The 144,179-nt window shown below is 38.0% G+C and overlaps 2 protein-coding genes and 1 non-coding gene across 5 annotated transcripts; 1 reads left to right on the top strand and 2 right to left on the bottom strand.

The window, feature by feature from the left end:
* Positions 1 to 49,365: 49,365 nt before the first annotated feature.
* On the bottom strand, positions 49,366 to 104,893 carry IPMK (inositol polyphosphate multikinase). 2 transcript variants are annotated; one of them, XM_040254656.1, is made up of 6 exons: positions 104,398 to 104,893; positions 84,292 to 84,377; positions 77,831 to 77,927; positions 70,446 to 70,618; positions 55,625 to 55,706; positions 49,366 to 54,525 (listed from the first exon to the last, which is right to left on the bottom strand). In XM_040254656.1, the coding sequence occupies exons 1-6, from the start codon at positions 104,585 to 104,587 to the stop codon at positions 53,903 to 53,905; spliced, it is 1,251 nt and encodes a 416-aa protein (XP_040110590.1). In that variant the 5' UTR covers positions 104,588 to 104,893; the 3' UTR covers positions 49,366 to 53,902. The 2 variants fall into 2 exon arrangements, with proteins under 2 accessions (XP_040110590.1, XP_040110591.1); XM_040254657.1 differs by having other exon boundaries at positions 70,500 to 70,618.
* Positions 104,894 to 106,005: 1,112 nt separating this feature from the next.
* Positions 106,006 to 124,579, top strand: CISD1 (CDGSH iron sulfur domain 1). Of its 2 annotated transcripts, XM_040254654.1 has the most exons (4): positions 106,106 to 106,252; positions 112,391 to 112,485; positions 113,439 to 113,644; positions 124,170 to 124,579. In XM_040254654.1, the coding sequence occupies exons 2-4, from the start codon at positions 112,446 to 112,448 to the stop codon at positions 124,257 to 124,259; spliced, it is 336 nt and encodes a 111-aa protein (XP_040110588.1). In that variant the 5' UTR covers positions 106,106 to 106,252; positions 112,391 to 112,445; the 3' UTR covers positions 124,260 to 124,579. The 2 variants fall into 2 exon arrangements, with proteins under 2 accessions (XP_040110589.1, XP_040110588.1); XM_040254655.1 differs by lacking the exon at positions 112,391 to 112,485 and having other exon boundaries at positions 106,006 to 106,252.
* Positions 124,580 to 134,211: 9,632 nt separating this feature from the next.
* Positions 134,212 to 134,283, bottom strand: TRNAS-GGA. The gene has a single exon. It is a non-coding gene; the product is annotated as a tRNA-Ser (tRNA).
* Positions 134,284 to 144,179: the final 9,896 nt, after the last annotated feature.

The following is a 144,179-nucleotide window of genomic DNA, read 5'->3' as shown; positions in this document are numbered from 1 at the left end:
TCCATCTATCTCTCTCTCCTTCCCTCTGTCTATCTCTCACTCTCCCTTCCTCGTTCTCCTTCTTTCTCTCTGTTTCTCTCTCCCTCCCTCCCTCTCTCTCTGTCTCTTTCTCCCTCCCTCCCTCTTTCTCTGTCTCTCTCTCTCTCTTATTTCTCCTACCCTCCATGTCTTTCTCTTTCTCTTTCAGTGTGCTCACAGAGGAAATTCCATGTAAGTTCATGGCAAAAAGGCAATTCTCTATCTGCAACCCAGAAAGAAAACTCTCACCAGAAACTGAATCTACCAGTCCCTTGGTCTGGGACTTCAAGCCTCCAGTACCATGAGAAAATTAATTTATATTGTTTAAGACACCCAGTCTGTGGTATCTTCTTATGGCAGCCTCGTCTGGCTAATACAGACACTAATTCAACAATGGAACCCAAGAAAGTAGGAAATCAAGACGAAGTTGGAAAGAAAATTTAGGAGTTTTAAACAAGAAAATGAACGCCAAAAGGAAGACAGAGACTTCAGAAGAGATTGAGGGTGGAAAATGCCACTGTAGCAGGTTGCTAAATTTCACAAAAATACAGGAGCTTTAGATATCCCTCATGGAGATAAGACAATTTGTAACAAGGGCAGATTTCCCCCTGGAGTACAAGAGCTGTTGTGCTACAATTAACTTCCTGATGAGAGTTTCCTTCCAGTAGAGTTGTAAGTTCACCTGTCCTCCACTTCAGAAAACGGATGGATTCATCACCAACAGTAATGCTGGAAACAAGGAATCTCTGTCTTTTGCTCTCCTGTTGACTCTATCCATCAACTTCTCCCACATAAATCTCTTAGTCCATGGCTCATATCAACCAGGTAGATCTAGAATATAATATATGTTAATTTCCAACTAATACTTTGTTGGAGGACATGCTACTCTATGAAGAAACTGCTACTGTGATTGAGAGTGGCTGAAGCAGGAATGTAAGTTGCTGCAATTTTATGTGTTATCTATATTTTTGGAACTCTAGAACTGCAGGACACATGTAGAAGCTGGAATTAACTCAAATTGTTAGAAATTTGGTGTTGTTTCACGAGTAAATTCAGCTCCAGAAGAAGTCAGTTGCAATAGGAGAAACCCAATCCCAGTAAGCCACCACTGACAGCAGAAAGAAAATAAGGGTTGTTATACGTATATGGGGACTTTAATCTTTCTATGGCAACAAGAAGAAAGGAGATCCAGTTTATTATACTAATTTCTCTGGTGAAACAAGGGATTGACTTACTAAGGAAATTCATATTGTTCAACTTTAGGTTAATATGCTATAGCATTATAAAGCAGATGAGCCTGGGTTAAAGTCCTATATCCATCATTGATTAGCATGTTTCAGTAAATTACTGAATGTTTCTGAGCCTCACATGTAAAATAAAATAATGATACTAACCATCTCAGAAATTTAATTTGAGAACTGAGTTAAATAATGCCTGAAAAGTACCTAGCACATCATAATTTCTCAGTAAATGTTAGATCCTCTTATTAATAATTATTATTTTCTCTGGACTTTACTCTGGGGAAATAGCAAAACATTATCTGCTCAATGGATTGGAGAAGGAGGCAAGTATAAGGAACACCTAGCACTGATTGAGCACTTACTGTGTGTTAGACACAGTGCTGAGTGTTAAGACATAGATTATTTCATTTTAAAATTTGATATATTTTTCAATTATTATGTATGTGCATGCTTAGTCACTTCAGTTGTGTCTGTTTGCAACCCTATGGACTGAAGCCTGCCAGGCTCCTCTATCCACAGGGATTCTCCAGTCAAGAATACTGGGATGAGTTACCATGCCCTCCTCCAGGGGATCTTCCTAATCTAGGGATGGAACCTAAGTCTCATGTCTCCTGCATTGGCAGGCAGTTTCTTTACCACTAGCACCACCTAGAACGCCCCAATTACTATGTATTTTAATTTTTATTTATTAGTTAGCACTACCTTAAGAAGTAGGTACTATTACTTTAAAAATGATGAATCTGAGATTCAGAAAGCATTTTACTAAGGTCAACACAGATAGTAATTAGTGACTCTAGGAATGTAAATCTCAGTGATAAGACTCTAGGGTCTATCATCTCGACAAGGATCAACTAAAACATATTTCAACAAAATTCAAGTCAAAAATAAGAAGAGTATGATTTTTCAGGTACTATAGAGAATGGTACTGGGTTTAACCTCAAAAAGATTTCTCGGACAATGTCACAAAAGCCTTGAAAAACCAAGCTGCTCATTTCACGGTCACAGATGCACACTCAGAGACTGAGCCAGTGATCTCAGTGAGGTCAGGACACTAGTATTTCCTGACTTTCACATCTCATTCTACTCCCAAGGAGGAAAAGTTTGTCTCTGGATTGACCTCTGTCCTTAAATGTGAATGTTCAAGGGAGTTAAAGATCATGAGCATACATGAATGTTCTTTCCTTATATTCTCTTGATTCCTTGAAGCTGGAGAAGGAAAACAGGACCCAGGACCTGCTCTGTCCTGGAGGGAAATACATCCATCTTCGTTTCCTTTTGGCCCCCTTCTCCATTTTGAGACCTACATTATCCCACCTAGTGAGGAAAAATGTGTCTGCTGATGACTCCTTCCTGAGGTCTTCTAGAGCTTCTTATTCTTTTATTCATTGCTGGGCACTCTGGCCCCTGCCATTGGAGCAGAAAGACCTGAGACTCAGGGGTGCACTTAATGGGAAGGAAGAATAGATTAGTGGTTATTATCCTTGACTACACATTAGAATCCACCTTGATAGATTTTTAAGTTCTGTTGGCCAAGCCACATATTATACCAAATCAGTCAGTATCTTTGGTGGCAGAAAAAGAACCAAAAACAAACAAACAAACAAACAAACAAAAAAAAAAAACAGTGTTTTTTAAATCTCAGTTCACTCCAATGGGCAACTAGCAAAAGAGGCTATATAATCTGTTTTGGTTCCAAAACTCAGAACCACCCTGAGAAGGAAAAAAAAGTTTTCTTTTTGACTCAGTACAGACTGTTATAGTTCTACAAGTTTAAGGTTCATAGCCAGAGCATAATAAAGAATGCTCCTTGGTCCCACCATTTTATCCTGTTCATAAGTATTCCCTTTGGGGACTTTGAATTATTAAACAGCAATGGTATTTATTGCTGTTTTGGGGTTTTGGGTTATATACAACCCTCTTATTGCATGATATTTCTCACAAATTGCAGAGACCACATTATCTCCAGTCACAATTGTGCTCTTTCCCTTTTCCCTCACATCTTCAGCAACACATGAGCTGGAAATTAGTTTCTATATAATTATGATATTGTTCCATGAAATATCAGGATTGATTTTTTTAATATTTTTTATTTTATATATGTATTTATTTCTGGATGTGCTGGGTCTCCATTGCTGCACAGGCTTTTCTTTAGTTGCAGTGAGCAAGGGCTACACTCCAATTGTGGTGCCTGGGCTTCTTATTGCAATGGCTTCTCTTGTTTTGGAACACAGGCTCTAGGGTGCTCAGACTTCAGTAGTTGCAGCATGTGAGCTCAGTAGTTGCAAAGCCTAGGCTTTAGAGTGCTGGCTCAATAGCTGTGGCACACAGGCTTAGCTGCTCCAAGCATGTGAGATCTTCCCGGATCAAGGATTGAACCCATGTCTCCTGCACTAGCAGGCAGATTCCTACCACTGAGCCACCAGGGAGGAGCAGGAATGATTTTTTAAAGTGTCATAAAAACATTTCCAAAAGGATGAAATTCTTGTATCTGACAGAAATGTAATAGGTCAGCCAAAACTTCTATTTATGTGTCATGAAACAAAAATAAAGTTCTGTTTTTTCCTAGAACTATGAAAAAAATCACGAATTATTGTCACCATAAAGGAAAATTCTTAAACAAAAATATCAAATTATGCACAGAGGGAGAAGCAGCAGTATCAGACTGAAACAACACGGTCATAGAAACACGCTCTCAACTTGGTTCACATGTTACAACCTTGTAGTGAGCTTTTTTTTCTTTTTAATTAATTTTTTATTGAAGGATAACTGCTTTACAGAATTTTGTTGTTTTCTGTCAAACCTCAGCATGCATCAGCCATAGGTATACATACATCCCTTCCCTTTTGAAACTCCGTCCTACCTCCCTCCCCATCCCACCCCTGTTTGAGTTTCCTGAGACATACAGCAAATTCCCATTGGCTATTTTACATATAATAATGTAAGTTTCTATGTTACTTTTTCCATACATCTCACCCTCTCCTCCTCTCTCCCCATATCCATGTCTATTCTCTATATCTGTTTCTCCATTGCTTCCCTGTAAATAAATTCTTCAGTACCATTTTTTCTAGATTCCATATATGTGTGTTAGAATATGATATTTACCTTTCTCTTTCTGACTCACTTCACTCTGTATAGTAGGTTCTAGGTTCATCCACCTCATTAGAACTGACTCAAATGTGTTCCTTTTTTGTGGCTGAGTAATATTCAATTGTGTATATGTACCATTACTTCTTTATCCATTCATCTATCGATGAACATCTAGGTTGCTTCCGTGTTCAAGCTATTGTAAATAGTGCTGTAATGAACAATGAACATGTGTGTTATTCAGTTTTGGTTTCCTCAGGGTATATGCCTAGGAGTGGGATTGCTGGGTCATATGGTGGTTTTATTCCTAGTTTTTTAAGGAATCTCCATACCGTCTTCCATAGTGGCTGTACCAATTTACATTCCCACCAACAGTGCAAGAGTGTTCCCTTTTCTCCACACCTTCTCCAGCATTTATTGTTTTTAGACTTTTTGATGATGGCCATTCTGACCAGTGTGAGGTGACATCTCATTGTGGTTTTGATTTGCATTTCTCTAATAAGGAGGAATGTTGAGCATCTCTTCATGTGTTTGTTAGCCATCTGAATGTCTTCTTTTGAGAACTGTCTCTTTAGGTTTTTTTCCCACGTTTTGATTGGGTTCTTTGTTTTTCTAGTATTGAGTTGTATGAGCTGCTTGTATATTTTGGAAATTAATCCTTTGTCAGTTGTTTCATTTGCTATTATTTTATCCAATTCTGAGGGTTGTCTTTTAACCTTGCGTATAGTTTCCTTTGCTGTGCAAAAGCTTGTAAGTTTAATCAGGTCCCACTTGTTTACTTTTTAAAAATTTCCATTACTCTAAGTGGGTCCCAGAGGATCTTGCTTTATGTTCTCGGGTGTCTGCCTATGTTTTCCTCTAATAATTTTATAGTTTCTGGTCTTACATTTAGGTATTTAATTCATTTTATCTTTGTGTATGATGTTAGGAAGTGTCCTAATTTCATTCTTTTACATGTAGCTGTCCAGTATTCCCAGCACCATTTATTGAAGAGGCTGTCTTTGCCCCCATTGTATTTTTTTTGCCTCTTTTGTCAAAAATAAAGTACCCATAGGTGCATGGGTTTATTTCTGGGCTTTCTATCTTGTTCCACTTGTCTATATTTTTGTTTTTGTGCCAATACCATATTGTCTTGATGACTGTAGCTTTGTAGTATAATCTGAAGTCAGGAAGGTTGATTCCTCCAGCTCCATTCTTCTTTCTCAATACTGCTTTGGCTATTCAGGGTCTTTTGTGTTTCCACATGAATTGTGAAGTTTTTTGTTCTAGTTCTGTGAAAAATGCCATTGGTAATTTGATAGGAATTGCACTGAATCTCTAGATTGTATTTGGTAGTATAGTCATTTTCACAATATTGATTCTTCCTACCCAGGAACATGGAATCTCTCTCCACCTGTTTATGTCGTCTTTGATTTCTTTCATTAGTGTCTTATAATTTTCTGGGTACAGTTCTTTTGTCTCCTTATTATATTAGATTATATATATATATAATAAATAATATATTATAATAAAATAAGTTTATTCCTAGATACTTAGTTATTTTTGTTGCAATGGTGAATGGGATTGATTCCTTAATTTCTCTTTCCGATTTTTCATTGTTATTATATAGAAATGCAAGTAATTTCTGTGTATTGATTTTGTATCTGCAACTTTGCTTAATTCACTGATTAGCTCTAGTAATTTTCTGATACTGTCTTTAGGGTTTTCTATGTACAGTGTCATGTCATCTGCAAACAGTGAGAGCTTTACTTCTTTTCTGATCTGGATTCGTTTTATTTCTTTTTCTTCTCTGATTGCTTTAGATAGGACTTCCAGAACTATGTTGAATAATAGTGGTGAAAGTGGACACTCATGTCTTGTTCCTGATCTTAGTGGCTGTGCTTTCAGTTTTTCACCATTGAGAATAATGTTTGCTTTAAGTTTGTCATATATGTCCTTTACTATGTTGAGGTAGGTTCCTTTTATGCCCATTTTTTGAAGAGTTTTAGTCATAAATGGGTGCTGAATTTTGTCAAAGCCTTTTTCTGTATCTATTGAGATGATCATATGGTTTTTATCTTTCAATTTATTAATATGGTGTACCACATTGATTGATTTGAATATATTGAAGAATGCTTGCATTCCTGGAATAAACCCAACTTGATCATGGTGTATGAGCTTTTTGATGTGTTGCTGAATTCTGTTTGCTAAAATTTTGTTGAGGGTTTTTGCATCTATGTTCACCAGTGATAGTGGCCTGTAGTTTGCTTTTTTTGTGTTGTCTTTGTCTGATTTTGGTATCAGAGTGATGGTGGCCTGTAGTTTGCTTTTTTTGTGTTGTCTTTGTCTAGTTTTGGTATCAGAGTGATGGTGGCCTGTAGTTTGCTTTTTTTGTGTCCTTTGTCTGGTTTTGGTATCAGAGTGATGGTGGCCTCGTAGAATGAGTTTGGAAGTCTTCCTTCCTCTGTAATTTTTTGAAAGAGTTTTAGAAGGATAGGAAGTAGCTCTTCTCTAAATGTTTGACAGAATTCTCCTGTGAAGCCATCTGGTCCTGGGCTTTTGTTTTTTGGAAGATTTTTTATCACAGCTTCAATTTCAGTGCTTGTAATGGAGTTGTTCATAATTTCTATTTCTTCCATGTTTCAGTTTTGGAAGATCAGGCTTTTCTAAGAATCTGTCCATTTCTTCCAGGTTATCCATTTTATTGCCATATAGTTGTTCCTAATAGTCTCACCTTTGTTTTTCTGCATTGTCTGTTGTAACCTCTCCTTTTTCATTTCTAATTTTGTTCATTTGATTCTTCTCTTTTTTTTTTCTTGATGAGTCTGGTTAAATGCTTGTTAATTTTGTTTATCTTCTTAAAGAACCAGCTTTTAGTTTTATTAATCTTTACTATTGTTTCTTTTATATCTTTTTCATTTATTTGTGCTCGGATCTTTATGATTTCTTTGCTTCTACTAATTTTGGGTTTTTTTCCCTCTTCTTTCCCCAGTTGCTTTAGGTGTAAAGTTAGGTTGTCTATTCGATCTTTTTCTTGTTTCTTGAGGTAGAATTTTATTGTTATAAACTTCCCTTTTAAAACTGCTTTTGCTGCATCCCTTAGGTTTGAGTTTTCCTGTAATCATTGTCATTTGTTTCTAGAAATTTTTTTATTTGCCTTTTGATTTTTTCAGTAACCTGTAGGTTATTCAGAAATGTGTTGTTTAATCTCCATGTGTTTGTGTTTCCTACAGATTTTTCTTGTAATTGATATCTAGTCTCATAGCATTGTAGTTGAAGATACTTGATACAATTTCAATTTTCTTATATTTACTGAGGTTGGATTTGTGACCCAAGCTGTGGTCTATCTGGAGAATATTCCATGTGCACTTGGGAAGAAGGTCCATTGTTCTGCATTTGGAAGGAATGTCCTGAAGATATCAGTGAGATCCATCTCATCTACTGTATCATTTAAGACTTGTGTTTCCTTATTGATTTTCTGTTTTGATGATCTGTCCATTGATGTGAGTGGGGTGTTAAAGTCTACTATTGTTCTGTTACTGTCAATTTCTCCTTTTATATCTGTTAGTGTTTGTCTTATGTATTGAGTTGCTCCTATGTTGGGTGCATAGATATTTACAATTGTTATATCTTCCTCTTGGATTGATCCCTTGATCATTATGTAGTGTCCTTCCTTATCTCTTGTAATCTTTATTTTATGCTCTATATTGTCTGACACAAGGATTGCTACCCCAGCTTTCTTTTACTTCCCATTTACATGAAATATATTTTTCCATCCTCTCACTTTCAGTCTATATGTGTCTTGAGGTCTGAACTGGATTTCTTGTAGACAGCATATATATGGGTCTTGTTTTTGTATCCATTCAGCCAGTCTGTGTCTTTTGGTCGGAGCATTTAATCCATTTACATTTAAATATATGTTCCTATTGTCATTTTCTTAATTGTTTGGGGGTTGATTTTGTAGATCCTTTTTCTTCTCTTGTATTTCTTGACTATGTATGTTCCTTTAACATTTGTTATAAAGCTGGTTTGGTGGTACCGAATTCTATTAACTTTTGCTGGTCTGAAAAGCTTTTTATTTCTCCACCAATTTTGAATGAGATCCTTGCTGAGTACAATAATATTGGTTGTAGATTCTTCCCTTTCAGTACTGAATATAGCCTGCCATTGTCTTCTGGCCTGAAGAGTTTCTGCTGAAAGATCAGCTGTTAAGCACATGGGGTTTGTTTTGTGTGTTACTTGTTGCTTCTCCCTTGCTGATTTTAATATTCTTTCTTTGTGTTTAGTCTTTGTTAGTTTGATTAGTATGTGTCCTGTTGTGTTTCTCCTTGAGTTTATCCTGTATGGGACTCTGTGCCTCTTGGACTCGGACTTGATGGACTATTTCCTTTTCCATGTTGGGGAAATTTTCAACTATAATCTCTTCGAATCCCTTTCTTTTTCTCTTCTTTTTCTGGGACCCCTATAATTCAAATGGTGTGTTTAATATGGTCCCAGAGGTCTCTGAGACACTATCCTCAGTCCTTTTCATTCTTTTTACTTTATTCTGCTCTTCAGAAGTTATTTCCACCATTTTATCTTCCAGCTCACTGATTCATTCTTCTGCTTCAGATATTCTGCTATTGATTCTTTCTAGAGTATTTTTAATTTCAGTAATTGTGTTGTTTGTATGTTTACTCTTTAATTCTTCTAGGTCTTTGTTAATTGAGTCTTGCATTTTCTCCATTTTGTTTTTGAGGGTTTTGATCATCTTTACTATCATTATTCTGAATTCTTTTTCAGGGAATTTGCCTATTACCTCTTCATTTCTTTGGACTTCTGTATTTCTAGTTTATTCCTTTATTTGTGTAGTATTTCTCTGCCTTTCCATTATTTTTTTTTAACTTATTGTGTTTGAGGTCTCCTTTTCCCAGGCTTCAAGGTTGAATTCTTTCTTCCTTTTGGTTTCTGCCCTCCTAAGTTTGGTCCAGTGGTTTGGGTAAGCTTTGTATAGGGTGAGATTTGTGCTGAGTTTTTGTTTGCTTGTTTTTCCTCTGATGGGCAGGGCTGAGTGAGGTGGTAATCCTGTCTGCTGATGATTGAGTTTGTATATTTGTTTGTTGTTTAGATGAGGCATCCTGCACAGGGTGCTACTGGTGGTTGGGTGATGCTGAGTCTTATATGCAAGTGGTTCCCTTTGTGTGAATTCTCACGATTTGATACTCCCTAGGGTTAGTTTTCTGGTAGTCTAGGGTCTGGAGTCAGTGTTCCCTCTCCAAAGGCTCGGGGCTTGATCTCTGGTCAGGAATGAAGATAACACTTGTTGTTATGGCATTAAGTGAGATTAAAACAAATATTTAAAAATGAGAAACCAAAGATGAACTCCAGAAAAATGGCATTTACAAAATCAGGCAAATAATAATTAAAATAATGGAATATATACATATACATATACATCCATGAGCAAAATCAAAACAGTCCAACAAAAATAAAGTACCTGGAGAACAAAGGAAATCAAAAATTATATTCACCAGTTAAGAACAAAACTAACTAAAGCACAAAATGGAAAGCAAAACTAAAGCAAGGTGCTAATAGGGGAATAAAGCAATGAAAACAAAGCTAACAAATGCTGAGAGGAAAGGAAAGAAAGAAAAGGAAGAAAAAATTGTTATGCAAAGTTAAATAGAGGTAGATGAAGAAGATTTGTACACATTAAAGATTAACTACAAGGGGAAAAGAACAGTAGGAAAGGCAAACAAAGGAACAAATGTAGAAAAAATATAATAGGTTTTAAAAATTAAAGTTAAAATTATAAAGAAGAGGGGGGGAAAAAGAATGGAAGAAGAAAGAAAAAAGGAAAACACCACAGAACTGCAAAAGCCCAACATCAAGGCAGAGGTTTATAACAACAATAAAAAATGTGACTGAGGTAAAAAAGTTCAAAAGCTTACTTAGATTTCATAGTGCCAGTAAAATTGACAACTACAACATAGGTGGGAGAAACGAAAAAAAAAAAAAAAAAGAATCTACAGAACAAGTCAAAACTTAAGAATAATAAATGTTTTTCCTGTGTCACTACAGTTCCCTCGCTGGGAGTCACAGTCCACCTCACCTCCCTATGATGCCCTCAAACACTGCTGATCTCTGGACCTGTTGTGGGGGCAGCTCAGGTTCTAATCTGGTCCTACTCTGTTCTTGCCTCCAGTGTCCACAGCTATCAGCACTAGTGCATTTTCTTTTGTGGGCACTCTCAATGACCTTTTATATATTCCATAGACAGAGTCTGCCTAGTTGATCATGTGGGTTTAATCTTCAGGTTGTACAGCTCGTGGGAAGGTTTGGGTCTTCTTCATTATTCACACTGCCCCTGGGTTTCAATTGTGGTTTTATTTCCACCTCTGGATGTGGATTGTCCACTGGGGTTTGCTCTTGAGGCTTCCCTGGAGGACTTGGGTTTGCCCCTGTGAGGGCCAGTTTGCGGGTGACACTGCTGCTTGGGTTGCAGGGGTTCTAGCAACACCAGGTACTCAGGGGAGTTGGCAGCTAGGGCAGCAGGAAATGTAATGCTATAGAAGGGTATGGCAATCAATATTGGCCAATACGCTTCAGTATTCTTTCCTGGAGAACCCCTCTCCCTGACAGAGAAGCCTGGAAGGCCACAATCTACAGGGTCTCAAAAAGTTGGACACTACCAAAGCAATGCTGTGCACATAGATGCAAGACACTTTTTGCCTATGGCAGCTCTACCCCAGTGAGACTGACTTGAGTGTGAAGGTGGCACAGCTGCTTGGCTTGTGGGGACTCTAGTGGCACCAAGTGTGCAGGGACATGGACTGCCTTCATTACAAGAGTTATGGCCCTATTAGAGTCTTTTTTCAAGCCTCTTGTAGCTGGCAATCAGAAGGCCTCTTTGGCCAGTCTTTCTCCACAGCTCCGCCCATTAAGGCACGTAGAGGGGCCACCTTGCCTGGGGTCCTTCTCTGTTGTTCAGTACATCAGGCATTTGATGGGCCAGCCTCTCTATCGTGCAGCTGCCAGTGCTGGCTTGTCAGGGGAGAGAGGCTATGGTGATGGCTCCACCCACTGAGTGTGACTCAGAAGTCTCACCTTGCTTCCATGGCTGCCTGGCTTTCCTCCTCCACACGCATTTCCCACCACACTCTCCTCCCTTCAGTTCAGTTCAGTCACTCAGTCATCTCCGATTCTTTGCAATCCCATGAATCGCAGCACGCCAGGCCTCCCTGTCCATCACCAACTCCCGGAGTTCACTGAGACTCACGTCCATCGAGTCAGTGATGCCATCCAGCCATCTCATCCTCTGTCGTCCCCTTCTCCTCCTGCCCCCAATCCCTCCCAGCATCAGAGTCTTTTCCAATGACTCAACTCTTCACATGAAGTGGCCAAAGTACTGGATTTTCAGCTTCAGCATCATTCCCTCCAAAGAAATCCGAGGGCTGATCTCCTTCAGAATGGACTGGTTGAATCTCCTCCCTTACGTCCCCTCAATCCATCTCTCTGCAGTCAACAGCAGCCCTTACCCTGGGATTGCTCCACAATCCCTAAACTCCAGCTCCCAGCTGCTGTACCTTCCAGGGGATCTATGACCCTGTCCAGGGTTTGTATGGCTGTGGCAAGGACTGTCTGATTCTCATTCCATTTAGGCTGCCACAGATCAGCTGTTTCAATCTCAGCCTTAAATGTTTCTCCTCTGACTCAGACATTTGCCCCGATGTGGTGATTGGACCCCTGCTTCAGTTCCCCCACCTGCTCAGGGCAGGTCCAGCCCTACTAACACTCCTGTTTTTCCTCCTAGTTCCTTCATCCTACTGAGTTTTGAATGGGTCTATATATTCTTTTCCACTGGTCAGGTACTCCTGTCTGCTCTCAGCTCGTGTTCTGCATGCACTTCTGGGTCTGAAGGTGTATTCCTGATGTATCCGTGGAGAGAGATGTACTCCACGTCCACCAACGCCTCCACCATCTTATTCTCCCTAGTGAAAGATGAATTAAATCAGAATCTGTAGAGATGAGACCTATATATGAGGTTGGTGGGGTGGTTTGTTTATTTGTTTGTTTGTTTTTTTCAAGCTCTCCAGAGGATTCCAATATTTAGCCAAAATTAAGACCAATGCTCAAGCAATATTTCAGGACCTTGAACAACTAGATACAGAATAGGCAGAAGTAAGAAAAAATAATAATAAATTGAGACATTGTTCGCTTTTTACTAAAGACATGATCACTTTTTTATAGAGATAGAAAAGTAGAAAAAAAAAGGATGAAAAAAAGTACAAAGCATCAAGAAAAATTCCATTCTTATTTAAAATAGTGTTCTCAAACAAAAATGATATATAGGGTTCAGATAGAAAATGCTAAGAAAAGAAACAGACAAGGTTTGTTATGTAATGGTGGTTTAAGTTTACTCTTTTGACGAAGACCCTCTTTGCATATAGAGTACCCTCCAGTTACACATACACATACACAGACACATGAACACACAAACACACATACACGTTCTTTGATTCTTCTAGAAAAGCCATGACCTTCTAGGTCTGGATTTACTTTTCTACTTTTTTTGTTACGTTTTGTTTCTTTATATGGAATCATAAATTGTCAGAGGAGGAGTTTTGGAATTTTATGTTTATCCTTCCTTTTTTAAATTTTTTTTAAAAATTAATGTATTTCTTTTAATTGGAGGTTAATTACTTTATAATATTGTGGTGGTTTTTGCCATACACTTACATGAATCAATCATGGGTGCACATGTGTCGCCCATTCCGAACCCCCCTCCCACCTCCCTCCCTATCCCCTCCCTCTGGGTTGTCCCAGTGCACTGGCTTTGAGTGCCCTGTTTCGTGCATTGAACTTGGACTGGTCATCTACTTCACATATGGTAATACATATGTTTCAGTACTGTTCTCTCAAATTATCCCACTCTCGCCTTCTCCCACAGAGTCCAAGTCTGTTCTTTATATCATCTCTTTTGCTGTCTCACATATAGGGTCATCATTACCATCTTTCTAAATTCCATATATATGTGTTAATATACTGTATTGGTGTTTTTCTTTTTGACTTACTTCACTCTGTACTTTTAATGGGAAAATATTCTTATGACTTAATTGCATTTTCCTTTTTATTCGACTATAAGAAAAACAAGATGATGATAAATGGAAACTTGGGGTGGAGGGGAATAGCATGAAGGTTAAACAACACGTCTGTAGGATGATTTTGGCATAGATTACATCAACTGGCAACTATATGAAATTAACAAAATAATTCAAAACATGTGAAAATTTCTGTCTCACTTCAAAACTAAGCTCAAATTAATTCTCAGGCTTAAATGTGCTCTATGATTTATGAGGTATTTAAGGGGGGAGAAATCTTTTCACTATTTATCATCAGCTTTCCTACTTTCCAGTCAAGTTACATTAGCAAATTTCTGTTTTGCAAAGCATCTGTTGGCCTGATCCCTATAGTTCACACAATGTAAAAAACTGTAGCAATTACATGGACAATTCATGATGAACAGGACATTGGCATAGCATTTGGGATATTCCATTATCATTTTCATTACAATGTAGGCAAATTATTTATTGGAAACCTAGATAAAGCAGTTCACATTTATCAGGCAAAACCACAGAGGCTCTATGCAAATAGCTCTATCTTTTCTGCCACTTGAGTTATTTCAGTCAGTTCATCATTGAAAGCACCTTTCATTAAGCAAAGGAGTCTGACTGTGAAGGACTAAACCAAGCAAAAGCTCTTTTTATCCAATCAATCATAGGAAAATAGATAGTAACCACATTATCTAATTTATTTATAACGGGTTTGTCATTGAAAATTAAAAAAAAAAGGAGAGAAATTTGCTTTCTCCATGAACAAAGTAAATCATTTTTATGTTATTTCTTTAAAAGGAGGATCCTACTCATTATCTCTAGTGTCTCAAATAATTTTAGCTCTGATTTTTTAAGTGGACCATAGAGATATGAAGTTCTCAAAGTTGTATATGGATGTATGTCATGTTGTTCTAAATTAAATACTAGATGATATTATTTTTAGAAATTTAAGATATTTCTGAGAAGAATAAAATGAGTCAATGTTGGAAAAAAATGAAAGGAGGATCCTTCAGGCATCGAATTGGATCCAATCACTCTGGATGCTCTGATTTTAAATAGCATTCATCCTTGTAGATTGAGAAGCCAGTTTTTTATTCTATCCCATTGCACTCCTGTGAGCTCTGTGTACTACTCTTTCCAACAAATGGAAAGCCCTGGACCATGCTTTCTGTGACTTTGGAGAGGAGAAGCATTAAGGCATAATGTCAGAAATATTTACAGTTGCCAACAATTCCACCTCTGAGCTAAAGTTATAAATACTTGACTAAATTCCAAAGGAATATTTATGAGATGTTTTTCTCTAGAGAAAGAATTGCAATCTCCAAAAACCCCTGTTGTAAAAAATATGTATAACCAGTTTGAAAAATGTATATTTCTTTCTGGGTTCACAGAAATTTAGAATCTATGATACAAGAGGACTAGGGCTCATCTCTCCAACCCTAAGTGCTGCCTGGGTGCCATAGGTAAAACTCGGAGGCTTGGGCTGCTCTGATTGCTAGTGTAGACTGCCCTGGCTGCAGGCCTCTCTGATTAATCCTGATTCTTACAAAGTGGCTACAATCTGCCCATAAATTAGGAATTGGGATAGCATCATTAATCATATTGGAAGGCTACGCAAATCTATTTCCAAAGATTCTGAGACTGATTAACCACATGGGCACCCAGAGACCACCAAATGTCACTGCACACACTTCATTCTATATCCTGAATATTCTATGCTTGCCTTCCCTGAGTATAATAAAAACCAATACAGAGGAAAATTCTAGTGATACAAAAGACATGTGGTAGATGGGTAATTTAGAATTGACAAACAGAAAGTTTCCCCCAAGTGGGAAATGTTGCCTTTTCCAGTTATCATGTGTGTGTCTGTTTTATTTAGGTGAAATTCATATAACATAAAACTAACCTTTAAAAAATTTTTTTTGTCTTTTAATTAGTGGAAAATTGCTTTACAATTTTGTGTTGGTTTCTGCAATACAACAACATGAATCAGTTACAATTTATATATATATATATATATATATGTACACACACACACATATATATATATATATTCCTTCCCTCCTGAGCCTCCTGAGCCTCCTACCCCTCTAGATCATCACAGAGCACCAGGCTGGACTCCTTGTATTTTTTAGCAACTTCCCACTGGGTATCTATTTTACACATGGTAATATATATGTCAAGACTACTTTCTCAATTTGTCCCAACATCACATTCTCCCTCTGTGTCCACAAGTTCTTTCTTTACTAGGTTCATTTGTACCATTTTTCTAGATTCCATACATATACATTAATATACGCTTGTTTTTCTCTTTCTGACTCACTTCACTCTGTATAAGAGCTCTAGATTCATCTACTTCACTACAACTGACTCAAATTTGTTCATTTTTAAATGGCTGAATAATACTCTGTTGTATAAATGTATCACAACTTCTTTACCCATTCATCTGTCAATGGATATCTAGGTTGCTTCCATGTCCTGGCTATTGTAAATATTGCTGCAGTGGTCATTGGGGTACATTTGTCTTTTAGAACTGTGGTTTTCTCAGAGTATATGCTCAGTAATGGTATTGCTGGGTCATATGGTAGATGTCAGGAGGTCTGGAGTGCTGCGGTTCATGGGAGCAACTGAACTGAACTGAACTGAACTGAACTGGTAGATGTATTCCTAGTTTTTAAAGGAAGTTCCATATTGTTTTCTATAATGGCTGTATCAGTTTACATTCCCACCAATGGTGCAGGAGGGTTCCCTTTTCTCCATATCCTCTCCAGCGTTTGTTGTTTGTAGATTTTTGGTGGTGGCCATTCTGACAGGTGTGAGGTGATACTTCATTATAGTTTCAATTTGCATTTCTCTAATAATGAGTGATGTTGAACATCTTTCCATGTGTTTATTGCCCATCTGTAGGTCTTCTTTGGAGAAATGTCTGTTTAGGTCTTCTGCCCGTTATTTTTTATTGGATTGTTTATTTTTCTGATATTGAGCTACTTATATATTTTGGAGATTAACCTTTAGTCAGTTTCTTCAATTGCAATTATTTTCTCCCATTCTGAGGGTTGTCTTTTCATTTTGTTTATAGTTTCCTTTGTTATGCAAAAGGTTTTAAGTTTTATTAGGTCCCATTTGTTTATTTTTTTATTTCCATTAATCTGGGGGGTAGATCAGAGACAGTACAATTTATGTTGAAGAGTTTACTGCCTATATCTTCCTCTAAGAGCTTTACAGTTTCTGGCCTTACATTTAAGTCTTTAATCCATTTTGAGTTTATTTTAGTGTATGGTGTTAGGAAGTGTTCTAATTTCATTCTTTTGCATGTGGCTGTCCAGTTTTTCAGCACCATTTATTGAAGAGGCTGTCTTTTCTCTATTATATATTCTTGCCTCCCTTATCAAAGATAAGTTATCCATAAGTGTATGGGTTTATCTGGGCTTTCATTGGTCTATATTTCTGTTATTGTACCAATACTATACTGCCTTGATGACTGTAGCTTTGTAGTATAATTTGAAGTCAGGGAGGTTGATTCTTCCACCTCTGTTTTTCTTTCTCATGATTGCTTTGGCCATTTGGGGTCTTTTCTATTTCCATATGGAAGGTGGGAGCGGGGTTCAGGATTGGAAACATGTGTACACCCGTGGAGGATTCATGCTGATGTATGGCAAAACCAATATAATATTGTAAAGTAATTAGCTTCTAATTAAAATAAATAAATTTAAACTTTAAAAAAAATTGTGACATTTTTGTTCTAGTTCTATGTGAAATACCCTTGGTAATTTGATAGGGATTGCATTGAATCTGTGGATTGCTTTGGGTAGTATAATCATTTTGACAATATCAACTCTTCCAGTCCAAGAACATGGTATATCTCTCCAGACAAAGATATTACACACAAAAAGAAAATTACAGGTCAATATCACTATGAACATGGGTGAAAAAATCCTCAACAAAATTCTAGCAAACAGAATCCAACAAACATTAAAAGAATCATATACCATGATCAAGTGGGGTTTATCCCAAGGATACAAGGATTCTTCAATATATGCAAATCATGCATGCATGTTAGAACATGTTTTTAATACCACTGGATTTAACTTCTTCATTCCTCCCCAAGGAAGAAGTATACCATAGAGTGTACTCCTCCATACTGAAAACTGTGCCTGGGATAGTACACTGCAAAATTAGAAAACGTACAAAGTTTGCTTTAGGGAACCTCCAGACCTTCTTACCAGAATTCTTCTCCTGCCTTATTTTGCTCTGGTGTCCAGTGAATTTCTCTATGTCCCCATAGCCAAGCCTGCCCTTACCAAGAGGACACCAAAATCCTAAAACTTTCTCATTTCTGAGCAACCTAGTGCTTAATGTCCAGTGCTTTACTGACTGCTTTTCTTCAAGATTTTTAAAATTTTTATTTATTGATTTTTTTTACTGTGCTAGGTTTTCATTGCCATGCAAACTTTTCTCTAGTTGCAGTGAGAGGGGGCTACTCTTTAGCAGCAGTGCATGGACTTCCCATTGCAGTGGCTTCTCCTGTTGAGGAGCACAGGATGTAGGGCACACCAGCTTCAGTAGTTATAGCATGTGGACTCAGTAGTTTTACCTCCCAGAGCACAGGCTTAGTTACTCCACAGCATGTGGGATCTCCCCAGATCAGGGATCAAACTCTGTCTTCTGCTTTGGCAGGTGGATTCTTTACCACTGAGCCACCAGGATTGCTTTTAATTACACAATAAACAACTCAAAACTATTAAGCTAAAGGTTAATGATGAGAGAAGACTCAAACCTCTTACAGGCTGAAGGGTAGAACGAACTTGGGACCTCAGGGTTCTTTCTGTGCTCCTGAAACCACCACTGTGGTCTGTTAGCTTGTGAAGTTGATCCTGAGAATGTGTTTACTTTATGCTTAAGAGATTACAAGTGTTACTCTAGGGTGGAAATTTCACTCCAGATTCATCCATTCTCAAACGGAAGATGCCTGTGGATGTCTCCGCCTCCAGGGATACTGTCTCTAGGATCCAGGCATCCGTACTTCTTGAAAGCAACCGGGTAAATTTCAGCCACAGTCAAGGTTGACTCCCTCTCTGTGGAAATTCTAATCAGGTGACCAATGAGGGTCAATCTGTCTCTCAAGTTCTATGATATTTAGTGAAACTTCTCTTTCTCCCCAACCATGAGAGAAAATTACATCCTACTGTCTGTTCTGTTAGCCTCTTCTAAGGCCCCCAAATTTTTAGGCATTGATTTTTAGTACCAAGCATGACATCCAGGCCTTAAATCAGATTTCATTTTTCTCCTAATGCTCACCATTGATGAATGAGAGGTTGAGGCCTGCGTGACTCCGTTCCATTACTGAAATGAATTGAAAGGCCTCAAAAAAGCATCCTCAGCCAAGCCATCAATAATGTAAAAACATGGTCCCCACGGATTGCAAAAGTGATGTCTATTTCGATGGGAACATCCTGTGTGGCCTTTTTTTGTGAGGAGGTGACTGCTTAATTAAGAAAGAGCACTGTCCCTGGCAGGACAAAGCTACTCTCCAAACTCAATCGTCGTCTTACCTAGAGCATGTCTGCCACCTAGTGTTCAGAGCTAGCATAACATCCTGTCAGTCTTCAGGGAGAAGTGGCTGCTTTATTTCAGCCGTACTTCAGTTTTACGCTCTTTAGTTAAGGTCGTTTCTAGAATGCTGGGGGTAACCGTGGGAGGTATTATTTCTGAGTAACACCTAAACACTAAACCTAAAAATACAAACACTTGCACTCATCACTCACTCACTCACTCACTGTAGTATTTTGGTGCTGAAATTTATATTTCATAAAATACAATTCAATAAAAATGTTCTGTCCCTAGGAAATGCCTGGGGCTCACAGCTCAGCAGACTAAACAGCCCTCTTTCCCTGGATGATAGTTATAAAGACACTAAATAGAATAAACATGAACTTACAGGGAGATATTGAGGAACAGCTGTTAGAAAAGACTCTGATGCTGGGAGGGACTGGGGGCATGAGGAGAAGGGGACGACCGAGGATGAGATGGCTGGATGGCATCACGGACTCGATGAACGTGAGTCTGAGTGAACTCCGGGAGATGGTGATGGACAGGGAGGCCTGGCGTGCTGCGATTCATGGGGTGGCAAAGAGTCAGACACGGCTGAGCGACTGAACTGAACTGAACTGATTAGATGTAGAGGTAAAGGATCTTGTCAAAGCAAAAAACATAGGTGTATCTTATGTGGTTTAATGCCCTTTCCTCAGACAGAGTAAGAGCTGCCCTATAGCTAATGTAAGTGGGGATGGATCACCAGGTAATGGATTCAGAGAGAGAAACCTATGGGGATAACTAACTTTCTTCCTCACGGTGCCACCTCTACAATGCACTCTATCTTCTTTGCACTTTTCCAAGTTCAAGATGAAAAAAGACTAACAGCTATCAGGAGAATTTATCCAGGCACCACTGAAATTAACTGGCACCACATACCAGGCCCTGTGCTTCACCTACACTACTACTCCAGGGAGACAGAATCAACTGTCAATACCCTGTGCCAGTCAGCCTGGAAGAACTACAGGTCTTCCCTACATGCAGGGAATTCCCACATCCCAATTTTCCTTGGTGCCAAAAGCCAAAGGGAAGTTTGGATAAAAGTTTTTAAGGATGCCAGGACTGAATCCAGGCAATGGGCAGCCAGTTCTAGAATTTGGGCTCTTGAACAGTGCACTACACTCCCTTCCTGCTGCACAATGTTATACATTCTCCCTGACAGCTTATTCTCAGCCCAGTAAAAACAAAAGAGAAATATCTCAATCTGATGCCATTTAAACTTAAATCAGACACTGAACAACTCCACTTTTCCCTAAAAAAAAAGAAAAGAAAAAACCGGTATCAGTTCAGTTCAGTGGCTCTAATTCTTACCCTAATTCTGACAGCTGTTGCTGAAAGCATGGTTCAGGGCCATGATGAAGAAGGAAACCACAAAACCATTCCTAGGCCACCAACTCTGACAGCAGCAAGCCCAGGATGGCTGTCCTGGCTTTGACAATGGTGTACATCCCACAGCCTCAGTGAGGTTGCACAAAATGACCATTGCATAATATTTAAAGTTCCTTTCTACTGGATTGGACAATATCAGTATAATGCACTCACATTATTTATAAACATTTGCAAATATTTACAGTTTGCCAAGCAATTTAAGACAAAAAATGTAAAGATTATCTAAATCTGTGAGCATTTTCCATGGTGTTAATTTCTTATATTGGAATGGTTTTACTCATATATGTTGGACTATTTCTTCAGCAGAAAAAAAGTGTATATCTGGCTTCTGAAATAGCTTTAGGAAGACAGAGCTCCCAGGGTTTAAGTCAATAGTTCAAGATATGGTGAATCATCAAAACTTCCTGTCCAGATTTTCAGAAATACAGGCTCCCAGGCTCCATCTTGAAGCATCTGAATCTAATTCTTCTGAGGGCCCAATATTTATCAATATAATTTTTTAAAACTCCCAGTGATTCTGATGGTCAGTCAGGTTTGAGACCCTCTGCTCCAGACCACAGGAGGAGCCCTTCTCTTTCTTTCTCTTTGTTCCTACATTGGGTCATTTAATGGGAACTTTCAGAATTAATTTTACCCTAAATATTAAGGGGAAAGTTTCTGCCAGCCCTTGGTTCCTCTTTCCCTCACTTGCTTCCACCAGAGAAGAGGAATGACCTGACTTAGTTGGCGAAGTTGAAGGAAGGTCACTGCATGTGCATGGCCTATCCTCTGGTTGCTGCTGGCTCCCAAGTAGACCAAAGCAGGAGCATCTTCTCCAATCTGCCTCTGCTTCCAGGCTCTAAGAAGCCCTACAATGGCTCCTTTTTCAAGGCTTCTCCCAGGCTTCTCCCTCAACCCTCTGATTCTTGGCTATTTAAACTTGAAGGGCTAGGACCCTCCAATTGCCTTAATATGTATCACATCAAAGTTATTGACATTCTTAAGTTATCAGTCAAGATGACATCCTAAGCAAGACATTATTTAATCAGATATTTGGAAATCATCCAAGTTCACATGAGATTGAGGGAAAGGAAACTCATTAACTGGCAAAGAAAATGCATTTTCACCTATAGGAATATTGATTTGGTCATATGAATGAAAGATAACGGATTTATCTTACCAGCAGAAATATATCATTTGGACCTTTGGGTCTAGATTGTACTGTAGTGTCAAACATTTGAAAGCTAAATTCTTCCAACAAGTTCCAAATTTATTCCTCTCACAATAAAAATTTATTCCTGTGTGATTTTCCCATGGTAGGACACAAAAAAATATATTGCTAGATGCCTTTATAAGACAGCAGGAAATATGATTACCTCTTTGATATTCTTTTAATCAAAAAACGGAATGGAAAGCATACTTCCTTATGAAAATTTCAAAGAAAAAAAAAGAGGAACTCTTTTAAATAACTTTTTCTTTTTGTTACATCGTTCTTCCTAGAGAAAAAGACAATAGTTGAGTGATGGTGACAAAAAACATATTGCAACTTTATGCTTTTTCTGCAAGACTCATGTGAAAAACAATAAAAGGAAAGAATAAAACTCTTATTTTAAATCACAAGAAATAAGATTACAACTATCATAGCAGTGTAATATGTGAAAGAAACTCCTTGGCATATTAAATAAAAGGATTACTGTCGGCCCACCATATTATAGGTTCTACATCCATGGATTCAACCAACCTGTGAATCAAAACTATTTGGAAAAAAATCTTCTTCTAGAAAGTGCTAAAAGGCAAGTGAATTTGCCAGACACCAACAACTATTTACTTGGCTTTTATTGTATTTATAACCATTTACATAGCATTTATTATATTAGTTATTACATATAATCTGGAGAGGATTTGACCTAAATCAAATCTCTTATGATTATATATAGTGGAAGTGACAAATAGATTCAAGGAATTAGATTTTTTTTTCTGTGTTTTTTAAAATTTTATTTTATATACATTTTTTTTATTTTAATTGGAGGCTAATTACATTACAATATTGTATTGGTTTTGCCATACATCGACATGAATCCACCACAGGTGAACTCATGCTCCCATCCTGAACCCCCCTCCCACTTCCCGCCCCATACTGTCCCTCAAGGTCATCCCAGTGCACCAGCCCCGAGCATCCTGTATCATACATCAAACCTGGACTGGCGATCCATTTCACAGATTCAATTTCATTTCAATACCATTCTCACAAATCATCCCACCCTCACCCTCTCCCAGATTCCAAAAGACTGTTCTATACATCTGTGTCTCTTTTGGTGTCTTGCATACAGGGTTATCATTACCATCATTCTAAATTCCATATATATGCATTACTATAATGCACTGGTGTTTTTCTTTGACTTACTTCACTTTGTATAATAGGCTCCAGTTTCATCTACTTCATTAGAACTGATTCGAAGGTATTCTTTTTAATGACTAACATGGAACAACAGACTGGTTCCAAATAGGAAAAGGAGTACATCAAGGCTGTATATTGTCGCCCTGCTTATTTAACTTCTATGCAGAGTACATCATGAGAAACGCTGGGCTGGAAGAAACACAAGCTGGAATCAAGATTGCCGGGAGAAATATCAATAACCTCAGATATACAGATGACACCACTCTTATGGCAGAAAGTGACGAGGAACTAAAAAGCTTCTTGATAAAAGTGAAAGAGGAGAGTGAAAAAGTTGGCTTAAAGCTCAACATTCAGAAAAAGAAGATCATGCCATCGGGTCCCATCACTTCATGGGAAATAGAAGTGGAAACAGTGTCAGACTTTATTTTGGGGGGCTCCAAAATCACTGCAGGTGGTGATTGTAGCCATGAAATTAAAAGACGCTTACTCCTTGCAAGAAAAGTTATGACCAACATAGACAGCATATTGAAAAGCAGAGACATTACTTTGCCGACTAAGGTCCATCTAGTCAAGGCTATAGTTTTTCCAGTAATCATGTATGGATGTGAGAGTTGGACTGTGAAGAGGACTGAGCACCGAAGAATTGATACTTTTGAACTGTGGTGTTCGAGAAGACTCTTGAGAGTCCCTTGGACTGCAAGGAGATCCAACCAGTCCATTCTGAAGGAGATCAGCCCTGGGATTGCTTCGGAAGGAATGACGCTAAAGCTGAAACTCCAATACTATGGCCTCCTCATGCGAAGAGTTGATGCATTGGAAAATACTTTGATGCTGGGAGAGATTGGGAGCAGGAGGAGAAGGGGATGACAGAGGATGAGATGGCTGGATGGCATCAATGACTCGATGGACGTGAGTCTGAGTGAACTCCGGGAGTTGGTGATGGACAGGGAGGCCTGGCGTGCTGCGATTCATGGGGTCGCAAAGAGTCGGACACGATTGAGCGACTGAACTGAACACTCCATTGTGTATATGTACCACAGCTTTCTTATCCATTCATCTGCTGATGGACATCTAGGCTGCTTCCATGTCCTGGCTATTGTAAACAGTGTTGCGACGAACATTGGGGTACACGTGGCTCTTTCAATTTTTATTTCCTCAGTGTATATGCCCAGGAGTGGGATTACTGGGTCGTACAGCAGTTCTACTTCCAGATTTTTAAGGAATCTCCACACTGTTCTCCATAGTGGCTGTACTAGTTTGCATTCCCACCAACAGTGTAAGAGGGTTCCCTTTTCTCCACACCCTCTCCAGCATTTATTGCTTGTAGACTTTTGGATCGCAGCCATTCTGACTGGCGTGAAATGGTACCTTATGGTGGTTTTGATTTGCATTTCTCTGATAGTGAGTGATGTTGAGCATCTTTTCATGTGTTTGTTATCCATCTGTATGTCTTCTTTGGAGAAATCTCTGTTTAGTTCTTTGGCCCATTTTTTGATTGGATCATTTATTTTTCTGGAATTGAGCTGCAGGAGTTGCTTGTATATTTTTGAGATTAATTCTTTGTCAGTTGCTTCATTTGCTACTATTTTCTCCCATTCTGAAGTTTGTCCTTTCACCTTGCTTATAGTTTCCTTTGTTGTGCAGAAGCTTTTAAGTTTAATTAGATCCCATTTGTTTATTTTTGCTTTTATTTCCAATATTCTGAGAAGTGGGTCATAGAGGATCCTGCTGTGATTTATGTCAGAGAGTGTTTTGTCTATGTTCTCCTCTAGGAGTTTTATAGTTTCTGGTCTTACATTTAGATCTTTAATCCATTTTGAGTTTATTTATGTGTATGGTGTTAGAAAGTGTTCTAGTTTCATTCTTTTACAAGTGCTTGACCAGTTTTCCCAGCACCACTTGTTAAAAAGATTGTCTTTTCTCCATTGTATATTCTTGCCTCCTCTGTCAAAGATAAGTTGTCCATAAGTGTGTGGATTTATCTCTGGGCTTTCTATTTTGTTCCATTGATCTATATTTCTGTCTTTGTGTCAGTACCATACTGTCTTGATGACTGTGGCTTTGTAGTAGAGCCTGAAGTCAGGTAGGTTGATTCCTCCAGTTTCATTCTTCTTTCTCAAGATTGCTTTGGCTATTTAAGGTTTTTTGTATTTCCATACAAATTGTGAAATTATTTGTTCTAGCTCTATGAAAAATAACATTGGTAGCTTGATAGGGATTCCACTGAATCTACAGATTGCTTTGTGTAGTATACTTATTTTCACTATATTGATTCTTCCACTCCATGAACACAGTATATTTCTCATCTATTAGTGTCCTCTTTGATTTCTTTCACCAGTGTCTTATAGTTTTCTATATACAGGTCTTTTGTTTCTTTGCTGCTACTGCTAAGTCATTTCAGTCATGTCCGACTCTGCAACCCCATAGAGGGCAGCCCACCAGGCTCCCCCGTCCCTGGGATTCTCCAGGCAAGAACACTGGAGTGGGTTGCCATTTCCTTCTCCAATGCATGAAAGTGAAAAGTGAAAGTGAAGTCACTCAGTCGTGTCCGACCCTCAGCGACCCCATGGACTGCAGCCTACCAGACTCCTCCATCCACTGGATTTTCCAGGCAAGAGCACTGGAGTGGGGTGCCATTGCCTTCTCTTTGTTTCTTTAGGTAGATATAGTCCTAAGTATTTTATTCTTTTCATTGCAATGGTGAATGGAATTGTTTCCTTAATACCTCTTTCTGTTTTCTCATTGTTCGTGTATGAATGCAAGGGATTTCTGTGTGTTGATTTTATATCCTGCCACTTTACTATATTCATTGATTAGCTCTAGTAATTTCTTAGTGGAGTCTTTAGGGTTTTCCATGTAGAGGATCATGTCATCTGCAAACAGTGAGAGTTTTACTTCTTCTTTTCCAATCTGGATTCCTTTTATTTCTTTTTCTGCTCTGATTGCTGTGGCCAAAACTTCCAAACTATGTTGAATAGTAGTGGTGAGAGTGGGCACCCTTGTCTTGTTCCTGACTTTAGGGAAATGCTTTCAATTTTTCACCATTGAGGATAATGTTTGCTGTGGGTTTGTCATATATAGCTTTTATTATGTTGAGGTATGTTCCTTCTATTCGTGCTTTCTGGAGGGTTTTTATCATAAATGGATGCTGAACTTTGTCAAAGGCTTTTTCTGCATCTATTGAGATAATCATATGGCTTTTATTTTTCAATTTGTTAATGTGGTGTATTACATTGATTGATTTGCGGATATTGAAGAATCGTTGCATCCCTGGGATAAAGCCCACTTGGTCATGATGTATGATCTTTTTAATATGTTGATGGATTCTGATTGCTAGAATTTTGTTAAGAATTTTTGCATCTATTTTCATCAGTGATATTGGCCCATAGTTTTCTTTTTCCTTTCTTTTCTTTTTCTTTCTTTTTTTTTTTTTTTTTTTTTTGTGTGTGTGTGTGTGTGGCATCTTTGTCAGGTTTTGGTATTAGGGTGATGGTGGCCTCATAGAATGAATTTGGAAGTTTACCTTCCTCTGCAATTTTCTGGAAGAGTTTGAGTAGGATAGATGTTAGCTCTTCTCTAAATTTTTGGTAGAATTCAGCTGTGAAGCCGTCTGGACCTGGGCTTTTGTTTGCTGGAAAATTTCTGATTACAGTTTCAATTTCTGTGCTTGTGATGGGTCTGTTAAGATTTTCTATTTCTTCCTGGTTCAGTTTTGGAAAGTTGTACTTTTCTAAGAATTTGTCGATTTCTTCCAAGTTTTCCATTTTATTGGCATATAATTGCTGATAGTGGCCTCTTATGATCCTTTGTATTTCTGTGTTATCTTTGTAATTTATCCATTTTTGTTTCTAATTTTATTGATTTGATTTTTCTCCCTTTGTTTCTTGATGAGTCTGGCTAACGGTTTGTCAATTTTATTTATCCTCTCAAAGTACAAGCTTTTAGCTTTGTTGATTTTTGATACGATCTCTTTTGTTTCTTCTGCATTTATTTTTGTCCCAATTTTTAAGATTTCTTTCCTTCTACTAATCCTGGGGTTCTTAAGGGATTAGATCTGATAGACAGAGTGCCTGAGGAACTATGGACAGAGGTTTGTGACACTGTGCAGGAGATCCTCCTCAAGAAAAAGGCAAAATGGTTGTCTGAGGAAACTTTAAAAATAGCTGAGAAAAGAAAAGAAACTAAAGGCAAAGGAGAAAAGGAAAGATATACCTATCTGAATGCAGAGTTTCAAAGAATAGCAAGGAGACATAAGAAAGCATTCCCCAGTGATCAATGCAAAGAAATAGAGGAAAACTATAGAATGGGAAAGACTAGAGATCTCTTCAAGAAAATTAGAGATACCAAGGGAATATTTCATGCAAAGATGGATACAATAAAGGACATAAATGGTATGGACCTAACAGAAGCAGAAGATATTAAGAAAGGATGGCAAGAATACACAGAGGAACTATACAAAAAAGACCTTAATGACCCAGATAACCACGATGATGTGATCACTCACCTAGAGCCAGATATCCTGGAGTCCGAAGTCAAGTGGGCCTTAGGAAACATCACTATGAATAAAGCTAGTGAAGAAGATGTAATTCCAGCTGAGCTATTTCAAATACTAAAAGATTATGCTGTGAAAATGCTGCTCTCAATATGTCAGCAAATTTGGAAAACTCAGCAGTGGCCACAGGACTGGAAAAGGTCAGTTTTCATTCCAATCTCAAAGAAAGGCAATGCCAAAAATGTTCAAACTTCTATACAATTGCACTCATCTCACATGCTAACAAAGTAATGCTCAAAATTCTCCAAACCAGGCTTCAACAGTACGTGAACTGTAAAATTCCAGATGTTCAAGCTTGATTTAGAAAAGGCAGAGGAACCACAGATCAAATTGCCAACATCCACTGGATCATCAAAAAAGCAAGGGAGTTCCAGTAAAACATCTACTTCTTTATTGACTATGCCAAAGCCTTTGACTATGTGGATCACAATAAACTGTGGAAAATTCTTAAAGAGATGGGAGTACCAGACCACCTTACCTGCCTCTTGAGAAATCTGTATGCAGGTCAAGAAGCAACAGTTAGAACTGGACATGGAACAACAGATAGGTTCCAAACTGGGAAAGGAATATGTCAAGGCTGTATATCGTCACCCAGCTTATTTAACCTATATGCAGAGTACATCATGCAAAATGCCAGGATGAATGAAGCACAGCTGGAATCAAGATTTCTGGGAGACATATCAATAACCTCAGATATGCAGATTGCACTACCCTTAGGGCAGAAATCAAAGAGGAACTAAAGAGTCTCTTGATGAAAGTGAAAGAGGAGAATGAAAATTTTGGGTTAAAACTCAACATTCAGAAAACTAATATCATGGCATCTGGTCGCATCACTTCATGGCAAATAGATGGGAAAACAATGGAAACAACGAGAGACTTTATTTTCTTGGGCTCCAAAATCACTTAAGATTGTGACTGCAGCCATGAAATTAAAGACATTTGCTCCTTGGAAGAAAAGTTATGACCAACCTACACAGCATATTAAAAAGCAGAGAAATTACTTTGCTGACAAAGGTCTAAAGCTATGGTTTTTTCAGTAGCCAAAGCTAAGCACCGAAAATTGGTGCTTTTGAGCTGTGGTGTTGGAGAAGACTCTTGAGAGTCCGTTGGACTGCAAGGAGATCCAACTAGTCTATCCTAAAAGAAATCAGTCCTGAATATTCATTGGAAGGACTGATGTTGAAGCTGAAACTACAATACTTTTGCCACCTGATGCAAAAAACTGATTCATTGGAAAAGGCCCAGATCCTGGGAAAGACTGAAGGCAGGAGGAGAAGGGGATGACAGAGGATGAGATGGTTGGATGGCATCACCAATTCAATGGACAGGAGATTGAACAAGCTCTAGGAGTTGGTGATGGACAGGGATTCCTGACATCCTGCAGTCCATGGAGTCACAAATAGTCGGACATGATTGAGCGACTGAACTGAACTGAACTGGAGAGGATTTTAAAGTATATGGGAAAAAATAAAATAAAAAAAAAAGTATATGGGAGGATATGTATAGGTTATATGCAAATACTACACCATTTTATATAAAGGACTTTACCATCCACAGATTTTTGGTATCCAAGGAAGTTACGGAACCAGTGTCCCACAGATACTGAAGGACACCTATATATCAACATCCTCATCTATTGAAAGATGATGTTCAATAAGATAATTGATATACCATCATATCACAGCAGTATTAAAGGGATTGTGCTATTCAAATTCTTGTCTGGGAAATTCCATGGACAGTGGAGTCTGGTGGGCCACAGTCCATGGGGTCCAAAAGAGTCAGACACAACTCAGCAACTAAACAGCAGTAGCAGCTGCTGCTATTCAAATTTTATTGTGTTTCAGGGGTTCCAATTTAAGCTGGTGACAGGAAGATCTTGAAGTCACCTCCCCCCAGTAGCACACTCATGTATAGCTATATACAGAATAATTTCCTCGGGGGGGGGGGGGAACAACAACTTTAAAAATAGCTGGTAAACCTGGATGAAAGGGGAGCTTGGGGGAGAATGGATACATGTATATGTATGGCTGAGTCCTTTTGTTGTTCACCTGAAACTACTAAACCATTGTTAATTTTCTGTACCCCAATATAAAACGATTTTGGTGTTAAAAAAATTAGAAATAAGAAATAATAATAAATTTAAAATATATATATATATATATAGCTGGCAAATAAGAAAAAAAATACATCAAAAGGATAGAAGAGTCTGGGACACAATCTCATCATAAACCATACCTCCTGTGGGCTGAACCATAATCAGAAGGAAAATAGAAACCTGGAACTTCTCCCTGAGGAAGGAAAGGTTTTATCCCACATTGGGCACCCCAACTTTTAAGGCCTGCACCTGCAAGACAATCCCCAAAAAAATCTGGCTGTGAAAACCAATGGAGCTTGCATCCACAAGACCCACAGGGCTATGGAGAACTGAGAAACAGCTCTTCCTAGGTCCCCACACAACTTATTCACCTCAGGGCTCAGCACAGAAGCAGCCCTTTGCAAAGCACTCAGACTTCTGTGAAAGAGGCTCATTTGCTAGTTTTCAAGCATTGGACTAAGGGGCAGAGGCCTGCTGGATACTCAGGGGACTAAGATTGGTACATGCCACCTTCCTGCTCTCCCTCTGCTGATCTCCAGAGTGACAGTATCTCCTGGAGAGGAGCTTCTACACACAACTGGTGCCCTGGCTTTTGTGGCTACAGACCAAGGGATACCCTTTGATTGCTTGATTCTGGAGGCCAAGGGGGTTTGCACTGTATTTTAATATTTTCATATCTTAAAGATGAACATTGGAGGCTATGCACCCAGTCCACCCCTTTTGTTTTATAAGTGAAGAAGCTAAGGTCTGGGGAAGATAAGTCACTTGTCCAGGATTACAAATGTAATGCTAGAGGGAGGGTTTTCAAGCCAGTGTTCTATGTCAAATATGACCAGCTCATCCAGTTGCTTTGTGGCAAAGATCAAAGCAACATTTATTGAACAGTTACTATGAACCACAAGAAAACCCTGTGTGCTAGTTATCAATGTATTGCCTCTTAGCTTTACCTTAAATGCACCCCTTCAACACATGCTCTGCAATAAGTGGATTTTCTTAATGCATTTCTCTTTTACAGTGAGTGCAGTTTCAAAACATTTTCAGTAGAGGGTGCTACAGGAACATTTCTAAAGTAAAGATAACTGCTCTTCACTGTGGCTGCAGGGTCAGTCCTTGGTGTTGGTGTGAGGGCAGAATGTAGTACTTGACCCCAGCCAGCTGCCAGAATGTACAGTCTTTTGACGATCTTGCAGCCTCAGCCTGACCTAGCAATCACCTTCTCAGAGCCCTCTGAATCGCGATGGCAACCCTGAATTGTGCCTTCACTCTTTCTGTACAGCCACATGCCAGCCAGCTGGCTACAGCTCTCCTGTACCCGACATGTTCCTGGAGAGTTGTTTCCTGCTTGCCCAGAATATGCAGACCATGCAAATCAAAATTTTTTTATCATCGAGTGGGCTGTAACTACAACTTTCCCAACAAAATCTGAACCCCAGCCTTAAGAGTGAGCCCTTCTTCCAGGTGTGTCTTTCCTGTGTGCTCTCCCTTAGTCTAGGAACACTATAAAGTCTTCTTTTACCTTACAGTTACCCTTTCTCAACATTTTATAGATCTTTATAGGATACACCCCTGTTTAAATTATTTGGTGGTTTCTCTCACCAGATTGGATACAGACTGATATATTTTGCCAGATGCTTTCAAAATGCCAGTCCTCTCCCATGACATCCTTGCATGCATGTGTGCTCAGTTGTGTCTGACTCTTTGTGACCCCATGGATTGTAGCCTGACAGGCTCTTCTATCCATAGAGTTTCCCAGGCAAGAACACTGGAGTGGGTTGCCATTTGGTACTCCAGGGGATCTTCCCAACCCAGGGATCAAACTCAAATCTCCTGCAGTGCAGATGGATCCTTTATCATTGAGCCACCATGATGCCCTTAATAATTATAATTAGTGTCATCGTCATCCTAACAAAAAATAGCACTTTTATTGCTTACCATCATACCTCTACACAGCAGACACTCTAGAAATTGAATCATTTAATCTCCTCGACAATTTTATGGGGTAGACGTGCTGGAGGACGTCACTGAAAGGATGTGCTGCAGGTTGGCCCTTGAGCTGGACCCAGACAGTGGGAGGCTCCCCATCCTCGTTCTTAGAATGAACTTGCGCTTACTGTCCCCATACTAGCAGCCAGTTCAAGGATGTAGCCTTAAAAGAGGAAAGAGTTGTTGATACCCTCTGGATGGTATATGTGACTGAACCCCTGAAGACCTCTGTATAAACTTTTAAGATTCTGTTGTGCAGGTACAGAGATCTACTCATCTTGTGGTCACACAAAACAAACCTCACGTGGAAATTTTCTTGCTTACTAAATAGGCCATATACCAGTGGTCAGCCTCTTTCTTCAGTTTCTCCCTACACTCCATGTATGGGGGCCAGTTTTAACATTCACCCAGGGAACTCTAAGGTTTCAAACCAAAAAGATATTATTATAATTCCCACTTTCAGACAGATGTGAGGCAGAGAGAGGTTCAGTAACTGGTGCAGGATCACACAGCCAGGAGATAATAGAATCCACAGTGGTTGTGTCTGTTAGCAGCTCACATCACATCTCCCTTTATCTCCCAACTATCTGCTTCCAGACCCCTCCCCTCACTATGCTCCTGGCATTGTTTCCTGCAATCTTCATCAAAACCAGAAGCAGCTTGGCCCATCCTTTCTTTTATAAAAGGCACCACAGCAGAGCTGTCTTTTACATTCTGCAATTGCAGAAAATTTCCAGCCACTTCTTGAACAGGCAACAGACAGAGATACAGAATGTGACAGTGTTCCAGTCCACAATCACCTCTGGAAAATGATGTCTTTAAGTGGCAGAGAAGAAGCAGGTAAAATAAAAGTCTCCTACCCAAAGGCTTAGACAATCTTTTTAAAAACAACAGTCCCTATCTGTAGACAACAACACATGCATCCATCAAGACAACTGACTCATTGCCTCTATTCCCAACTTTGGATTAGGTTCAAAAGAACAGATAGAGAAAATACGATACTATCAGAGAGTCTTGGACTTTTTGTTACCCTGGGATGTTCTGGTCACTAATTATCATCATAGACGCTCAAGATAACCATGACATATTCCTCTTCTCTGTTGAAGCTCCTGGGAGACTTTCTTTCCAATAGACAGAAAGCTAAAAGTCCTGGGTCATATATGCCTTAGATACACTCTCCAGCAGCTCATTTTCCAAAAAGAATTGAATCTGTTACCCTTTGGAGGCACAAAACAAACATAGCCACACTCTTGAATATACAAACAAACATACTGAGTCCTAGGTCACATAAGCCTAAAACACACTCTATAGCAGTTCATTTTCAAGAGTATTCAATCTGTAAGTTACCCTTTGGGGACACATTCTAGAACAAAAAAGCATATCCATTTAAAATAAATTAGTCGTGTCAGGAAAGTACACATTTGCTGGAAAAAGACAAACTGTAAACGTGATGGGTGGCCCCGGTGGCTCCACCTACACCTGCCACCTTACTGTCCCTCTCACCACTGCCCATCCTTTTGGTGATCTGGCAACGAGGTTGCTCAGGAGGAGTGAGCTGGCTCAGCTGAAGCTCTACAAGGTAAGTAGCTCCGACCAGCTTCTAGCATGTGAATCCCCTAAACTAATGACTCCTGGGCACTGAACACTCTCTTTTTTCAGCAAAGCCACTTCTTGCCACTAGAAAACTCTCATTGTACCTGATCAAACAAGTGTTTTCTGCTCCCCTTCAGTGTTTTCTTAATCCTTCCAGGCTGCTATAACAAAATAGATTATAAACAACAGAAACATGTATCTCACAGCTTTGGAGGCTGTTTGTCTGAAACCAACATGCCAATACAGTTGGGCTCTGGTGAGGGACCGCTTCCAGGTTGCAGATTCATAACTTCTCACTGTATCCTCACGTGGTGAAAGAGACATACTAGCCTTCTGGAGCCTCTTTTATAAGGGCTCTAATCCCATTCACTTGGGCTTGACCCTTAGGACCTAATTGCCTCCCAAAGCCCCCACCTACTAATAGCATTGCCTTGACACTGGGTTTTCAACTTGTAAACTTTGGAGAGACACACATATTCAGACCACAGCATTCTCTGTTTTCCAAGAAGTACAGTGGCAGGATTCTTCTCAGGAGCTGCTTTCCATGGTACATCCTGCTAAGCCTAAACTACACATTGTGGGCTGACCTTCTTTAAATCGTCAAGGCTGTATATTGTCACCCTACTTATTTAACTTATATGCAGAGTGCATCATGGGAAACGCTTGACTGGAAGAAACACAAGCTGGAATCAAGATTGCCGGGAGAAATATCAATAACCTCAGATATGCAGATGACACCACCCTTATGGCAAAAAGTGAAGAGGAGCTAAAAAGCCTCTTGATGAAAGTGAAAGAGGAGAGCGAAAAAGTTGGCTTAAAGCTCAACATTCAGAAAACGAAGATCATGGCATCTGGTCCCATCACTTCATGGGAAATAGACGGGGAAACAGTGTCAGACTTTATTTTTGGGGGGGCTCCAAAATCACTGCAGATGGTGATTGCCGCCATGAAATTAAAAGACGCTTACTCCTTGGAAGGAAAGTTATGACCAACCTAGATAGCATGTTGAAAAGCAGAGACATTACTTTGCCAACACAGGTCCGTCTAGTCAAGGCTATGGTTTTTCCAGTAGTCATGTATGGATGTGAAAGTTGGACTGTGAAGAAAGCTGAGTGCTGAAGAATTGATGCTTTTGAACTGTGGTGTTGGAGAAGACTCTTGAGAGTCCCTTGGACTGCAAGGAGATCCAACCAGTCCATCCTAAAGGAGATCAGTCCTGGTTGCCCTTTGGAAGGACTGATGCTAAAGCTGAAACTCCAGCACTTTGGCCACCTCATGCGAAGAGGTGACTCATTGGAAAAGACTCTGATGCTGGGAGGGATTAGGGGTAGGAGAAGAAGGAGACGACAGAGGATGAGATGGATGGATGGATGGCATCACTGACTCAATGGACATGAATTTGGGTGAACTTTGAGAGTTGGTGATGGACAGGGAGGCCTGGCATGCTGCAATTCATGGGACCGCAAAGAGTCGGACACGACTTAGTGACTGAACTGAACTGAACTGAATTAGAGGCCAGGGATATTTAGCTTCAGGGATGGCTAGAACAAAGTGCTCAAATGATGTTATAATCTTTTGGTGTCTGTGTGTGTGTGTGTGTGTGTGTGTGTGTGTGTGTGTGTTAACTCCATGCCAATATTATTCCTGTGTTGGCCTCTCTTTCAGACAAGCACGCAGATTCAAGTCCTCATAGTTAATCAACTGTGGTGGAAAAATAGATTCTCCTTCCTACTAGTTCCAATGAAAGTCCCAGATTGCACCTCATTAGTCTGGGATGGATCCTGTGACTATCTGTGAACCAATCACTGAGGCCCACTAGATGGGATGCTATGATGGGATGCAAGGCTCATATGCCCTTCCTTGAAACTGGGGGACTAGTCTCAGCCTCATCTAATCACATGTATAAAAATAGGAAAATTGAGATAGTATATCCTGAAGAATGGAAAGTGTATGTTTGACATGCAAAAACATTGTAGAGTCTGTTAGCTAAGATTATATTAGAATGTGAGTGCCAAAATAGCTAAAAATCATAGTGATTTAAACAAAAATGGAAGTTTATTTCTCTCTCATATTTAAGAAGCCAAATGGTAGTCATATCAGAACTGTTAAAGCACTTGTAGTATAAGATATCAAACTTAATTATCTTGTTATTGCTCTCTATAGGATTTCTAGTCTAAAGGTCACCTCATTGTCCAAGATAAATGCTGTAGCTCCAGCTATTACATCTTTATCTCCCCCCAAAATATAAGAAAGTATAAAAGAAGACAGATTTACCTCCCCCCTCAACTTTATACATTACCTCCAGATACATCCCATTGAATGGAACATAATCATTCGGCCATATCTAGCTACAAAAGTCAGAGAAGGCAATGGCAACCCACTCCAGTACTCTTGCCTGGGAAATCCCAAGAATGGAGGAGCCTGGTAGGCTGCAGTCCAAGGGATCACTAAGAGTCAGACATGACTGAGCGACTTCACTTTCACTTTGCACTTTCATGCATTGGAGAAGGAAATGGCAACCCACTCCAGTGTTCTTGCCTAGAGAATCCCAAGGACGGGGGAGTCTGGTGGGCTGCCATCTATAGGGTCACATAGAGTCGGACACGACTGAAGTGACTTAGCAGCAGCAGCAGCTACAAAAGAGGCTGGGAAATCTGTTATTTTTTTTCTGAGGAACCAAACACTGAACCAAAAATTGGAGTTTAAAAATTGGGGAGAGAACAATGAATACTGGGGGAAAACTATAAGTTTTTAATACAAAGAGCTAAATAATTATATTGCAATACAAGCTAGTAAGTGATAATAAAACAAAATAAAGGAATGATGTGTTTGGCTTTATATTTCTGGAACTCTAAGCAGCTATAATTCAAATTGGTCTCCTGATAACACTGTCAAATTAGGGAATCATTGTTCCAGAAGAATACTAAATCATGATAAAAGTCAAACTGTGTCAGCCAGAGACTTTAGGTACATCACTTATATAGCTGTAGACATTCACTGATGACATTTTTTTGAGAGTAATAATGAAATATTTTTTCAGACATTGGGAGTTTATCATTTCAGATCTTCAAATAATGTCACAGTCACAAGTCGTTTACATAACAACGTTGAGAATAATAGTAAGTAAATGTTTTCCCTGTTCTATTTTTAAGAAACCAGAAGCAAAGCCAAACCAACAGAGTATTTCAGAACTGTACAAAGTCTGCAGAATAAAATGAATAGCTTCATTTCAAAGATTTTTGCTAACATGGATTCAACATACACTTCCACACTCTCCTCCCAGAGATACACAACACTGCCAGTACTAAGCATAACCATTCATTCAGCACAGTCCCCACATTTTCAGCTAAATCTTTTCGTAATGTTGTCATTCTGGGTAAAACTCTCTGAAAATATCCATTCTTGTTGAAATTTCACACTTCTTTTTACAGTTTTGAAACCACTAAAGAAGAGTGGATGGGCAGAGCAGGAGAGAGAGAAATAATAAGTAAAATAAAATTTCCCTCTCAAGAATGCCCTCCAAATGCCAAAATCATTGAAAAGATCTAATCAAGCCAAGAAGTAAACATAATCAACTTCTATATTTGTTTGGCAAACACCAGAAGAAGCATAAGGTGATCATCAAAATAACTGCAAAAAGCATTATTCTAAAAAGAACAACCATAATTCTAAAACTATGTTATATATTTACAGCATAGTCCTCTCGGAAAGTAATACACAAACAGACAAGAATAAGTGATGATATCAAAGATATGAACAATTAATACTGTACTGGATTTATCAAATATATTAAATGTTGGAATACACACACACAGAGCCATTAAGAATATATATTTTTTGGATACATATACAACATTTATAAAAGTAAACAATTTTAGGCCTTTGAAATAATCTTCATAAATCCCAAAAGATCAATATACAACTCAGATTACTTCAACCATAGTGAAATAAAATTTGAAATTAATGCTAAAAATATATAGTTATTAAGACCTTTCAAATGCTTGAGAATTAAATAACATAAGACCAGGCAACTGATGGAGTTAAACAAACAAACAAACAAACAAAAGCAGAGAAAATAAAGATCTGCTTAGAACTGAACATGAACAAAACACCACTCATGTAAAAAATTGCTTGACATAGCTAAGCCAACACTTAGAAGGAAATTGATTGTTCTACAAGCACTCATTAGGAAATAAGGTTAAAAATAGAAATCTTTAATACTTCTTTTCTTCTTACCTCTTTGGATGTACTTTGTTACTCTTTCTCAGTTCACTGAGTTAGATGCTGTGCTTAAATGACTAATAAGTATATGAAAATATGCTCAGCCTCATTAATATTCAGAGATAACCAAATGAAAACAATGAGATACAACGCTGGTTTGTTACACACATCTGCATAGTCCACATTTGCATTCCATACATCAGAAAAAAGAAGGAAATACGGAGGAATGGGAAATCCCTTCCTTTAAAAAGTACATGGCCTGAAAAATACACACATGACCACAGCTCAAAACCAACAGACTAGAACTTGATCATATGACTATACATGACACCTCAGAGCTTTCTTAAGGTCTGGGATATGTATATTTTATAGTATGGCTTCCATATACCAAGATGATAACTGGTGTTTTACATTACTGTTGAAGGAGCAGAGAATGGATATTGAGCAGAGAGCTGGCATGCTCTGTCACAGTTGATTTAAATGAATTATTTTTTTTACCCTTGGACTTCATTAAGGTTCCAGCTCCCTTCTGATGTTCTCATTTAGTTGTAAAAATGTCTTTGCTGCTCAGATTTGGGTTTTAAGAACATGCCAAAATTAGCTTTGGAAAGAAAAAATATTTAATTTTTAAGCATGTACCTTTTGTGGAGTTTTCAAATTAACACTATCTGTGGTCTTATAAAGTGGAACTGATTAGGAAGTTCAGACCCTGAGGATTGATGGCAGTCAACTATATATACTTAAAATCAGACTATTTTGCATTTCTGTTCATGATATTCCATGATTTACTAATGTTTTTATCTTTTCAATTCTTTCACCCTAAGAAAAGTGTATAAACCTCCTTGCATGCTATGACAAGAACTTTTAACACCTCTTTTGTATCTCTAGTAAATGAATGAGTATTGACAAATACATTGTTTAACTGAATACAGAGCAGAATATTTTCTTTGGAATAACTGACTCCTCTCAATTAATATGAAAAGTCATAATTTCCTCTCTCAGACCCTTTCCACTTATTTCCCAGGAAACAAGATAGCCCAGGTTTATCAGTTTCTAAAAGTCTGATTTCTTTATACAGAAACATTCTAGTCTTCAACCTTCAAGGCAAAATCTTAAGATTCTGTCACACACAGAAAGAATCAAGAGACCTATTGTCACCTATGACTGACTCATGATAGAAGCAAGCAGAAAAATGAGAATAAATGGGTAGAAAAGCAAAAACCAAGAGGTGGAGGGTTGTGATACAAAGCAAGGTGCTAGCACTAGAGTTCAAGGTCATTGCACTTACATCAAGGGCCAGCAGATCCTTGATCAAGGGTCCAAGATCCTCACCCCATTGACTGAACAGGGATGAAATATCACTTTTTATTCTACCTTTTCTCTGCTGTCCCCCATAGCACTCAAAGAAATGTAGATACACAAGTAAAATCCATCTAACATTTGCATTTGTTCCCCAAAAGTGCATAAAAGAGAGAATAATGTAGGAAGTGACAACACTTTCTCTTTCCTGGGGTGCCACTGGCTGCCTATCAGAGTCAGTGCTGGTACCAGGTAAGAAATTCATGATACCCTAGGGGTGAATCTAACTGTAGCCAGTGAAAATAAGCTTCTTTCACATTACACATACATTTTCCTATGTCCCGAGTTCTGAAATGTGTCTGTGCAGAGGCATTACCCTTCACTGGTCCCCAAGCCTACTTCTGAAGTCTTGAGAGAGGTTTAGCAGGGAAGAGTAGGTACAAGATAGGCAAAAATGGAAAATGATTAAGAGGAGCTATAAACACCAAAGTTGGTAAAAGATGGTGTCATGAGCTGAACTGTGTCCATGACATATTTTTACCTCAGTTTCCCCATTTGTGAAATTACAATAATAATTTTTTTACCCCTTAAGAGTTTTTTTAATTACTAAAATGAGTCAACATATATAAGAGCTTAGAATAGCTGGCAAATAATAACAGCTCTGCAAGTCTTACCTGTGACTGTATGCTATGTTAAACTACCTTTAGAACGCAGTCCACATAGGCTCCAGCCAACAACTGTTCCACTGAAAGCAAGACCTTTACTGGTGCTCAGGCTCCATCTTGGTGTGTTTCACATCTCTGTCTCACTGCCTCTCTCAGCAAAGCCAGTCTGAACATCTTCCATGCTGAGCTGGTGCATGTAGCTAAGGAAACAAAGGCAATGATAAAGCTGTATATGCTGCTACCCGGTTCATCATATGTGACCTGTAACATGGAAAAGAACTATATAGTGAAACTGAAATGCTGAGACCCAGATTACTGTTTTCCCTTTGTATATAACTGCCATTTCTTGAGGGCCTTCAGTGTGACAGGCACTGTGTACTTCCCACTTTCCATGTTGTCATGAACTGAATGTTTTCATCCCCCCCCCCTCCAAAAAAAAAAATCCATGTTTAGGCCTTAAATCCCAGTATGATGGTGTTTGGATGTTGGGCCTTTGGGAAGTAATTAGGGTTAGATGAGGTAATAAGGTTAGAGTCCCAGCGATAGGATTTGTATCCTTATAAGAAGAGCCACCAGAGGACTCTCTCTCTCATTCTCTCTTTCTACCATATCAGGACACAGCAAGCGGGTCAACCATGCTGACACCATGATTTCACATTTCTAGCCTCCAGAGTTGTGAGGAAAGAAATTGTTTTTATTTAAGCCACTTGATTTATGGTATTTTGTTAAGGCAGCTTGAGCTGACTAAGAAACAGGCATTATTCTTTGTTCTCATCGGGGTGCACAAGACCCAGTCTCTGCCCTCAGGGGACTTACAGCTTAGTGATTAAATACTAATCTCAAAGCAATTACTTAGTGTGACAAGGAAATACAACAATGATAGTTCAAGGGAAGAAATATGTAAACTACCCACTATATACATGCCCATAGCTTTCTGCCAAAAGCAAGGTATTTATTTCTGTCTTCATGATAGCAAGAAATGAAATTTGAAAATATGAAGCACCATTTTTTTTCCCATTCATCATCCTGGCAAATTCTCCAGAGCTATGCTTCTCTCTCTCTCTTCCTCACACTCTCCCCCCTCCTCTATGTGTGTGTGTGTGTACACATTTCCCGTCACTTAGAAATCACCAATATCCTAAGGTTTCACAACAATCTTGCCCTCCTGAGTGATGGTGGTTTCAGAACCAAGGACAGCACCTGAGCCCTACCATTCCTATACTTTTAATTTTGTATTTACACCTATGAAAGTGGTGTGACAAGATTTATTCTACAGTCACAGGTTAAGCCATCCCTCATACACCACTCTAAGAAAATAATACTAATAGTAAAACAATAGCAATGATATCTAACATTCATTGTGTTCTTACTATATGGTATACATGCATTATTATCTCCAGCTTTTAAGTTGAGAGATATTCAGCAAATGGAGGTCAAGTAACTTGCCCAAGATCTCACAAATAGTAAGAATTAAGGCAGAATTGGAACCTATATTAGGTAATTATATTATTATTCAATTTGACATTTTTAACTACATAACTGAAATTATTGTTTCTCTGAAACATATTTCTAGAATAAGGTACTGTTGTTTAGGAATGTTACGTGCATTTCACCAGACAAATATTACACTGTTGATCACAATTTAATTAAATTTGGGTGAACTCAGGTAACATGTGGGGTCTCCAGCAAAAAAGTCAAGCTGAGAGGCGGAGTCAGGGGCTCCTTGTGTTAGCTACTGCCTTCAGTCCTAGACTGTGAATGATGTATTTACTGCCACCAATAGGGAAGAATCCAGAACGGGGAAGTAATGGAAAATTACTATCTTTCACAGACTTTCCTGGATATTTTTGCAATATATTAAAATTTTGATATTCACCTTTAAAAATAAAAGTGTTCAACTATGAATACACACTTGAGACAGAAATAAGACCAAGAGGAATAATTTATTCATTTCCTAGTACTCAATCACTATTTTATTTTTTGTGTATTTCTCCAGTCCTGTATTTATAAAATTAGTTTCATCAAGTAGGGGAACAACCAGTCCCCATCCCTGCTTCAGCTGTGAAGCACTTATCAGCTAAACATATTGAGATTTCAAGTAAACTTTCATTTGAAGAATGCCATTTTTTAATTAAGCATTTAAAATGTATCTAGTAATGGTTTTTAGATAATTTTGTAGATACTTTCAAATTGAATTTCATTCATAAACCGTAAATATTTATAGCTGATTTAGGGACCCCACGGAAGAAAACAAGGAAACATGAATCTCAGGATTTCAGGAATTCAGATATCAACTTGCTGTCTACTCAAAAACCACTAGGTGGTACTAGGTAATTTTTCTTTTCCCTTAAAGTGAGACGTGTGTGTGTGTGTGTGTGTGCAGGAACGGTGAAAAAAGTGCAATATGCTTAAAGGAAATCTGGGGGTTGATGAAAAAGTTCCCAAACTGGACTGTGGTGATGGCTCACAAATTTAAATCATAAATTTTTGCTAAACCAGCTTGAATTGTACTTCAATAAAATAGTTCAAAGAGGAAAAAAGCTAAAATAAACATTTCCATACATGGCACATCTTGAAATTTATGTATACTTTGTCTATATATTCATAAAAAACTCTCTGGTTAGCTACAAGTTAAAAATTTTAATTCAGGTATATAATCTGAATCAATGTAATTAAGGATATATTTAAACTCTTTTCCTGTTTTAGGTAGTACTCTCAAATAGAAATAATCCAGTATTTAGTTTTGGCCTTTTCAACATCTTTACCATGCAGAGTACCTCCATGTTTCTCATAGTGGACCTTGAAGGAATTATACTGGCTGGGGAAAAAAAAAAAAAAACCGAAAACAAACATCACCTGATCCTACTTATGTTACTGTGCTAAGTCACTTCAGTCATGATTCTTCAGTAGGATCTTTGGAACCTACTTCTATGTGGATTAAAAAAAAAAAAAGAACTCATAGACACAAAGCACAGATTGGTGATTACCAGAGGTGGAGGGTGAGGGGTACAAAATGGGTTGTTGTTCAGTCACTAAGTCATCTCTGACTCTTTCGACCCCATGAACTGCAGAATGCCAGGCTTCCCTGTCCTTCACTATCTCCTGGAGTTTGCCCAAACTCATGTCCATTGAGTCAGTGATGCCATCCAACCATCTCAGCCTCTGACACTCGCTTCTCCTTTTGCCTTCAATCATTCCCAGCATCAGGTGGCCAAAGGATTGGACCTTCAGCTTTTGCATCAGTCCTTCTAATCATTTTCAGGGTTGATTTCCTTTAGGATTGACTGATTTGACCTCCTTGCTGTCCAAGGGACTCTCAAGTCTTCTCCAGCACCACAATTTGAAAGAATCAATTTTTCAGCACTCAGCCTTCTTTATGGTCCAACTCTCACACCTGTACATGACTACCAGAAACACTATATGTTTGACTAGATGGACCTTCATTGGCAAAGTGATCTGCTTTTTTAATAACACTGTCTAGGTTTGTCAGCTCTCCTTCCAAAGAGCAAGCATCTTTTCATTTCATGGCTGCAGTCACCAGCCACAGTGATTTTGGAGCCTAAGAAAACTGTTACTGTTTCCACATTTTCCCCATCATTTGCCATGAAGTGATGGAACTGGATGCCATGATCTTCGTTTCTTGAATGTTGAGTTTTAAGTCAGCTTTTATATGGGGAGAAATACTTTTATATGGGGAGAAGTTACATACTACAGAAATGCTTTCTGTATTTCAGAAAGTACCAATTTCCAGCCATAAAGAAAGTCATTCATGGGGATATAATGTACACAGCATGGTGACTATAATAATAATATATCCATTGGATATTTGATGTATTGCATATTTAAAACTTGCTGAGCAGCACCACAGCAGGAGCAGTGGCTAGGAGGCACTGGAACAACTTTGAGGAGACAGCCTACATCCAGTGGCAAAGGAGAAGCCCCAGCAAGATGGTAGGAGGGGCAAAACCCGTCTAGGATCAAACCCCATACCACCAGAGACACTCAGAGGGCTCAAACAAACTTTGTGCACACCAGGACCCAGAGACCCCACAAAGACTGAGTCAGAACTGTGTTTGAGTATACCCTGAGGAGTGGCCTGCAGAGGCAGGGGCTCTGGGTGCAGTAGACCTGGGTATGGCATAAACCCTCTGGGAGGAGGTTGCCATTAATCTACCATAGAGCCATGAGAACTTACACAGGACTGGAAAACAGATTCTTAGAGGGCACAAATAAAACCTTGTGCACACCAGGACCCAGGAGAAAGGAGCAGTCACCCCACAGGAGACTGACCCAGACTTGTCCTTGAGTGTCCAGCAGTCTCTGGCAGAGGCATGGGTCAGCTGAGGCCTGCTGCAGGGTAGGGGACACTGAGTGCAACAGTGCCTGCATGGGACCTTAACCTCCACCATAGTTTGGCCTAAGGTCAAATAATAGGGAGGGAACAAAGCCCCGCCCATCAACAGAAAATTGGATTAAAGATTTGCTGAGCAAAGCCCCACCCATCAGAACATCACCCAGTTTCCCCCTCAATCAGTCTCTCCCATCAGGAAGTTTCCATAAGCCTCTTATCCTTCTCCATCAGAGGGCAGACACACTGAAAACCATGCGCAGAAAACTAACCAGTCTGATCACATGGACTACAGCCTTGTCTAACTCAATGAAACTATGAGCCATGCTGTGTAGGGCCACCCAATATGCACGGTCATGGTATAGAGTTCTGACAAAACGTGGTCCACTGAAGAAAGGAATGGCAAGCCACTTCAGTATTCTTGCCTTGAGAACCCCATGAACAGTGTGAAAAGGCAAAAAGATAAGTCACTGAAAGATGAATTCCCCAGGTCAGTAGGTGCCCGATATGCTACTGGAGATCAGTGGAGAAATAACTCCAGAAAGAATGAAGAGATGGAAACAAAGCAAAAATAGCACCCAGTTGTGGATGTGACTGGTGATGGATGTAAAGTCTGATGCTATAAAAGCAATATTACATAGGAACCTGAAATGCTAGGTCCATGAATCAAGGCAAATTGGAAGTGGTCAAACAAGAGATGGCAAGAGTGAACATCTACATTCCAGGAATTAAAATGGACTGGAATGGGTGAATTTAACTCAAATGACCATTATATCTATACTGTGGGCAAAAATCCCATAGAAGAAATGGGGTAGGTATCATAGTCAACAAGAGTCCAAAATGCAGTACTTGGATGCAATCTCAAAAACGACAGAATGATTTCTGTATGTTTCCAAGGCAAACCATTCAACATCACAGTAATCCAAGTCTATGCCCCTACCAGTAATGCTGAAGAAGCTGAAGTTGAACGGTTCTATGAAGACCTACAAGACCTTCTAGAACTAAAACCCAGAAAAGATGTCCTTTTCATTAAGGGGACTGAAATGCAAAAGTAGGAAGTCAAGAAACACCTGGACTAACAGGCAAATTTGGCCTTGGAGTACAGAATAAAGCAGGGCAAAGGCTAATAGAGTTTTGCCAGAGAATGCACTGGTCATAGCAAACACCCTCTTCCAACAACACAAGAGAAGACTCTACACATGGACATCACCAGATGGTCAAAACTGAAATCAGACTGATTCTATTCTTTGCAGCCAAAGATGGAGAAGCTTTATACAGCCAGCAAAAACAAGACTGGGAGCTGACCATGGCTCAGATCATGAACTCCTTATTGCCAAATTCAGACTTAAATTGAAGAAAGTAGGGAAAACCACTAGACCATTCAGGTATGACTTAAACCCATTACAATTATACAGTGGAAGTGAAAAATAGATTCAAGGGATTAGATCTGATAGACAAGAGTGCCTTAAGAATTATGGATGGAGGTTCGTGATATTGTACAGGAGGTGGTGATCAAGACCATCCCCAAGAAAAAGAAAGGCAAAAAGGTTGTCTGCAGAGGCCTTACAAATAGCTGTGAAAAAAAGACAAGCAAAAGGCAAAGGAGAAAAGGAAAGATATACCTATCTGAATGCAGAGTTACAAAGAATAGCAAGGAGAGATAAGAAAGCCTTCCTCAGTGATCAATGCAAATAAGAGGAAAACAATAGAATAGGAAAGACTAGAGATCTATTCAAGAAAATTAGAGATTCCATGGGAACATTTCATGCAAAGATGGGCACAATAAAGGACAGAAACAGTATGGACCTAACAGAAGCAGAAGATATTAAGAAAGGGTGGCAAGAATAACTGTACAAAAAAAGACATTAATGACACAGATAACCACGATGGTGTGATCACTCACCTAGAGCCAGAGATCTTGGAATGCAAAGTCAAGTGGGCCTTAGGAAGCATCACTATGAATAAAGCTGGTGGAGATGATGGAATCCAGTTGAGCTATTTGAAATCCTGAAAGATGATGCTGTGATAGTGCTGCACTCAATATGTCAGCAAATTTGGAAAACTCAGCAGTGGCCAAAAGACTGGAAAATGTCCATTTTTATTCCAATCTCAAAGAAAAGGCAATGCCAAAGAATGCTCAAACTACCATACAATTGCACTCATCTCACAAGCTAGTAAAGTAATGCTCAAAATTCTCCAAGCCAGGCTTCAACAGTACGTGAACTATGAACTTCCAGATGTTCAAGCTGAATTTAGAAAAGGCAAAGGAACAAGAGATCAAATTGCCAAGATCCACCGGATCGTCGAAAAGGCAAAAAAGTTCCAGAAAAACATCTACTTCTGCTTTGACTATGCCAAAGCCTTTGACTGTGTGAATTGCAACAAACTGTGGAAAATTCTCAAAAGAGATGGGAATACCAGACCACCTGACCTGCCTCTTGAGAAATCTGTATGCAGGCCATAAGTAACAGAACAAGACATGGAACAACACACTTGTTCCAAATAGGGAAAGGAGCATGTCAAGGCTGTATATTGTCACCCTGCTTATTTAACCAATATGCAGAGTACATCATGAAAAACATTAGACTCAATGAAGCACAAGGTGGAATCAAGATTGCCAGGAGAAATATCAATAACCTCAGATATGCAGATAATACCACCCTTATGGCAGAAAGCAAAGAAGAACTAAAGAGCTTCTTGATGAAAGTGAAAGAGAAGAGTGAAGAAGTTGGCTTGTAACTCAACATTCAGAAAACTAAGATCATGGCATCCGGTCCCATCACTTCATGGCAAATAGACGGGGTAACAGTGGAAACAATGACAGACTTTATTTTGGGGGCTTCAAAATCACTGCAGATTGTGACTGCAGCCATGAAATTAAAAAATGCTTGCTCTTTGGAAGAAAAGTTATGATCAACCTAGACAGCATATTAAAAAGCACAGATATTACTTTGCCAACAAAAGTCCATCTAGTCAAAGCTATGTTTTTTCCAGTAGTCATGAATGGATGTGAGAGCTGGACTATAAAGAAAGCTGAGTGCTGAAGAATTGCTGCTTTGAACTGTGGTGTTGGAGAAGACTCTTGAGAGTCCCTTGGACTGCAAGGAGATCAAACCTTCCATCCTAAAGGAAATCGGTCCTGAATATTCATTGGAAGGACTGATACTGAAACTCCAATACTTTGGCCACCTGATGTGAAGAACTGACTCGTAAAAGACCCTGATGCTGGGAAAGATTGAAGGCAGGAGAAGGGGACGACAGAGGATGAAATGGTTGGATGGCATCACTGACTCAACGGACATGAGTAAACTCTGGGAGTTAGTGACAGACAGGGAGGCCTGGCGTGCTGTAGTCCAAGGGGTCGCAGAGTCAGAGACAACTGCACAACTGAACTGAACTGAACCTGATCTAATACTTCTTCCTGATAAAAAACCATGGACCATTAATGGCATGACATGACTTGATTTTCTGGGGCCCCATGTGAGCTGGTCTGAGATTAGAGCATGCTGTTGATTGCACTATGGCCTCCTGGCATGTCTTTCTGTAGAGTCCTCCCTCACTGACTCAGGATTTAGCAATCATCTCTTGGACCCGAAACTACTATTAAGAGAAAATGCCTGGACTTGCCTGACTGGACTAGCTCACCACCCATCCTCACTAGGCCCCGCTCAGGCAACCTGCCAGCTGATTATAGGTGCCCAAGTCCAGCCAAGATTAGCAGAACCACTCAATTAACTTGCAGATCCATACAAATAATAAAAGATGGTTGGTTGTTTATGCCACTTACATTTTGGGGTGTTTGCAGCAGTAATTGCTGACAGGGTAGTCAGGCTACTGCAACTTAGACTGTCTTCTCTGCCTCTGGCATAACCTAGATGGGTTCAGTTCAGTCACTCAGTCAGCCTCTGTCTGACTCTTTCTGTCTTACTCTTTGCAACCCCTTGGACTGCAGCACACCACGCTTCTCTGTCCATCACCAACTCCCAGAGCTTGCTCAAACTACAATGGGTTAGAGTCAACCATACTAGAGCGAAAAACAGAAGTTAAGATGGATGAGAACTTAAAGTTGTATTATAGCTTCATAAACAAATTTACAACAACAAAGATACTCTTTGAACTGGATCCAAGCTCTAAAATCTGTAAGTTAAGCCTATATATTTAACTTAAATTCATATTCTTCAAAATGTGTGAGGTGATACTCTTTTATTCTCCCATAGACTAACATGTCCACATGGTTCTTCCACCATTCATCACTTTCTTCTGCCCACCCCAAGGCAGTTTGTCAAATTATATTAACTTAAATAACAATTTTAACTAACTTCTCTTAGAAACACACAGATCTGGCTATTTCAGAGTATCTAAGCCAATGATACCATGTCATTTATGCCTAAAGCACTTCTAGAATGTTGTTAGATGGCAAGTACAACATAATTATCAAGCATATATAGGATGTTTCCTTCAGTTGGCAAAGTAGTCAACATTCACATGCAAATAATAGAAAATGAATGTCTATGATTTGATTACAGAATTCTTAAGATCTGTTGCAAAAGGAAGGTTTAATGGCCTGACAGAATGGCCATTACCTTGAACTCTTGTTGATTCTATTTTCTCACACTGTAAACCATTTTCTTTCTCAGAACTCTCCTAGCTTTCAAATGGCTCTATTTCTTGGATAAAGTTCCACTATACACTCTACCTTCCACAAAAACATTTTTAAAACCTTGCTATTTAGTGTGGTCCATGAATCAGGAATATCACAAACCCCATCCAAACATGCTGAATCAGAATCTGCATTTTTTAAAAAATCTCCAAGTGATTACTTTTCACTGTTAATTATACCACTATTATTTTCATTTATTATTTCATTTCAGGCTCTATTTAGTTCTTATACTTAGCCATAACTTGGAGACCATGGCAGTGGAATTCCCTATTGTTTTCAGTGGTTAGGCAGGCAGTTTTTTTTTTTTTTTCTCCCTTAAAGAGCCTGTCTTAAAAAGACTGTAGGTTTCAATTGGGTGTGTCCTCTTACATATGGTTTGCAGGCCCTCTATATCTATGGATTTGAAACCCATGAATGTGGACTGCTGACTGTACTAGCCATTTTATATGAGGGGCTTGACCTGTGCATTTGGTATCTGTGGGGGCTCCTGAAACCAATCCCAAAGATACTGAAGGAGTGCACTTCACACAGCACTACTTCTCCCTACAGTGCACAGCAGCAGGCATGGCTGTGAAGTGTTCACCCTCTTACATGCCATCAGAACTGATTCCCCTTCTCCATCTCTGCTGGGTATTGATAAATATGCATCATAGCCCCAATAACATTTTCCCCACATTTACATGTTTTTCTTCTATCAGACAGTGCATATCTTGAGGCCAAGTACTAGATCCCTTATTCAACTTTTTAGAATCTCCAAGGCCAAATACAGTGCATGATACAGGGTAGACAGATGTCAGATTGTGCTCTCTTTAATTAATGAATGAAAGACTAAGTGACTCATGAAGTTTCAAATACATGCAAAAATATCTTACCTATTTCTGAAGTTTTAAATTATAGTATATATTTTCACAGTTAAGTCAATATTTTTCTCTTCTGGTCTATTCCTCCTACTAGGCTGATTCCAAAGATAGAAAAAAATATTAATACAAAATAGTCTACATACTTTTTCATTTCCAGTGCATATGCTTCTATTAATATTTTGTCTTAATCATCTTTGACTCCCCAATGATTCCTATAGTTTTTGGTATATAACATGTACTCAAATATTTGTTGAATTAGCAAGTTATTTTCAAATTACCAGGAGTCTGTGAGCATATCACAATTACTGAAAAAAAGCTCCAATGCAAAACATTTTAATAAGTGGTCAAATATACAGTTATTAGAATTACCTAAATATCACTTATATAAAAATTGGTATATCACATTAGATGACACTATAAAAACACAAATCACACATTGACAACAACCCCTGCAGTCCAAGAATACCCCCCTTATCAATAGTACAAATTACACTTTTTAAAAAAGACATTGTTTAGACATTTAAACCAAAGTAACTTTGACTAGACTAAATACATTCATTCATCAAGTACAATAAATTTAGCATAGTCACTAACAACACAATTTTAGGTGCAATTTCACATGCTTTCATAAATCTTCCAGTTCAGTTCCCACAGTAAAGTGTCTTTGTGCACACCATTTTCATTTATATATAGGTGTATCATACATCATACTTAAGACTATTTTACTTCATAATTAAATGTGTTAATGTATATTGTAAGTGAATACCAGGCCAAAATTTAACCCCAGTGATGACAAATTTCAACAATTAAAAAAAAACAATTCTTTACAGTATATTCTAATTTGTTTAATTGCATGGGCACTATTTCCTCTTACTAAATACTATCAAAATAAGTAATAAGATTTTAAATATTAAACCCAAAAACATGGAGATTCCAACCTTCCTAAAATATGAACAAGCATTTTAGTAATATGACCATTTAAGTCAAAAAGTAATTTCATATTCATTGCCAAATTAAAATACCTATGATTTGAAAACAGAGGTCTAAAATACTTGCAGTAAATTGAAAAGTACAATTTTTTAAATGTGCAGTAATTTGCTTGTGAATTTGTAATGGAATATTTTTCACAGTAATACTATGTTAAAATACTACTCTAAATGATCAGTCTAAGTACACGTACCTTTACCAGCAAGAAAAATTAAGGCCTTTTAATGCTATCAATAATTACAGCTGAACGCAAATGTCAAATAGAGGTTACAATGCTGCAAACTATTATTTTTACCCTCTAACATATTGTTAGTTGCTTCATCTCAACTCAATTACTTATCTTTCCATGAAGTTGAATGTTAGTTAACTATTACCTTTAAATAAGCATTTCTCCATATCTCTATTTTCATTTAGCCCTGAACCCAGTCAATCTAGACAGAATGCTGGAAATATTAGGGCTTTGTCTGATTAGATCACAACTATATATTCAGGGGTTAAAAATGTTTGTCCCATTTATATTTCTGAATGAACTAAGATGCCTGGCCTCCATAGACAACATTACTTATTTTCCCAAAGCACTGGCAGATAATTGCTACTTCTTCACTTGACCAAACTGACTTTTTTTAAATTTAAGTGTAGGCTATGAAAATATTACAGGATGTAAGGAAGGATAACCAAGGCTACAAATATATCAAATCAAGGTTAAAGGCACTGGATAAGGAAGATTATTACAAAGCACTGTAAACAATTTTTAAAGCAAATCAAATTTTACAGTATCAAATGCCAAACTACTAAGAGCAGATGGTACTAAAATGATGACAATGCTTTAAAATAGTGGACAAAATTTCTGTAATGATTTCACAAATAAAATTCTTTCATTGTTCTACCACTTTTTTTCAGCCTACATGTTCTTTAATATTCCAAATCCTAGAAACAAAAGTGTTTTCAGTTGCATGAAATAAGAAAACTGCAACTGAAATATCTCTGAAAATTAATTTTATCTTAAGTTACATTATAAATTTGATATATAATACATATATATATATGGTACAGAGATACGAAGATCATCTTGGAAATCATAAAACAGTAAATTATACTCAATTAAAAAAAAAATCTTATTCAGTTGAACACAATATAAAGCCCCACAATAGCAAATTGTAGTGTAAATAGGCACAGAAAGTACAATTTCCAGACACATTAAACAAATAATGAATACAGAGTTGAAAATACCACATGCTCCAGTTTAGAGTCATTTAATACACACATTTTCACAACTGTTTCTTGAAAAACTATTTAGATAAAATATTTAGCATTTATCATCAATTTTAAATTTATCTGAATCTATGCAACTTTTATCCATATTAAAATACTGATTACTGTAAATACTTTATTATAAAACTATTATACAATTTAAATTTTTATTAGAGAAATGTATTATTCACTATCCATAATTAAAGTCTTTTTCATGAGTGCATTTCATAAGAAATACACAAAAATCATTATTTATGATTCCTAGGGAGAAGAAACTATGGTAATCCTATTAACCCAAACTATATCCTTATTATTATTTCTTAAACATTTAAATGTTTAAATATGCTTGGTGACTAGTGATCTTTCATCCCCACAGTGATAAATTTCAGCATAATGTTAAATGACTGGACTAGACAATAAAACAGTCATATGTAGATAAACAAAAACCAGTACTTGTTCTCTTACATGTAAGCTTACTTATAAAATAACACCAAATGAATAACAGTGATTAAAAAAATAATGTAAACAGAATAAAAGGTGAATCCCTTCCCTGAAGAACAAAAGATAAAAGTATTTCTCGTTTTATAAAAACAAAACATTATCTATCAAAAAGGTAAGACATTGATTTTACAGATCTATCATTTCTAAATATGGATAAAGAAAATCTGGAACAACAGATTCACATTTTATTGAGCTAAAATGCACAAAAAATATGATAATACTTAAATTTATTAATTCATTATAACAGGTTGATACTATCCCATACTAAAAAGTATCTTGTTAAGATTCAAAATAGTGTTTAATTATCTGAGCTTAAGATTTACTGAATCACTATCCAAGTAACAACAACAACAAAAGTCCACATTGTAGGACGAAAAAAGCAAAACAAAATTTCTATTCACTATGACTTGAATTTCATCCCCACAAAAGAAGCTACAGCAATACCCATCTAGGCAATAGGCAAACATATGAAGTCCTTATGGAAAATACCTACACTGACCCTAAATAAAAAATGTAAAATAATCAAATTTTGCTATAATAAATGCATGTGAATTTTAAAGGTATACAAGCTTAATAAATTTACTAAGCATAGAATTAATTTCATACTTCTCTTTGTGCTCAGATGATTACAAAAGTACATTCAGAGAGAGGGTTGGGAAGGTGAGATAAAACTGTGATACTTTCCTTCACACTAAAAAAGGGTATTTTAATTCTGAGGGGGAAAGAAAGGGAAAGAGTCTAACAGTTCACAACTCTGAAACAACTTCCAAGAATATGACAAGACTGTTAACTACTTAAGACATTTTGCTGGTAAATCAAAGTTCAATAAAACAAACATTTAACATTTTTGCAAATTTAATTTCAAAGTTTTAAATGTTTCTGATAAGAACTAGTTTTTTTTTTTTTTAAAGGTGGTGAATGTGAAACAGAGATAATACTTACAGATCTACTTTTTCCAAGAAAATCAGCACTGCCCCTTTCATGAAATTAAATTATAATCTCTCTCTTGAATATGATATAAAACTGTTTTGAGTAAGAATGAAACAGAAGCATGAATTTAGATACGCACCAAGATCTGTATGACGTACTAATTTACACATGGTATTTTTGACAACTGAATGTTGTCCTTTACTGCTTATTAGAATTCTGAAAAACACTTTTCAGCAACATACAGTCATACCACTGCTTAACTAAAAGAGCACATATAAATACATGAATTATAAAAGAAAAACCTCAAAATGAGTAATTTAAACGGGAAACAAAAAGAGCTTCAATCATCCATCTTTTTGAAGCTACAGAGTAAAAGGCAAGGTACTTTACGGTTTATAAATACTTGTCACAATGTAGTAAATACATATTCCAATTTTCCCATAAATTAAACATTTTAAAAGAAAAATATTTTGTTCCTGGCAAATATCTTCTCTTTTCCCTAACCCTGGCAAGACTAATAAGTGCCCTTAAGACTTTTGTTGTTGTTGTTTTTATCCATTTCAATGATCTTTTTCGTGAAGTATGTATATAAGTGAAAATGAAAGGAAAAAAATCTGCTTTTGGAATGCAATAATTCTAAATCATTTTACTAAGAAGCACCTTTTTATATGCTGGTTTGAACTTTTAATACAAAACCTAAAGAATAACTTTTTTCTCTAGAATTCTCTCCAGTTTTAATAACTTCATACATAGCAATACTAAGGATATCAGCCTATGCTTTCTACATTTTTTTAAGTGTTTTAATAATGTAATGAGTTATAGATATGGCTCACTATGGCCAGGTAGACAGAGGTTTCATGATAAATGGCTACAGAAAACAAACTAAACTCATTATGACTGAATAATGGTTTGCATTTTGCTTGAGCCAACAGACATTTAAGCCACGTACCACCACATTCCCTGCATAACATTCCTAAGTTTCTTTACTCTTTATAGTTTTCTAATGAACAAATAATTAGTTTTCCTGAGTAAGATTATAAAAAAGTTAACTCTTCTACCAAAAGTATAAAGACAAAATGTAGACTCACAATACAAATTTTTTACACAGCATTACAAGTGCAGAGTTATTAACTGCTGCTCTTTGTTACCATTGCCCCACCCCTTTAAAAGACTGCAGTAAAAGATTCAATTGTCTAATATGCTCTGCAGTACAGTAATTAAATGCTTCAACCCATAAACATATCCCTCATCTACTGTGTTGCTAGGGAACACATGAGCAAAGTCTATCATTCTCACTTCTACTTCTGCAGTCTCTTGACAACCAGTGGGAAGATGGTAGAAAACTTTTTCCAGTTGGGAAAGTACATTTCCGTTTAAACGCTCCTGTGACATGCTTTTCCACCCATTGTCTTGCTCTATATTTTCAACTTTCAATGAAGTCTGACTGTGATGCTTTTTGGAATACATTTTTCTGTGACAAGCATACATTTTGGACAAGCTTTTACCCACTGAAGCTTCTATTTTTCCATTCGCTGTATAATTTAACACATGAAAGTTATTATTGTACTCCAGTACATCTGTGTCTGAGAGCTGACCTTTGGACAAAAACTTTTCTGCCAAAGTCCTGTCATTCAATTTTGTAGTAGTTGGCTGAGATGAACCTTCATAAACAAACAGTAATGAACTTGCATAAAAGTTAAGCTGCTTCTGGCTTTCAAACCACTGGAGAATTTTCTCAATCTTCTGAATACTGGCAGCAATAGCATCTCTTCTTAAGCAGAATCCATTATGAAAAAAATGGGAGACTCCTATAAGAAGGAAAATACTAGGATTATAATGAAATTATGTAATAACCATCACTTGGGAAGTAATTTCATCTTAGATACAATTCTTAAACTTTCTCCCATCAGCCCCTGCAATTAAGTAAACAGATAAGAATTCCAGTTAAACACAGAATCTTGGAGCTCAACTTAATTTCTGGTGAAGATGTTCTTCTTAGAAAACATACAAATGACACTTAAGTAAAGAAAAATACATTATTTAGACAAAAAATTTACTACAGGTAGACTACTAGTATAGTGCCCTCTCTCTATATATATTCTCTTAAGGAATAGGATTCCAAGATTTGCTTCATTTGCTATTATGAGGAATTTTATAGTAAGACTATATGTTTTTAGAATCATGAACTAATCTAGAACCTAAAGTCAAAGCATAACCATTTTCAATTATGTCACTAGCCCACTACCAAAATACCAAATCATAACTGTACTTAATTTTTTATGTTCTCAACAATACTAATTAAACCAGCCTTTTCACAAAAGGTGAGCTCACTTTGGAGACTAGCAGTAGTCCAAGTTAAGTATGTTATTCAATACTGAGATTTAATGTTTTAACCTATCATATTAGGCCTATTTTAAAATTATTTATGCATATTTTATCATATTTGGGAATTCATGAAATTTGATTTTTGCTGTTCCCCTACTTTGGTATAAAAACTGCTAAAAATATATATTCATATTGGCCTGAGAAATATTTTAATATAGAGCCAATCTGAATGTTATCTTGCTATTGGTTAAGTTTACCAAGGGAAATGTCAATTGTTAAGAGGACATCATAGATGAGTATTTTGTAAGCATAAACATTTTTTCAACTATTTACACTACTCAACTTCTTCCTCATCCTGGATACAGTTAATAATAAACTTTAACAGGACATTATATATGGAAGTCTGTTATCATTGCTTTTATAATATCTTGGCCATACACATTTTAGAAGTATATATGTTAAGACAGTATTGAGAATTGAATCACTACACCAAAGAAGAATTAAAATTGAAATCACTTTAGAATTATTCTGATTAATTATATAGTAATAAAAAGCACTGAAGTATGGTTTTTTAATCCTTACCATCCTTTAGAGTTTCTTTTGTTAAGCTTCTTCCATAGTGCTGGTTTTTTGTCTCATAGCTATCAGAATGAACATGATAAACCTGTCAGAAAAAATACTGAATATTAAAAATGAATACTCCTTAACCCTGGGGGTTTTATCCCAGCAATGAAAGGATGGCTAAAGATGGGAAGATTTACTCATATAATTCATTCTAATGGATTTAAGATGAAAAAAGAGAATCACAGTGTCATATCAATGATGCTGAAAAGGCATTTAGCATATTTATATCCACTACTGGTGAAAACTCTCTAAAAAGATAGTTAAGTATTTCCAATATGAAAAAATTATCCATTTCAATCCATCAAAAGTTCGTCTCAAGTTTAAAAATGAAATAAGGAAGTATCTGTCTTAAAATAGAAGAAACTTCCACAAAAACTACTCTACTACAATACCTTTTATCATTATTATTACCTAATATTGTTCCAGAGCTTCTAGCAAATCCAAATAGATTACAAAGAAATAAGAGGCATAATTTGAAAAGGAGGAAAAAAATATTACCCTTTGTACATAATGGTTATATAATTGGAAAAATCAATTAAAAAAGTTAACACAAACAATAAAAACCTGAAATGGTGACAGTACAAATTAATAAATAGAAAACAACCTTTCATATATACAAACAACTGACTAGAAAATGTAAGACTCCATTTATAAATCAAGTTAAGAAATAAAACAAAGGAATAAACAGAAGGCATGAACCTTATGTGCAAAGTACTTATAAGATAAAATGTAAAAGAGATTATATGGAAAAGTGAAAGTGTTAATTGCTCAGTTATGTCTCACTCTTTGAGACCCCCATGGACTGTGGCCTACCAGGCTCCTTTGTCCATGGGATTTCCCAGGCAAGAATACTGGAGTGGGTTGGACAGGGAGGCCTGGTGTGCCACAGTCCATGGGGTCTCAAAGAGTCAGACACAACTAAGCAACTGAATTAAACCTAAACAGTAGAATGATCACTAAGATCAAGAAAATAAACACATGCACCACTTCATACAGTTAACTAATTTTTAGTGTGTATATAAGATCTACTCTTAGCCAATTTCAAGAATATTGTATTATTAACTGGTGACACTGCTGGTAAAGGACCCACCTGCAAATGCAGGAGACATAAAAGACACAGCTGCAATCCCTGGGTCAGAAAGATCCCCTGGAGGAGTAGATGGCAACCCACTCCAATATTTTTGCCTGGAGAATCCCATGGATAGAGGAGCCTGGCAGGCTACAGTCCACAGGGTCACAAAGAGTTGGACAAAACTGAAGCGACTTAGCACACTTTTAGTCACTATGCTATACATTAGCTTATAAGAATTTTATCTTATAACTGAAAGTTTGTATCTTCTGATCTCCTCATTTCTCCCTTCCCCAAGTCCCTAGAAAGCCCCATTCCATTTTCTGTTTGTATGAAATCAGCTTTGTCTTTTGAGTTTCTGTTTTTGACTACAAATGTAAGTGCCACCACAGAGTATCTGTCTTTCTTTGGTTTATTGCACTTATTGCATGGTTTCATCCATGCTGTTGCAAATGGCAGGACTTCCCTCTTTATAATGGCTGAATAATATTACACTGTGTAAAGAACCACACTTTCTATGTCCATAAATCTGTAGACGAACACTTAGGTTGCTACCAGATAGGCTGTTTCCACATCTTGGCTACTGTGTATAATGCTGCAATGAACACAGGAATAGAGATATCTCTTCAGGATAATAATTCAATTAAAACATATTATAGAATCAAAAACATATGAGAAGCCTGTATGTGATAATGGTATTTTAAACCAGTAAAAAAAGATGGATGATTATTAAATGGTGTTAGTATCATTCATTAAGTGGGGATCTGGAAAAAAATAGGTTGTATTTAAATGTATACTAAAATATTAATAATAACCCAAATACATCAAAGATCAAAGTGAACAAAATAAAAAGCCTTCCCACCTCAAGATGGCAGAATCCTTGAATAACTGGTAACAAGGGAAGGCATTTCCAACTAAAACTTAATCTACCACATACAATATGCTTTTTAAAATGTTGATAGTGTTTTTGCCATTCAAATATCAAAAGACTAACAGGAAAAAAAAAGGTATTTGAAATGTATCTGATGAACAAAGAGCATGTTTACTCATGGGAAAATGAACAATGGATCTGAAGAGTTCACTAAAATCAGGTCTCAAACATACCAGGAAAACAGACTATCCCAAAACTGTGGCAACCAAAAGTATCTCCAGTTCAGCTCAGTTCAGTCGCTCAGTCGTGTCTGACTCTTTGAGACCCCATGAATCGCAGCACGCCAGAACTCCCTGTCCATCACCAACTCCCGGAGTTCACTCAGATTCACGTTCATCGAGGCAGTGATGCCATCCAGCCATCTCAAGCTCTGTCATCCCCTTCTCCTCCTGCCCTCAATCCCTACCAGCATCAAAGTATTTTCCAATGAGTCAACTCTTCACATGAGGAGGCCAAAGTATTGGAGTTTCAGCTTTACCATCATTCCTTCCAAAGAAATCCCAGGGCTGATCTCCTTCAGAATGGACTGGTTGGATCTCCTTGCAGTCCAAGGGACTCTCAAGAGCCTTCTCCAACACCACAGTTCAAAAGCATCAATTCTTTGGCATGCAGCTTTCTTCACAGTCCAACTGTCACATCCATACATGACTACTGGAAAAACCATAGCCTTGACTAGACGGACCTTTGTTGGCAAAGTAATGTCTCTGCTTTTCAATATGCTGGTCATAACTTTTCCACCAAGGAGTAAGCATCTTTTAATTTCATGGCTGCAATCACCATTTGCAGTGATTTTGGAGCCAAAATAAAATAAAGTCTGACACTCTTTCCCCATCTATTTCCCATGAAGTGATCGGACAGGATGCCATGATTTTTGTTTTCTGAATGTTCAGTTTTAAGCCAACTTTTTCACTATCCACTTTAACTTTCATCAAGAGGCTTTTTAGTTCCTCTTCACTTTCTGCCATAAGGGTGGTGTCATCTGCATATCTGAGGTTATTGATATTTCTCCCGGCAATCTTGATTCCAGCTTGTGTTTCTTCCAGTCCAGTATTTCTCATGATGTACTCTGCATAGAAGTTAAATAAGCAGGGTGACAATATACAGCCTTGACGTACTCCTTTTCCTATTTGGAAACAGTCTGTTGTTCCATGTCCAGTTCGAACTGCTGCTTCCTGACCTGCATACAGATTTCTCAAGAGGCAGGTCAGGTGGTCTGATATTCCCATCTTTTTCAGAATTTTCCACAGTTTATTGTGATCCACACAGTCAAAGGCTTTGGCATAGTCAATAAACCAGAAGTAGATGTTTTTCTGGAACTCTCTTGCTCTTTCCATGATCCAGCGGATGTTGGCAATTTGATCTCTGGTTCCTCTGCCTTTTCTAAAATCAGCTTGAATATCAGGAAGTTCACGGTTCACATATTGCTGAAGCCTGGCTTGGAGAATTTTGAGCATTACTTTACTAGCGTGTGAGATGAGTGCAATTCTGTGGTAGTTTGAGCATTCTTTGGCATTGCCTTTCTTTGGGATTGGAATGAAAACTGACCTTTTCCAGTCCTGTGGCCACTGCTGAGTTTTCCAAATGTGCTGGCATATTGAGTGCAGCACTTTCACAGCGTCATCTTTCAGGATTTGAAATAGCTCAACTGGAATTCCATCACCTCCACTAGCTTTGTTCGTAGTGATGCTTTCTAAGGCCCCCTTGACTTCACATTCCAGGATGTCTGGCTCTAGATGAGCGATCACACCATCATGATTATCTGGGTTGTGAAGATTTTTTTGTACTGTTCTTCTGTGTATTCTTGCCACCTCTTCTTAATATCTTCTGCTTCTGTTAGGTCCAGACCATTTCTGTCCTTTATCGAGCCCATCTCTGCATGAAATGTTCCCTTGGTATCTCTAATTTTCTTGAAGAGATCTCTAGTCTTTTCCATTCTGTTGTTTTCCTCTATTTCTTTGCACTGATTGCTGAAGAAGGCTTTCTTATCTCTTCTTGCTATTCTTTGGAACTCTGCATTCAGATGCTTATATCTTTCCTTTTCTCCTTTGCTTTTTGCTTCTCTTCTTTTCACAGCTGTTTGTAAGGCCTCCCCAGACAGCCATTTTGCTTTTTTGCATTTCTTTTCCATAGGGATGGTTTTGATCCCTGTGTCCTGTACAATGTCACACACCTCATTCCATAGCTCATCAGGCACTCTATCTATCAGATCTAGGCCCTTAAATATATTTCTCACTTCCACTGTATAATCATAAGCGATTTGATTTAGGTCATACCTGAATGGTCTAGCAGTTTTCCCTACTTTCTTCAATTTAAGTCTGAATTTGGCAGACACACTGAAACAATACTCACAGAAAACTAGTCAATCCAGTCACACTAGGACCACAGCCTTGTCTAACTCAATGAAACTAAGCCATGCCCATGGGGCAAACCAGGGCAGGCGGGTCATGGTGGAGAGGTCTAACAGAATGTGGTCCACTGGAGAAGGGAATGGCAAACCACTTCAGTATTCTTGCCTTGAGAACCCCATGAACACTATGAAAAGGCAAAATGATAGGATACTAAAAGAGGAACTCCCCAGGTCAGTAGGTGCCCAATATGCTACTGGAGATCAGTGGAGAAATAACTCCAGAAAGAATGAAGGGATGGAGCCAAAGCAAAAACAATACCCAGCTGTGGATGTAACTGGTGATAGAAGCAAGGTCGGATGCTGTAAAGAGCAATATTGCATAGGAACCTGGAATGTCAGGTCCATGAAGTAAGGCAAATTGGAAGTGGTCAAACAAGAGATGGCAAGAGTGAATGTCGACATTCTAGGAATCAGCGAACTAAAATGGACTGGAATGGGTGAATTTAACTCAGATGACCATTACATCTACTACTGCGGGCAGGAATCCCTCAGAAGAAATGGAGTAGCCAACATGGTCAACAAAAGAGTCCGAAATGCAGTACTTGGATGCAATCTCAAAAACAACAGAATGATCTCTGTTCATCTCCAAGGCAAACCATTCAATATCACAGTTATCCAAGTCTATGCCCCAACCAGTAATGCTGAAGAAGCTGAAGTTGAACGGTTCTTTGAAGACCTACAAGACCTTTTAGAACTACCACCTTAAAAAGATGTCCTTTTCATTCTAGGGGACTGGAATGCAAAAGTAGGAAGTCAAGAAACACCTGGAGTAACAGGCGAATTTGGCCTTGGAATGCGGAATGAAGCAGGGCAAAGGCTAATAGAGTTTTGCCAAGAAAATGCACTGATCATAGCAAACACCCTCTTCCAACAACACAAGAGAAGACTCTACACATGGACATCACCAGATGGTCAAAACCGAAATCAGAATGATTATATTCTTTGCAGCCAAAGATGGAGAAGGTCTATACAGTCAACAAAAACAAGACCAGGAGCTGACTGTGGCTCAGATCATGAACTTCTTATTACGAATTTCAGACTTAAATTTAAGAAAGTATGGAAAACCGCTAGACCATTCAGGTATGACCTAAATCAAATCCCTTATTATTATACAGTAGAAGTGAGAAATAGATTTAAGGGCCTATATCTGATAGACAGAATGCCTGATAAACTATGGAATGAGGTTCGTGACATTGTACAGGAGACAGGGATCAAAACCATCCCCATGGAAAAGTATCTCCAGACACTGCCAAATGACTCCCGGGGAAGTTAAACTGCCCCTGGTTCAAACCATCTACTTCTGCTTTATTCACTATGCCAAAGCTTTTGACTGTGTGAATCATAACAAACTGTGGAAAATTCTTAAAGAGATGGGAATACCAGACTACCTGACCTGCCTCCTGAGAAATCTGTATGCAGGTTAAGAAGCAATAGTTAGTTAGAATGCTGCAATAGTCACATGCTGCAGTTCATGGGATTGCAAAGAGTTGGACACGATTGAGCGACTGAACTGACCTGGTTCAAAATCACTGCTTTGTATCAAGCAGATTGCCAGTATCTACCACAATTATAAATGCATACAAGCTCAATTCCCCTCTAGGCACTTATTCCATAAATAGCCTAGCACACTGGTGAAATGAGGAAGGTCTCCAGTCATTCATTTCTAACGTTATTCGTAATAGCAAAAGACTGGAAACAAGTCAAAAGATCCAGTACAGACAGCTGGTAATGCCACTATGGAAAAATCTCCATGATACGTTAAACAGAAAAAAAGCAAGATACAGAACAGTGTTCAAAGTAGATGGTTTTGCAATATAGGAACAAATATCTCTGGAAGGATACATTGGTGAGGAAAAAAAAAATCACTATTAATGTAATATCCTGTGTGGGGAGGGTGACTTCTTGCAGTATATGTTTCTATACTTTTTGGCATCTGAACCATACAGTGATGTATTTCATTAATTTTTAATTAAATATTTTTAAGAAGCATTAAGAATACATTGCTTTAGAAAATGGTATTTTATAACTTTCAGTATGATATGGCTAATTACTCTCTATCTCAAATGCTTCACTTTATTCAAAAAATCCAAATAGTACAGTGTTCTTTTTACATACACTTAGCAGCCTATTTAAAGAAAAACAATTTATCTTGAACAAAGTATTACTATGAACAGAAGAAAAACACTTTATATATATATACCAAAATTACATTTGACTACAAGAAAAATTATTTTTATAAGGACAGTTAATCATATCCAGAAAGTGATTTTTTAAAAAGTACTCATGTTCTCTATGCCCAGAAATACATGTAAAAGAGGATTTTCAAAGTGACAGAGGTATTAGCTAATACTATATGGCAATAAGATGGCAATATATAAATTTATCAAATCAGCACGCTGTACAGCTCAAACATACACAATGTCATGTGTCACTTATCTTGCAATGAAAAGATGAAATTGAGAAAATAAATAATGTGATAAAATTAAATACAAAAATAAATTAGAAGAATTTTCAAATACCCAGTCATGTAATGGTAACCCACTCCATTGTTCTTGCCTGGAGAATCCCGGGGACGGGGGAGCCTGGTGGGCTTCCGTCTATGGGGTCGCACAGAGTCGGACACGACTGAAGCGACTTAGCAGCAGCAGCAGTCATGTAAACTACCAACTGCTGCTCCTGCTAAGTCACTTCAGTCGTGTCCGACTTTTCACCACCCCATGAACTGCAGCCTACCAGGCTCCTCCACCCATGGGATTTTCCAGGCAAGAGTAATGGAGTGGGTTTCCATTGCCTTCTCCAAAACTACCAACTAGGAAATGTTTATAGAATCCCCAAAAAAGGATTCTCAAAACTTCACCATTCTACTATCCAGGGATGTATTTTCTGAGCTAAATTAAATTTCACATATGAAAAATCTAGATTTCACCTACAGATTAAGGCTAACTAGTTTCAATGAGACTCCTTTATATTCTCTCTTTCTCTACTTACTTAATTTTACTTATTCATTTATTTTTTATTGAAGTATAGTTGATTTACAATGCTGTATTCATTTCAGGCATGTCTGTTTACTTCTACTTTACTAGTTAAAGCTAGAATGTAAAGAGATCTGAGAATGTCTCCAATCTCAACCCACTACCCAGTCTTGATCAGTTACAAAGACGTTTGTAAATCAAGAGTTAACAGTGCCACCTTGAAAATATCTAAACAGGTAACAAAAAAGATACTTAATTTTTTTTAAAGGAAAGTAACCTGGAAGACATGAGGAGAGGGAGAAAATGACGAGTATAAATCAACTAAAATCTTGAATTACATGTTTTAAAAGAAATTTCAGGTGAATTTCTACAAATTGTATTTCAATTATTTGCAGTTAATATTTTAAGTGTTAGTCTCTCAGTCATGTCTGACTCTTTGTGACCCCAAGGACTGTAGCCCAACAGGTTTCTCTGTCCACAGAATTCTCCAGGTAAGAATACTGGAGTGGTTAGCCATTCTCTTCTTCAGGGGATATTCCCCACCCAGAAATTGAACCCAAATCTCCTGCACTGCAGGCAGATTCTTTACTGCCTGAGCCAACAGGGAAGTCCAATAAACATAATAATCCCCAGAGCTATACAGCACATGTTTAAAAAGTCAATATAAAGCTGGAAAATTAAACAACCATTCATTCACTTAATAGTTGAGCACTAAGGACGCTACTTGAACAAAGCAGAAAGTCCCAAAGCAAGCTGCTGATATATTTACTTGTCTCAAGTCTGATACTTTAAGCTAAAATACACTCCACCTGCCTATATATATGCTCCTTACATAAACTTACAGTCACCTTTCATGAACTAGTTAAAAAAATGCTCTGCTTCTTGGTTTTCTACCTATTTGCCCTGTTGCCAGTTGAAAATACTCTCTTTTCCAAGGTCACTCTATACTCCTCCTCTCTTGACTGCTTGCTGTTATACCTCCTATTTTGTTTCTTTTTTGTTACAAATTATCTTAAATCTTTTGTTATTAAATCAAAGTGAGTCTTATCTATACCATCTTGGGATCAAGGAAATAACAGTATAATTGTTGACAGTCATTTAAAAACAAGGAATTCCTGGGACTTCCCTGGCAGTCCAGTGCTTAAGATTCTATGCTGCCAATGCAGAGGGCATGGGTTTGATTCCTGGTCAGGGAACTAAGACCCCACATACTACACAGTGCAACCAAAAGATTTAATTAATTAATGTCTGGAATTTATATAAGGAATTTACATATTTATATGCAATAAATTCCTTAAATGTAATAAATTCCTATAAATATATTTATATGAATAAACTCCTTATATTTATATAAGAAATAATTATATATAATTCAGTTCTGTTTAGTCACTCAGTCATGTCTGACTGTTTCCGACCCTATGGACTACAGCACACCAGGCCTCCCTGTTCATCACCAACTCCCGGAGTTCACCCGAACTCATGTCCATTGAGTCGGTGATGCAAACCAGCCATCTTATCCTCTGTTGTCCCCTTCTCCTCCTACCCACAATCCCTCCCAGCAACAGGGTCTTTTCCAATGAGTCAGTTCTTCACATTAGGTGGCCAAAGTATTGGAGCTTCAGCATCAGACCTTCCTTCCAATGAACATGGAAGACTGATTTTTCCTTTAGGATGGACTGGTTTGATTTCCTTGCAGTCCAAGGGACTCTCAAGAGTCTTCTCCAACACCACTGTTCAAAGGCATCAATTTTTCAGCACTCAGTTTTCTTTATAGTCCAACTCTCACATCCATACATGACTACTGGAAAAACCACAGCTTTGACTATACAGACCTTTGCTGGCATATAATTAATTAAATATAAGGAATTCGTAAATTGGCATTTTCTTTTGCCCACCAAACCTCTTCCTACTTACTGGTTAAACATAACAGAAAAACAATTTAAAACTGATATATTTGGTAAACTTCAGTATATTCAGTGAGGGTTGGTTTTGGATTTTTATTTTGTTTTGTTTTTTAATTTAAATTAGGCATGATTGTCTTGGAGGAAAATTTTTTAAATTTGGAACACTGATTCTAAAATTATCCAACTCTATCTTTAGTACTAATCTATAAACCCATTGTGATTGAACAGTTTAATAAATTTACCAAACACTAAGGAAATAACTATCTGAAAAAAAATCCTAATAGAACTCCTATTAAAATTCAAGTTATATCTCCCAGTTTTAATATTCTAGAATTATATAATTTAGTCTATGTTTATATTCTCATTCTCATTCATTATTTCACACTGCAATCATATCCTTTCTCAGATAAGCAAATTATAGGTAATTATAAACTGCTAAATACTATACAAAGGAAAGCCATGAGAATAAAATTAGGAGAACTGAAATTAATCTACAGATTCAACATAATTTCTACCAAAATCCCAGGTGGACACTGGCTTGCAGAAACTGACAGACTGATCCTAAAATTCATAAGGAAGTTGAAGGGACCCTAGATAGTCCAAACAATCTTGGTAAAGAACAAAGTTGGAAGTCTAACAATTCCTAGTTTCAAAAGTTATTCCAAAGCTACATTAATCAAAACAGTTTGGTTCTTGGGAATTCCCTGGTGGTCCAGTGGTTAGCACTCAGTGCTTTCACTGACATGGGCCAGAGTTCAATCCCTGATCAGGGAACTAAGATCTAGCAAGCCATGTGGTACAGCCCCCCTGCTCCAAAAACAAGACAGTGTGATTCTGAGAAAATACCTGCTGCAAATCAATGTATCTGGTAAAGGGTTAATATTCAAAACATATAAAGAAGTCAGACAATTTGATAGGAAAAACTAACAAGTGTTGTTGAGAATATGAAGGAAAGGCAAACCTTGAGTACTACTAGTAGGAATGTAAACTGGTACAGCCACTATAAAAAACAGTATGAAAGTTCCTCAAAAACTTAAAAAAAGAACTACCATTATACACCCAAGAAAAAGAAAATACAATGAACAAGTCTATCAGAGCCATTTTTCCAACAGCATTTGCCTCAGTTCATGTCTCTGTGTCACATCTTGTAATTCTTGCAATATTTCAAACTTTTTCATTATTACTGTATTGTTATGTTAGCTGTGATCAGTGATCTTTGAGGTTAGGCAATGGTTTCTTAGCCATAAAGCCAAGAGCACAAACAACAAAAGGCAAAATTAAATTAGACTTCAAAATTAAAAATATTTGTACTCCAAAGGTATTATCAAAAAAGTGAAAAAACAACCCACAGAAAAAAAATAACCCAAATTAAAAGTGGGCAAAGGACCAGAATAGACATTTCTCCAAGGATGAGATGCACATGGATAAATAAGCACATGAAAAGAGGCTCAATTCCATGAGCCATTAGGGAAATGCAAATAAAAACCAGAATGAGATACCACTTCACACCCACGAGAATAAGTTATAAAAAAAAGAAGAGAGAGTAACAAGGTTTGGGCTTTGGGTAACAATGCAGAGAAACTGAAACTCCTATACATCATTGGTAGAAATATAAAATGGTGCAAGAACTTTGGAAAACACTTTGGCAGTTTCTTTAAAATTCAAATTTAATCATGGCATTCACTAATCTCAAATTCAGGAACTACATACCTTAAAAAACATATGTATGTAACAACTTGTACATGAATGTTCATAACAGCATTATTAATAACAGCCCCAGTGGAAACAACCCAAAGTTGATCCATGGATAAACAAAATGTGGTATATCCATACAAAAACAAAAAAGAATAAAATACAGATTTGTGCTAACTACATGGATGAACTCTGAAAACATTATGAAAGAAGCCGTCACAAAAGACTACCTATTGTATTACATGATTCCCTTTATGTGAAAAGTCCAGAAGGGGCAAAGCTATACAGTCAGAAAGTAGATTAGAGCTGTATATGGCTACTGAGTTGGAAGGAAATAAGTGACTGCTGATATGTATAGCTTTTCTTTTTAGGTGATGAAAAATGTTCTACAGTTGAATACTTTGATGGCTGCTCAACTCTATGAATATGCTAAACCAATGAACTGCTACTTTAAACGAGTGAATTGAATGGTAGGTAAATCGTATCTCAATAAAAATGTTATTAAAAAATACAAACAGAGGAACCTTTATTTGTCTGGGGAAATAACACACAGAGAGCAAAATCAGGCAGTGCCTTATTTATTTCTACTGTGTGTCTATATATATATATATATATATAGACACACACACACACACATACATATAAAGGCAATGGAAACCAACTGAAGAATTTTTAAGCTGGGGAATGTCAAAATTAGATACACATTTTAAAACGTTTGGAGAAAAGACCAGAAGAGAACAAAACTGAAATTGAGAGGTAAGATACTTGTCTAGAGAGGAGTAATTTTGAAAATGGGACTCAGGCGCTTGAAAATTAAGATCAACAAAATTGATGTATGGCTTTGAGAGATGATGGTACTAAAAGGTTTCTCCTTCATAAAACTGGATGTATGATAATGTCATTCACTGACACGGAGAATAACAGAGATTTGCTGTTACTGCTTTGATTGTTATTTTGCAAAAGGGATGTAAGTCAGTTTTTTACAGTTAGTCCTAGATGTCTTTAAGTTATCTAAGTAAAATGTTGAATAGGCTGTTAGCTATATAGATTAGGAGATCAAAGAAAAACCAGAGGCTAGATATGTATGTTCAGGAGTTATCAATGTAAGTGAAACTGAATCAATGAGAATAAAGGACACTACTTGAGAAGAAACAGAAGGCAGTAAATGGAACTAAATGGAATACCTCAATATTTAAAGAACAAAGAAATGAGCTGCCAAAAAAAAAAAAAAAAAAGACTTCAAAGTGCTCTTAGGGAAAAATCAGGAGAGACTGCAGTGTTATGGACAAAAAAGGAATGTTTCAAGGAGGACATGGTCATGTTGAAGACTGCTTTTAAAAGTGAAGTAAGATGAATAATGAAAAATGCCATTTGAATTTAGTGACACAGAGATGTCATTAGGGACCTTCATGAGGCACCAGTCTGGTGGCATGATGAAGCTAAAGCCAGATTAAATGGGTTAAAGAATACAGCATGGGAAGTAAGGCAACAGTAACAAATATAACAAGCTTGGGTACAAAGAGGAAGCAATTTAAATTCACTGCTGCAGAACAGAGCAGGATAAAAGTGGGTTTTGATTTTTTTCTTTTTCAATTGAGAGTGATTTGAACATTATTTGAAACAAAAAGGAAAAACAACTAAAGAGAGACCAAAGTTGAAGATAAAAAATAAAATAAAATAACAAGACAGAATAAACAATATTAGGTTCAGAAGAGGCAGAAGAGAAATACAATCCAGAGGGCAAAGGGAAGGGCTGCCTCTGATAGCAGGATGGAAAATTCTTCAATGTAGGGAGGAATGATGAGGAAATAAAAGCATATTCAGGTTAGATGTGTATGTCTCTTAGCAGGAAATTAAAGGAAACCCTGTATAATGGCTTATTTTTTCTGAAAAAGAAGCCAAAATTATCTAAGAGAAGCAAAGTGGAAGGGTGAATGATTTGAAAACAGTGAAGGTTTAAATAGGCATCACTTGTTTATAGGATTTCATTCCACATTACCTAACTGTGACACACTGTTTGCAAAGAGGGCCTCAACATCCTTCTGCACACTGCCATTCATATTGTGACTTCTCTCTTTCCACAACCAGAAGTAGAGTCTTCTCCTTCCTACGAATATGGATTGCCCTGTAACATACTTTGACCCATATAATTCCATAAAAGTGACAGAAGGTGACTTCTTAACCTAGATTTCAACAGACCTCGTAGCTTTCACTCTTGCCTTCCTAAAATGTATATAGTACATGTAGAAGCTCCAGTCAGCCTTCTGGAAGGAACCTGATGGGAAAAAGCCCAGCCAACAGTTAATATCAACTTGTAAGACAAATAGGAAAAGAAGTACGTCAAGGCTGTATATTGTCACCCTACTTATTTAACTTATATACAGAGTATATCATGAGAAACGCTGGGCTGGAAGAAGCACAAGCTGGAATCAAGATTGCTGGGAGAAATATCAATAACCTCAGATATGCAGATGACACCACCCTTATGGCAGAAAGTGAAGAGGAACTAAAAAGCTTCTTGAAAGTAAAAGTGGAGAGTGAAAAGGTTGGCTTAAAGCTCAACATTCAGAAAATGAAGATCATGGCATCTGGTCCCATCACTTCATGGGAAATAGATGGGGAAACAGTGGAAACAGTGTCAGACCTTATTTTTGGGGGCTCCAAAATCACTGCAGATGGTGACTGCAGCCATGAAATTAAAAGACACTTACTCCTTGGAAGGAAAGTTATGAGCAACCTAGATAACATATTGAAAAGCAGAGATATTACTTTGCCAACAAAGGTCCGTCTAGTCAAGGCTACGGTTTTTCCAGTAGTCATGTACGGATGTGAGAGTTGGACTGTGAAGAAAGCTGAGCACTGAAGAATTGATGCTTTTGAACTGTGGTGTTGGAGAAGACTCTTGAGAGTCCCTTGAACTGCAAGGAGATCCAACCAATCCATTCTAAAGATCAGTCCTGGGATTTCTTTGGAAGGAATGATGCTAAAGCTGAAGCTCCAGTACTTTGGCCACATCATGTGAAGAGTTGACTCATTGGAAAAGACTCTGATGCTGGGAGGGATTGGGGGCAGGAGGAAAAGGGGATGACAGAGGATGAGATGGATGGATGGCATCACCGACTGGATGGACGTGAGTTTGAGTGAACTCCGGGAGTTGGTGATGGACAGGGAGGCCTGGCATGCTGCAGTTCATGGGGTCGCAAAGAGTCAGACACGGCTGAGCGACTGAACTGAACTGAACTGAACTGAAAGACATAAGAGTGAGGTTACTTGGACCAACTAGACCCAGAAGAGCCATCAGATGAGCATAGTCACAAGAGGGACTCTGGATCAGATCAGAACTGACCACCTGAGCCCATCGTAAATTGCCAGTCCAGGGAAAAATAAGCAAAGAAAATAATGGCTTTAAATTACATTCTTAAAACCAGTAACCTAATTTATTTCCCTTTTTTTTGTTTTAAATATACAGAAAATATTACTGGTACTTTTCTTATGGGAAGAAAATCACAAATAATATCACATTCATTTATCATATTATTTCTTTTGCACTAAACTTAAAACTTCTTTAAAATAAAATAACTAGAGTCAGAGCTTTGAGGTTCAGCCACTCATTCATTTATCAATCATATACTGCGTCCCAAAATAAATCCAGACACTGCCCATATACCAGTGAACAAGAGATAAAAGTCTCTGCCTCCACTGAGGAGTTATGGATAACCTAATTCTAAAATATATGTGACATCTATAACTTTCAAGAAAACATGTAATGAGAAATGTATATATTACACTAAAAATCACTCTTACCCTCATGCCAAGCACCAAGAACCCAATCTCTTCCATTAATGGGTACTTGCTGACCTGTTGCTGAATCTTCTCAGGTGAAGCAAAAGGATCATAGCTTTTCCGCCCTATCTTTACATCCATTATACAGGGCTTATTAAATTTATGGGTCACATCTTCCAGTTTTAGGTATAAATCTGTTATTAAAGAAAAACCCTAATTAGTAATAGGAAAACATATTACTACTTAAGAGAAAACAAAAATGAGTAAATCTTAAAACTGAGAAAAAAGTTAAAACTAATCCAGAGTCAACAATTATTATTACTTCACCTGGAGGGAAAAGAAAAAGACTAATAAATTTTATAACAGGTATAAATATCACAGAGAAACTCTTGCAAGAGGTGGAATAAATATTCAACCATAAATAAAAGGTATGAATTAGATATAAGGCTTCCAAGAGAATTAAAAAGGGAATGAGATAATTTTTAAAAACTGTCCTTGAATACATCCTCCTTTTGAACATGATTTACATCCTATGTACCTCAGCAGGCATCTTAGTATTTTAACAATTTTTAAAATTTTTCATTTAAGAATAGTAAAAGGAATAAATCCTTTCCACAGAGGATACAACAGGTATAGGTTAAGAAAGGTTAATCAATCCAAATGATGTTGATGCAAATATACATTCTAGGCTTACTAGTCCTAAAGGAAAAAGAAATACCCTGCTTTTTAGAACACAAAAAGTCCTCAAAAGTTCATTTGTAAATAACTTTGGCATCCTGTTTACACCTTCCTTCAGAAAACTATTATAATGGAAGATTCAAGTAAAAAAATTACAAACATCTCAGTTATCATACACTATAGCAGACCTTATAGTTTTAGGTTGAAAATACAGGTCTGGGTGCACCGAGGGAAACAAGGAAAGAAAGTCTTTCCCTCTTCCTAGGTGAAAAAATCTTCCGAAACAAAATTCTGAATGAGATCACAAATTTCAGTCATGTCATAAGAAGCACTTATTGCAAAAACCTTTCCTTACAAACAGAAAATATTTTACTTTTTATCAAAGTAACAAGGTTTGATTTTTTGAAATAAATGAATTTATGTTTTAAAATCTTTTCCCTTAGTCAAAGGAAAATGGAGAGAGGGAGGATTGTGTAGAACCAGGTGAAGTTAAGAGACAAAAAATGAACTGTAGCCTAAGAGATTAGCACTCACAGAAACTAAAAGTATGCCATATTTAAAAGAAAGGTTCTAACAAAGGGACATTTTCAACAACATAAAAGGTCTGGACACAGACATGAACCTGTTGATGGTGAGAAATAATGAGACAAGTAGGAATATCCTACTCAAGAAACTGGAACCCACCCCATTTCTGTACTTTAAAAAGGTATCCACAGGAAAGTATGATAAGATGGGGAAGGAGGAAGCTCAGCAGTCCCCTTCACACTCTTCCCATTTTCAGCTACCTTGAGGAAAGAGAAACAAAGGGATCCATCCTCTCCCTAAAATTGTATAAAAATTTCAGTAACAAGGCTTATGTTTCAAATATCAGAAGAGACTAATTAGATCCCAATACAGTAAATCATTAGCATTCACAAGTTTATCATCATTAATTTCTATAACTCAGGAAACCTTGAAGGCCTTAGTGAGGTAAGGCTATACACGGGAAGATAGACAGTGTGCAAATCTAGCTCAACATCACAAGATCTACAGTTCAGTGTAGGGTTATTAGTTTCTATCTGCCAATTTGGTAGTGATTAAAAACAAAAACTGTTTTTTGGCCAAACAACAGAAACAAGAGAAGCTAAAGACTTTTTCCAAATCCCTATTTCATCCTCTCTTGGGAAAGGGAAAAACACAAATACAAACTCTCCTTACAGTAGGAATATAATAAATGTCTGCTTGAGTGAATCAATGTTCGCCCTTCTCATTCTCTTTCTGCCCAAAGGGACTTTGGGTTTGGCCTTCTTCATCCTGTAATAAGTTGAGCCATTCCTTCAGTAAACAGGCCTAAGTATCATCAGTTTTATCTGACATTTATTTTGACTAGGCAAGGGTTTTCCTGGTGGCTCAGATGATAAACAATCTGCCTGCAAAGGAGGAGACCTGGGTTCAGTCTCTGGGTGGGGAAGACCGCCAGGAGAAGGAAACAGCAACCCACTCCAACATTCTTGCCTATAGAATTCAATGGACAGAGGAATCTGGCAGGCTACAGCCCACGGGGTCGCAAAGAACTGGACGTGACTGAGTGACTAATACTTGACTCGGCAAATGTGTTTTTATCTTACTTTCAGATTCTTGATATGCTTTATTTGATTTGAATTACCAAATCATATAAAACATATATATATACATATAAATGGCTAAATTATTGATTATTAGCCTTAAGTTCATAATCCTTAAATTAAGGCCTACTGAGAGCTGGTTTACTGTAGTCTTTTGGTTCTCTAAGTGAAAAGTTGAAATTTTGAGATTCTTGTTTCTCTTTCCCTCTAAGTTACTAAAAAAAAAAAAAAAAAAAAAAAACAAAACATCAAAACCTGCTTTAGAGATGCATAGTTAAAAAAGAAAGGTTATATATCTAGCAGTTTGCCATAGTTGCTTCTGAATAAAATAGGGAAATGAGACATGATGTGGTAACTGAGATTTAAATTGATTTTTTTCTCAGATTATCATCACTAGAAATAAATTTGAATACTGATTCTCTCTGAAAAAAATGCAAGAGAGCTTAATTCAAAGTAAGCCAATCTCAAGATAATAACTTAAATGATCAAAGGCATTTTAACTGCAGGAGAGCCTCATTTATAAGGCAATGCTACAGATAACAAAGGACACTCAGCCAAAGCCCCTCTGGGTATAGAATGGTACAATAGTTCTCAATTTTTAGGTATACAGAAAATATGTCCCAAAAATTGGATGGACTAAGAATAAGATAGTGTTCTATCTGGAATAGTTTAGGTTCATTTTGACCAAAGTCAAGGAAATAAATTAAACTATACTGATATGATGTTTGGAAAATAATGATGACTATTTGCTATGATGTAACTTGTAAGGAAAGTAAAAGTTAAAAAAACATTTAATATTTTTAAATATTAAAAAATAAAGAAAAGTTGATTTCTTCATATATACATATGAATTAATGCATGTATAAATCATATAGAGAGCAAAATAACAACATTTACTTTTTTAAATTCTTAAAAGCTCTATTTAGTACAACAGATTCTAATGAAGCCAGTCAGTCTGTCAGAGGTCTAAAGACTGACATTTGTGAACTTCAAATCTAAGAGATAATCCATTAAGCTTAGTCTTAATATTTGTGTAATAAATAACAGGATATCTACTTTTCATAAATATATGGATCTCATTATAAGAAGTCACACTGACCAGAAGTATAGTTTTCTACAGCTGTAAGAGAGAAATCTGTTACCTATTAATTTATGGAAAATGTATATAGAATTTCTATAGTTCTTTAAATTTTTGAGGTAAAAATCATAAAAAATATCTACCAGGTAGTCCAAAATATACCACTTCATGCTTTTATAAGCAGTCTATTAAGTTAAGACTTATCAGTGGCTGTACCAACAATAAGGTTAATATGCTCAAAATATTTATATATTTCATGCTGCTGACGATAGTATGGATTACACAAGGTTACTATGAATGAAAAAGCTTTTCTATTTTAAATATATTTTCTATTTAAATATATACAATTAAATATAATTATCTTAAATATAAATTAAATACATTGATTTCTAATGCATTACACATAAAAAAATTTTACTGCTGGAATACAGTCCTGATACTAAGAAAAAAAAAAAGGCAGAAAATCCCCCAGTAACAAAGGAGAAAAAATAAAGACATTTGAAATATTATGGAAAACTGAAAGATCTGCAAATAACTATAAACAGTAAAGATGAGATAACTATGCCTTTAAAGGAAAGACAAAGGTGAAGACATTTAGAGAGTTGAAGATTTATTCAGATCCTCTTAATGAATATTGATTATACAGATCATTACAACATAGGTTCCAGGTTTCATCACATTCCTTCCCACCCTATCTAGGCATTGGCTACCATCTTCATTTCTGAACCTCCAAAAATGTAAAAAAGGCCAGGTGGTGAAACCCTGCCCATTTATGAAGACAAATGGAAAAACAGGACACCTTTCTTCTGCTTTTTACATCAATCATCAGCTATTTCTGAGAGCAACAGAAGCTTGAAGTATAAGGAATTATAAATAGAAGAGCCCTTGAGTCTCCAAATGTGGGGTGAAGGGGGAGAAAGGGAACAGCTTATTTTAATCCATGCTTCTTAAATCCTGACTAGCAGTGAGATCCGTAAATCTACCAATCAATGAGACTAGAGATTACATTTGAGAACTCTCAATTTGCTCAAACCTACCTGAAGATATACTTTTCTACTCCTCCAAATAAATTTTGATGGTACATGTAATTAGGTATCTATGTGCTTATACACAAGTAAAATGAGATTTAACATATATAACTAGTTTCAAATCTGCAAATATAATTGTAACAAATGCTTTACCTTAAAAAAAAAAAACTAGTCATATTCTAAGGTTTGCTAATGTGATGTTCGTATAACTCTATGACTGTAATTTAAAAACTACTATACTATACACTTTAAATGGGTGAGATTTATGGTACATAAATTAAATGTCAATAAAACTGCCATAAAAAATTTAAAAGGTAAAAAACTGTTGGTCAGGACATCCTTATACTTCCTTTAAGTGACAATAACTTGCTGTGCAAACTGGCAATACTTTCTATATTTCTATGTTTTACAACTTTGGATTCTAAGAATTATACAAAGTTGTATAACACTTTACCTTGAGACTTCCCTGGTGGAGCAGTGGATAGGAAATCTTCCTGCCAAGGCAGGGGACACAGGTTTGATCCCTGATCTGGGAAGATTCCACATGCTTTCTGAGCAAGTAAGCACGCATGACGCAACTACTGAAGAGCTTTTGCTCCAAAACAAGAGAAGCCAATGCAATGAGAGGCTCATTTACCACAACTAAAAGTGGCCCCTGCTCACCACAATTACAGAGAAAGCCCACATGCAGTAACCAAAGACCTAGCACAGCCATAAATAAATAAATAAAGATGCTCAAGTAGAAAGATGGGAAAAAGAGTCGAGAAATAAATTATATCAATTTAATACTATGTAAAGTATAGTAATGCAAATCAGTGTTCTATTAAAATTTAAGAAAATATTTATTTTCATGATCCTGTAGACTAAAGATGTCAAAAAGTTTCCCATCTTATACTTGTTTCATTTACAATCAAAATGATAAAATCAGAAAGATCAAAGCTTAACAATCTCTGTGGTGCAGTTCTACTTCCAGAGCTAAAAACTGCAAAGGAAGGGGGTTCCCTGACTGTCCCGTGGTTAGCATTCAGTGCTTTCATGCTGTGGCCCAAGTTCAATTCCTGATCAAAGAAACTCCCAGGAAGTTGCAGTGTGGCCAAAAAGAAAAAATATGTTTTTAATTTAAAAAAATAAAATATTTTTCAAAAGATTACAAAGGAGTAGGAAATTTCCTAAGGCAATTGTTGGTATTACAGGACCACATCTATTTACATGTATACTTCTATTTATATTTTCTCCTCTTTTTTCTCATTTTCATCACCTCATCTTTTCAACTCAGTAGTACCAACATCTCCATTTATACCCAAATAAGAGTTTCAGAGTTTACAAAGCATTTTCACATAAAATAACATGCATTTTCACAACTCCACGTGATATTATTTTCAATGTATAGAAGAAAAAGTGGAGCTCCAAAAGGTTAATGAGTTAGAGTAGTTTACAAAATTTGGAAATAACCAACGAAGAAGCCAAGCCTTCTGACTTCAAAGTTACTGATCTTTCTACATTAGCATAGATATCCCTCAGGATTATTTGGTATTGAAAACCAAAAAGATGTTGATTGCTAGCAAGTCTTTGATTTTTAAATTATTTTAAATTATATAATTCTAGACTATAAAATGTTTCAATTAAAACATTTCTTCTCTTACCCAGATTCTTCTTGTATACTCTCTTTTCAAAATAATGATGCTGTTGGCTCAATTATTTGACCCACTCTTTTTTTTTTTTGGTTGTGCCCTGTGACATGCAGCATCTTAGTTCCCTGACCAGGGCTTGAACCTGTGCCCCTTAGAGTGGAAGCATGGAGTTCTAACCACTGGACTACCAGAGAATTCTCTCTACCCCTTCTAAATAATTTTTTAAACTTAACATTTAACTATCTAGATACAGATTAGATAAGGAAAAAGGAGGGAAGGGAAGAGGGAAGAAAGGCAAGGAAAGAAAAAAGGAGGGAGAAAAGAAAAAGGGAAAGGAAAGAAGAGGAAAGTGAGAAGAGAAGGGGGAGGAGAGGAAGGAGGGAAAGAAAGGAAAAGCAGAGCAGAGCAAAGCTCAAGTCCCTTGCCTCCCCAAATGAAGCACGGAAGAATCCTACAAATCCTGGGGAACCATTGATTTACTATTATCTGAGGATACTCACAAGAGATACTATGATTCCTTATTAATGAAACCTAGCACAAGTAATGACAAAGAACTGAAGGAAAGAACAAGCTCAAACTTGAGTTCCCATCTCCTCCCTGTTCTCAAAATGTGGTTCAAGCACTGTATCCATTAGGAAAATAAAAAACAGACACACTTTCATTTAATAAGCATATCATGAACTCCAACCCAGATATGCATTATCAAAATGTCTGGGAGTTGAGCCTATTAATTTGCATTTTAGCAAGACTATGGGTTTTTCTTAAACTCAGTCAAGTCTGAAATTCTTCCCTCATTCATGAATCTTCTTCAATGGTTAGCAGTCATGATACCAGTTTAACTGACTTTTGTCTGTTCTGTCAAAGGCCTTAATGTGGCAAATACTGCTTCAAGTATTAACTAATATTAAGAGAGAAATTCTGTGCCCTTACATAAAAAATTTTGTCCTTTTGAAAATTACCAATATTTTTTAAAGCATGCAAGTAGGGAATGAAGGAACAAAACAGAAGATAGGAAGGAAGTTATACAAAGAAAATAATTCTTGATTTTTATTTTTTCAAAATGGGAAAATAAATTGCTCAAAATGTTTGGAAAAAAGAACATCTGATAATTAAGAGTATTAAGTACTAGTGTGTATATATATATATATACATATATATATGTTCATTCAATTGTTTAAGAAATTGGTCGTTAATTTGTATATGCTATTTAAGAAACTCGTTATGAAAAGCAAAATATTAATAAGTTTTCTTAATGAATAAGAGAAAGAGTAGTAAGAAAAACACATATATTCTGTTTTTATAATATGAGGCTTAATCTTACTTAAATCTTTTAAAAAGCAATTCTCATGAATTAAGACTAAAAGATGGATTTTAAAGAAAAGATTACCATTTGGTGCAGTAGGAGGTGACCAGATGCCATAATATTTTGGCAAATATTTTTGTAGCTCTAAAAGAATATCATCAGTACAATCAGCAGCAAAAACCTGAAACAAAGAGAAATGGAACATTTCCAAGTTAGTTCCTTGTAATGCTTTCTAACTGCTCCACACATTTCTCAAATAACATAATACAATGAATCATAATTTGTCTAGTATGAGTTTTAACTGGAATTTAATAAGTTTAAGTCTGGAATAAGCTAAAAGAAAAAAAGAAAGCTCTATGTGTCTCCAATGAGAAACTCTATTATTTAGAGCATATTCTTGGTTATCTTATTCTAGCCTTTCACTGTCCTTGAACTATTTTACAACAAAGTAAGTTGTAGATAACTCTTAGCAAATGCGAAAAAATTCTTGTCCATAGACAAAGAATAAATTCTGGCCAGAGGAGGATCTGTGCCTCTCTGGAGTCTCAGTGTTAGTAAAGAATCCATCTGTAATGCAGGAGACTTGCAGGACACATGAATTCAATTCCTGGGTCAGGGAGATCCTATGGAGAAGGAAACGGCAACCCGCTCCAATACTTATGCCTGGGAAATTCCGTAGACATAGGAGCCTGGCGGGTTGCAGCCCATGGGGTCACAAAGAGTGAGACACAACTGACCACTTAACAGCAACAGAGGAGGATTACTGACTTCCCTCCAACCTCCCTGGAAAGGGAGAGTTTACAGTGTTCTTATGTACACTCATTTCACCTTCCCTTTATGCCATATAAATTTGTGACGCTTTGACTTTTCTTTTGAACTAGTTTTAATGTCTGCTTAGTTCTTTCTGATACTAAGTAGGGCCCTGTGAGGCTCCTGAGCACAAAGCCTTTCCGTATCCCCTATTTCTTTGATTATAAGAAAGAGGCTTCATTCAGCCTCCATGACCTTCCCTGAGTTCCAATGGGCAGATGCAAGCAGTTATTACATAGGAAAGAGAGGTGAAGTGACACCAGGGAGAAACAGTCAAGAGCAGCCTTGCGGGAAGTTCCTGTTTCCCCATCAAGGGATACACACAACATGATCTTTGAGCTGTTTTGACCCCAGACAAGTTTGAACCTGAAAGCTGACGACACTGACTCCTACTTACCTCACCACTAACCCATCAGAAGAATGCAAGCCAGTCACTGCTTTGATCCTTATTTCCTACCCCCACCTCATGTCTGTTAAGACCTTTCCCTATTGCCCAGGGATGGGGGCACAGTTCTTGAGGGGATAGGCTGCTGGGTTCCCTTTTTGCCTGGCAAAGAAATAAAGTCACTTTTTCTCTCTCTTCCATAACTATTTCCATATTTCTGTTTGGCATCGGCACACAAAGTCAATATTTTTGCATCACTTACCTCATTAAATGAGTTTAAACAAAATCTTTAACGTGTTTATTTTATATCTGTAAGGAAATTGTGATTTTACCTTAAAAAATGTATCATTTAACTCAATGTAAGTCTAAGTACTGTTCATTTAATTATTTGATTTATAACCAGTAATAATTCTAGAAAACAACAGAAATATGTAGATATCCTAGAACTAGATTTTTAATTTTTCTTCTAGAAAAGCAGAAAGAAAATATTTTTTGTTTCAGACTCAGAGACTGAGGGCAAGAACTTGTGGTTGTCCAGGAAAGGGTGAGTGAAAAGAATAGTTAGGGAGTTTGGGATAACAGGTACACACTGTTATACCTACAATGGAAAATCAACAAGGATCTACTATATAGTACAGGGAAGTCTGCTCAATGTTATGTGGCAGCCTGGATAGGAAGGTAGTTTCGGGAAAATGCATACATGTATATATATGATGAGTCCCTTTGCCATCCACCTGAAACTATCACAACACTGTTAATCAGCTATACTCCAATATAAAATAAAAGGTTTAATAATAACTTGCAAGACATCTTACTCATTAACTCTTGCCAAATAGGTCTACTAATAATAATGACTAGCCAGACATCTTACCCATTAACTCTTGCCAAATATGGTCTACCTAAGTACTCAAAACCATTTAAGTTTACTCATGTAAAATGCTTATGAAATCTCAGTATCAGAATTTTAATTATATATGTCAAACCATATTCACATCAAGTAGTTATATATGACATAATTCTATTTAATAAACTCAAGTATGGCAGAAACTCACCAAACGTGATATACTGTTATTTTCCAGCTTCCCCTATTGAAATGTGAGCAGAAATGATATCAGTCACTTCCTGGTCAAGGAAATTAAAAGCAGGGTGTACCTTATCAAATCCCTTTGTTCCTGGCACAAAGACGCTGAAGACACAGTATTCATGATGACCTAACAAGATGGAGGAGCCAAATACATCTATGTGCTTACCTGAAGAAGTCCACAATATAAGTGAAAAGATAAAAGAACTAGAAAAGTAGAAACATAAACTTTCTCTTATGTTAAATTTTTTTTTTAAGTAGTAAGACTGATCTTTACTACAACATGCCAAACAAGATAACCTAAACAACTCTGTACCTAGAAATGTAGGATAAAATATAATATTTTGTTAAATGCATAGCTGAGCTCCCATGATTAAAAAAAGGAAATTCACAGAGATCTAAAATAAAGAGGAAACCCAAAGTGCTAAGCTGAGCAGTGATATTTGGGCTCAGAGGTCCACTCTGAAGACCTGAACCAAAGGATCTCTGAACTTAGGATCAGTCCTACATGAGGACAGAGATACTGAGAGAGGGAGAGTAAAGAATGCTCTGGGTCAAGCTAATACAGAAAAAAAACAGCAAATAAACAATATCAGGAATAAAAAGGGAGTCATAATTAAACTAGCATAGCATTTCAAAAACTACTATGAAGAACTTTACCAGGTGGATAATTACATAAAACTATAATCTATATTTTAATATCACATTAACAAAGAAAATCAAAACATTTAAGAAACTGAATCATTAGTTAAAAAATATATCCTTTCCCAGGAACAAATGAAAAGAAAGATGGAAAGGACTTATGGAAGAAAAAGAGACAATCAACAGGCTGCTCTGATGAATTTATAGGTAAGTTTTATCAAGTCTAAGGAATAAAATACTTATCTGATACAAATTCTTCCACAGAAAAGAAAAAGGAATGCCCCTCAAAACTGATTTTATGAAGCTAAAGGAAACTTGGTATCAAAACAAGACAAGGACAATATGTGAAGAATAATCTCATTCATAAGCATAGCTGGAAAAAATCTTATATATGTAACACTAGCAAACAAAACTCAGTAATGCATATTATTAAAAAACAAAAATGACATGTCCAAGTATGTTTTATTTCAAAAATCAAAGGTAATGTAATATGAGAAATCTGTTATGGCATTTACCAGTGGCTTCCCCAGTGGGTCAGAAGGTAAGGAATCTGCCTGCAGTGCAGGAGACCTGGGTTTGATCCCTGGGTTGGGAAGATCCCCTGGAGAAGGGAATGTCTACCCATTCCTGTATTCTTGTGTGGAGAATTCCATAGAGGAGAGTATAAAAGCTGGCTTAAAACTCAACTTTCAAAAACTAAAATTGCGGCATTTGGTTCCATCACTATAGGGGAAATAGATGGTGAAAAAGTGGATAAGTGGAAACAGTGGCAGATTTTATTTTCCTGGGTTCAAAAATCACTGTGGACAGTGACTGCAGCCACAAAATTAAGACGTTTGCTCCTTGGAAGAAAAGCTACGATAAAGCTAGACAGCATATTAAAAAACAGTTAAACATCTCAGTCAAAGCTATGGTTTTTCCAGTAGTCATGTATCAGTGTCAGAGTTGGACCATAAAGAAGGCTGAGTGCCAAAGAACTGATGCTTTTGAAATGCAGTGCTGGAGAAGACCCTTGAGAGTCCCCTTGGACAGCAAGGAAGTCAAATCAGTCAATCCTACAGGCAATCAACCCTGAATATTCACTGGAAGGATTGATGCCGAAGCTAAAGCTCCAATCCTCTGGCCACCTGATGTGAAGAGCTGACTCACTGGAAAAGACCCTGATGCTGGGAAAGACTGAGGGCAGGAGGAGAAGAGGACGACAGAGGATGAGATGGTTGGACGGCATCACGGACTCAATGGACATGAGTCTGAGCAAACTCTGGGAGATAGCGAAGGACAGCAAAGCCTGATGTGCTATAGTTCATGGGGTCAAAAGAGTTGGACACAACTTAGCAAATGAACAAGGGTATTTACCACATTAACAGATTAAAAGAGGAAACTCACGATCATTTCAACAGATGCAGAAAATCTTTGCCCTCCTGCATTGTCTCTTCCTGGTACAAGAGACTAGGGGGTTGATGAACAGCTGAGGTCACTTATTTACTTCTCTAGTTTCTTCCTTATCAGTCCAAGTCTTCTCTTAAAGTTACCTTGCTGAGTTCCAGCAACCACTCCCTCTCCATGCTGACCAGGCCTACAGATGGTATAGCCTTCTCTCTTGCAGGTGACCTTAAACTCTGACTACATCATTGTAAACAGTCCTTTTATTAAACTGATAGAGTGCATCATTTGTTCCTTGAGAGAATCTTAACTCACAAAGAAAGCACTTTCCTTAATCTGTGAAGTATCTCTCAAAAACTTAGCTTGAAAGTCATACTTTAACAGGGAAATGTTAGAAGCACTTTTACTAAATGAGGAGAAGATTCCCCCCACCATTGCTTCAGTTCATTACACTGAACTATATAGAAATCCTCAATAGAAGTATATAGATTCAAAAGGGACAAATAGAGTTTCCAATCACAGAAGATGTAACCATCTATACAAAAAGCAACTAAAATTGTTAGAAAGTCTCAGATAAATGTAAGTTATAAAAGTTCACCAAGATTATTGTATGTAAGAACATCACACAAATATCTCATTCCTGTGTATTAGCAACCATTGGAAAATTTAACTCAAAAAAATAGTTTACAATAGAAACAAAAAATAAGAATAAACCCAATTTAGAATGAATCCAACAAAGTATGTGCAAGACTTTTACAGAGTAAATATAAAATATTTTCTTTGAAAAAGAGAAAGTGTCAGCAATTGAAAGCATATTCTAGAGCCAGACTGCCTATGTTCAAATCCAGGGACCATCATTAACTATTTGAATGATCCTGGTCAAATTATTTTAATTAATCATACTTTAGTATAAAATGAGAATAACAACAGTGTCCTCACAGGTTGTTGTTAAATGAGTTGGTAAAGCATTACTAGCAAGTATTTGGTTTTTGTTTTGCATTATCTTTTCACTTGCACCTAAATTTAAGAGGTAAAGTTATAAAATTCTTAGAAGAAAATATGAGCATTCACCTTCATGACATTAAATATGACACTAAAAGTCTGCACTTCAAAAGACACTAACAAGAAAATGAAGACAACTCAGAGAAGAGGGGAAATATTTATAAGTCACATATGAAAATCAAAGCAAATTAGAATAAGATTAACACTTCACACTCACTTGAATGCCTATTTAAAAACAAAAACAAAACTAACAAGCGTTGATGTGGATATAGAGAAACTGGAGTCCTCATATATTAGTGGTGAAAATGTAAAATAGGGCAGGCACTTTGGGAAACACTTTTGACAGTTTCTCAAATAATTAAATGTAGAATTACTATATGACCCAGTAATTCCACTCCATATCCAATTCTAACATCTAAAAGAATTAGAAATAGGTATTCAAACAAATAAAATGTTCATAACAGCCTTATCTACAAAAGCCAAAAGACAGAAACAATCCAAATGTCCTTCAATGAGTGAATGAATAAACAAAATGTGGTATGTAATTTAATGAAGTATTACTCAGCCACAAAAAGGAACAAAGTACTAATGCCTACCACAAACTTTAAAAACATGCTTAACAAAAGAAGCTAGCCACAAGAATAACTAAATCCACAGAAAGCAGGTTGGTGGGTGGAAGACATTGGGCTGAGGGAGGAATAGGACATCGTGGCTTAATTGGGTACAGGGTTTTTTGTGTTTGCTGAAAATGTATTGTTAACTAGACAGAGGTGATGGTTGCAAAACATTGTGAATCTTCTAAAAATTATTCCTAGTAACAAGGTTAATTAAATGTTAACTGCCCACCAACCCTTCCCCTCTACTCTCCTTTGGAGTTTCATAGTACACACTAGCTCATGTTCAAGGCTCTAAGAAATTCTATAGTAAAAAAAAAAATTCAGCATTATTTAAACTCAGCATTTCTGAAAAATACAGTCTATCATCTAAGTATTTTTCAAAAATATAGGTCAAAACCCATCAATCAAAATTAATTCAGTATATCAAAATAAGAATCAAAAATGAAATAGAATAGAAAATATAGAATATATTAGTAAAGATAAACATTGTATTTTTTTGAGCTGTTGTTTCAGTCACATACACAGTGTACTAAGGCATGTTATCAAATGTATTTCTTACTGAGTCAGCAGCATAAAATTATGAAAAGCACTTTGAATACAACAAAATAAATCTTACCTCACTTACCATATTATAAAATTCCAGCTCTCTTGGACCCCTTGGAGGCGGCTGCAATTGTTTCAAAACTGTGCCATCTGGATGTTGCAGTATACCTACAGAACAAAAATAAGATATTCTAAAATGCTTTAATAGCCAATTTCATAAATTTAACAGTTTCCTTTTACTTATTTCAGAAATTGAAACATTCAAACAACATATTTCAGTGCCTGTTATAGGCAAAGCACCAGGAACACAAATTCTAAATAGCTTCCTTTTGTTGTCTCCTACTGTTATGCCCCTTATAGCCCCCTCAGACTTTCTAATAAATAGAACATATTTAAATTTTTATAGAAATTCTTTAGCAATAGACTTTCCAGGAGATGTTAATTTATAGTTAAATAAGCAAATTGGGCCTCCCTGATAGCTCAGTTGGGTAAAGAATCCACCTGCAATGCAGGAGACCCTGGTTCAATTCCTGAGTCGGGAAGATCCACTGGAAAAGGGATAGGCTACCCACTCCAGTGTTCTTGGGCTTCCCTTGTGACTCAGCTGGTAAAGAATCCACCTGCAATGCCCAGGGAGACCTGGGTTTGACCCCTGGGTTGGGAAGATCCCCTGGAGAAGGGAAAGGCTACCCAACCCCAAATTCTGGACTGGAGAATTCTATGCACTGTATAGTCCATGGGGTCGCAAAGAGTTGGACACAGCTGAGTGACCTTCACTTTCAAGAAGCAAATTAAAAGCAGTAGCATAAACTGATCCCACTTTTATAAGCAAACAAAAAAATGTTAACAGTGGTTCTATATGAATTTCCCATTTTTTCATTTTTTTAAGTTTATCTCATCTGTTATAAGAAAGCAACTAAAGTTTTTCCTGAGTCAGATGCACTGTGTAAAGCTGTACTGATAGCATGAGGGCAACAAGCCAATGCGAAATGTAGGAGCTGAAATCAGGCGCCAAGCCTGGACAAGAAGAGGCACCATTTTACGACATGCCCACTCAAAGGGGAGGCTGGTTTTCATTTATATGTGAAAATTTTAAATTTTCATATATTGAGATTTCATAAAATCATGCCAGTTAGAACACAACAGAACTCAAATAAATCTATTTCCAATTTTGATAAAATACACTACTTAAGTTTCTATTTCTTTGGCAAGTGTCAGGAATTTTTAAGAACAAAAATGCAGAATTTAATCAACAAACTATCAACCTAAAAGACATAGTAATCGAGTTTAAGTGCTACTTATAGAATATAAGGAAGGTAAACATTAATTCATATGGGTAAGATTGGTTGGTAAGTAATGAAAAGATTTTGGGACTTCAAAGAACAGTCTAACATAGCTGTTTCCCAAAGTCTGGGAGAGCCTTCACACCCACGGTAACAAGCATTTTCAATGGGCTAATGAATAAAGGTAGATGTAAAAAAGCCCTGGAGCTTCCTGATGGCTCAGTGGTAAACAATCAGCCTGCCAACATAAGAAACACAGGTTCGATCCCTGATCCAGGAAGATCCCACATGCCGCAGGGCAACTAAGCCCCTGCGCCATAACTACTAAGCCTGTGTTCTAGAGCCCGGGAGCTGATACTGAGCCTTTATGCCACAAACTACTGAAGCCCATGAGCCCTAGAGCCTGTGCTCCACAAGAGAAGCCATCATAATGAGAAGTGTATGCACCAAAACTACAGATTAGCCCCCTCTCCGCAACCAGACAAAAGCGTGCGCAGCAACGTAGACCCAGGACAGCCAAAAATAAATAAATAAATAAATAATCCTTAAAAATACTTTATTTCAAAAAAAAAAAAAAAAGGGATTGATGAACTAAATTGGGAGGGAGCAGGGAGCATTCATCAGTGAAGAGAGAACTATGAAGCTTCCCCACCTTGAGGCAGATAACTCATCTAGATACAGGTGAGTCTGCCATTAGACAAACATTTTAGCAGGCAAGCAGAAATCAGACTGTAGACAACAGTGTGGGGTAGCAGGATGGATTAGAGACAATAGTCCTCATACAAAAACAGATTGCTTGATCCAGCAATGCTCCCACACTATTCACTCTGAAAAATACCACTCCAGGTTTTCAGAGAAAGAAGCCATGGAGAAGGAGACAGTAATACCAGGCATTCTCCCAGTGAATGAATTATAGGATCTAAAAGTAAACCACTAGTATCTTACACTGCAGCCAAATCCCTCACAGCTGAAAAACAGTCAGGATAAGAAAAGAAACATCTTGGAAGGCTGGGCCAACACCACATGAACTGAATCTAAGAATGCAGCCCAGCACCAGTTCAACTAAATTCTAGAGGGAATATGATTTATCATTCCTCACGCTAAACAGAGGGGAAGGGCTTATACTCTATGTGGAACAAAACAAAACAAAAAATAATATATTTCACTTCCCAGGGTTCTTTTCTTTCTTCTCACTGTTTTTTTAAATAAGGTATCCAAACTTCAATTTAAAAAATGAGACATAACAAAAGAAGGAAGTGTGATGTATAACTGAAAGAAAACACAGTCAACAAATGATGACACATAGATGAACGAGTACTCTAACTACCAAACAAGGATGTTAAAATAATTATAAGTATCATGCAATAGAAACTATAGGAAAGATATAAATTAAATAGATACTTCAGGAGAAATGCAAAGTCTAAAAAAAGGACCAAAAGAAATTCTAGAAGTAAAAAGACACAGTATCTGAAATACAATTATCAGTAGATGATTAAGAATAGGCAATCAAAGAGACGGATAATAAACTTTAAGGAAGGTCTATAGAAAATATCTAAATTAGTGCAGTGAGAGAAAAAGTATCTAAAAAGGAAAACGGAATAAAGCACTAGCAGCCTGTAGGATAATATCAAGCATTCTAACAAATACAAAGTTGGAGTATCATAAGGAGAAATGAGAATGGGTCAGAAAAATAATTCTGGACTTCCACTTCTACATAGTATACAAAAAGCAGAAAGACCACCACTCCCATCTTAAAATAAAAGTTAGATAATCTACAAAATTATAACTTTTCTTGAAACCATTAGTGCACTAAGACTGTAAACTACAAACATATAATCTAACCACTATGATATGCCCAATGGGAGCATTCCCTTGCTTATGGTAGCACACGGCAAGAAGACAGGACTACCTTACAAGGCAGTAAGAATAATTCAGCTAATATTTTTAACAAACAGTTAACAATAACAAAATACAGGTTAGGGAGAGAATATTGACTTCAAAAAGTTACAAAACACTTGCAACATCTTTTCCAGAAACCCCTCCCCTCTCCAAGAAAAAGACTGGAGTAAAAGAAAAAAAAAAAAAAAACTGAATAAAAAGATAAAAAGCAACCCTCAAAGGTACAGTCCTTGAGGAAGCAGACACCATTCCTGCAAGCAGATAGGGCAGGGAGTCCCTGGAGAAAAAGAACCAGGAACAGCTTTCTTGACATAAGAGAAATCATTTTAAGTCTAAGTTGTTTGGGGATCTAAGCCTGGCCACAATGCTTGCCCTTGAACAGGACTCAGTAATTAACAATCTTAAGGGAAGTTGGATGGCATCATCGGTTTAATGGACAAGAGTTTGAGTAAATTCTGGGAGATAGTGAAGGACAGAGAAGCCTGGCATGTTGCAGTTCATGGGGTCACAAAGTGTCACGACTTAGCAACTGAACAATGAAGTGAAGGATTGCAGGAACAAAGGAAAAGCAGTCAAGAAACAATGTGCAGTGCTGTGCTTAGTCGCTCGCTAGTGTTCCACTCTTTGCGACCCTATGGACAGTAGCCTGCGAGGCTCCTCTGTCCATGGGGATTCTCCAGCCAAGAACACTGGAGAGGGTTGCCATTTCCTCCTCCAGGGGTTCTTCCCAATCCAGGGATCAAACCCAGATCTTCCGCATTGCAGATGGATTCTTTAGCTTCTCAACTGCCAGGGAAGCCCCAAGAAACAATAGTTCAGTGATAAAGTCCTAGTTCCTCCTCAAGTTATATATATAACAATCTGATACAGATCATAGCTCTTCAGAAACTACACCCCTACTCAAGTGAAGGATGGAATGATGAGGTTTCCTTTTCGAACCCTCTGCGATTTGAATCAACTAAAACTTGGACTCTGTAGATCTCTGCACCAATTCTATACTGAATTCTCTGCTCAAGCCCCTTCATGAATATTCCTTAACTTTTTCCCCAATTTTACCATTTGGGGAGACACTGCTTTGGGAAAGAGCTCCTTACTTGCTGTAGGTAATAAATCCTTCTCCCAATCTTTGACTTGGTTATGTCCTTTGGCTCAACAACCCACCAAGAGAAACCCAATTTTTCAGGTAACACGACTACAGGAAAAAACAGTTCCTACCAGAACCTTTTCCCCTGTGAACAAAATTCTAAGCTTCTAGGGTAAGGGCAGTAAATCATGTTGCCCCCAAGGCACAAAGATAGGGAGAATAGTAAGAGATAGTAAGAGAAAAAAAATCCTTAATCCTGGAGGCAAAGAGGGACCAGAAAAGCATGATAAATCCTGACTCCAGAGGTGTCTATTGCTGGGGGAAGAGAAATAAACTCACTTGCTAAAGAGTTTGTCTGCCACAAAAAATAAAAAGGAGCACGAGACAGGAGGGAAAAGGGTAGGACACACATGCTAGATAAATGAAGGGGTGCAACCCTTGGGATACAGACTGGCTGCAACCAGCTAAAACTAAGGTGGCTTTGAGAACAGTCCAATCATTGACCTTTAGTTCATTATACCTTCATTGTAATAGGTGGTACAGTTGGTAATGAACCTGCCTGTCAATTCAGGAGACATAAGAGACATGGCTTTGTTCGATCCCTGGGTCGGGAATATCCCCTAGAGAAAGGAATGACAATGCATTCCAATAGTCTTGCCTGGAAAATTCCACGGACAGAGGAGCCTGGTGTGCTACAGGCCACGGAGTCGAAAAAGTCGGACACAACTCAACACATACAACCACAACCAGTACTAAAAATCACCCCCACTTAAGCTGAGACAGTTAGATCATAAAAGGTCAGAAGGTGGGCAGTGGCCAAACCCTGGGAAATCCCCACCCTTCCCAGACCTAACAAGATACTGACCACCCTCATTAGCACATGAAATCACTGAGCCCTTAAAATCCAAGACCCCCATGCCCTGGGCCAGCTCTCACTTTCTGACATGGTCTGTCACCAATAAGCAACAGTAGTCTACAGATGGAGGAGGGGCATGAACATAGAGAAAAAAAAAACTTCTGAAGCATGGATGCAAAGAAGACCTAAAGCAGAGGGCTGGAAAGGAATACTGAGAAAAATCCTCCAGCAAATCACTCTCACTCTAAACATAAGATTACAACAGAGAAATTTCAAGCCCATGATACACTAAAGGTATATTAGTCTGCTTGTACTTCTGAAATACCAAAGATTGGATGCTTAAACAACACAAATCTATTCTCTCACAGTTATAGAGCTAGAAGATCAAGCACCCAGATCAAGGTGCCAAGTACCTTGGAAAGAGCCGTCTTTCAGGCCCGTGGACAGCTCCTACCTTCTCACTGTGTCCTCACATGGTGGGGAAATAAGAGTATACTCTCTCATGTCTATTTTTATAAGGACACTAATTCTATTGGATCAGGCCCCACCTTATGATCTTGTTTAGTTATAATAAGAAAAAGGAATGGCTAAAAGACAAACAGAAAAGCCCTCAAAAATAGAACAAAAGAAAATCGCAGTACCAATGCCTCAGGTGAAACAAACACACCCCCTTCCTAGCTAGCCCTAATTTGCATAGCGGGGAGGAGACAAAACTTATATAAAGAGAGAGACAAGGTTGAAGTATTGGAGGTTGAAACTCCAATACTCTGGCTACCTGATGCAAAGAACTGACTCATTGGAAAAGATCCTGATGCTAGGAAAGATTGAAGGCAGGAGCAGACGGGAGAGAGGATGAGATGATTGGATGGCATCACCAGCTCAAGGGACATGAGTTTGAGCAAGTTCTGGGAGCTGGTGATAGACAGGGAAGCCATAGGGTCGCAAAGGGTTGGACACGACTGAGCGACTAAACTAACTGAAGATGGGTTGAGGCCTTTCCTCATTAATTTTAAAGGCCTTCTCTCCAAATACAATCATATTGGGAGTTAGTGTTTCAATATATTAATTTTGGAGGGCACAACAGTCAATCTACAACAGAAGGTAACTACAACATAATTCACACTTGGCTCTACTCCTGACTAGACTGGTTCAAGCACCAACATTAACAGCCTAGCAGAAGAGGTATATTCATTTCAGGCATAAATACTGTTTGCCTCAGTTACTTCAGTCCTACATATGATATCCAGATTTTAATTAAAAAATCACAAGTCATATAAAAAACTAAGGGAAAAAACACTGCCAAGAGATAATGCAACATACAGAACAGTTTCAGAGATTACACTGATGTTATAATTATCAAACTTAAAATAACCATAATTAATCTATTAAAAACTGTAACAGGAAAGGTAAGACATGCATGAAAAGATGAAGAATTTCAGCACAGATAAATTTTGAGTTAAATGGAATGTAAGAAATAAAAAACATGGTAAGAGAGATTAAAAACTGCTTTCTATTGGTTTACCAGTAGACATAAAACAACAGAGGAAGAAATCAGTAAATGTGGGGACAAGGAATCCATAGGGACAGAGGAGACTGGCAGGCCACAGTCCATAGAGTCACAAAGAGTCAGACATGACTGAAGTGACTTAGCACACACATGCATGCAATTTCTGCATGCAACAGAAATTACCCAAATTGAAACACAAAAAGAGAAAAAAAAATAACTGCATGTTTTTTCTATCTGCAGATGGAATAGTCTAGGTAATTTTTAACTTTTTTTTTTTTGGTAACTCTTCCCAGGAATTTCTATAATAAACATATTTTGCTTTCATTAATAGAAAAGATACTTGACACAGGAAAACATATACATTAAATAATTATATACTCTGAATAATCTCAATTATGTAACCAAGTTATTAAAAAGACTTTTTTTTAATGACCAAAATGACAATGTCTAAAATGTTCTAAAACTAATAAAAACAAACTATAGAGCCAGGAAGCCCAGAGAATCATAAATACTATGGGGAAAAAAAAAAAATTCCTAGACATTTTAATACAAAACTTAAATACAAAAACAAAAATGGTTAAAAGGATGGATTAAAAAAAGATATACTACTCATAAGAAAGTTGATATATTAATATTCTTATATATCAAACTACGCTAACGTCATATAGACTTCAAGAAAAGAAACACTGAATGTAAAGGACATGCCATAATGATAAGAAGGTTTCATTAAGACACAATGGTAGCAAAGTTTCAAAATATATGAAACAAAAACTGAAAAGATAAACTCACAATTACTATCTCAATAATTCATAAAAACAAGTATTCCGAATATTAGTAATGATATATAAAACTTTAACAGTATCAAACAACTTGACTATACTGACACTTATAGAATACTACGTCCAACAGAATATATATATTTTTTTCACGCATAAATGGAACTTTTACCAAAACTGACCATCTGCTGGACTACAGAAAAAAAATCACACAGAGAATATTCTCTGACCACAATGGAAGTGATGATAAGACATCTGGGAAAATACCAAATAGACAGAATGTAAACACACCTCTAACTAATCCATGGATCAAAATTCACAAGGGAAATTAGGAAACATTTTAACTAGGTGATAATGAAACCAACATATCGAAATTGTGGAATGCAACTAAAAGTACCACATAGTGCTTAGAGAAAAATGCATAGTTTTAAATGCTTATATTGCAAAAGAAAGAAGGTTCCAACTTAAGATGCAGGGGGAAAAAGATATTAAAGAAAGACAGGAGCAAAAAAAAAAAAATCAATGCAATAAAAATGGACAACAGAAAAAAAAATCAGTGAAACTAAAAGGTTCTCTGAGATCAATAAAACTGATAAACCTCTAGCTAGACAGATCAAGGAAAACAAATAATCATTATTAGAAATAAATGAAAGATGAGATGTCACTACAAATGCTACAAACATTAAAAGCATAAATGAATTATGAACTTCACACCAATAAATTCAACAACTGAGATAGGGGTTTCCCCAGTGGCTAGTGGTAAAAAATTCACCTGTCAATGCAGGAGACAAAGGTTCGATCCCTGGTCCAGGAAGATCCCATATGCCACAGAGCAACTAAGCCTGTGTGCCACAACTACTGAGCTTGTACTCTAGAACCCAGGAATCGCAACTACTGGGCCCATGTGTGGCGGCCACTAAAGCCCATGCACCTAGAGCCCAACCTTTGCAACAAAAGAAGTTACCACAGTAAGAAGCCCACACACCACAACAAAGAGTAGTCTCAGCTCACTGCAACTAGAGAAAAGCCTATGCAGCAGTGAAGACCCAGCACAGCCAAAAATAAATAAAAATTATTTTTTAAAAAAAACTTAGATAAAGTGTATAAACACCTTTAGACAGAGAATAGAAAATTTAAGTTAATTTATGTATACCAATACGGTGGCCACCTAATGCAAAGACCCTGATGCTGGGAAAGATTGAAGGTGGGAAGATAAGTGGATGACAGAGGCTGAGACGGTTGGATGGCATCACTGACTCAATGGACATGAGTTTGAGTAAACTCCTGGAGTTGGTGATGGACAGGGAGGCCTGGTGTGCTGCAGTCCATGGGGTCTCAAAGAGTCGGACACAACTGAGTGATTCAACTGAACTGAACTGAACCGATGTATACCAAGGGCTTCCTGCATAGCTCAGTCGGTAAGGCATCTGCCTGCAATGCAGGAGACCTGGGTTCAATTCCTGGGTCAGGAAGTTTCCCTGGAGAGGGAAAAGGCAACCCCTTCCAGTATTCTTGCCTGGAGAATCCCATGGACAGAGGAGCCTGTCGGACTACGGCTCATGGGATCGCAAGAGTCAGGCACGACTTAGCACTAACGTTTTATGTATACCAAAAACATTGATTTCATATTTGTAAATATACCAAGACAACTGAAGCCAAAATGTGCTCATCAGTAAATTCTATCCAACATTTACAGAAAAAGATACCAGTTTTACCAAGAAAAGTAGGGAACATTTCCCTGCTCACTTTATGAAGCCAGCATATTCATTTTTAAAAACCTCAACAAAGACTTAAAATTATAGGCAATTATCTCAAATGAATACAGTCACAGAAATCTTTAATAAAAACACTAAGAAACCAAATCCAAACATGCCAACAAATTTGGAAAACTCAGTAGTGGCCACTGGACTGGAAAAGGTCAGTTTTCATTCTAATCCCAAAGAAGGGCAATGCCAAAGAATATTCAAACTACCCCACAATTGCACACATATCACATGCTAGCAAGGTTATTATACTCAAAATCCTCCAAGACAGTCTTCAACAGTACATGAACCAAGAACTTTCAGATGCACAAGCTGGATTTAGAAAAGGCAGAGGAACCAGAGATCAAACTGCCAACGTCCGCTGGATCACAGAAAGAGAAAGAGAATTCCAGAAAAAAACATCTAATTCTGCTTCATTGATTATGCTAAAGTCTTTGACTGTGTGGATCACAACAAACTGTAGACAATTCTTAAAGAGATGGGAGTATCAGACCACCTTACCTGCCTCTTGAGAAATCTGTATGAAGGTCAGGAAGCAACCGTTAGAACCAACCATGAACAACACACTGGTTTAAAATTGGGAAAGGAGTGTGTCAGGCTGTATATTGTCACCCTGTTTATTTAACTTGTATGCAGAGTACATCATGTGAAATGTCAGGCTGGATAAATCACAAGCTGGAATCAAGATTGCTGGGAGAAATATCAATAACCTCAGATATGCAGATAATACCATTTTAATGGCAGAAAACGAAGAGGAACTACAGAGCCTCCTGATGTAGGTGAAAGAGGAGTGAAAAAGCTGGCTTGAAACTTAACATTCAAAAAACTAAGATCATGGCATCTGCTCTCATCATTTCATGGCATATAGATGGGAAAACAATGGAAACAGTGACAGACTTTATTTTCTTGGGCTCCAAAATCACTGTGGACGGTGACTGCAGCCATGAAATTAAAAGATGCTTGCTCCTTGGAAGAAAAACTATGACAAACCTAGAGAGCATATTAAAAAGCAGAGACATTACTTTGTCGACAAAGGTCCCTATAGTCAAATATATGGTTTTTCCAGTAGTCACGTACATACGTCAGAGTTGGACCATAAAAGAGGGTTGAGTGCTGAAGAAATGATGCTTTTGAACTGTGGTGTGGAGAAGACTCTGAGAGTCCCTTGGACTGCAAGGAGATCAAAGCAGTCAATCCTAAAGGAAATCAATCCTAAATATTCTTTGGAAGGACTGATGCTGAAAGTGAAGCTCCAATACTTTGGCCACCTGATGCTTCCAAAGAGCTGACTCATTGGAAAAGACCCTCATGCTGGGAAAGAGAAGGCAGGAGAAGGGCATGAGGATAAGATCCTTGGATGGCATCACCAACTCAATGGACATGAGTTTGAGCAAGCTCTGGGAGATAGTGAAGGACAGGGAAGCCTGGAATGTTGCAGTCCAAGGGGTTGCAAAGAGTCAGACATGACTGAGCAACTGAACAACAATTTATCACAAACATATGGACCTTAATCCAGGAACACACAGTTGATTTAAATATTCCAAGATGAGTAAACGTATTGATGTTTGGGAAGACAGTTTTCTGAGAAAAAAGGGAGATATGAATATAGAACAGGGAGAAGAAAGAACCCTGTGATATTAGATTTTAATTATAGATATGAATATTAATTTTAATTTTTACCAATAAGAAATTATTTAATTCATTCTGCTGAAAGGACCAATAGTAATAACAATCAAGAAGCAATGAGTATACCTGTTGCCCAGATGTTGATTTTTAAATACGATTTATCCCCAAAGGATGTACCTTTCCCTCTCTTCCTTGCTTTTTGCTTCTCTTCATTCTTCCGCTATTCATAAAACCTCCTCAGATAAGCAGTTTACCTTCTTGCTTTTCTTTTTCTTTGGGATGGTTTTGTTTGCCACCTTCTACACAATATGACAGACCTCTGTCCATAGTTCTTCAGGCACACTGCTATCTAGATCTAGTCCCTTGAATCTATTCATTACCTCTGAATTTATACGGGATTTGATTTAAATTATACTTGGCTGGCCTAGTGTTTTTCCTGGTTTTCTTTCGTTTAAGCCTGACTTTTGCTATGAGAAGCTTATCATCTTAGCCACAGTCAGCTCCAGGTCTTGCTTTTGCTGACCGTATACACAGCTTCTCCATCTTCAGCTACAAAGAATGTAATCAATTTGATTCTGGTATTGACCATTCGGTGATGTCGATGTGTAAAGTATTCTTTTGTGTTGGTGAAAAAGAGTAGAGAGCTGGCTTAAGACTAAATATTAAAACAACTAAGATCATGGAATGGCCCCATTACTGCATGGGAAACAGAAGGGGGAAAGGTGGAAGTATTGACAGATTTCCTCTTTTTGGACTCCAAAATCACTGTTGACAGTGACTACAGGCCATGAAATCAGAGGACAATTGCTTCCTGGAAGGAAAGCGATGACAAACCAAAGCAGTGTGTTGAAAAACAGAGACATTACTCTTCTGTGATGCTGAAGCTCCACTATTTTGGTCACCTGATGCGAACAGATGACTCATTGAAAAAGTCCTTGATGCTGGAAAAGATCGAGGGCAAAAGGAGAAGAGGGCATCAGAGGATGAGATGCCTGGACAGCATTATTGATGCAATAAACATGAATCCAAATGGGCAAACTCCAGAAGACGGTGAGGGACAGGGAGGCCTGGCATGCTGCAGTCCATAGAGTTGCAAAGAGTCAGACATGACTGGACAACTGAACAACAACAACCCCTAAATGAACTAGGTTCTTGAGAAAATAGCGTCTTATTCTAAGGCTGGGACCCGAAAGGTATAAGATGAACATGGGACATCTTTTCATGCCACAAAGTGAGAAAATGCTTCAAAATATGAGAACATTAAAAAGACACAGGAGCCAGCTTGAAGAAGCTCCCACTACCAAAATCTGGGACAATTGAGCATCAAAATTAAGCAGCAACAATAAAGGCTAAGATCTATCCGTTTAAGTTTGGAAAACCCAGCCGTCCATCCTACTAATTAGAGAAGGAAAATCTGTATGTCTTAAAGAAGAATGCCAACTAACAAATGTAACAGGAATAAGAGTTTAGAACATCATTTTCCAACTAACACGGTAATAAGTTGAGTTGGTCAAATATCATTAACGAGTGCTTCTAACATTTGGTGAAAATGCCACTGATATGCAGGATGTTCAACAGTCTCAAAATATTCCTCTCAAAGTATTTGCCTACAATAGGAAACATTAAACCTAACAGTGGAAAACTCTGGCAGACATCATTTAATCAGCTGATCAAAGTGATATCACCAGTAATGCAACTGACATCCTGTGCTGTATGATATGATGCTTCAAGAAAACAACATAATTCATTTGGTATTCTTAGAAAAACGCATTCATCTGATTCTAATCATAAGGAAATATTAGAGAATCTTGAGGAATATTCGAAAAGTCATATGTCTATAGTCTTCAAATATTTCACAGTTAAAAAAAGATAAAGAAAAAAATTTAAGACCTGCTCCATATGACAGGCAACTAGAGGGTGATAATAACTAAATGCAATGTATATAACCTTAGATGGGGGAAAACTGCTATAAAGAATATTAGGGAAAACGGCTATAAAGAAATATAGGAATAGTGGCAAAAGCAAAATGATAAATATTCTGAATTTGATAATTTTACCATGGTTAGGTAAGAAAATGTTCTTATTTTTAGGAGACAGACAAGAGGTCATGCCTGCAACTTGGTTTTAAATGGTTCCACAAAACCATTATCATACACGATAAAGCAATTGTGGCAGAATATTAATAGCCAAATACAGATGAATGGTAATATGTATTAGTTTGTTATTCTATATTTGCAGCTTTTAAGTTTGAAATTTCCCAACACAGAAATTTTTTAAATTTCTTAAAAAGGAAGCATGATATACAGTGGCATCAATTATTTAGGTAAAATCTACTGTAAGACTTTTACACTGAATGTAAATGGCCAGAAATAGTCAAGACAATCAGAAGTGAGATGTTTATTCTACCATACATCAAGATTTATTATACAGCAGTTTAAGACAGTGAGGTATTACTGCTAGGATAAACAAATCAGTAAAACAAGTCCAATATGAAACTGAAAGAACTGAGGTATATATGCACAATGGAGTACTAATAAGTTGTAAAAAGGCAATAAGGAAGCACTCTATGAACTGCTAATACCGATTTCTAGGAAATACTGCTAACTTTAAAAAACAAAGTACAAAAGAGTATATACAGCATACTACTTTTTGTCGCAAGAAAGGAAAAGAAGAAAATAGAGATATGCTTAATTCTACAACAAGAAATTCAGAAAAGATAAATCAAAAACAATGAAACTGGTTACCTACAAGGGATGCTGAGAAATGGGATGGAGAAGATGGGTACAGAAGAGAGTGACACTTCTGATACACCTTTTTTGAAAAGTTTTGCTTTTGGAAGCATATTAATTTTATAAGCATTCAAAAACTGGTCATTAAAGGAAGAGAAATGAATTTAAACAGAAACAAACATATTTCAAATGAATAATATTTCCATGGAAAAGAGAGAAGTAAAAATAACCACACACACACACACAAATCTTAATCTAAATAGCTTTTGAAAAGTGTCCAACCAAACACCCTCAATGAAAGGAATCTAATCTCGAATTCTTTATTCTAGGTTTGTTTTCTACAGTAGTACAAGCACAGAAAGTCTGAAGACCATAGGATTAAAAAAAAATTTAACATTGTGGGAGCCAGGTTCTCACTGAGGTAAATGGAAAATACAAATAGAAAAGAACTCCATGGAGTTGGAATGAAACTAGAAGTATCAGTATGCAATTATGATTTCTAAAATATTTATACACACTTTTTAGTAATGTCCATTGAAAAGACCTGGAAGCAATGACATCCCAGTGGTAACAAGCAAACCTGCACCCAGATCTTGGTTTCTAAAAACCATTTGCCACTAAAAATGAACCAGGGCTCCTTGGAGAAATGGCAGGTTCCAGAGCTGTGTGGACTTCCCTGGTTAAAGGAAGGAAGTGCTCCAAACTGGTCAAATCTGGGACAATTTGAACAGCAAAATAAACAAGTTCTATAATAGATTATGACACTATAAAATAAAAATCCATGACTGCAAATTGATCATAAAAAAGAACACACATATATAGGAATAACAGAGAGCTATTTCTTTTTTTTCTTTCTTTTCTTACAAAGTCAACTATGCTTCAATATGTAAAATATCAACTATATTCCCTATGTTAATCATCATTGTAACTAATTTTATATCTCACAGTTTGTATCTCTTAATCCCCTTCACCTATTTCACTGCTCCCCAGTGCGCATCCCCTCTAATAATCATTAGTTTGCTCTCTAAATCTGTGAGTGGAGGGGCTCCCCCCAACCCCTGCACTCTCCTGGAGCTATTTCTTAGAATCAGTGCTCAGTCACTCAGTAGTGTCTGACTCTTTGCTACCTCACTGACTATAGAATGTTGACTATTAAAATAGAGTGGTAGAATGAAAAAAGAAAATCACAATTTTTCCACTATCAGAGTAAAGGCTGCTTCAGGCAGAATTATCATTAGATGTCTAATCTAGGAGTAAAGTATGAGGATCCCAATATTTTCATGAACTTATAAGTATCTCTCCACAGACAGCTTAGTAACACAGGGAGAAAATATTAACTATATGCTAGAGAAGCCAAACCACACTTGGACCAGGTGATCAAGTTAACATCACTAATAACGGGCAGATAGACAGTGTGGACCTCTAGATGTGATACCCTAAAAAGGATATCTTATATATCACTTGTATAACATTCCAGCCAGAAAAGTATAACCTGAATCTCATCGTAAGAACCCATCATATACCCAAATTAAATAATAATACTTTATTAAGTAACTAGCCTGTACTCTTCAAAATCTTATCATTTTTAAAAAGACTGAGAAACTGTTACAAATTATAGAATTCCAAGAGACAAGAGAACTAAATGCAACAAATGATTCTAGACTAGACCCTATCCTGAAAAAAACAAATATAAGACATTATTGGAACAGTGGACAAAATCAGAATATGGACTATAGATGAAGTACTGTATTATTACCGAAACACAAGTTACTGTGCCCAACACACAGTGAGGTCAAACGATACCAAAACAAGCTTGAACAGAGAAAGGTTTACTGCAGGGCCATGCAAGGAAATCAGTGGTTCATGCCTTAAAAACCCCAAACTTCCCAAGAGCTATCAGCAAAGCAGTGTTAAAGGAAAGGTGAGCGAGGGGTGTGGTTAGTTGTTGCAGGGTAAGATCCTTAGTTCTTGAGGTCAGGTCATGGTCAGGTAATGATGTTCCCGTAAATCTCCACCAAACAAATTATGTGTTAATGTGTTATTTTCTGTTCAGACAAGAAAGAGCCAGGTCCCAAGGCACAAGTTTCACCCTTTGAGATCCAGATCCTGGTTAAATAAGAGGAGGCAGATCTCAGCTGGTGGCTCCCTCAGGGCCAGGTCCCCAGACCCTGCCCAACTGTAATCAGTGAGGGAGCCTAGTGCCCCGAACCCACCTGGCCCTCAGGCTCCTCAGGCCGCCCAAATGGCAGGGGCCAACGCCCACAGATTGGCCCCATGCAGACCACCACTGCCATTAGTTGGCACGGGCAGGGGTAGAGGAGAGGTTCACTACGGTCCCCAGGCCTGGGCCAGGCCAGGCTGACCCTGGCTAGGGCTCTGGAACACAGCCCCCAGTCTGTTCCCTGGGGCCCCCAGATCATCCAGCGGCCCAAGATTGGGTGAGGTGGAGGGGCCCCCTAGGCAAAGGCTGGGGTCTGCCTCTTACCTCACTCTCCACCTGGCGACCATCACTCCCCCAGCTGTTGGCTGAATCCCCCACTAATGGCAGTTCACTGACAGTTGCTCGTGGGAGAGGCTCACTGTGGTGTCAACCGATGGCAGAACAGGACCGCTACCTGTGTGGGGGTGGGGGTGTCTGGTGTAAGGTGGTAATGGAGCTCAGCGACAGTCAGGTGCCAAGGGCTGTGCTCCACAGCTGTGTCACCGTATCAAACTGTTAAATTTTCCATATTTGTTAAATGTGCTGTGGTTACAGAAATACACACTAAAGTACATTCTTAAGATTTACACACTGAGGTATTACTGTGTAAAGAAAGGCACATGATGTATGCAACCGACTCTCAAATAGTAAAGAAAAAATGTTGTTCAGTCGCTAAGTCATATCTGACTCTTTCATGACCCCATGGACTGTAGCCCACCAGGCTCCTCTGTCCATAGGATTTCAGAGACATAATTCTGCCGTATGTTTTCTGCCGTATGTTGTCATTTCCTTCTCCAAGGGATTTTCCCAACCCAGGGATCAAATCCACGTCTCCTGAACTGGCAGGTGGATTCTTTACCACAGAGCCACCAGGGAAGCCCAAGAAAAAAATAAATATGTATATACAGAGAGATAAATTCAGAAAAATGTTAAATTCCCTATAATATTCTAATAACTCTTCTGGACGTTTGAAATTATTTTAAGTCAATTAGTTTCAGAGGGTATCTTAAAAAAATAGACCAGTAGTAAGCCAAAACAGTTGTGGGTTTTTCCCCCAGAACAACATCCGTTTAAATCCTTCTTTTCCCTATAGACCATTTCATTTCTATATCCTAAATTGGATTTAAGATACAAACACCTGATTTCAACTTGTTTAAAACCTCAAGGACATTTGAAGGAAATTAATGGTACATGTTAAATATCAAAACAAAAAAGGATTTTACATTTTGGCAAGCTTTTGGATTTCAAATTGGTAGCAATTACATTTTTATGAAACATATCTATAGGAAAAGTTGTATAAAACAAGACCCAGCAGTTCCTTGGTGGTAAAGAATTCCAGGCCTTCACTGCTGAAGCCCAGGTTCAATCCCTGGTCAAGGGAACTGAGATCCTACAAGGCCTGCAGCATAGCCAAAAAAAGGTTGTATAATGTGCAAGGTATAGTATGATGTACAAGACTGTTTAATACATTATTTTTAACACATACACAGAAAATAGTGAAAATCTAAAATTTCATCACCAGAGGACTAATTATGACATATCCATACTCCACTATCCACTATCCATACAACAGTTTTTTAGATGAAGTATAAGCATGAAAATATGACATACTATATAACACAATACAAAATGAAAGCCAGAAGTTGCAGATATATTTGTACGAAAAATTGGAAGTGTGTTAATGTGTTTACATATGTGACCAGAAACAAAGGCCTGAAAGGATACACCAGAAAGTTACCAGTGTTTGTGATTGCCCTGAGAGAGGGAAAATAGGGGGAAAGGCACTGATATATGTTTGAACTTTTTACTTTGAAAGATCATGTACAATCTACAACTTGAAAATGCAAATATTTTGTATTCTTAAAAATAAGACATAAATATACTTTGATGAAATAATTTCACTGAAGAACAAAAAATATAGCTCTTGATATCAGAACTATAACATAATCTTCTTAAGCAGTTGTAACAATATAATAAGATCCATTTTTCTATTCAAGTACTTGGTGCTATATATTTTTTAAATTTTAATTTAATAAAGCCAACAAATCCCTTTTGGAAATAGATAAGACATTAACCCTAAATTGAAGACCCCTGCTTACTAAATGAATAGTAATTTTTTTTTTTTAATCCACAATGTCTTTAGCAAAGTTTATTCTGAGAATTTCAGTTGATAGCCAAAGTACATCTTGAACTACAATATGTACTTTACAACTCTAAGTGATTTATGATAGTACAGAGACATAATAAACTCAAACTCTGAATTACTTACCATCTTGCTATCCATGCTATGAATAAAGTAGATTATCATTCAGGTGTCCTTTCACTAATAACATTTTAAGTTAAATGTAATAATAAATAAAGCTAAGGATTCCAGCTTCTAGAATCTATACAACTCCTTTGATTAGTTCATTTGGATGACAAACTCTTTCAGTCACTGTTTACAATGTAGCTTTAAGGTACATTAGTTATTAGTCAGAGATAACTCTGAACAGGTTCACCATTACGTACTTTGATAAGCAGTGGTTACACTAACCTGTTTGTGGTTTAGTTTCGGATATTTTGTTCATTCTCCTTTGTACATAAGTCCATCTTAGGGACTCTCAGGGAAACAATTATTTTTTTCATGCCTCTAGAATATTATTAGGAATATCATCTTTATAATTCATTAGTATAAATCAGTAGGTATGTTCATTAGTATAAATTCATTAGTATAAATCTATGAAAAAGTATTCCATAATTACTCTCAAACTTCCATTAACAGAGGGGACATATAGGAGAATGCTATCAAAGTGCTATTCTAAGCACCTTGATAATGTTTCCTTACTTCTAAGCTAAGCACTTGAGAACAATTATTTGTTTCCTAACCTGGGTGTATCAAAATAACTGATAATTTTCACTCTTTCAACATTTCCCGAGTTTAACTGAGCCTCAGGCCGCAGGAGGCTACCGGAATAAAAAGATTGAGCCTCTAAGGAAGTAACAATTTAACAATTTAAAGGGAAGAAAGGAATACAATTGACTCATCATTAACCCCTAACTTTGAAAAAGAGAAAAGTAGATAAAAGTATTGGAAAATGTTGTTCTCTGACAATTAACATACATACATTGTCCCATCCATTTTCAAAAATCCTTGTTTGAGTGGTTTTCTGCAAGCACAGTGTGTGTGTTCACTTAGTCTTGTTCAACTCTTTGCGGCCCCATGGTTTGTAGCCAGCCTGCCAGGCTCCTCTGTCCATGGAATTTCCCAAGCAATACTGGAGTGAGTTGTCATTTCCTCCTCAAGGGGAATCTTCCCCACCCAGGAATGGAACTCATCTCCACAGTATCCTACAGTGGCAGGCTGATCCTTTACCACTGGGCCACCTGAGAACATGGTGGGGAAAAAGTGCTACGAGGCAGGGCCCTTGGTTTCCATATTCTCCACACAGTACCTGTATGACCTGAGGTTTGTCACTTAACCAGCAGTCTTGGCCTATTATCTCAGCTTAAAATGTCAGTATTATCTTACTAGCCTAAGCCAGAATCATCTTACCAGCACAAACCAAATCGTCCTCAGTGGTTTCCAGGTCAAAGATCCGCATTACTCACATATTCATCTGATTTCCCCAAGTAATCATGGCCTAGGAACCAGTGTGAGTAAGCTAGGTGAATTCCAGTTCCTAAACTGAACTTTTACATTACCAAGAGAATAAAAAGGCCCTGGATTGTGCTTTAAACGCTGTGACTCAAAAAATGTATTACACAGGCTAAAGATACAGTCTTAAAAAGATGATCAAGAATGACTGTCTTAACAGTGTACCATCCTGGTACAACAACAGGGTGTAATTTTCGACCGTGAATCCGAGTTTCAGCATTACTGAAACCACGCCTCCCATAGAAATCCAAGAGCTATCAGAAAAACCTCTCCAAAGGGCGGGGGAGAGAGATAAACAAGGACAAGCTATCCCAAAACAAAACAGAACCCAAACAAACAAACATTAAAAAAACAAAACTGTTTTTTCTTCCCCTCCAGCTATGCAGCTGCACCGAAAAGAGAAGCACTTAGATTAGCATCATCTGCGTTTCATTCCTTTTCTTTTGCAATACTAGCTACCCGCCTATAATAAACAGACCTTGTGCTCAGGGGAGAATTTACTTCCCCATCCAGTAAAAACGAAGTTCCTTATTTTCACTAACAATGAACGCCATCTCCAATCAATATCCACCCTCTCTGGGGAGACCAGACACTCCTCTTTCGCCACCTCCCACTGCAGGCCTGACACCCCACATCCCAGAAATCGCCCCACTTTTCAAGCCCCTGCTGCACGGGTCGCGAGGCTCTGGGGGGAAGTGAAAGAGATCCATGGTGCGGCGTGCACAACAGCACAGGCGTCCAGCCCGGTCAGTGAGCCCCCCGGTGCCTCCGCCGGCCGGGGTCTCGCGAAGGCGGAAGGGGAGCGGCGAGCCCCGCGCCACCCCCACTTACCCACTTTGTCTTTCCCGTACATGTGCCCGGCCACCTGATGCGAGAGGGGCACGCAGCCGTTGAGGAAGCGGAGCCTGCCGCCCGCCGGCTTCGGAGTGCCCTCGGGGGCGGTCTCGCTCGCCGGTGGGGTCCGCATTTCTGGGGGGCCAGGCGCCTCAAGCCGGAGAGGGGATGGCGGCTCCGTTGCCATAACGGAGAGCTGAGGCGGCAGCAGCGGCGATAGCAGGGGAAAAAATAGGGCGGAGGGAGAGGGCTCCGCAGGACCCGAGGGTCGCTCAGGCTCGGCCGCGAGGAGGCCCGGGGGTTCCTGCGGCTGGTGCCCGCTGTGGCCCGGGGAGGGGGCCCATGACGCCGCGGGGGCGCAGGCGCTCCCCTGCCCAATTCTCCCCTCGGGGCGGCTCTAGTTTCCCGCTTCTCTGCCGCCGCGGCTGCCGATCCCGGCGCAGCCCTGGAGACAGATCCAAGCACAGGAGCGGCGGCGGCGGCGCCTCGCGCTCCCCGGGGCCTTGACGGCGACGAGAGCCCCACCTCCCGCGCCCCCGCCCCCTCCCGCCGTCCTCCAGTCCCCTTAGCTGCCGCGCGCGCGTCAGCGCCGCTCGCACGGCCGCCTCCGCCGCTAGCTTCCTACTGCGCGACCCGCCGCTACTGAGCATGCCCAGAGGCCGCCCGACGGGACCCCCGAGGCGGGGCGCGCGCTCGGCGCTGCCCCGGCGAGCGTAAGGACCTGGAAAGGGCGAGCACGAGCGGAGCTCTTCTCATCCCCACCCGATGGGCCTTTTGGTGCAGCCCCGGCTGTTACTTCATTCATTCAGTACGCGCTTCAGCGCGTCCCCGGCTTAAAGAGGTCTGGTTCTTGCAGTTGTAAGGGGCAGTCAGTCACTCGTTAAGAATTGGGAGGCAGAAGGGTTGCCCTGGGTGGCTCGGGAGACCACCTTTTACCGCAATCCCCGCTCCGGAAAGATACAATAGGAGTAAAACCAGGCAGCCTTCGAAACACCCTTTAAGTAATCCTATCCTCCTCACCAAATTGGTGCCTCTAAACAACTTATAACAAGTTATAAACAACTTACTCAAAAAATTTTGAAACCGACACTAATTTCAGACTGCAGAAGATAGGAAATAATCTTAAATTTTTTTTAAGTGAGCACGTGTTTTTTTTTTCTCTCTCTCCCACTGGACCCTTAACGCAAGTTCCAAGATGGTCCATAGATGGAGAATTGTGTCGAAATCAGGGGGGGAAAAGGTGTGGTGGTGGGGGCGAGCAGTGCACACCGGGAGCGAGGGGGAGATTCTGGAATGGGACACCACAGTTGGTTCCTGTGTTTGGCATTTCAAATGAAAACTGGACCTGGCCTTACAGGTACCAGACTAAGCAAGAAACTTGGGAGTGAAATCTTAGATATCCGAATATGGCAAGTGTTATATCAGCACATACAATCTACCCTCATAAATCCGCAAACCTGGGAGAGACATAAAACCTGGCCCGGACTCTCTATTCCAAAGGTGGGTCCGCTGGGCTGCAGGACCAAGCCCCTCAGGATTGCGCAAACTCAGTTGCTACCTCTCTCCGTCTCTTCCTCCTCCCTCCTCCTGTGGCTGTCAAAATCCGTACTCAACACTTCCTAAAGGCCCGGGACTAAGTTCCGCGCATGCTCAGTATCAGCCCGGGTGCTTAATACACACGTGCTGACGGCCAGCCGCGGCGCCTGCGCGGTAGCTGCCTGGAGTCAGTGCCCTTAGGACGTACGCCTGTCGCACCTTGACTCCTGCTGTCCGCGCGAGCCGGTTTGTGCTCAGTGTCCTGTGCACACCCTTACAAGCGTCGGCGCCATGAGTATGACTTCCAGCGTACGAGGTGAAGTGGGGCATGGGAGTGGGTGCGGCTGTCGGCCTGCGCACTGGTTGCAGCTCCTTGGACTGATACTGCTGCCGTGCGTTCCCGCCAGTCCTGTAACCTTGAAATACAGAAGGGCAAAAGCTCCGCGGGCCTGCAGGCTCCCCGGGCCGCATGGGGCAAGGGGGTGAAATCAGGCTATGATCGCGGGGCATAAGTGCCATGGGGGCCATGCAGGTATCTACCCAGGTGTAGACCTCGTTTCCCCTAGCTAGCTAAACCCTAAATCCTAATGATCCCGCTACGCTGCTAGCTTTTCTTGTTCTCCCCTGAAACTCCTCTCTGTTAGGTCACAAGACTTGGGGAAAAAGGAAAGGTGAAAACAAAAGCAAAAAAAAAAAAAAAGAAACCCTTCCCCCGTCTCAAGGTTTAAATCACCGTAGAGCGAAAACGTGGATTTCCTGCAGCTCTCAAGCGAGGCATGACTAATCACATTTTAGTTTTGCACATTTTTTTTAAAAAGGAAGAAACCCAATCCGAGGTCTTCAGTTTTACCAGTTTGGAGGTGGGTTTTTTTTTTTTTTTTTTTTTTCAATTATGCCTCTAGCATCTGGCGCTCGGTGGCGGTAGTCCTGGAGAGAGGATTGAAAACAGCTCGTTTCACGTTTCTCAGCCTTGCTTCCCTAGTGCTGGTACCCAGCTTTCTGAAATGTTACTTCAGAGAAGGTCCGATTAAAATTAAGGGACTTTCTAGAAGTCCATTAATATGGAGCTTCACTTTATAGCAACTCTTAGTGATAATATAATTGTTAATATAATAATGTATACCCGCTGCGTGATAGAGGTGATCTTTGCCCAGATATAAAACACCACACCTCAAGGGTTGGTTCCCTGTAAAAGTAGTTAGGTAAAGAGATTGTCCAGAAGTTAATTTAAAATAGCCTTATTGATTCATGTAGTGCCAGATTCTATAACAGATCCCCGGTACCTTGTGCCCTAATTTTGTAATAGATTCCATAAATTGGAAAATTCACTTGTAGCCAAAAGTTACGTAACTGAATGAGAATGATAACGCATGACATTTTTAAGTTACTAATGCAGTATATAAGAGCTGGTTATTTGCACAACTTATTTTCAAGTTTTGAAAGTTTTTATTTCACCTAAAAGCATAAGGATTGTTGTGAGGACTATGAGGAGGGGCCCAGAGCCTTTGTAAATCACCTCTATGGGTGCCTTCTTCCACAAATACTGTGGTGTGGCAAGGGACAGATCCATTTAGATCTCAAATTCTTCTACTCTGTTTTTAAACCAAACCTGTTCATTGCTATAGATTGAAAATCAGCTTAAATCTTTTGATTTGGGGGAGGATGATCATGTCTTTTCTCAGTTAAGTGTGAATTATATATATATGTTTTATAGTTTGTGTATATACTATATTGTTATAAAGGGAATAGGATGGTATTTGGCACTGGACAGTGCCACAAAAGAGTCAGACACTACTTAGCAACTAAACCCACCGTAACAACAAAGCACGATATAAATAAATGTTAAAAATAAAAGGGTGTATATATGCATGCAGAATTCTTGTTTATATTCAGGTAAAAAAATAATGGGTGGGAGACTTCCTTGAGGGTCTGGTGTTTAGGACTCAGGACAGATGGAGTAGCAAATCTCTTAGAGAAAAGCTTCATCTAAATTATTTCATCTGATTGATGATTGTCATTTACAGCTTTATTGCTACTTCTGTTTCAGGTATTCCTTTGGAAAAGGTGTGTGGATTCATTACATATTCTAATGTATTGTCTATAGGTATAAGATAAAGTCAAGCATTTATCTGCTGATACTTTTTAAGTTGACCTATCTTTATACTTAGAAGTGTCTCTTAATAACAGTAAGCTTCTGGGGTGGCTCAGATGGTAAAGAATCCGCCTGCAATGCAGGAGATCTGTGTTTGATCCCTGGGTGGGGAAGATCCCCTAGAAAAGAAAATGGCAACCCACTCCAGTATTTTTGCCTGGAGAATTCCATGGACAAAAGATCCTGGCAGGCTACAGTCCTTGGGGTTGCAAAGAGTCAGACACGACTGAGCAACTGTCACTCACTCACTTCCAATGCAGGGGTCCTGGGATCCGTCCTTAGTCTGGGAACTAAGATCCTGTATGCCACTCGCCTCACCCAAAAATTAAATAAATAAATTACAATAAGAATAATAAAATAAATTTTAAAAAATAATGGTTGGGCTAGAAATAAAATGAATGCAGATCAGGTCAGGACATGAATCTGGTAGAGGCAATGAGGATGAGTAATTGGAATTGTAATCCAACAATCCCAATCAGAGAGATGGCTTTTGGTACCCACTTTTTTTTCCTTACTGATGTATAATTGACATTCTTATACCAAACTTACTTTTTATGTAATGTTTGTGAGTGTGTGTTTGTATGTGTGCTCAGTCATGTCCAGTTCTTTGTGACCCCATGGACTATAGCTTGATAGACTTCTCTGTCCATGAAACTTTCCAGGCAAGAATATGGGGGTGAGTTGCCATTTCCTACTCCAGGAGATCTTCCAGACCAAGGGATCGAACCCAAGACTCTTGCATCTCCTGCGTTAGCAGGCAGATTCTTTATCACTAGTGCCACCTGAAAAGCCCCTTTTTATAGGACACCAAATATTTATTGCAGTTTTAGAAACTATAAGAAACATTAAGCAGCTTTCACTGCTACAGAGTCCCCATTCTCGAATGACTCTTCCTCATACCCAATAGATGACTTCTAGGAAGTTTACTAAACTTCTTGCTCCTCTGTATCTCTAAAACTCACTGAATCTGCTCTCATCTTTAATTTAATCCCTTTCCTTCTACTTTACTCTCAAGGTATAAAATAGGTGTTAGGCTATCTGCCTTGTGCTTTGTTATGTAACCCAAACCCTGAGCACTACAATGGAGGTGGTGGTTTAGTTACCAAGTGGTGTCTGACTTTTTGGGACCCCATGGACTGTAGCCCTCCAGACTCCTCTGTCCATGGGATTTTCTAGGCAAGAATACTGGAGTTGTTGCCATTTCCTTCTCCAGGGAATCTTTCCAACCCTGGTCTCCTATGTTGCAAGGGGATTTTTTACTCACTGAACCATCAGGGAAGCCGCCCCCACTACAATGCATGTAACCAAAACTAATCCTCTGTTATATCGTTGTCTCTTTTATTGAAACTAATTATAATTTTCCATTCCATTTAATCTCAACATATAAAAATACTGCTTGGGTTCAATAAATTTATTGAGTCACTTAAAGGATTTGTTTTTTATCTGAGAAGGAATGTGCAGATCATACTGCAAATAAAGGAGATAGCTCCTGTAGGTTATAAGCAATAAATAATGAAGCTCCTATAGGTTATAAGCAATAAATAATGATGGGACTTGGGAGCTATCGATGAAACAAAATTGGCAGAGAATTGATATTTGTTGGAGCTGAGTGAGGGTAAGTGGGAGTTCATTACACTATTTTCTGTGTTGATCTGAAGCGTTCCATATGAAGTTTTATTTTTAATCTCAGGAAGTATTTGAATTCCACACTTTGATACTGAAGGATAAGATAAGGCCAAAGAGAAGTCATTTTTGTGAGAGCAATGTGATAGTAGTATAGACAGGTGGAATAGCAAATTCAAATTAGGAATCTGTTATATCTTTTTGTTGAACTAACATTGGACACTGCCTGTACACTTGTCCTGGAAAGAAACACATTACCAGGCACAGCCTACAGATCTGAGGTAGACCCAAGAAAGGCAGAGATTTAAGCACAGCTCCCCTCCCCCTCTCCTGAGGTGGAGGGTACATTCTGATTCCACGGCAGTTGACACTGGTTAGGAGAGGACAGTTTGGGGCCGAAAAGAGGCTAAAGGAAAAGAAGCAGGGTGAGATTTCTGTCTTGGGTTAAAGCAAATGATTCCCACAGTAAAGAAAAGTTAAGAAATGAGTTATCGATGAGGGTGTGGGATTTGGGAACAAGTTGATGTTTTCTCTATCTGTAATTAATCCTAAGAAAACCAAAGAATATATACAAAGAATGTAAGCCAAGGGAAAAGTAAGAAAGGGAAGGATTATTTAGAAATGTATTTTTTTGTATTTTCTATATTGGCATATGTGATAATTGTATAGATAGAAAGCATGGTTAAGCAAAGGAAGCATTTGATCTAACTATAGGACTACTGTGCATTGAGAGAGGCATACAAAAAAGGGAAGTAAGGATAACTAGAAGAGGCAGAAGTAAAGCTCAGGATATTTCTGGACCCCAATTTTGAAAGAATGTCTGAAAGGTGCCAACTGAAATCTCTTTAGAAATTAGGTCTTGATAAAATCCCTTGTTTACCCTGAGATTGTGTCTGTTCTTCATAGATGTATACACTATCAAGAACTAAATGTTAGGGTTTTGCTTATTGCTTTTATCTGTTTACTGTCTTGGGTTTTCAGTTCTTTGTCCATTGTACTTGTTGACTTTGGAATCCATCATTATTCTCGTCTATCTCCATATAGTTTCCTTTTCTCTCTTTTCCCTAGAGTTGCCAGTGGCATCCATAGCTTTTTGCCAAAAGACTGATTCAGGCTGCAGTAATGAAATGATAAAACAGCAACATTTTTCTTATTCTGGGAACTTTTATATTTGTCTCTAATGAGGTTAGAGAATTAGAATTTGGGAAGGAGGGAGGGATGAAAGTTGTTTTCTTAAGACCTTATCTGACTCTATGATTCTATCAAACTCATTGGAGCAAATGCAAAGCCATTTCCCTAGCACACGTATGGTGCCGTGAAATTTATATACTGTCATAAGTGACCCTCCTTGGGTTAGGGTAACAGAGTACATGTTTTGAGACAAATTAATCCTAGCCAGTTGTAGATGTTTTCAATTTCAGACATTTATATAATATGTAAGCACCATTAAAACATATGTTAGCAATACTTCAAATTTCACCTCCAAAGTAAGCAGTAACTAAGATCAACAGCATTTAGGGAATTATTTATTTCAGTCTTTTGGCTGTTTCCTGCTTTTAAGTCTGCCTTAAGGATTCAGCATTCAGAAGACATAATTGAATATATACCTTTGAAGCTCTATGTTAGCCCATTTTGTGATGGGTAATTAGCTATTCAGAGTGGTTTTCCCTTAGCTAAGAAGTGGATTCCCATACCTCCGGACATTTTATCTAGGAAGTTCCATGACTGAAAAAATGCATCAGAAACAAAGATCTTGAATCAAACTAGAAGTCAGAGCTAGTGTCAGCCCTGCTTGGAGTTGCCACAGAATGATACTATGAAGCAGGTAAAATTCAAGGCAGGGAACTCCCCAGCAATTCAGAGGTTAGGACTCCAGGCCTTTATTGCCATGGGCTTGGGGTCAATCCCTGGTCAAGGAACTAAGATCCCATAAGATGCACAGTGGCACCAAAAACAAAAAATATATAACCTTTATCACTGAGGAAAAAAATAACATTTGTAATAAAGAAATAATTTTTTTTTAATGTTTGATTAATGAAACATAGCATTCAAGACAAATCTATACAAGGTGTGTAGCTGAAAATATCTTTCAATGAGGGCAAAGGTTTGAAGCTATCAAATGACTTATTAACTTTTTGCAGTCATGCAGCACATTGGAATGGTATAAAGTTAATGTTTGTTTTAGGGGATTATAGCAGGGAGGAATAGAAGGGTTACGTTGCCAGAAAAACAAACTAAATGTTTTCGCAGAGAAAAATACTGTGGTTGAAAACAGGAGCCAAGGAACGTGCTAATTAGAAACACTTGATAAAAACTAAATTATTAAACAAGCTAGAAGAGAAGACTAAGATAAAAGGAACTAAGTGTGGGAATGGTTATTTCCTTCCATTAGACTTTTGTAAGAATGAGCTCCAATTTTATGTAAGATACAATTAGATTCAATGATTACTCACATTAGTACAATAAGAAATTTGACTCAGTAGTGCAAGTAAGCCATACAGTTAATTATTCATTTTATGTTTTTATTTGGCTTTGGAATGTGTTTTTTGTACTTATCTCTCTAGGGCTTTATTTGATAGTCTGGGAACTTATTTCAAACACTGAGAAGATCTGACTCAGGAAATGCTGGGACGCAGTCCAGTGTGTTTATCCTGACCCCTGTTCAACTTCTTCCTGCAGTCTACTCCATGCTGGGACTAGACAACTCTCCTCTGAGGCTGAGGCTAACCAGACTATGCAGCACCCTCTTCTCTCCACAATTCTCTGGAACTGGGGTAGTTGTTAAGTGCTTGGATTTCCAAAGGATCCTTGAAAAGCTACTTTAAAAAAAGAATAAATAGATGGCCTATTAGTCAAGCAAATAATTGGGCAGGAAAATGCCTTTTTTTTTTTTAGTTAATTTTTTTTTTTTTAACACTGAACCATTTTGTATTGGGGTTTAGTCTATTAACAATGTTGTGATAGTTTCAGGTGAATAGTGAAGGGACTCAGCCATACAAACAGTCGTTAAATTTAAAATGAATTTGTGGAGAATTCACATCACTCACTGGTGGATCATGTAAATTTAGAATTTATTAAAGGAGAATCTAACTGTAATTATATTATGTTTTCTATGAAATTAGTATATTCTGGTTTTTATTTTAATGAGACACTTTGAAATTAAAAAACAAAAAAAAAATTTGCGTGACTTGAAGACCAGAATACTGCTGGATATATTCCTTTGAATGTTTAATATTAAGGCTTGGTTTAATTTTGTCTTTTCTTGCTTTTTCTTTGGATAGCATTTCTCTTTGAGGTTATTCCTTTTTAAATGACTATAGGACCTACTATTTAAATGAGTCATTTTGTTAACATAATCTCCTCCTGAAAGTAAGAGGGATAAGAGGTTCTTGTTTGTAATCTGAATTTTTATGGCCTTATTTGTAATCTGGATTTCATTATGTATCAGGTTTTTTGCTTTTTTTTTTTTAAGCAATAGGTATGTGCAGGCTCACTAATTTAGCTAACATCACTCAATAGAAAATATACAATTGCCTCAGTAAGGGCTGGGGAAAGTTTTAACCAGGGACTATTACACCAGTGTGTTCTGATCGTTTTGTTAACGTTAAAAACCTTTGAATGTTAGGATACTTAATACTCAAAACTTGCATTTCCTGAACGTTCTTGTTAGATTATAAGTATGCATTTTGGTTTTGATAATTATTCCTGTTTTCCTTCCCTACTCTAGTTGAATGGATCGCAGCTGTTACCATTGCTGCTGGAACAGCTGCAGTTGGTTATCTAGCTTACAAAAGATTTTATGTTAAAGATCATCACAACAAATCTATGGTAAACCCTCACATCCAGAAAGACAACCCCAAGGTAGTACATGCTTTTGACATGGAGGATTTGGGAGATAAAGCTGTGTACTGCCGTTGTTGGAGGTCCAAAAAGGTAAGAGCAACAAGTCCTTTATGTCAATGTCATTTTTAATGTAACATTCCTTTTTTCAAATTATCCTGTCAAGCTGGCATCATCATGAATTGTTAAGATATCTGTTCTTTGGGCTTCCCTGGTGTCTCAGTCGGTAAAGAATCCACCTGCAATGCAGGACACCTGGAGTCCTTGGATCGGGATGATCCCTTGGAGAAGGAAATGGCAACCCATTCCAGTATTCTTGCCTGGAAAGTCCCATGGACGGAGGAGTCTGGTGGGCTGCAGTCCATAGGGTCTCAGACACAACTTAGCAACTACACCACCACCACCACCATCCTTTCTTCTTTTCTTTCTCTTTTTAATGGAATGTCTGTTTTCTCTATTTTCTGTGTACTCTTCAGGAATACATTTACTGAAATGTATAACTACCACGCAGTAAAGTTACATCACACCCTCGTTGAGTCAGGTGAATGTAACCATATTCTTTGCCAAAGAAGAGGGAAAAATTCCTTTGCTTATGTTTAGAATTTCCTCCCCAAGTGTGTCTTAGTGTCCCCTATCCCAGGAAAAGGAGTATGCAGCCTAAATAAAAAGAGAAATAAAAAATTAAAATAATAAATAAATACAAAGAGAAATAGGTCTTTTTTTTTTTTCCCTCCTCTTGGGATTTCAAGCTCCTGGATTCTAGGATAAGTTTTGGAGATATCTAGAAATTCACCTGAAACTATCACAACATTGTTTGTTAATCAGCTAGTAGCTCTGTTGGTAAAGAATCCTGCAATGCAGGAGATCTGGATTCGATTCCTGGGTCAGAAAGATCCCCTGGAGAAGGGATAGGCTACCCATTCCAGTATTCTTGCACTTCTCTTGTGGCTCAGCTGGTAAAGAATCTACCTACAATGCAGGAGACCTAGGTTCAATCCTTGGGTTGGGAAGATCCCCTAGAGAAAGAGGGAAAGGCTACTACCCACTCCAGTGTTCTGGCCTGGAGAATTCCATGGACTATATAGTCCATGGTGTCGCAAAGAGTCAGACATGACTGAGTCTTTATTTTATACCTCAATAGAAAATAAAAGTTTTTTTTTTTTAATAAATAAAAATTAAATGCTAGTTTAAAAAAAGAAATATCAAGAGAAACTATTAGAAAATTGCCCCTGAAGATTTCTTACCTGGTACATATGTACTGACCCTGTATCCTAAGCTTTCTTTAAGCTGCAACTCCTATATTTAAATATCTAACACAAGATTTTTTTGTATCTTTTTTTCTTTTGTGAGAATTGCATTTTATCAAGTTCCATTTGGAAGTATGTCTGTGATACCTGCAGCTTCTAGATAGTGATGACAGCTAGTGATCTAAAGATGGTAAAGTGTTCTTCTAAGGTCATCTTGAAAAGCTTCATACATTGAATGACTTTCGAATTTCTGGTATATTTAGAGAAATATGATGACATACTGTGTGTACTGCCACTATTTAGCACTTAAATAAAATAGATTTGATACTATGAGGCCTAAGAACGTAGACAATAAAAATGATGTATCTATTTCTGAAAGCATGTTGTATCAGGGACCTCGTCCCACAGTGGAAAGCCATTATCACAAATTACATGTTGCAGATAAGGAAGAAGTCACATACCAGGTACTGGAAAGCAATCCTACTTACCTCCTTCTCTGGCTGTAATTGATGTTGTATAATCCAGTGGTACCACTTAGATTATGTCATTCTGTTTGAAAACTGCTTGATGAACACACGGAATATGAACCAAAAATTGATAGTGCCATTACAACAAATTGTTCCTTCAGAAGGGCACTGTTCATTTGGAGTGTGGGATTGTTTATACGTACTATTGAGGTTGCTAGAAAATAATTCTCAATAATATTCTATAGTCTAGATCTGTTTGTTTTTTGAATAAATACCTATAATAGGTTTCATTCTCTAGTTGCTCACCAAGATATAAAAAGTAATATCTTTAGAAATTAATAAATTTAGATATTACTAAATTAAGAATTTAGTAATATCTTTAGAAATTTCTAAGTCCAGAGTTGTATTGGTCCTTTAGTCAATGATCTAAAATAGTTCATTTAGCTTCTATTACTAGATACATGCATGAAAACACTTAAAATAGTGAAACAGCATGTGTCATAGATGTGTATAGTTGGTGCACTATGAGTGCTTTAAATAAAAGAAAGAGCTTGTTATACTGTGGGCTCAAATTTTCTGGAAAGACATAGTGATATCCATAGGAGTTCAATTGCCCCCTGGGAAGATGAATCAATGAAGACTCTACTCTGATCCTTGTACCTCCTTCCTCAAAAGAATAAGTCCGAATCAAAAATCTTAAGTACCAAGGAAACAGTTCACCTCAAATTGGGACTTGAACCCATGTGCAGGGTCTCGAACCCAGCCAGAACCCTGCTTGGGACTGTAGCCCATGTGGTGGGGACTGGAACCCAGCTTTCCAATGATCTTATATGGAGGCTTAAGTTCTAGTGGAAGTCGACTTGTTTGCCATCTTGGGCCTTTTCGGTTCTAATCAGTTTATGTCATGTCCTTGGGCTACATCATTCTTTTAAAGATTGTGCCCTGCGCCCTTCCCTCCTGTTCCATCTTCGAAAGGAGTTTGCCTCCCGACATGGGGGAGCACCCTGTCAGGGAGTTCAGACATAAAGTTACACTTAAACCAGAGTGCTCACTGTGGAAATGAAGAAAAATGAACAGATATATGAAACATTTTGAAGGAAGGGTTAGCCAGTGAAGGAAGGATTAGCTGTGAATGATTTGTGTGGAAGATTGAGGGAGGAAAACTGAAGCTCACTGAAGTGTCTTGCTTAAGATAGGGTTACATGAGATGGTGCCATCAATGGAAATAAGGAATTCGGAGTGAATGGCTGATTTTTCAGGACACCAATGAAAATTGCAATTTCAAAGAGTGACATTGAGGCAAAAGGAGAAGGCAAAAGGAGAAAGGTGTGGCATAGGATGAGATGATGAGATGGTTAGGTAGTATCACCAACTCAATGGACATGAACTTGAGCAAACTCCAGGAGATGGTGAAGGACAGGACCCTGGCATGCTGCAGTCCATGGGGTCACAAAGAGTCTGACATGACTAATTGACATTTGAATAGAAACACAGAGCAGTCTGAAGTGTGGGACTAAAGTTGAGACATCAGGGTTGGAGATAGCAATCAGCAGAACTGTGAGTCAAGAATAGGAATGCAGCAGATCCTTGGTACAGATAAAAATCAAGGAGGGGCTAAGTAAGAAATCTTTGGAGAATTTTCTGTGTCTTCTAAAAAGGAAAAAGAGTCAAAAAAGGAGATGAAATGGACACCAGAGTTAAATGAAAACTAAGAATATCGTGAAAAAGGGAAAAGTTTCAAAGAAGATTTTGTTATGAACATCAGTGTGTACAAAAGACAAGGAGGTGAATAGACTATTAAACTAAGACTATGGGGTAAAGCAATTAGGCAATTGACCTTTTGGCATCATTTGAACAGAATAATTAGAATAGGAGCTGTGTCCAAGTTGGTTACAGTATGAATGTGTAAATATGACGCTGAATGGAAAAAAAAAAAGAAATACGATGACTGCTTGAGTGAAGCCAAGAATGTTTGCTTTGGTTGGGTGTTTGGACTACAAAGAGATCAAACCAGTTGATCCTAAAGGAAATCAACCCTCAAGATTCATTTGAAAGATGGATGCTGAAACTGAAGCTGCAATACTTTGGCCACCTTATGCAAAGATGCAGCTCATTGGAATTAACCCTGATACTGGGAAAGACTGAAGGCAAAAGGAGAAAGGTGTGGCATAGGATGAGATGGTTAGGTAGTATCACCAACTCAATGGACATGAACTTGAGCAAACTCCAGGAGATGGTGAAGGACAGGACCCTGCCATGCTGCAGTCCATGGGGTCACAAAGAGTCTGACATGACTAAGTAACTGAACAACAGCAACAAAAGGTCAATAAAGCAAATATAGGCTTTTACAAACTAAGATCTCAAGTATTTCAGGAAAAATCACAAATGGACACAAGCTAATGGTTTAAATGTTTCAGTTTTCTCAATGTCTTCTTTCTTTTTAGGCTTGTCTTTTATGTCATTATTAATCCTCTTTGCATCTGTGATTTGTCAGTTCTGAATTTTCACTGAAGCTTGGGCACTTTTTATTCTCACATGAGTGGATTCAGAGATCACTTTGAATGCTTTTCAAATTAGTGGATGTGCTTGTTCTCCAGAAATTTTTGAAAACTCCACACATTCCTGAGGTTCTTTAAGGTTGTCACACAGGTGCCAAGTCATATATTTACATGTCTATGCACAGAAGGCCTATAACTGATAACTTTGATTAGATGGCTATATTGAGTTTATATTCAGTAGTTTTTCTTCATATAAACCAGTTGTTTTTATAATATTAATAATATAACAAAATTTAAGCTCCTATCCAAAAAAAAAGTTTCATGTGATATAAACTAATTCAATTTTAATTCATTCTTTTTTTATCAAAGTATAGTCAATTTACAATATTGTGTAAGTTTCATTGTATATGTTTGGCTGTGTCCCTTTGCTGTTCACCTGAAACTACCATAACATTGCTTGTTAATTAGCTATGCCCCAATACAAAATAAAAAGTTAAAAAAAAATATTGTGTAAGTTTCAGGTGTACAGTGTAGTGATGCAGTTTGGGGTTTTTTTTTGCTGATTATATTCCATTATAGGTTACTACAAGATATTGGATTTTATTATATCCAATAATAATAATAATCCATATTGCTTATCTATTTTTTATGTGTGGTAGTTTGTATGTTAACCCCATACTCTTAATTTGTCCATCTCCCCTTAATTTGTCCATCTCCCCTCTAATTCATTCTTAAGATACAGTCACTAGTAACCTGTTGTGTGTTTCTAACATTTTGAGTAGTTTTCTCAGACCTAATGAATAAGATCTCTTAGTCATGTTCGGAGAAGGCAATGGCACCCCACTCCAGTACTCTTGCCTGGAAATTCCCATGGATGGAGGAGCCTGGAAGGCTGCAGTCCATAGGGTCACTAAGAGTCGGACACGACTGATCGACTTCACTTTCACTTTGCACTTTCATGCATTGGAGAAGGAAATGGCAACCCACTCCAGTGTTCTTGCCTGGAGAATCCCAGGGACGGGGGAGCCTGGTGGGCTGCCGTCTGTGGAGTCACACAGAGTGGAACACAACTGAAGTGACTTAGCAGCAGCAACATGGTTCATTCCTCCTCTCTTCCCACCCACACCCCACCCCCCTGGTATGGCCTCTGCTCTTCAGAAACTAGCTTGTTTGATAGTATTTCACAAAAGGGCTATCCCTAAGTAAAGTGAGAGAAAAAGGAGCTAATACAAAGGAAATGATTAAAACAACTACAGGGAGAAATCCCATCTGAGACCATGGTGGGTTGAGAGACTGGAAGGAAACAAAAGTACAAGCAATGATTTGAGATTCGCCCTTAACAAGAAATAGTCTTTTAAAACAAGGTGAGGGAACCTTGATATCAAAGGGAACAGTTTTCAGCAGTCTTACTAGATTCCCACCCCCTACACACCTCAAATAGGTTACATCATTTGCTGAGTTATGTGATGGCCATTGGGTAGGCAGGAGAAAGTTTGAACAAGGACCGAAGGAGAAAGCAGACTAAGAAATAAGGGGAAAGATGAGCCAGTTCATGTCAGTAGCTCAACTGAAGTTGAAAAGTAACTGGAGAATCATTTTCTTTCCTTTACAACTTCAGAATTTGAGTTGGGTTTTTTTGTTAGTGGTGAGTTTGTTTTTGTTTTGAGGAGCTGGGCTGTGATTATGGAAAGTCTCCATCCCATTAATGGTTAGAGGTGTGTTGCACTGACTCCCTTTCTTCACAGACACAATATTCTAAATATTGGTTACATTGCTTGCCCAATCCATATGAAGACAGTCCTGTAAAGTCTTAATTTTTTCTTACGTATTTTCCTATTATATCTACTATCTTATGCTTAACATTGCTAAAGTTAAGTACATAAGAATGATATAAAATGTCATCTTCTCTCTTGTAGTTTCAAAGATCTCATTGCTTTTATTTTCTTTCTCAACCAAAGCAAGTTCATTCCTCAGAAAAATTTATGGTAATGAGCCAAATGGCCCCAGGCAGCCTCCTTGGAAATTATAATCCAAACTCTAATTAAAAATACAAAGTTTAGAGAAAGAAGATTGAATTTTTCTTTTAATTTTTGCAAGTAGAATAGATAATTCAAGAAGGAGTACTTATTTACCTCCATGTTGAATCTCCCTAAAAACAGAAACAGCTTAATTTGGGATGTGAGAACCAACCATTAAGAAGAAACACATTTTGTGTTTTCTTATGAACATCCTACCAAGTCTGTTAACTTTCCAAGAGGAGAACAAGGATCTCTAGGGTTTTTTTTCCCCTAATCATTTATTCCCATCTCTTCTCCACACCCTGTCTTCTCTACTTGTAAAGCTGTTTGGGATTTGTAATTTTCTAGTTGGGTTAACAAATGATAGGATATTTTCTGGACATAGAGAGAAGGCAGCCAATTTAATTCTCAAATTTTTCCCCAGGATTTGTTAATAAATAAACAGTGACATCTTAGAAGAAATTTAGAATCATCTGTGAGCTAAACGTTTTCTCCTCATCAATTTTCTGATTCTTTTAAGTATTGATACTACATTAACTGAATTAAATATACCTTTTTTTTTAAATTTCAGCTCTTTGCTTGACATTTTTAACACATTTAAATTTTTAAATGAAAGAGGGCTAATAAAATTCATGTTTTCATTATATTATTATTTAATACAAAAACTGCTGTACTTCCTAGATTATGCTCAAAAGTATATATCCACCACATGTTTTCTTTCTCCTGCACAGAAAGGTAAAAAATGAAATAAGACACTTTCTGAAAAACACAAATATTGTCAGATAATTTGCCACTTGAATTTTTGTACCAATAATTACCATTCATTAGTTTATACTGTATTTAGAAATATGAGTTAATTTTAATAAATATATTTCATAATACATATAGCACATTTTTATGAAATTGCTAATCCTTTCTTGAAATAACTCATTTTGGCTCTTTGTTGTTTGTTGGAAAAAAAAAGTTGAATCTTTTCATCATCTTAAAATAAGAAATCTCTAATGGATAAATATGACCAACCTAGATACCATATTGAAAAGCAGAGACATTACTTTGCCAACAAAGGTCCGTCTAGTCAAGGCTATGGTTTTTCCTGTGGTCATGTATGAATGTGAGAGTTGGACTGTAAAGAAAGCTGAATGCCAAAGAATTGATGCTTTTGAACTGTGGTGTTGGAAAAGACTCTTGAGAGTCCCTTGGACTGCAAGGAGATCCAACCAGTACATTCTGAAGGAGATCAGCCCTGGGATTTCTTTGGAAGGAATGATGCTAAAGCTGAAACTCCAGTACTCTGGCCACCTCATATGAAGAGTTGACTCATTGGAAAAGACTCTGATGCTGGGGGGGATTGGGGGCAGGAGGAGAAGGGGATGACAGAGGATGAGATGGCTGGATGGCATCACTGACTTGATGGACATGAGTCTTAGTGAACTCTGGGAGTTGGTGATGGACAGGGAGGCCTGGTATGCTACAATTCATGGGGTCGCAAAGAGTCAGACATGACTGAGCAACTGAACTGAACTAATGGATAAATACAGAATGCCTAATCTTCACATGAAGTTTGGGAAATTATTCTGACTAATATTAGGTAATATAGGAAGTACTATTAAAAGATGTATTGGCCTCTGAACAGAATGATTTTGAATCCTGAGTTTACATTTTAAAGGCATGCAGAGGTTTATATACTTAAAAAAAAAAAAAAAAGCATAAAAGTTAATTAAGAAATAGCCAGGGTCTACTTAGTCACTCCTTTTTTCTGGAGGAGAAACAAAAGTGAAAGTCACTCAGTTGTGTCTGACTCTGACCCCATGAACTGTACAGTCTATGGAATTCTCCAGGCCAGAATACTGCAGTGAGTAGCTATTCCCTTCTCCAGGGAATCTTCCCAACTTAGGGATCAAATCCAGGTCTCCTGCATTGCAGGAGGATTCTTTACCAGCTGAGCCACAAGGGAAGCCCTTTAGAGGAGGGGAGGAGTATAATTGATTTACAATGTTGTCTTAGTTTCAGGTGTACAGCAAAGTGAATCAGTTATACATATACGTATATCCACTCTAGTTTCTTTTCCTGTATACATTAACTGAGTAGTTAACCTATTTTATATACAGTAGTGTGTATATGTCAATCCCTATTTATAAAAATGGAGGAGTTTGTTTTTTTTTTTCTTTTTTTTTTACAATGCAAACCTTTTTTCTCACTGTAAAATCACCTGTGTTTGTATATTAAAAATATGTCACTTTGAAATGCTGTTCTTTGCTCTGGAATACAGTTCCATTTGATTTTTATATGGCCTGTTTTGTCATCCATGCAAGAAAACCCTGAAAGCTTGAGTTCATCTTTTTGCTACAAGGACTTGTTTGTAATATGAATATACTGTGCCACATCTTATTGACAGAAACAATTTAAATTTCATATATATCACATTTGTATTGCTACCCCAGGATAGATTTTACATCTAGAAATTTACAATATGATGATACCTTGAGTTTTTTTCAAGGTAGTTTTTAACTGATTTACTGCCTCTCAGAATTATATACAGATAGTAAAATTAAGATTGAACTTCTTTAACATCAACTGAATGTTATTTTAGTCTTGGATACATTTCATCAAGGTTAAAGATTATATACCATCATTGTCTAGTTTCAGGTCCTGAAAATTATACTTCCTTGATGGAGTAATAAGATGATCTTACTCTTCAGACCAAGACTCCTAGCACTTTACTCTTCTAAATAGGCTCCTTCAGTGGAAGAGTGTACCTTATTCTAGAGTGAAGTTACATTCCAGACAAAAAGAATAAAACAAAGATTCTAGGTATCATCATTTGACATGAAATAAAAATAAAAGGTAAAATATAGAAGGAAAGAAAATAATTTACCGATAATTATAAAATCCTGAGAAACACCTAAAAACAGTGTTGAGTTCTTATTTTTATCATTTAACAATAAAGAGGATATACTTGCAAAAAACAAGTGATACACAGGCACACACACACACAAATATGTATGTGATATATATCAAGAATAGTCAGATATGAAAATATATACTTAATGCCTGTAAAACATATAAAGCAGAAATGTTCATATCAGAAAAATGTGTGAGACCTGAGTATGAAGAACAGAAGAGAAATAAAATAGGACTTGGCCAAAAAACTCTCAAGTTTATTTGGAAGAATAAATAGGTAAAGGATAATTGGAAGGTTTTAACAAAGAAGAAATGTGAAGGAAAACCAGCCCTACCTAATACTGAAGCAATTTTAAACACAGTCATTATCTCGTAATAGGCTGATGAATATGATAATGTGGAACCTATAAATAAACACTTATATGTAGACTTAGTTTTGATAAAATTTTGAATGAATGTATAACAATTTGGGAGGCAACCACTTCTAATAATACTGAAGCAACAGATTCTTAAGTGCTGTTCTTAGAACAGCATTTTGCAAATTGCACTCCACAGAACATGATGATAATGGACATCAAAGAAGTGTTTGTAAATCCAGTCAGCCTGGGAAATTTGAGGTTAAAATTGTGTGTATATCTGTGTGTGTGAGAATAATTGCTTTACAATATTGTGTTGGTTTTGCCATACGTCAACATAAATCAGCCACAGGTATACATATGTCCTTTCCCTCCTGAACCACTCCTCCCAACTCCCACCCCATGTGTGTGTGTTTTTAATAGTAGTTCCTCTTTAAAATAATAATACATGTTGTTAACCAAGAGACGTGTATATGTTTTTTTATACAAAATGAAACCAAATCAGAATATTTTGCAGGACTTCTTGCACAGCTCACGTTGGGAAAAACCATGTTAAATATTTAGTTTTGTCCCTTTTCCGCAATGTGAGATCTTGAAAACAAGTAGAAATTTATCACATCTCCAGGAGAAAGAAGTCTCCATGATGGATGTTAACAAGGGAAATACTGGCTTATTTGTATGAAAGTAGAGAAATTAAGGATATGAACAAATAAGCAAAATAAAAAGGGTTGGGGTGAAAAATTGGTATAAACTTGATTAGCAAAAGGATAATGAACAGATTGATTTTGAACAAATTATGAACTTAAACTCTTTCCAGTAGATAGGTCAGGGATACAATTCACTAGAAAGGAAATATGACTAGTACATAAACATAAAAAAGGTTTTTCACATCCATAAGCAGATATCACAAATGGAAATGCAGTTAATGATCTGTATTTTATCCACAAGTCAATTTCTTCCTCCTCCTTAGTGTGTACACTTTACATATGCTCATTCAGAAAACCATCTCTAAGGTAGCCAAGAAAAATCTACTGAGTTATCGTGTTATATATGTGAATTAAGTGTCACCCTACTCTGCCAAACATAATACTGATTTTGCAGTTAGACATTTCACATTCTTTCTCTTTCTAGTTCCCACTCTGTGATGGATCTCACACAAAACACAATGAAGAAACTGGAGACAACGTGGGACCTCTGATCATTAAGAAAAAAGACACTTAAATGGACACTTTAGATGCTGCAAACCAACTTGTCATGATGTTTCCTGATGGTTTAATTAGAATGACTACCACTTCCGTCTAATTCACCTCCCCTGGGTTCTAGATGTGTGGTAAACTGTAGCTTTCATATTCACGGCATTTGCCTTACATGTGGAACCATTGTGGTGCACATCTGTTGAAACAAAAAAGGAAAAACAAAAAAACAATCTCATGGCCTGTGGGTTATTTTGCTCTTGTAAAGATCTTTTTCTTTGCATTTAAAACTGATATTAGAGTATAGTTGTATGTCGAAGTTAACATATTAAATTATTCTCAAAATCATGTATGTGCAGATTGTACTTGTAAGTTTCAAAGAAGAATTAATCACCATTTAATATTACTTAGCCTAGAAAGTAAAATGGGTGTGATTAAGCTACATTAATCTCCTAATAACAATCTAGGAAAAGCCTATTATGACCTTGGATTTTTCCTTGATCGTAGTACTGATACTAAGAAAATACAGTTTCTGGGTTTTCAATCAAAATGAATGTTAATTCTGCTTAATTATAAGTGGCCCAGGTCAGTAATAAAAGGACAGTAACTTCTTTGTATTCATCTTTCTGGATATTTAATCAATCCATTAAGGAAACCAGTAGTCGAAATTTAGATCAAAGTAATAAGAGATTTTAAGTTGTCATGAAGGATGTCTTAAAATGTTAGGTTCCAGAATTCTCACCAAGGAGTGGCAAGCACTTGAACTCGGGACACTGAAGGAATTGGAGCACATAATGCCAAGTCTCTTGAACACTAAACACACATCTTTGGCAGAAATGGTGATAATGAGGGTAGATCAAAGGCATGGGAAGATTTTTATTTCCTCATTCTCAATCACCAGGCATATGGTTACAAAAGAAACTATTTTGGAGAGAAACATAAGAATTACATCCTCTTTTAAGTTATATAATCTTAAAAGCAAAAATTTGAAGACAAGTTTTTCTTTATGTAATCTTCTTCAAAGACCAGTAACTTTGCATTTCATTGCTGATTTAGAAAAGAATATGAAAACTGAAGATGATTAGGAGCAATAAAATAATGAAGACAGGAATATTATATAGGCAGATATATTTGGAAATTGACAAAGTTAATAGGTAAACTCATTTCTTTGCAGATGCTTGAATTCTCAGTAGTAATCGGTCATGTAGAATCCAGAATTACCTTGGAAGTAACAGAAGTCAGTGAAACCAAACATCAATGTTATATTAAATATGCTTATTGGCATTTTTTTTAACATATTGCTTTGTATATTACGGTAGATAGAGTTGATCCCAAAATTGTATATACCAGTTTTTAAGTAGTGCACATGTCTTAGTTAAACTTGTCTTCAAGACACATCTTCACAAAATCTAAAGTTACTGAAACTGAGTGGAAACCTGTGGGGCTTTCTACCAAGCCTTTCTGTCCCCCATTTCTTGTAGGCAAGACTCCAGCCGTTATGATCTTCCACGAATTCCAAAGGGTAGATTTGAACAGTTGCAAATCAAGAGAAGAGCAGCCAAGAAATCACCTGAGGCAAGATTAAAAGGAGCAAAAAAACTCATCAAGATTCAGTTCAGTTTGGTCGCTCAGTCGTGTCCGACTCTGCGACCCCATGGGATGCAGCACGCCAGGCCTCCCTGTCTGTCACCAACTCCCAGAGTTTACTAAACTCATGTCCATCGAGTCGGTGATGCCATCCAGCCATCTTATCCTCTGTCGTCCCCTTCTCCTCCTGCCTTCAATCTTTCCCAGCATCAGGATCTTTTCAAATGAGTCAGCTCTTCACATCAGGTGGCCAAAGTATTGGAATTCAGCTTCAGCATCAGTTCTTCCAATGAACATGCATGACTGGTCTCCTTTAGGATGGACTGGTTGGATCTCCTTGCAGTCCAAGGGACTCTCAAGACTCTTCTCCAACACCACAGTTCAAAAGCATCAATTCTTTGGCACTCAGCTTTCTTTATAGTCCAACTCTCACATCCATACATGACTACTGGCAAAACCATAGCCTTGACTAGATGGACCTTTGTTGGCAAAGTAATGTCTCTGCTTTTTACTATGCTGTCTATGTTGATCATAACTTTTCTTCCAAGGAGTAAGCATCTTTTTATTTCATGGCTGCAGTCACCATCTGCAGTAACTTTGGAGCCCCCCAAAATAAAGTCTGCCACTGTTTACACTGTTTCCCCATCTATTTCCCATCAAGTGATGGGACCAGATGCCGTGATCTTTGTATTCTGAATGCTTAGCTTTAAGCCAACTTTTTCACTCTCCTCTTTCACTTTCATCAGGAGGCTCTTTAGTTCTTCACTTTCTATCATAAGGGTGGTGTCATCTTTATATCTGAGGTTATTGATATTTCTCCGGGCAATCTTGATTCCAGCTTGTGCTTCCTCCAGCCCAGCATTTCTCATAATGTACTCTGAATATAAGTTAAGTAAGCACAGTGACAATATACAGCCTTGACGTGCTCCTTTTCCTATTGGGAACCAGTCTGTTGTTCCATGTCCAGTTCTAACTGTTGCTTCCTGACCTGCATACAGATTTCTCAAGAGGCAGGTCAGGTGGTCTGGTATACCTATATCTTTCAGAATTTTCCACAGTTTATTGTGATCCACACAGTCAAAGGCTTTGGCCTAGTCATCAAGATTAGGAGTTCCTTATCTTATCAGAGCCCACTTTTGATTCACTGTTAGAGAAACCCTCATCAGGTTCTCCAGTTGAGACAGTGTTTCAAGGGTGAAGCCAGGTTTGTCTCCCTTTGCCTGGTAAAGCAATAAAAGCCATCCTTTCTGCTACATCCAAAACCGTCTCTGGGGTTTGATTGGCACCAGTGTACAGAGAGGCAGAGCTTTTGGTAATGGTATACAAACTCTGATTCTACCTGAAAAATTCTTAGGGTGAATCTTTTCATACCTCTTCCCCCCTTTTAATAATAAGTATGACTAGGTCAGCAATAGCATCATGCTTTTAAAGGTGAATTGCTTTAAAGAAAAATACATCTATGAACTCCCAGATTTACTGATGAAAGGACATCCTTTAAACAGACTAAGCTGGGTTTTGTTTTTTTTTTTTTTTTTTTCTGGCCATGGCGTCTGGGATCTCAGTTCCCCGATATAGGATTGAGCCTGTACCCCCTGCTGTGGAAGTTGTGAATCCTAACCACTGGACCACCAGTGAATTCTTCTGTAGTCTTAATTTTGAATTTAAAATGATAAATTATGAGTCAGGCATTTTTATATCTAGTGGAAGAAAAAAAACTAGTGCCAATTCTCAAAACTTTATCAATGGTATAGGTGGGTGAGTATGTTTATGGTAAAATTGGAAATGACCACCTTATTGTGAAAGGCAGATCTACCATAGCATTTAATTAGATAAGTGTAGTTCCAGGGTCATGTAAAATTCTATTACATGCTTTTGAACTAGAATTCCTTTAGGATTTTAAAACCTTTTCATGTTACTAACCTAAAAGTTAAGTAGGTGTTGTGTACAGTTACTGTTCTCACTTAAACACCTTAAAACTTCTAATTGCTTTTTCCTTTGATTAGAGATCAAGCAAGTGGGACTTCCCCATACCATCACTGTCTTTTTTTATTTATATCACTTATGTTTTATGGATTTCTGCAGTAAGAATCTGCCAGGTTGGGAAGTTTCTAATGTTATGAAGAAATTGTTTTGCAGCTATTTAGAGTGATATACACCTATTCATGCAGATATTTATTAAGCATTTATTATAGACTGTGTAATTGAGAACAAAACACTATAGAATTAAAAGCTCACAGTTTGGATTATATCATCTATGACATAGTTTATATTATTATGATAATTTATGATTTGGGTTATTTTCCTTGACATTATAACAGGTGCAGTCAGTACACCAATTCTTTCTACCAAGTAGGTGGATTTATTTTATTTTATATTAATTATCAGAGATTTTAAGATGAACATTGGTAGGACTTCCCTGGTGGTCCAATGGCTAAGACTCCACACTTCCAGTGCAGGGGGCCTGGATTCAATCCCTGGCCAAGGAACTAGATCCCACATGCTTCACCTAAGAATTCACACACAGCAGCTATTAGTAAAAGATCCCACGTGCCACAACTAAAGAACCTGCACGCTGCAACTAGGACCTGGCTCAGCCAAATAAATACATAACTTTTTTAATTGGTTAAGGTTCCTCCTAATTAGCAATATGTTTAATGCTTGAGTCTCTCAGGGTATTTTACTCTACTAGCTGTCAGGAGCTGTGCTTTTCCTCCCCAATTTTAACACCAACTGATGTCAGGCAAAGCCACCTCTTAGCCTTTTAATTAGAACAGTTGGACAAAATGGCATGTTAGGCATTTGTTCCCCAATTCTAGGCCACAACTAAAATTTCAGCATCCCTAAAGGGGCGAAAAAAATGGTTGATAGACGATCAAGTTGAACTCCATTTTTATTACATGATTAATCCCTACTTTTGTGGTATTGAACTATTGTTTTATGAAATACTATTGTTAGTAGTAGTAGTTGGTTTCAATATTCTTGGCAAAATAAAATGCTGACAGCCTCATATTAGCTCCCACTTTAACTGCTCCGTGAAATCTAAAAGTCTGGGAACCACTAAACCAAGAGTTTTTCTAAAGTTCTGGGGCTTAGTTATTATTTTATAAAGATGTTAAAACAATAGGTTCATTGATCTTGATATTTAGTTTGCAAGTTTGAAATTTTTCATATATGACTTAAGACAATGAGTGAAACTTCATGCAAAGTTATTAATGTAGGAAAAGTGGATTTTACTTCCACTCAATTTACTATCATGATCAAGATTAAGAATAATGTCAATCCAGGCTTCCCTACTGGCTCAGTGGTAAAGAATCCACCTGCCAATGCAGGAGACATGGGCTTGATCCCTGGTGCAGGTATGATCCTACATACCTCAGAGCAACTAAGCCCAGGAGCCACAACTACTGAAGCTGTGCTCTAGAGCCCAGGAGCTGGGACTATTGAAACCATAAACCAAAACTACTGAAGCCAGCATGCGCTAGAGCTCATGCTTCACAACAAGAGAAGCTACCACAATGAGAAGCCCTCACAGTGCAACAATGAGAAGCCCCTGCTCACCACAACTAGAGGAAAGCACACACAGCAATGGATACCCAGCACAGCCAAAAAAATAAAAAAGAATGACATCGATCCATCCTGATCCCTTCACAACTTATGACTTTAAAGGGTTAAATAAAATAACACTGAGATTTTCACAGGATGACTGTTAACTGCACATCTACATTTTCTGAGAAAAGTATTTTTTATGGACTTAAACAGTATTTCATAAACAAAAGAACTGCATGTTGAGCTGAAGTTACCAGTAATCATGCTCAAGGGGAAAGACAAGAAATCAAATTTTAATCAGTAAATGGGTAAATATCATTCAGATTTTAAATTAAGGGTATTGGTATGATGTTTGTCCTAAGGTCTCTGAACAACATTAAAGGCAGTTCAGCCTCAAACATGGAACTGAACAGTGCCAGGCTGAGAATGTTGTCAGCTAGGCCGTGTAGAAACTAGATGTTCTTCACTTGCAGTAATGCCTGTGTCTTTGAGGATAGTCTATATCTTTCTTGTTCTTCCAACTTGACCCTTACAGATGAACAGAAGTCAATTTCTGTCAAGACTTGGTTCTTCAAGTGCTATTTCAAAAGTTTTTTTCATTTGTAAGCATATAGAGTTTTATAGATTCTCAGCTTTATTTTCAATTTGAAATAACTTTGAACATTGCCCACTGCCTCTACATGCTCATTACTATAGGATAAATTGGTTTTCTGCTGGTAATACTGACTGACAACATTTTCATTATTGGGTTAGGCAGCAGCTCATCTCACTCCATGTATAAAATAGACATGAAAGATGGTGTCTCTTATGTCTGTATCAACCATTAAACTTAGCTAACTAAATGTGTTAAATTTATTTTGAAATCTCCCAACTATGAAAAGTGGAGTTTCACTTATGTATGCCATCTCTGCACAGCACTCTTTTACCATAAACTTTCTTGATACTGACTTCCTCTCCTCATTCTAGACAATAAGATATTATATGTTCCCTTTAATATCATTATAATTTTATATTTTTAGAATTGGTCAGCATTTTTCTTTCCAACTTGCAGTCTGCCTGGCAGTCATCACATGAACCTTTATCTCTTCACCTCTGCAGTTCTTCAGGCGAAGAGCATTTTGATCATCATATAAAGCAACCTCATCCCTTTCTCATTTAATACTATTTCTCAGGACCCACTGGGAAGCTGCTTCTAGCACAGAAGCTAAAACAACATTGACTTTTCATTGTTGGTTACTGTTTTTATCCTGACCCTGAAAACCACCTGCTGTAGACTCTCTTGTAATGGGAATATCATACCATGAGTTACATGTCTTAATTTAACAGTGCCATCCAGCATATGCACTTGAGGTGAGTCCCTGATCCTGAAGAACCTTTCAGTTCAGTCGCTCAGTCGTGTCCAGCTCTTTGTGACCCCATGGACTGCAGCATACCAGGCTTCCCTTGTCCATCACCAACTCCCGAGTTTACTCAAACTCATGTCCATCAATTTGGTGATGCCATCCAACCATCTCATCTTCTGTCGTCCCCTTCTCCTCCTGCCTTCAATCTTTCCCAGCATCACAGTCCTTTCCAGTGAGTCAGTTCTTCATATCAGGTGGCCAAAGTATTGGAGTTTCAGCTTTAACATCAGTCCTTCCAATGAATATTCAGGACTGATTTCCTTTCGGGTTGACTGGTTGGATCTCCTTGCAGTCCAAGGGACTCTCAAGAGTCTTCTCCAACACCACAGTTTAAAAGCATCAATTCTTCGGCACTCAGCTTTCTGTATGGTCCAAGTATCACATCCATACATGGCTACTGGAAAAACCATACCTTTGACTAGATGGATCTGTGTCAGCAAAGTAGTGTCTCTGCTTTTTAATATGCTGTCTAGATTAGTCATAGCTTTTCTTCCAAGGAGCAAGTGTCTTTTAACTTCATGGCTGAAGTCACCACCCGTAGTGATTTTGGAGCCCAAGAAAATAAAGTCTGTCATTGTTTTCATTGTTTCCCCATTTATTTTCCATGAAGTGATGGGACCAGAGGCCTTGATCTTAGCTTCCTGAATGTTGAGTTGTTTTGTTTTGTTTTTTTCAGACTCATTTTTTTAAATTAAATTTTTGGAGGCTAATTACTTTACAATATTGTATTGGTTTTGCTATACACTGACATCAGCCTGCCACGGTATATACATGTGTTCCCCATCCTGAACCCCCCTCCCACCTCTCTCCCCACCCTATCCCTCTGGGTCATCCCAGTGCACCAGCCCTGAGCACCGTGTATCATGCATCGAACCTGGACTGATGATCCATTTCACATATGATAATATACATATTTCAATGCCATTCTCCCAATGAATGTTGAGTTTTAAGCCAGCTTTTTCACTCTCCTCTTTCTCATCAAGAGACTCTTTAGTTCTTCACTCTCTGTCATAAGGGTGGTATCATCTGCATATCAAGGTTATTGATATTTCTCCCAGCAATCTTGATTCTAGTTTGTACTTCATCCAACCCAGCATTTTGCATGATGTGCTCTGCAAGTTAAATAAGCAGGGTGACAATATACAGCTTTGATGTACTCCTTTCCCTATTTGGAACCAGTCTTTTGTTCTATGTCCAGTTCTAACTGTTGCTTCCTGACCTGCATACAGATTTCTCAGGAGGCAGGTCAGGTGGTCTGGTATTCCCATCTCTTTCAGAATTTTCCACAGTTTGTTGTGATCCACACAGTCAAAGGCTTTGGCGTAGTCAATAAAACAGAAGTAGAAGTTTTTCTGGAACTATGATCCAGTGGATGTTGGCAATTTTATCTATGGTTCCTCTGCCTTTTCTAAATCCAGGTTGAACATCTGGAAGTTCACAGTTCACATACTGTTTAAGCCTGGTTTGGAGAATTTTGAGCATTACTTTATTAGCGTGTGAGATGAGTGCAGTTGTGCAGTAGTTTGAGCATTCTTCGGCATTGCCTTTCTTTGGAATTGGAATGAAAACTGACCTTTTTCAGTCCTGTGGCCACTGCTGAGTTTTCCAAATTTGCTGACATATTGAGTGCAGCACTTTCACAGCATCATATTTTGGAACTTGAAATAGCTCAACTGGAATTCCATCACCTCCACTAACTTTGTACTGATGCTTCTTAAGGCCCACTTGACTTTGGACTCCAGGATGTCTGGCTCTAGGTGAGTGATCACACCATCATGGTTATCTGGGTCATGAAGATCTTTCTTCTTAATATCTTCTGCTTCTGTTAGGTCCATACCATTTCTGTCCTTTATTGTTCCCATCTTTTCACTAAGTGTTCCCTTGGTATCTCTAATTTTCTTGAAGAGATCTCTAGTCTTTCCCATTCTGTTATTTTCCTCTATTTCTTTGCATTGATCACTGAGGAAGGCTTTCTTATCTCTCCTTGCTATTCTTTGAAACTCTGCATCCAAATGAGTATATCTTTCATTTTCTCCTTTGCATTTAGTTTCTCTTCTCAGCTGTTTGTAAGAACCTTAATAACCCCAGAATTCTAGTGACTTACAAGTTCAGTTTACAGTTCTGTGATTCTCTTGTGCTTTTGGTGTTTGGTTTGCCAAGACATTGGTAATGCTGCACGACTCACTTTTTTTTTTCAGCCCTGGGAAAGAAAATGTTTCAAATTTTAATCATTACATAAATCTGCCCAGTACCCCCAAACAACTGGGGTACTGGAGTGTACTGAAATTACTATACAACAAAGTAATTTTGAAGAAGGTTAAGTGGGTATTTATACCAAAATCATCCTAGTTGCTCACTGCCCATCCATGAGCATGCTAGAGGGTCCCTAACAAAGCAAAAAGATAGTGAAGTGGAAGGACTTTCCATGTGGCATTAAAGGTGGTAAAGAACCCACCTGCCATTGCAGGTAGATGTAAGAGACCTGGGTTGGATCCCTGGGTCAGGAAGATCCCCTGGAGAAGGGCATAGCAATCCAGTCCAGTATTCATGCCGGAAGAATCCCTTGGACAGAGGAGCCTGATGGGCTACAGTCCATAGGGTCACAAAGACTCAGACACAACTGAAGTGACTAAGAGCTAGGGACTCTGTGTTTTCCACTGTGTGAACTTGATCAGATCACTTAACCTAGTTGAGCCCCTGTAAAACAGCAATGATAGGGCTATCTCACAGAGCTGTCATGAAGATGAAATGCATGTGAAGCACTTCACACTGCTCAGCCCCAGGTAGGTGTACTCAATTATTATTGTCTTTTATTGAATTTTAGCTGTTTAACAGGGTATCAAAATGCTGTAGGACTCACTACTATTGCATCTGCCATGACCATTTCAATTCAAAGAAACCTTTTCTTAATCAAAAACTATTGTTTGGTTAGCACTATAGCCAACCAACCATATTTAGATTTGAGTGTAAGGAGGCTTGGATTGTTACTCGCTTTATTTTATCAGTATCCTGAACAAGAAGCTGGAAAAAAACTGAAGCAATAAGCACACCACACAAAGGTAATGAGACTGGAAATTTAAGCTGAGAAAAGTAACCCAAACATTGCTAAATTATTCTCCTTCCCCTTTTGTCCTTTGGTGGTTTAGTCACTAAGTCGTACTGGACTCTTGCAACTCCTTGGACTGTAGCCCACCAGGCTCTTCCTACTAATGGGATTTCCCAGGCAAAGATACTGGAGTGGGTTGCCATTTCCTTCTCCAGGGTATCTTCCTGACCCAGGGATAGAAACCTTGTCTCCTACATTGGCAGGCAGATTCTTTACTGACTGAGCCAACAGGGAAGGCTTTTGTCCTCTGTGGACTGTAGCTTACTGGGCTCCTCCCTCCATGGGATTCTCCAGGCAAGAGTACTGGAGTGGGTTGCCATTTCCTTCTTCAAGGGATATTCCCGACCCAGGGGTCGAACCTGGGTCTCCCGCATTCCAGGCAGACGCTTTAACCTCTCAGCCACCAGGGAAACCCCTTTTGTCCTTTAGCCTTTTCTATTACGGAGAAAATAATGGCAACGCACTCCAGTACTCTTGCCTGGAAAATCCCATGGACGGAGGAGCCTAGTAGGCTGCAGTTCATGGGGTTGCTGAGAGTCCGACGCCACTGAGCGACTTCACTTTCACTTTTCACTTTCATACATTGGAGAAGAAAATGGCAACCCACTCCAGTCTTCTTGCCTGGAGAATTCCAGGGACGGGGGAGCCTGATGGGCTGCCGTCTGTGGGGTCGCAAGAGTCGGACAAGACTAAAGCGACTTAGCAGCAGCAGCAGCTGCTGCTTTTCTATTAATGTCTACTCCAAAGAATGAAAAATCCTAGTGAGAAATGCAAAGTTCTGAAGACTCTCATGTACTTTTTACCATGACCACCAGGGGGAGCCGTGGCCACAGATTTCTATGGCAAGGTACTAGGTAGAGTGGAGCTTTCTTATTTTGCAAGTTTATTAACATTTAATCTGAAAAGTTATGACCACCCTAGACAGCATATTGAAAAGCAGAGACATTACTTTGCCGACTAAGGTCCGTCTAGTCAAGGCTATGGTTTTTCCAGTAGTCATGCATGGATGTGAGAGTTGGACTGTGAAGAAGGCTGAGTGCCGAAGAATTGATGCTTTTGAACTGTGGTGTTGGAGAAGACTCTTGAGAGTCTCTTGGACTGCAAGGAGATCCAACCAATCCATTCTGAAGGAGATCAGCCCTGGGACTTTTTGGAAGGAATGAAGCTAAAGCTGAAACTCCAGTACTTTGGCCACCTTATGTGAAGAGTTGACTGGAAAAGACTCTGATGTTGGGAGGGATTGGGGGCAGGAGGAGAAGGGGATGACAGAGGATGAGATGGCTGGATGGTATCACTGACTCAATGGACGTAAGTCTGAGTGAACTCTGGGAGTTGGTGATGGACAGGGAGGCCTGGCGTGCTGTGATTCATGGGGTCGCAGAGTCGGACACGACTGAGCAACTGAACTGAACTGAACTGAGATTAGAACAACTACAAAGAACTAACGAGCCTCTTGATGAAAGTGAAAGAGGAGAGTGAAAAAGTTGGCTTAAAACTCAACATTCAGAAAACTAAGATTATGTCATCTGGTCCCATCACTTCATGGCAAATAGATGGGGAAACAGTAGAAATAGTGACAGACTTCATTTTGGGGAGCTTCAGAAATCACTGCAAATGGTGACTGCAGCCATGAAATTAGAAGAGGCTTGCTCCTTGGAAGTAGTTATGACCAACCTGGAAAGAAAGCGAAAGTGAAGTCGCTCAGTCGTGTCCAACTCTTTACCCCATGGACTGTAGCCTACCAGGCTTCTCCATCCATGGGAATTTCCAGGCAAGAATACAGGAGTGGGTTGCAATTTCCTTCTCCAGGAGATCTTCCCAACACAGGGATTGAACCCATGTCTCCCACACTGTAGGCAGACGCTTTACATTGAGCCACCAGGGAAGTTTGACCAACCTAGACAGCTTATTAAAAACAGAGACATTACTTTGCAAACAAAGGTCGGTCTAGTCAAAGCTATTGTTTTTCCAGTAAGTCATGCATGGATGTGAGAGTTGGACTAGGAAGAAAGCTGACCACCAAAGAACTGATGCTTCTGAACTGTGGTGTTGGAGAAAACTCTTGAGAGTCCCTTGGACAGCAAGGAGATTCAACCAGTCCATCCTAAAGGAAATCAGTCCTGAATGTTCATTGGAAGGACTGATGCTGAGGCTGAAACTCCAATACTTTGGCCACCTGAGGTAAAGAACTGACTCATTGGAAAATACCCTGATACTGGGAAAGATTGAAGGCAGGAGGAAAGGGGGACAACAGAAAATGAGATGGTTGGATGGCATCACTGACTCAATGAACATGAGTTTGAGTAAACTTCGGGAGTTGGTGATGAACAGGGAAGCCTGGTGTGCTGCAGTCCATGGGGTCACAAAGAGTCGGACATGACTGAGTGACTGAAACTGAACTGAACTGAGAACTTCAGTACTGTTGACTAATGGGGAGTACCACTAGATTTCAAAGAAACTGTTTCATCCAGTTTATTAGTGTCCTACGAAGAAGAGAATGTAAACCCTAAGGGCAGAATCAAACTCTAAATAATAAGCAGATGAAAGCAAGTGGATTTGAGATTGTTTTTTATCAGTAAGCACAGAAAAAAATGCACACTTGCAGGAGAAGAGCTTCATAACAGTCCATGTGTAATATCAAATAATATTTCTAACCTCCTATTGTCTTCAAACACATCATAAATGATAAGAAACTTTTAAAATACTTCCTAAGTGAGGTACATTTCTCTAGGCTTAATCTCCTAATTTCCAAAGAGAAATAAGATTTATTTTTCCATCTTAGTTGCTCAGTCATGTCTGACTCTTTTTGACCCTGTGAACTGTATGTAGCTTGCCAGGCTCCTCTGTCCATGGAATTCTCTAGGCAAGAATACTGGAGTGGGTAGCCATTCCCTTCTCCAGGAGATCTTCCTGACCCAGGGATCAAACCTGGGTGTCCTACATTGCAGGAAGATTCTTTTACTGTCTGAACCACCAGGAAAGCACTTTTCTTCTTGATAAGAAGGATCAATATACTCATAATTCTCTGGGAAGGTGAAATGAAGAGTCAGTTCTTTCTCTCTGTGTATTTATATATGTGGTAAATATTTACATATTTTTTGTTTTGTTTTTCATTTTTTATTTTTTCCTTGTTTTCTCTTTCTCATAAATATTTATATTTTACATGTATCAGCTCCAAGTCAAAAAGTCACTTTACAAATACAAATCAAAATAAAAAGTATACAATTGCAAAAGAAATAATCCTGCTTTTGCAGATGTACCAGCAGAACCTCTGTCCATAGCTCTTCAGGCACTCTATCAGATCTAATACCTTGAATCTATTTGTCACTTCTACTGTATAATTGCAATGGGTTTGATTTAGGTCATACCTGAATGGTCTAGTATGGAAAATGTCAGTTTTCATTCCAATCCCAAAGAAAGGCAATGCCAGAGAATGTTCAAACTACCACACAATTGCACTCATCTCACACGCTAGTGAAGGAATCATCAAAATTCTCCAAGCCAGGCTTCAACAGTACATGAACTATGAACTTCCAGATGTTCAAGCTGGTTTTAGAAAGCAGAGGAACCAGAGATCAAATTGCCAATATCCGCTGAATCATCAAAAAAGCAAGAGAGATCCAGAAAAGCTTCTGCTTTATTGACTATGCCAAGGCCTTTGACTGTGTGGATCACAACAAACTGGAAAATTCTGAAAGAGATGGGAATACCAGACCACCTTACCTGCCTCCCAAGAAATCTGTATGCAGGTCAAAAAGCAACAGTTAGAACTGCACATGGAACAACAGACTGGTTCCAAATAGAGAAAGGAGTACATCAAAACTGTATATTGTCATCCTGCTTATATAACTTATATGCAGAGTACATCATGCAACATGCTGGGCTGGATGAAGTACAAGCTGATATCAAGATTGCTGGGAGAAATAGCAATAACCTCAGATATGCAGATGATACCACCCTTATGGCAGAAAGTGAAGAACTAAAGAGTTTCTTGATGAAAGTGAAAGAGGAGAGTGAAAAAGTTGGCTTAAAGCTCAAAATTGTGAAAACTAAGATCATGGCATCTGGTCCCATCACTTCATGGAAAATGGATGGGGAAACAATGGAAACAGTGATAGACTTTATTTTCTTGGGCTCCAAAATCATTACAGATGGTTTCTATAGCCATGAAGTTAAAAAAACACTTGCTTCTTGGAAGAAAAGCTATGACTAACCTAAACAGCATATTAAAAAGCAGAGACATTACTTTGCCAACAAAGGTCCATCTAGTCAAAGATACAGTTTTTCCAGTAGCCATGTATGGACGGGAGAGTTGGACCATAAAGAAAGCAGAGCACCAAAGAATTGATGCTTTTAAACAGTGGTATTTGAGAAGACTCTTGAGAGTCCCCTGGACTGCAAGGAGATCCAACCAGTCAATCCTAAGGGAAATAAATCCTGAATATTCATTGAAGGACTTCTGCTGAAGCTGAAACTCCAATACTTTGGCCACCTGAGGAAAAGAACTGACTCATTGGAAGAGACCCTGATGCTGGGAAAAATTGATGGCAGGAGGAAAAGGGGACAACAGAAGATGAGATGGTTGGATGGCATCACTGACTCGATGGACATGAGTCTGAGCAAGTTCCGGAAGTTGGTGAAGGACAGGGAAGCCTGGCGTGCTGCAAGAGTCAGACACGACTCAGTGACTGAACTGAACCAAGCCAGCAGAAAGTCCAGAGAAATTCAGAAAGGATACAGGAGCCCTTGAGGTTTCAATAGTTGGAAAAGACTTCACAGGAGAGCCAAAAACAAACTTAAAATACATTTAGTAACAGATAAAATATGGGTTTCCCTGGTGGCTCCGTGGTAAGGAGCCACCTGCCAATGTAGGAGACAAGAGTTTGATCCTTGGTTTAGGAAGATCCATGGAGAAGGAAATGGCAACTCTCTCCACTATTCTGGCCTGGTACATCCTATGGATGGAGGAGATTGGGGGGTTACCATCCATGGGGTCACAAAAGAGTTGGACATGACTTTGTACCTAAACAACAACACAGGACTAGAAGACCTGTCATAGTACTCTGTTCAACTGCACTAGCCCATGCACACACAAGAACAAATAGCTCCACCACCTCAAAAATGTTTGAACAAGGATAAAGTAATAGAAGAAGAGCTCAATGTGAAATGAAATTTTATTACAATCTTCCTCCTATGCAAATATTATCAAATTTTCTTTATCCCCACTAACCACTTGGACAATCATTTTAATCCAAATGATTTAATAAGAAATCATATTTTGGGGCTTCCCTGGTGGTCCAGTAACTAAGAATCCACCTGCCAATGCAGGGGACACAGGTTCTAACCCTCTAGGAAGATTCCACATGCTGAGGGGCAGCTAAGCCCATGCATCACAACTACTGAGCCCCTGCTCTGAAGCCTGTGAGCCACAACTACTGAAGCCAAGCACCCTAGAGCCCCACACTCCACAGCAAGAGAAGCCACTTAAAACAGAAGCCTGAGCACTGCAACTAGAGAGAGACTGCTCGCAGCAACAAAGAGCCAGCACAGCCAAAATATATGATAAAAAATAAATAAATTATATTATTTAAAAAGTCACATCTTCATTTGTGCTATTCCATTTGCATATATGCCCTCCTTCACTCTTTTTTTTGTGTATGTCGCTTCTGTTCAACATCCACAAATGCTATTTCTTCTGAGAAGTTAATGACAATCTCCCATTCCTTTTGCAAGACACTAATATGGAGATAGTCATTTGAGGAACAAATATGAAATATCTTAACAGATGTTTTGGAGACAAAGATGTACTAAAAAGCAGCCCTTGACCTCAAAACAATTCCAGCCTAGTTTGAGAATTAATAATAATAACTATAATGGCTCAGACAGTAAAGAATCTGCCTGCAATGCAGGAGACCCCAGTTCAAACCCCAGATTGGGAAGATCCCCTGGAGAAGGAAATGCAATCCACTCCAGTATTTTTGCCTGGAGAATTTCATGGACAGAGAAGCCTGGTAGGCTACAGTCCATAGGGTCACAGAGTCAGACATGACTGAGTGACTAACATTTTCACTTTCACGTAAACAAAATAATTACAGCTAAAATAAAAGTATGTGCAAAGTACTGTGGTTCAATCAATTCAAATTCCATTATTAGGGACACGACTGAGCAACTGAACAACAACAACAATAAAAGGGATTACAGAGAGGTTGAGATCATTTTTCAAAAACACTGGCATTTGAACTGGTACATGAAGGATAAATGAGATGTTACCAGTCAGAAAATAACAAGAAATTTATAGAATGCAGGGAAAAAAACCCATTGAGAATAAAGTGAATAGTCATCAGGTTGTGCAGAGTGCTAGTTGTCGTATGAAGTTACAGATTCAACACAGTTGTTTGTGACCAAGGCTGACTATCCTCCAGCACTGTCATTAATCATTCCCAACGCGTGCTCTAGGAATCAGCAATCCCAACCTAATTTAGATCTCATACCACTCTGCTTTCTCTTCTTGGAATGCCTCCCCACACTTTTTTTTTTTTTTTAATAATCAATCAATTCAGAGAGTTAATGCCTCCTCTGGGAACCATCCCTACTCTCTCTGTTAGGATTAGGTGTCCCTTCTTTGCGGCCCACAGAACTCTGCTTATTTTCTGAATCCTAGTTATACTTATAAACCTTTTCAATTAAGCTATGAAATATTTTTCCTGCTACCTAACATTTGTTGAAAAAATAAAAATGAATGAATGGACACCTGGTAAGTACCAGAAACTCTGGGAGGGGAAGGGAGGGAGAGAGGGATGCAATTAGGACATAATCCTTGCTCTTAAGGTGTTTACAGTTCAGATAAGGAGTTTATAGTCACAGATGGTGTAATCAGTGGCTGAGGATGAAAGGAGAAGAGGGTGAAGGAGATTTCTTTTTGTGTGTCCCCAGCACCTACTGAACACAAAGAACTGGTAGATGCAAGGCCCAAAGCGCCACAGGCAAGTGTTGTTTGCCCTTTTAAGCTAATATTAAAAGAAAATCAGAAGATTTTATAGAATAAGGTAGATTTTTGGCTTTATTTGAAGAATTTAGGAACACAGAACTACATTCTCAAACCTGAGGAATAGCTTCCTTTCTTAGATATGACATTCACATTTACCAGTTTTTATATTACATAAACTTATTTCAGTTACAGAATAGGTCACTTCAAAGAAAAGCATAAGGTAAATAACTGTACAGGCAATATCTAGATACATCCTAAAAAGTGAACATGGTACTCAAATGATGATTCAAGGATGAAATGGTTAGATAGCATGACTAACTCAATGAACATGAGTTTGAGCAAACTCTGAGAGATAGTGAAGGACAGGGAAGTCTGGGGTGCTGTAGTCCACGGGGTCGCAGAGTTGGACAGACTTAGTGACTGAACAACAGGCCATAGACAGCAATGCAGGGGCCTCCAGATTCTCTGTCACTGCTACCACACCCCCATCCTCACCTGTAATTTCCAACCATTTTGGTCAAATTGTATATATGAGTCGGGCATAACTGTCTGTAAGAACTTCATTGTATTTTGGACAGTTTATGAAGTGTCATCTTTGTGACTGTTTTCCAGAATTTAATTTCATATGATATTAATATCCTAAACTCTACTTCCTTTTGGGCTTCCCTGATAGCTCAGTTGGTAAAGAATCTGCCTGCAATGCAGGAGACCCCAGTTTGATTCCTAGGTCGGGAAGATCCACTGGAGAAGGGATACACTACCCACTCTAGGACTCTTGGGCTTTCCTTGTGGCTCAACTGGTAAAGAATCCATCTGCAATGTGGGAGACCTGGGTCCGGTCCCTGGGTTGGGAAAATCCCCTGGAAAAGGGAAAGGGAAGGGGAAACGTTACCCATTCTAGTATTCTGGCCTGGAGAATTCTATGGACTGTACAGTCCATGGGGTCACAAAGAGTCAGACACGACTGAGTAATTTTCACTTTTACTTCCTTTTATTTGTATTTTCCTAGGATATTTTTGTTCATCCTTTTCTTTACAAAGTTTCTGAATAATTTTAGTACTTTATGTACAGAATATACATAGAGAAGTGCATAAAGTTCTTTGTTTTATAATTCAATAGGAGTCTTTGGACATGGAACAACAGACTGGTTCCAAACAAGAAAAGGAGTATGTCAAGGCTGTATATTGTTACCCTGCTTATTTAACTTCTATGCAAAATACATCATGAGAAATGCTGGGCTGGAAGAAACACAAGCTGGAATCAAGGCTGCCAGGAGAAATATCAATAACCTCAGATATGCAGATAACACCACCCTTATGGCAGAAACTGAAGAGGAACTATAAAGCCTCTTGATGAAAGTGAAAAAGGAGAGTGAAAAAGTTGGCTTAAAGCTCAACATTCAGAAAACAAAGATCATGGCATCTGGTCCCATCATTTCATGGGAAATGGGGAAACAGTGGAAACAGTGTCAGATTTTATTTTGGGGGGCTCCAAAATCACTGCAGATGGTGACTGCAGCCATGAAATTAAAAGACGCTTACTCCTTGGAAGGAAATTTATGACCAACCTAGATAGCATATTGAAAAGCAGAGACACTACTTTGCCAACAAAAGTTCGTCTAGTCAAGGCTATGGTATTTCTGGTGGTCATGAATGGATGTGAGAGTTGGACTGTGAAGAAAGCTGAGCACTGAAGAATTGATGCTTTTGAACTGTGGTGTTGGGGAAGACTCTTGAGAGTCCCTTGGACTGCAAGGAGATCCAACCAGTCCATTCAAGGAGATCCAACCAGTCCATTCTGAAGGAGATCAGCCCTGGGATTGCTTTGGAAGGAATGATGCTAAAGCTGAAACTCCAGGACTTTGACCACCTCATGTGAAGTGTTGACTCATTGGAAAACACTCTAATGCTGGGAGGAACTGGGGGCAGGAGGAGAAGGGGAAGACCCAGGATGAGATGGATGGTTGGCATCAATGACTCGATGGATGCGAGTCTGAGTGAAGTCCGGGAGTTGGTGATGGAAAGGGAGGCCTGGCATGCTGCGATTCATGGGGTCGCAAAGAGTCAGACATGACTGAGTGACTGAACTGAAATAAGGAGTCTTTTATTTAATGGGTAGTTCTTAACATATTTCCTCCTATGGATACAATAATTAGATGAGTCTCAGTTCCAGGGTTTTTGTGAGGATTTCCTTCCTATTTTTAGTTTTTTCACAATAGGTTTCCACTATATATTCTATGCTTGTTCTATAATGGTACATGTTTTTCATCTGACAGTTTGGGGAAGTTCATATTTTTATTTTAGATGTTACCTTTATTATAAAATAGACTTTCTCCTCTATTTCGTTAGGTAGAGTTTTACTACTATCTATTCAAAAATTATGACATGAGCATACTTGCACTTCTTTCTCCCTTTCTTTCCTCTTTGCTGCCTACTGAAATAGGCATCTGAGGGAAATAAGTTATGGGTGGCAGATCAGCAGTTTTTAAGACCTGGAGTAAATTAAGCTAAGTGTTTTTTGTTTATGTGTTTCAAGAATAGCAAGGAGGCCCCTGGGGCTGCAGCTGAGTGAAGGAAGGAGTAGGAGGTGATGAGGTTAGAGCTTTGTATTTGTCTTTACTCTGAGTAAGATCAAATGCTACTGGAGGTTTTTGAGCAGGAGGCTAACATCTGACTTATATACAACACAAGCTTCTGTATGGAGATAACTGTAGGGACACCAAGCACAGAAATGTGGACACCATTCCAGAGTCTGCTCCAATAACTCAATTGAGAGAAATCATGGCAACTTCATCTGGGATAGAATAGTAGTACATTGGTCAGATGCAGGATATAGTTTGAAACTAGAATAGCTTGGATTTTACTGATAGACTGAATGTAGCCTGTTAGAAAAAGAGAAAGGATTACTGCAAGGCTTTTGACCTGAACATTTACAGAGCATTCTCCAGATTGCTGTAGAAGGAAAGCAAAACCTATTATTAAACCCCAAATTAGCAACCTCAGATAGTTAAACCTATTATTAAGCTACAATAATAATTGAAATGGTGTGATAATAGAGCATGAATTTACACACACACCCCAAAAAAAATCTATGAAAAGAATAGAAGCCTCCTAGAAAGGGCATAAAGTCAATTAAAGACTTAAAGGAAAAGTGGTATTTCTAATCATCATCAAAAGAATAAACAATTCACAGGACTGTGCTGAAACAACTAAATAGCCAGCTGGGAAGAAAGAATTGTGTGGGATAACTGCTGCTACCTGGGATCTTAAAATAACTGCTAATCCTCTCTCAAAATTAAAGACAATGAGAGATTATAAA

Source organism: Oryx dammah, unplaced genomic scaffold (assembly GCF_014754425.2).
Source record: "Oryx dammah isolate SB20612 unplaced genomic scaffold, SCBI_Odam_1.1 HiC_scaffold_14, whole genome shotgun sequence".
NCBI classification, from domain to species: Eukaryota; Metazoa; Chordata; class Mammalia; order Artiodactyla; family Bovidae; genus Oryx; species Oryx dammah.
This window is presented reverse-complemented; position numbering and strand designations above follow the sequence as displayed.

What these genes read in the sequence shown, in the direction of transcription:
- IPMK (XM_040254656.1), bottom strand. Translation starts at nt 104,587, where the DNA reads ATGGCAACGGAGCCGCCATCCCCTCTCCGGCTTGAGGCGCCTGGCCCC. An exon ending in ACCTCCTACTGCACCAAATG is followed by an intron (nt 70,619 to 77,830) that starts GTAATCTTTTCT and finishes CTTTAATAACAG; the next exon opens with ATTTATACCTAAAACTGGAA. An exon ending in TCTTGGTGCTTGGCATGAGG is followed by an intron (nt 55,707 to 70,445) that starts GTAAGAGTGATT and finishes TTTTTCTGACAG; the next exon opens with GTTTATCATGTTCATTCTGA.
- CISD1 (XM_040254654.1), top strand. Translation starts at nt 112,446, where the DNA reads ATGCAGCACCCTCTTCTCTCCACAATTCTCTGGAACTGGG. An exon ending in CACAATTCTCTGGAACTGGG is followed by an intron (nt 112,486 to 113,438) that starts GTAGTTGTTAAG and finishes TCCCTACTCTAG; the next exon opens with TTGAATGGATCGCAGCTGTT. An exon ending in GTTGTTGGAGGTCCAAAAAG is followed by an intron (nt 113,645 to 124,169) that starts GTAAGAGCAACA and finishes TTCTCTTTCTAG; the next exon opens with TTCCCACTCTGTGATGGATC.